Source organism: Struthio camelus, chromosome 1 (genome assembly GCF_040807025.1).
Source record: "Struthio camelus isolate bStrCam1 chromosome 1, bStrCam1.hap1, whole genome shotgun sequence".
NCBI lineage: Eukaryota > Metazoa > Chordata > Aves > Struthioniformes > Struthionidae > Struthio > Struthio camelus.
The window spans coordinates 150,731,679-150,853,574 of NC_090942.1; the positions used below are offsets into that span (position 1 = coordinate 150,731,679).

Sequence of the window (121,896 nt, forward strand, 5' to 3'; positions counted from 1 at the left end):
CTGTACCACCTCAGAGGTCAGACTATGATGCTGGGGAGATGAGTGGTACTTTCTCAGTTTGCACATATACTCACAAGACCTTGAAGAACCCAGGAGAGAAACCTCAACTCTGGCAGTGACTTTCAAACATGGTAGATCTGAAGCAGTCTTTACCCTGCTCTGCCACCACGTGACAATTAGGGACTGCGTTAGTAAATAAAGGAGCACTAAGTCTGGAATGGAAGATTAATCACGCCACCTAAAAGTCAGTAGTTTTAGTCATAGTATAAAACTGCACGACAGCATTCCTTTCTGAAATCGGATCCCAGAAAGAACAGCTAACACAGCTGAAGAGATTCCAGACAATGATCTACTGCTCTGGCCTCCTTGAAATGTATTCCTCCGCAACATCTGTAAGCTGTAAGTCATCTGTGTAGTGCTCATGTATGTGTAATACATCCTTGAGTCATGACTTTTTTACTGTGGATCAAAGCCATGTATTAATACAACGCTGAGCATTTTATCTATGCCCAACATTGGTATAACAAATTAAAATAATAATAAAAAAGTTAAAATAATTTTATCTTAACTAAAATAATTTTATAAAATAATTAAAATAATTTTATATTGATTTCCCTATTTTGGAGCATATCTTATATTCTGTTTGGCTGAGTAGACTGAAATACTTCTGCCCCAACAAACTTCCTGTAAGTTGAAAGCTGGAACGCTACAGCTAAATCTGAACAATCATATGATTACTGTTGAAATCCAAATACCTGAAGGATGTCTTGAACAGTTTCTGGGAAGTTTGGATCTGTCACAAGAATTGCAAGATTTTAAAAAACTGACTACTCTTTCTGTTCTAGCCTGTTATTGCCTAGAGTAAAATTGTTTCTAGCTAGATAAATCTATAAATCTTTGATGACTTTGCGTTTCTCCTTCCAGATTTTGGAACCAGGGGCAGGGGACAGGAGAGAGAGAGATAGCACTTCTCCTTGGAAACTTAGGTATTGTGACTTTTACCACCATTCATCTGATCCCCAAAGAAATTGTAGCCTACATCATAAATCAACTAAAGTAAATGGCATCATTTTGATAAGAGATGCCAGTGCTGAAATGTTCAATTTGTGTAGCGTTTGGGATAGATTCTCTACCATGTTCAGGACTTTTGGCCTACCTCTGGAATGAATGTGTGCTTTTTCCTTTTGAGCTGTTATGCCACCAGTTCAATCTCTCACTGCACCTTTTGCAACTTCCAGAGAGCAAAGTGGTGCTCAGAAACAGAAGGCAGTTTTTCTGCATGGAATCTGTCTGGTTGCATATGGAAATGGCATGGCTGTGTCCAGGTACCTCATTTCCTGGATAAAATTGGATGGAAATGTAATTACTTTTGTGATTTACTGTCTCAAAAAGATCTCTTAGGGTAGTGCTGCTTATAATAGCATCCTGAAACGCCAGCTGAAGGCATTGCTTATAGCAAGGAGTATCTGTAGCTCATGATTCCTTCTTTTACAATCTGCTTACCAAACCCAATACTGAATCTAGTGCAGTTTCCCACAGTTGTTGATCCTAGGATCTAGACATAAGGTATAGCTTTAATTCCTGATATAATTATTTCCATCAGTGTATGGGTTATGTTGTAAAATCCCATAAACTATATAATTGCCTACATGTAGCACTCATGTCATTATCTATGTATCATAGATGCAAAATCACATGGTCTTTACTGAAGAAGTCTTTCCTGTCATTTCTGTACACTCCTCTCCAGAATTCTTCCTGGAAATACCCTTCAAGATTTTAAGAAGTATAATTTCTATTAGTTCGTTCAGATTGACTGGATTTTTTTTGACTTCACATGGAACCAGTGACTGTCATTTTAAGTGCAAAGCTCAGCCCTTACAAGCAGCAGATTGAGCAAGCATACTTCCTGCTCCACATTAATTCACTCTTCTCTGTGTGGAGTCAAGGGTGGCGGGTGGGAGGTAGGATCATCCTGGCTTGCTGTGATAATTTAGCGACTTTTCAGCATACAATGATATTCACATTTGCTTTTTCTGCTAAAATAGACAGTCAGAGGTCCCCTTATATTCAAGGCTGGCCTACACTTTGGTGAATATGGTGCTCTGTCTGCAAAGAAATCAGCTAATTAAAGCTGCAGGCAGTTTTCTGCTAAAGGACATATTTTCAGTTTGATCAGCATGATGGCCTTCCAGGACAGATAACACATACTACTCGGTATTCACATCAGGAATTTCCGATTTCTCCTTCTGAGATTACTGAAAACTTTACATGTCTACAACATTTTTTGCAGTCTTGGAAAATCATTTATGATGACAGAAGGAGGTCTGCTAGCCTCTCATATCTGAGTCTTTTTCAAACAGAGAATCCCGGCAGCGTGAAAATTTCAGCTGTATCTGCTTAGCCAGAAGTCAAAAGCTGTTCAGCAGACAAACACAAAAAGCAGTGGGACAACGGAGATATGGAAAATCGTCAGAGGAAGATGAGCAGCAAGCACAGCTTTGTTTTCCAATTTACATCTAAGGAAAGACTGATGTTGTGGTTGATGAAGTATTTCAGAAATGCTAATTGTCTCAGGTATTAGCAGAGGCTGCTCAGCAGAAGAGCCAGAAGTTGATCTTCCTGTTGTAGCTAATATCATTCCCTCTATTTCAAACAGCCACATGTAAGTGATTTCTTTTAGCATTTTCAAAATAGAGGCAGTTTTGTTCTTCATTCCTGACTCTGTAGGAATGGAAGGGAGTGAAGAACTGAAACACACATAAATCAGTTCTCCAGCAACATTAATCATTTAGCTAGCTTGTTGCTTTTATATAGTACATTTTGCAGATGTGTCTAATAGTTGGAAGAAAGAATAAGGGGAGCAGTCTATGGCTGATCTTTTGATTATCTGAGAAGATATGTGCCTTTATGGTTGGGGGGTTTGGGTTTTTTTTTTTTTCCCCTCATATAACCTCCCGGGTTCCTCTTTCATCAGAGGCTCTTAGTGATAAGAAAAAGTTTCCAGTAGGCTAGGTAAGCTGAAGGCACTCAGATTGCAAGGTATGACAGGATTAGGGCTGGAGGCTGCCGAAGGAAGCCAGAGAACTATCTACACGGTTGGCCTCTCCCACCTCTATGAAAGGGAAACACTGGCTTTGCAGAGCGGGGGAAGGAAGATGCAGCATCACAGGGGAGAATTCAGAAAACAGCCCCAGAGGAACGGCAGATGGCTGAGCAGATCTCAGATATCTTTGGTGAGAGAGCACCAATAGTTCTCATGCTCAGAATGGCAGAAAAAGAGTCACCCGTCATGAGAAAAAAGGAAGCAAGCTGGCCTTCCTTCAGAACAAGACGGGCACAGACAGAGGGGTCTCAGCCACACATCTACAATTTCTATTCATGAGCCCAGAAGGCCTGGCTAATTAAGCAATTTTCTAATCAGGGAAAAAAAGAGACCGAGCCTTCTGCATAGGGAGTATTAAAACACATTCACTACTAAGAGCCATCAGATAGACTGCAAGAGGAAAGAATTCAGATAGCTGAAACTATCCAAGTGAGTACTGTACAAGTTCAGGATGGCAGAGAACAACTAAGTTATTAGGTGATGGCCCCTGCTATAATCATTAAATGGTATGAAAACAATAGTCAGCAGCAATTATTTTACTAGTACTACTAATTCTAGTTCTGCCACATATACAAATGAATAAAAAAAGCTGGTTCTGCTTCTGTACCAGTCTATGGGAATTTATATTCAAGTTTATTTCAGGACACAGTTTGATCCATTACTTCAGATGAAAGTTAAATATTCAGTCACTCTTAATCACATGCTATCTCCCTCCACTGGCAGAAGGTCTATATGGACAGAAGTTTTCTAGGATAGTTCAAGCACCCCCATAAATCCAGAAAAGGCCACAAGCATTTCAAGGCAAATATTAAGAGTGACTCCAAACACGTTCACATACATTCCTTGACCTAACAATAGCTATAGCTAGATGCACATATCCCCAACAAGACAGACAGTGAAGGAGAAGACAGTATCTGTGCAGGGGTAACAATCATACGGGCATTAAAACATTTGCTCCACCTTCAATATGCCAATATGCCAATATGCCATATTGGCATATTGGGAACAAGGGGAACAAGGGGAATGCCCTTGTTACTTCAACTCAGTCTGTATTTTTCACAAAGGCAGTAAGACAAAGACTGAGGCATTCACATTGCACATCAGCTCTGCTGCGTACAAATCTGAGATCACAGATCTAAGAATGAATTTTTTTCCCCCGAATATATACCATACATGAAAGGAACTTAAATATCCATTGTTTGGTAACTAAAACAAATTTCCCTGCCCATCCGTATGCTCCTCAAAGAATGACTAAATGTGGACTGATATCAAATGAGTCACAGAAATTATAAAGTAACGTCGTCGTTTATGCGTCAGCTGTTATGCTACGTGAAAGCCATTATACATTACAGAGCTTATAAAGTTAAATGAGACTGTACTACCACAGTAAGAAACTATTCCGGGCCTTTCTTTCCATGAAGAAGAAAACAAGAAGAGAACAAAAATCACTGAATATAATTCCAATGTTAATCCTTATATGAATGTCTATTTTACTTGAGACAAAGTCTAAACAAATGTTTTATTGCAAAGGGATTGGTAACTCACCTGGATCGGTGCCTTAGATTACCCTACTAATCTTTGACCACACAGCGACAATAAACCAAGCTGGCAGAGGTATGAGTCAATATTCTTTCACTCTGACAAAGAGGACAAGAGGGTTTGGCAAACTGCCTTAGTTGCTGTTAGTGTAACAGGAAAAGCATACTAGCAGCAAGCCTGGTCACCTAAAAGCAGGAGTCTGTGGGCCCGACTTCCAGGCCAGATTCCGGCTCAGAAAAGTTATACAAATCTCTTTTCATTGCCTTGACTTACGCACAAAAACTCTGCGCAGCTTTAACTCTACCATGATCTTTCTGGCAGTTCTGTTTCCCCTCAGTTACCTCCCAGTCGCAGCCCGCACTCCCTGCTCTCTCCAAGTAGGTGAGGGAATGAACAGTTTTCAATGATTGGTCCAGACAGCACCTCCTCCAAGAGATGGTGCTGTATTTTACTAATAACATGCTATGCAGTTTTATACTGCATCGTTGCCTCTGAGCAACGGGCAGCATAGGAAATTAATGTTCCTGCCTGTGCTGGGCACGTTACTGACTTTCCACCTAAGTCTACTCGCACTGTGACTTGTGGTAGTGGACTCAAAAGGGCGGAAGCATTTTTATCTAAGATGGAATTTGTTAGCCATGTGAAGTACAACTGAGGGCTTTCCAGTCTCCGAGCTTTTGGACGGCAAGCCTTTTGCCAGCATTTTTCACATGCAAGCTGAACGTCTCACAAAACAGATACTTACAAAACTTTCTCAAAGTGCAGGAAGGAAAAAAGCAAAAACATGGCTCCTTGGAAATACCAAATAAATAGCAAACCAAAAAGCAGTAAGCTTGTACACAGACGCTTATTTGCATTGAGGAAGCTTTTGACGGGGGTTTCCCTGTACCTTCCAGGTCAGAAGATGGCTTAAGTGAGGCAGAACGTACTCGAGTGGATTCAGAATGAGTAATACACAGAGACCATATGCCCAGGGGGAGACCATCTGAAACTCTTGTATTAATATTTAGTTTACAAAAAGTTTAACAAAGGTAACTCACGGTTTGTGAGCTAAGGAAGTCATTGCATTATCAGCCAACTGATAATGCAATGGGTAAACTATGGAATGAGCTATAAACACAGAGGCAGAAATTTAGGGTGTTTTTTTAAAGGTATCAGCTGTGAATTCCCAGCCATTTATACCAGTCAGCAGTGAGTCATTTATACCAGATGCAGCATTTCAAGGAATCATTTCTAGTGAAGTGACTAAAGAGTTGGAGGAAGCCCAAGTGCAATGTATTCAGCAGCATCCCAGGGGTCAGATGAAAGAAGCTGATTCTTAAGGGGGCCCCAGGCCAGATGGTATTTGCAGATGATGTGGAGGCAAAGGCCAAAAAAGGTGGAGTTGCCCAAGCAGAGGGAAGCCTCAGCCAGGAAACCAGGACCTGCAGAGACGTCCACACACGCTCAGTAACAGTTAGAACAACATGTGTGAAGGGCTGTCCAGGCACCTGCTGCTCTTTGCAGAAATTAACAGTTGAAAAGGCACAGTGCTGTGAGGCTGCAATTTGATAAAAATATGATCTACAAAAAAACACTTAGCGCCAAAGGGGAAGAAAATATGCTGCCAAAATAGCCTCGGGAACTAGTAATGATTGGCTGATGCAGAAAGCAAGAGAACTTCATCTTCCATTAAATCTGGGGTCTGTGGAAACTCAATGGATTATGCTGTGCGATCCGTATTTCTACTGCTGTTGTAGTAGGAGTAGCTTTCATCTAGCACCCTGTAGGAGTTCTGGGCTACTTAACAGAATAAATATGCTCTGGAAAAGGACTGAACCCCCCTGTTGAAAGTGGGCAGAAAGAGCCATGACTCCAGGGAGTTCTCTGAGCTCTAGGGGTGTTTCTAGAATGAGTACCAAGTGACAAAGATTAATTGCTGCCTGTGATAGCTCTAAACTAGGTCATTGCACAATAGCACTCCTAAGTGAACCTGTTGGAGCATTTGAAACTACAGCTGTGCAGTAAGGTTTCCTCTTTGTCAGAACTGTGCCTCACACGGCATCAAAAGGTGGGTTCTAAGAGCAAAAAATGTGATTGACAAACCAGACCACGAGGACCATGGCTAAAGTGTTTCATATGTGTCACAGCAAAGAAGTGAGAGACATCCCACTTGGTATAGGAATTAGAAAAGTATTCACAGAAGACAAAGAATGGAAGCTAATGTTCAAAAATAGCCTGCTTTCATTAAATTTGCAAGGTCTTGAGCAATGCAGCTGGGTATAAGTAATATAGCCCATATTTCCTTTTTTTTTTTTTAATCACAGTGGGTAACTGAGAGATATAACTTTGGAGGGTGGAAAATTGCCTGATTTCGTCTACATCACCTTGAACTTCCCACACTGCAAATACTAAAAAAAAAAAAAAAAACCCTCCCCAACAACTGAGTCAAAACTTGCAATAACTACTAGAAATGTAATCCAAAATAGTGGCCCACTTTCCTACAGTCAAGAGCAAAATATTTTATTGGTTTTGATTTAGAGTCTAGGTCATCCAATTACAGTGACATTGACAAATTAAGGCAGAACACAAACCACAAGTTCTGCAAAGCACCTTTCATATTCATGCATATGCCAAAGAGATTTCAAAGGATGATAAATTATCTAATTCAAGATATGAAAACTGACAACATCCAAGAAAACTCATATGACTTAGTTAGTTTCCCTAGCAAATCACAGGAGGAAGATCTGGCCCAAGCCAAAAGACTGAGAGGTGATCTGATCAACGCGTACAAGTATCTGAAGGGGGAGTGTCGAGAGGATGAGGCCAGCCTCTTCTCCGTGGTGCCCAGCAACAGGACAAGAGGCAACGGGCAGAAACTGAAACACAGGCAGTTCCATCTGAACCTGAGGAAAAACTTTTTTACTGTGAGGGTGACAGAGCACTGGAACAGGTTGCCCCGAGAGGTAGTGGAGTCTCCTTCCCTGGAGACATTCAAAACCCGTCTGGATGTGATCCTGGGAAATATGCTCTAGAAGACCCTGCTTGAGCAGGGAGGTTGGTCTGGATGATCTCCAGAGGTCCCTTCCAACCTCAACCATTCTGTGATTCTGTGAAAAGAATTCTGAAGTTTTTTCAGAAGATAAGAAAGTTTAACTTACTGGTATGTCACTGGCTTCTCCACTGAAGCTTTCAAGATACAAGTCACATTTAATAGACAGGCCTGGTCTGCAGAACAAGCGTTTTAGACTCATTGATAATCTCAAATCAAAAATGTAGGGCATCACTAAGACTGACAACAGGGCTTGAGCAGGCAGGCCCACCCAGGAGTCTGCAAGGACTGGTGGCTTCCAGGAACCTCACAGATGATAACAAAGATCAAATTGCTAATGTTTTCAAATTCTTGCTAAACAAAACAGGGACATGTTGCACTAGGAAGTACAGAGAGCACTTTCATGAAGAGGTGATGCTATATGATCATCTTAGTGGGAAAATGTGTTTGTGTTATATTCAGTTTTTTATGTCTGATGGGTGAGGAAGGGCAAATGGAAGTTCAATCAGAATGGCTACTCAGAATGCTCCTACAAGTCTTAGATTTCTGTATATGAATGACAGAACACAGTAAAAGATAGCTTTACATAGATAAAACTATATCCCTCATGCAATCTCCAGTGCTAAAAATGTTCCCAGGAGATTTGCTTTACTCTACATCTTGTCCCAGCCGACTGAGAGCAGCAACAACAGGAGTTTCACAGTACTCCACCCAGGCTCTCTCTTTGAGAAGATCAGTCCTGAAAGCTATAGGATTTCACCACTGTGCATTCAGGGATTGTGCTCTACAGTCATAAACCTACACAGATTTAAAAAAAAAAACAAGTTCAGGTTCCTAATTGACACAATTGTATGAGTAAAAATCAGCCACCTGCGGGTGAGGCCTTCATCCTTCACCATGTGTTCACACGGTTGAAAGCAGCATCTGGTCGCCAGTCCTGCACCTGCCTGGCTGAACAGGGTTTGGGAGCACTGAGGAACTACTGTTGCCTAGGAGGAAAGGAGTGCCTGGCATTAGTCACCAGAAACTCAGTCTGAATCAGCTCATGGAGTCCTGATTCAGCAAAATAAACATTGGTGTGAAATAGGAGATGGATCCTCAGTACTCTGCATGGAAGCAGAAAGCCTGCTGGGAAATCTCAGGTGACCTCAGAGAAATAGCTCTGGAGCCCCTGCATGACACAGATCCAGCAGGACACGGCACCTGGGTCTCAAAACTAGTCTGCAGGGTGGGAGGATATCCTTTAGGGAGGGCAGTGACCACAAGAGGTGTATCAGGTAGCCCCGTTAGTGCATAGCCTCATTCAAAGTCTGCTTTCTCCCCATCTATTTTTGTTCACTTAGCAGATGATGTAAAAGCTTACACTTAGGCCTACAGCACCCGAGAACGGCTGCTCACAATTACGCAAAGCAAGTGTGCGCTTAAGGAATGCCACATCAGCAGTCCTCCTAGGGCACATGGAGAATTAGTGCCAGGCCTGTGTGATGTTTACATAAGAGGATTTCATCTGTGCTTCCTAGTGTGATTCACAGAGCTCTGCCCTGCTGGAACAGCTAAAACTTAATTTCAGTGCTTTTATACCTGGTACTGCTATTCTATTGCAATGCATCAGTAACAGTAATATTGCAGCATGCATTATGATCCAGTTTTAACATAGATATATTTGTGTTTTCATTTTTCTACACATTTTTTCTAACTACATTTTTTGAGTTTACAAACTTCGTTTTCAACTGCAAACCTTACTTTCTTTATTTAGATGAAAACCAGAACACCAACATTTAGCAATGCAAAGTTGCCAGCACTGTTTAAACACCCTTCTTAAAAATATGTAGTTTTGCAAAAAAGAAATAACCTTGTGTAAATGTATTTTGAGGAGCTAAAAATGATATTGTTTCAAAGATGTGAAACTTGAAAAGAAATGAAATGTTAGACTACATATAATTCAGTTTTCACTGCTGCTCCAAAGACTATTTCTAGAGCTTTGTGTATAGGTAGCCACTATGTTACCCATTTATTTATCAACTAATGAGCTAATCTAGTAGCAAGTTTGAGAATCTCACAGTGACAAAAAGTGACTGTGGTACACATTTTTCACCTCTTTTCTTGTAAATGTATAGGTCTTCTATACGTATAACTGTTAAAAAGCCTTGGTTTTCCCTATTCCTGACTTTCTGTCAGTGTAACCACTTTGTATATCAGTTTTCTGACTTTAAATTGATCACAGTACTTACAAACTACAGAAGAATCTAATGAAGCCTCACTTATCAATATTTTTAAGTGTTTTGCATTCCTCATATTTTAGGGGAGACATGCAGGTAAATCAGAAGGGATGGCAAATCCCATGATTCGGTCAGGACCACAAGTTTCGTACCTGCAAGTTCTGGACACAAACAGAAACAGAAGGGCTCACGTGCTTGATTATCATACTGACTGATCTTTGCTCTAAATCTTGGATGACTGGTGCTATGCAAATGTTTTCATTTGCATAGCAAATGCTTTTTCAGGCAGCTTTATTGTTAAAATGTAGGTTATTGTGACAAGTACGTACTTCGGTAGCTAATTTGTTATCTTGATTTGTTCTTTCCCTTCACGTAAATTTATTTCTTTATTTCATTTTAAGTGTGGCTTTCTGAATACTTCCAACACCAGTAGACATTGCTTAAGAGAGAAGTGAGACTCCCCAGACCTATCTGGCATTGTTGTTTGCCAAAGAGGTTCTCCTGGGATGTCTCCCTTATTAGCATTTTTATGAAAGCAGGCTGATGGCCTACTGCACAGTCCCCAGCTGGCAAATCCCAATGGCAGCCTTTCATCTAGTCCCTTTCTTTTGACGTGTCTAGCTTCGGTGGCCTACGAAGAGTCAAGCCTCCTCCTGGAATAGCTATTGAGTTCACTCGAAACACTGATGCAACCTCGCTGTGACAAAGTTCAATAAAAAGAAAAGGAATGTTAGCGATAGAAAATCCTGTATAAACTATGACCAAGCCACTTACAGGACCATTTATGACCCTATTTTCTATCACAGCAATCAAGATCAGCGGTTTTATCTTTTATTCCCCTCTGAAAATCTTATCTAGATCAAGTTGAGTCATAGTCAGTTTACAGATTTTCTGCGGGACTCCCTCCTATGCGGTGTTTTCAGAATTTGCAAATATACTTTATTCAGCTCAGTCCTCTATGACCATCTCCTCCCTGTTCCCTCCCTAAATCATTTCTGCACAAGTAAGTTTGGATTTTGTTGCTCACTGTTTGTATTGGAGCCACAAGAAAGCAATTTTCTGAAAAGCTTAATTTCAAAGTGATTTTGAGTACATAATATTTTAGAACTGTTCTGTTTTTCTTTTTTTTTCTTTGGTTTCAGTATATTGTCATTTTTACATTTTACTTGAACAATGCAAAAGGGTTGAAATTATATCCTTAAGAGTGCTGTTGTCACAAGACTGGTTCGACTCAGCTCTTAGAATAATCTGCTCTTTATACGAATGACTGCTGTAGAAGTCATTATGATAGCTGATTATTGTAACTTAACAAAAATGCAAGAGAGGATAATGTGTCTGTGCAGAGAAGGGCATGCAGTTGCTTGTGGTCTGAGCTGACTGGATGCAAGCCAGACTGGTCTGGAAGTTAGGTAGCCGCATTAAGCAAAAGATGTGAACTGTGTTGATAAGCCCTGCTGAGAGAGCAGTTATGGTAAACACAAGCGCAGTGTCACACTGCTGCGGTTTCACAGTTTTCAGATCAGAGCTAGCCCGCATCCTGGTTGCTCAAAGCTAAGAGTGGACAAGCACTTCTCCACACCCACCCAGGTGGACATACTCCCAGAAGTATGTATATGGTTCTTCAATACTCTGGAGAAGGCATCAGTGCCAAAATACTCTGTCTTCTCAGGGCTCCCAATTCCTTCTCCCTGGTCTTTCTGGTAAATGAAACCCTACCTCTATCCTGATCTGTGCCCAGACACCTTTACTTCAGTTTGGAGAGGCAGGGCTGACAGCTCTCCTGTTGCTGTTGGGAGAGCAGCGCTTGGATGAAGAACTGCTGGCTCTCGTTCAAAACAAACTTCTTCACGAAAATTGACTACTTATTCAGGAATTTCAGTACAGGCTTCCTTGGTCCTCTAACCCACTGCAGTTCCTCATCCAAGTGGGTGCTTCACCTTTTGAATCTTTCTGTACTCTAGCACACAACAAAAGACTGAGATGTCTCATACCCAGCCACATCTCGGATTACGCAGATCTGGGATTTGACGGATACTAGATACAACTTTGCAAGACAGTAATGCATTGCTAACCCAGTCAGGGTGAGCCAGCTGTGGGAACTGCTGCTAATTCCCGAACCACCTGTTATATCCCGTTTGCAGACTACTCAGCCCCACAGTGTTGTTACTGACCCCTCTTGCAGGAGCTGTGTTACTCCCACCCAGCTCAGCTGGGTGGGTACTTCTTTTTCTGCCCTGGCAAGCCTGGCATCGCTGCTAAAGGGCGAAGGGGAGGAAACAACACTCATCAGCTTCCTACCTCTAGCCTCAGCTCCCACAGACCCCGCTCTTTCCCTCAGAGCCTACAGCAAGAAAGGAGAGCATAGCATATTTTAAAAGAACGTGGGGAGGTCACAAATATATGTGGAAGTTGCGGGAATAAACTATAGTACTAGTCAAGTCTATACATTATAGGCCTTGGGGCTAACTGTCACCCATAAATATCTCTGTATTATTTCTTGGGTGCCTTTATTCCTCAGTGTGACAGATGAGATAATAAGCACTTGGAGACATGTTAAAGTGATGTCAATCAATCTGCTGCAATGAAATATCCAGGAAGGTCTTTCCAAAGCTACAGAGCTGCACCATGAGAGTCTGCCCTAGCTTTAGATCTCATCTTTTTTTTCTATTTTAACATGCAGAACTGAAAGAGATGCCTACCCACAGCAGCAAAGGGGAAGTTAGACAACAGTGAAGAACCATCATCTATACGATCCAACCCAGAAACAGAAATGAAAGAGACAGCAGAAGACCAAAAAAGAAGAAGTGCACACCCAAAGTCTATACCCAGAATGCCAGTTCTAATGATAAGATAGGCTACCTGAAAGGACAGGAAAATCCAGACATCCACCTACTCAGTCCTCATATCATGCAGCTTGTGACTCACTTAAGAGGGAGAAAACATCTAGAGGCTTCTCAAGGGTAGAAGAGAAGCAGCTGGTCATCAAAACCTTCAAGCTGCTCCAGAAGACAGATTTTAAAAAGCTGCAAAAGAAGAGACATCGCAAGCAGAAAATGCAGGAACTGGTTCAACTACTTTCAAATTCTATGCCATTAAATCAAATTCTACCATTGCAGTTCATCCTGCAAGCTGATCTCCACGCGTGGATGTCTATGATTTTGCAGAGCCTCCTTCTCTGAGGATCAGGGGCCCAGAGAGCAACCAGAATCCACTGATGTGCGCTCTGCATGCTTACTCTATAGCTCTCCTGAGCTCATGACGTGAAATTAATAGCACCTCAAAATGCACCTAATATTTAAGGATATCTGGGTTTTATGTGCACTGGAAGGTTTTCTGGCACTGAGTAAACTCTGGCCAAGAATTTCACACGGAGGTGCCTGTAGTTGGGCTTCTGAATCCACGTGGAAGGCAAGCGGATAAATGATCAGGTGTGCTATCATTTTCAAATTCCCATTAAAATCAGTTGCACTTTTCTAGTCTGAGTATTAACTAGCACTTCTTCACCCAGGCATGAATGTCCTTTGGCAATGGGACATCATTGCAATGTTGTTGATTATGCTTATCAGAAAGGATGCACATGGCTGACTATATCACCATTTTGGTGGCACCCCACTTAACAGAAAGAACAGATTTTAAAGATGTTCCAGCACTCAGAAAAGCTTTAGGAACTTAACAATGTGGCCTCCATATCTTTGAACTGAATGGGGTATTTGGCTGGTCAGCACCCAGTTCAGGCCCATTACTTTCCTATTTTTTCCTCTTTTTTCTCTCTTTCTGATGCATCAGTAGACTGCTTCTGCACTGAAGGGTACTTTTGCACTAGGTATCCCCTCTTCCAGCAGAAAATCAACATATAGAATTCAGCACATTTATCACCTATGTAGCATGATTCTGCGGGTACCACACTATGATACCGTGTCAACAGTCTTGCTTTTCTGCTCTGTAGGTCAGCAAAGGCCCAGAGTATCTGTGAGAGGAATTCCTTGTTACAAAGTTCCAGCACTGCTCTATCTGTGCAGAGTATGGAGGGAATAAAAACCACAAACCTTGCTGACATTGCTGGGACATCAAAACCCCTATGGCAGACGCAGCTACACCAGCAGAAGATAAATTTTGTCAGGTTGCCAAACACCGAGGAGGCAATACCACTATGCTGGCATCAAAAAGCAATTGATTCTAGAAAGTATGGGGCATTTTAACAAGGCGCCCTGCAAACACACGGTCATATGGGAGTAGCTCCCTTTACTAGCACTAGAGCTAAACTCATAAATATATAAAATTATATAATTAGATAAAAAACAATAAAAATAGATACATATAAACCATAACGCATGGAGCTAAGCTGGTACTGAAGTCTTTCACTACATTGGACTCTGTGGCAGGATCGAGCCCTTTGTGCTGTATCTCCCAACTTAGCTATGTCTCAATGTACAGCACACTATGTGCTAAGTTGTACACAAGGACAGTGATAATGCTTTAGTCAAATAAGAGCGACCTGTCCAGTCACTCAATGCCACTGCGCTGGAGCTGGACAACAGCCATTTCTAGCCAGGCTCCTCTGGCCACCTTCGCCTTGTATGTCAAAACTATACGCTAGACCCAGCTCACTAGGTCATAGATCAGACCACAGATCAAGCCTGTTTGGTGCTGGGATCTCAGTAGGAGAGGGAAGCTGTGATATTGCATTATACAGATGGAGCAGTAGGGAAACATGAAGTGGGAGTCAAATGAATGAAGCTAATGCTTATTGCAAACTGCTTTCCAGATATGTATCTATAGCAACAATCCACACCATCGTTCACAATAGCGCTACTACAGCTAAGACTATTGCCGTTAAAATACTGTGTAATTTCTTTGATTAGAGGAAACTGGCAAGCCAAAATCACAAAGAGTGTCATGGTTTTTATCATGGCAAAGCCAAAGGGAGGCTCTCACAGGGCAAGCATGTCCAGTAAATGACCAGACTGATCAGGAATTGATCATCCCTTTCTCTGAGAAAATAATTTCTGGATCATTGCACTTAGTTCATATAACACAAAATTCTTAAAGAAATGAAGCATATTTTTTCTCACTGGGTTAACAACAAGAAAAAATGTATAACGCATCTTGGATTTTAATTTATGTGTCTAGGACCGATTAGGCTGAAGAGAAAATAAAACAAATAATAAAAGAAGCAAATTTACCACTATTTATCTAGAGAATAATGGAATGAAGCAAAAAGTAATGAGGGTTCACTGAAAATAAATGTCATGGACAATCTTGAATATGAAAACCCCAATATATCATATCTAGTGTGTTTTCTTCACGCACCAGTTTCACAATGCCATAAATAAAATGTTGGAAACGATTTCAAAGTATTTCAATGACTTGACGCTGGCATGGCTAGTGAAGAAGATTGGAACCCCCAGCCACTTGCCCTCGGCTGCAGGGCTGCCTTCAGCACATAGGTCCAGCCAGGCATCTGGAGCTGCAGAGTAGCAGCAAGTAAAAGACAAGCCACGGCTACACAGAGCAGTAAACCCTGTTTTAGGGTGTCTAGTACTAGCTCAGAAATGTAGCCAAGTGATACAAAGCACTACAGTGATGCAAACTCGTTTTGGCAGCTCAAGCTTATTGAAACGTTTCTGAAAGGCCAACTTTTCCCTAGCAGACTCAGTGCTGGTATGTGCTATGTTTCTGTGCAATCCATCATAACGTCAAGGCAAATGAGGCAATTTAAGGAACAGCAGCAAGAATTATCTGGAAGAGTTGCTTTATAGAAAAGGCTAAAAGAGCTAAACACATCTAGTTTTGTTAGAGGAGAGGTAAATGGAGGCATGTCTCCAGTCAGCAAATACTTAAGTAATGCAAACCTTAAGGATGGGGAGGAAATATTTAGGCTTATACATATGGGAATAAGTAGGAGTAATGAAAAGAGGGTGGGGAAAAACTGAGTATCAGAAAATCTTGTTGGCAATGAATTGCAGAGCTTGTGTACGTTTTTCAAAGGAAGTGGTGGGAATTCTTTCAGTTAAGTCATTTAAAACAGAACTTGAAAAAATATTAATAGATAAGCTATCAAGATTAAGTCTGTACTGGCAGGAAAGTTGAGTGGACAGTCTAACAAGCACCTCATTCCCCACTTCTTTCTTTCCTTGGTTTATTTTCATGGCAGAAAGATCTAAAGAACCAACGGACCATTTACAACATTCAGTAAAAGCAAAGGGAAAGTCACCTGGGAGCATTCTCTACAAAAGTCTAGATGCTAATTTAAGAGGCTGCATTTCCCACCATAAGTTACTGTCCCTCCAGCAGAACTTGTGAAATGCATCCCAAGAACATTTCTCACCGATTTCAGTGCAAAGTCATCCGGGTTTGGTCAGTCTCTTACAGAAGAGGTAATTCTGTAAGAGAGAGAGGCAGTTTTAACATCTGATTCTGGCTTTAGGAATCTGACATACAACCTCTAACAAATACCAGCAGCTAAAGAGGTCATGGCTTCTAACTAACGGCTCGGCTGTTCCTCCAGAAGTTTCTGCCTCTGTAGCAAAGACGGCAGGACAGAAACTGCACATCTGTATTTTAGCTGTTCTGGTTCCTTGCCAAGCAAAACAGTTTAAACTGTCAATGAAGATCACTTGCACAACAGCTGAAAGCTGCCATTAGGGGTATATTCCTATTCCTATCGGAGGAATATTTTAAACTGCCATAGCTGAGTAAATATTGCAGTCTTTAAATATACACCTTTTCACTGAAGGCGGACAACCGACATAACACCATATCTTCTTTTTTCGATTCACTATTTTTTAATGATCACACTAGCAAAGCTGACAATCCCTGCAGAATTAGGAGAATACCTGCCCCTTTTGAAGTTCTTGTGACATTTTCTGCAGTAGAATTGGGCGTTTCTTCATCTCTCTGACTAATCAGTTACTGAAATTATTGGCTAAGTATTCTTGTGATTTCTGTTCATCAACAGAAGGACCATAAGAAGTATATTCTATGTCCTGCTATAACTTATCATAGGAAATTATTCTTTGCAGTATAAGAATCGTGCTTTTCAAAAAAAGTTCAATAGGATAGTAATACTGTGACAGGAAAGTAATACTGCAAGATCCAAATGTTGATATTTATATGCACTGCCAAGCGATAATAAGAAACCAATAATAAACTAAGCAACTTGCAGAGGCTCAAACATTTATGAAATAATATAATCCAGTCTAATTCTGGACTAATCCAGAAATAAATTAACAGAATGCTTTTTGTTTTATCATTTACAGACATTGAACCATATTGTATTGTTTTTTCTTGCACAGAACTCCGACTGAAAACAGTGGGAGTTCTGGACAAAGATGAAAGGAGGAATACGTACTGCAAGCTATTTGTTTTCTACACATCTAATAATATCTTTTGAGAAAGACATTCCATATATAGAACAGTTCACGCAGTAAGGTTTAAGATACATTCATTCCATAAAGGTAGGACTTACAGTTGTTCTCTGATTTATTTCGTAGCCTTTTTTTTTTTTTAATAACACACAATTGGCATTTCCATTTTTACTCTGAGGCGGATTTTGCCATCCGTACATCTTAGTTTCATTAGCGTTCCCATTCATTTTAATAGGCAGGATGCTCTGCAGCGTGAATTGGAGTGAGAAAGTCAGGCTGCTCTGTTGTGCAACACTGGATTTAAAATAAGAGAAACAGAAAATTGCTGACTTCTTTTCCAGAAAATAATGTGTACAGTAAAGGCCTAATTAAGAAAGTAAGTTAATGACCATACAGAGTCTGCCTTGGCAAACAAGCACCACTAACTGCTGTTCAACTCTTTCCAACTTCTTTACTTTAGATTTGGTTGTGCTCTTTGATGGGCATACCTACCCCCCACAGAAGTCAACATATGGACTTCTGCTCACAGCGCTGATCAGACTTTATACATACTGCAATTTGGGTGGTTCTGAGAACTGTGAACACAGGCTCATGCTCCTAAGTCACCAATTCAGATACATCCTTTCTCAATGGCAGTGGTCAAAAGATTATGCCATTTGAGAGATTAAGATTCACACAGAAGCCTTTAATTTGATCCTTCACACAACATGTCTTCTGGAAATGATCACTGTGGCTGCAGAGGGCTTTGACCCAAGTTTTCTAATTTCCCATTTTTCCCTTGAAAATAAACCTACTCGACGCAGTTGCCGTAGCGCAATAGAGCAACAACCTACAGACTTTCAAGGTATCTTCAGGGTGTTCTGACAATAGAGAACAGTGTATAGTATGATTGTGTAAGAGCCATAATAAATGTTTCTCATTGCTGTTATTTAAGTTGTGCAGTGGCCAATCCCTTCGAAACTCTGAATCTGTTATGCTATATGAACATACTATGCTATTGTGGCTGCTAAAAAATGACCCTGTGTTCCAGAGCTTAAGACCCAACACAAGATACCGATCTTGTAGTTAAGTGATTGATTAAAGGACTTTTTTTACTTTAAAAAAAATTTTAAAAATTCTCTCCTGAACAGAGACTATTTGTAGTACAGATTGTTCCCTCTGCAGCTTTATCCAGGACAACTTTGGCAGTGTCAATCCCAGTATCGGGAAGCCAAGACTCAGACCAAGTTATGACTGCAGTTCACATCTCTAGTGGCAGTCTCAACACATAGAGCCATCGGCGCGTATGTGGAATTGAAACTCTTTAGCAACGACGGAAAGCACGCGTTTGCCCGCGCGATGTGGCGTCCATTTGGCTGATAAACAAGCTCAGACTTACAACAACGCACATTTTGCCGTATCCCAAATTTACTTCCTGCATTTGACCGAGACCCCACAGCCCTAAGCGTTGCTGAACGAGACACAACGAGAGCACATCTTCCCTCAGTGCGGGCAGATGCCTGTTATCACACCCTCGCTCTAGCCTACGGGCTTGACGCTACGCCTAAGGCACGCGACACCTCACTGTCTTCTGATTTTATTGTCTGTGCGCAGGCCGGGCGCCAGGGCGGCTCTACAGGGGGGAAGCACCTGGGCACTTGTGGGGCCTGTTGAAATCCCTGCGCGACAGCCCACTGGGGCCCCCACTGGGCCGCCCTCCAGCAGCACGGCAGCCGGGGGGACCCTACGGGAAAGGGCCAAGGGCACAAAAGCTGAAGGGAAACGTCCTTCCCGGGAGGCCCCTCCCACCGGGCAGCGCCCCAACGGCCGCCTGGGGCCCCGCACCGCCCCCCCGCGGCACCGCCGGGGCCCCACGGGCGGGGAGGGGCGGCGCTGCGCACGGCGCACACCAGACCCTCCCCGCCCCTACCCGCCGTGGCTGAGCGGCGCGTCACCACGCCGCGCGCGCAGCCGCCCTCCCGCCACCATCTTGAATGAGGGCAGGAGAGGCGCCGCTGCGCTCCGCAGGGAAACAAAGGGAGTGACACCAACCCGGGAAGAGAGGGGGGAAGCAGAAGAGTAATAAAAGAGGCGGGGTTACCCCGCCGCGGGCAGCTAGCACCTGCACAAGACGTAAAGTGAAGTTAAAAATAATAATAAATAAATAAATAACCGCTCCGTTCCGAACTTTCTCCCTTGCCGGGGAGAACAGGAATAGGGGCGGCTTGCCCACAGTTAAGATGGCACCGCCTTCCGCCCTCGCTGTTAACCACTCCGCCGCGGGGCGTGGTGTCGGCAGGTACGCGCCGCCACGGGCGCGGGCGCGGGCGCCGCCGCGGGCGCGCGCGCCCGGCCCCGCCCCTTGCCCGCCCGTGAGTGACACAGGCGTCGGGAGACGTAACGCGCTGCCGGGGTGCCCGCCCCCTGCCCCCGCCCGCCCCTCCTCGAGCTGCTCCGCGCGCGCGCTCCGCGGCCCGGCCGGAGACACCGCGGACCCGCACCGGCTGCGGCAGCGCGATGACGGCGCGGCGGGAGGCGGCGGCGGCAACGACAGCGACGACTCGCTCCCCCGGCTCTCGCTTCCCTCGCGCCGGCAGCTGGGAGGCTGCGTGGCGCGGCGCGGCGCTGCGCTTCGCCCTCGCCCTGCTCCTCCACACGGCCCAGGCCGAGAAGGAAGGTGAGACCCAGATTTCTCTTCCTTTCTTTTCCTCCTCCCTTCCCCCCCCCACCCCCAATCCCGCCCGGCGGCGGGTTGCGGGGCCGTTGGGCTGCCGCGCGCGGGGCGCCGCCGGCGGAGCGGGCGGGCGGGCGGGTCGCGGCCGTTGCGGCGGGGGAGCCGCCGCCCGCGCGGGTGCGTGTCGGGCTCCGCTCGCCGCTGCGTCGCGCCCGTCGCCGTCGCGAGGGGCGGCGGGTGAAGCTCGCGGCCTGGCCGCCGTTCGCCCCCTCAGCTGCCGGCCCGGCCCCCGGCTCGCTGCCCGTCTTGCGGCTGCGGCGCGGGGAGCCGCTGGCGCTGTCCCCTCCGCCGCGGCCGTCGGGGAGGCCGTGGTGCGCGGGCGGGGGGCGAGTCGCCGCCGTTGAGGCGGACTTGGTGGGGTTTTGTCCTCCTTGACAGCGCCGAAGATGGAGCTGGAGCTGCCCTTTAAAAAAGGAGGTGGGGGGGGGGGGAAGGCTTCCTCGCGTTGAGCTGGTTTCCCCGCGGCAGGCTTCCAGCAGGAGGCTGAGCCAAGCCAAACAGACGGGCAAACCTTCCTGAGAAAGGGGAAAAATGCGTGCTTCAGAAGTGGCAGCGATTCCCCCTTTGCATCTCTGAACTTTTGACAGGTGTTTGATGCCTTCCCAAGGTTGGCAATGTTTTCTCCAAACTTTAGTGAAAGTCAGACAGGGACGTTTTTAACTTCTAGTCTTTTTGGCACATTGTCTTTTCACTGTGGTTGAATAAGGAAAAAAAAAAGCCCCAAGCAAAACACCTAAGCTTATTCTGTAGCATTGCTGAGAAGAGCTTTCAAGCATTTCCAAGGTGCAGACTCATGGTGTACTTGTGCAGACTCATGGTGTGCTTAAAAGTGTGGTTGTGTGGCAGTGGTTGAAAGGCAAGTGATAAATGTGGTGTCTTACAGAGTAGGTGAAAATGACTGATTTCAGCTGACGTGAAAATTTATTTTTCAAGCAAATTGCTGCCCTGAAACAGGGCGTATTTGGAGGAGAACGAAACGTATCAGGTCAGATGGGGTCTGAAAGGATGAAACGGAATAAAAGTAAAAAAGAATAAGAGCATGGAAGAGCAAGTTCAGAGGGGAGGTATATCTAGACCACGGTTGAGGGAAGGTCCTCCTAAGGACGCGTATCAGAAAAAAGGTAGACAAGCCTTTTGATTTCCTAATGAAGGACTTGAGTAACTGTCTAGTAACTTATTTTTTACAAATAATATGATGTTATTGAGTTGATAATAAAAACAATCAATTCTGAGTTACAGCCTCTCTTGTTCACTTGGCTTTGTCTTCGGAGAATTTAGCACTGATATTTAAAAAACATTATGAAGACAATACAGTATTCTTACAGTGATGGGAATTCATAAGTCTGTCAGTTCCATCTCTAGTGTGGTGCTTTTGAGTGGTGTTACTCAAATGCAAGCACTTAAGAAATAGTTATTTTTAAATCTGATTTTGATTGTGTTCCTTCACATGTGTAATAGTTTCTATACTTATATTAAATTAGTCAGTGAAGTCATATACCAACATGACGGAATTGATTCGTGCCCTAAAAGTTGTAATAGCTAGGGTCATAGTCTGGCTTTGTTGCTCTATAGAGACGACAGTGCTTTTCCTCTACAGACCGTATTGGCATTCCTAGACAAACTGAGGCAGTTTTAGATTCACAAAGTTTGAATGGATATGATTGAAGTCCTTCAGGAAAATGGCATAGTTTATACTGATACCGTTTCCTTTTATTGATACAGTTTATTCCTTGAAATTTATCTTAGCCCTATTTCTGTCATTTTCACAAAGTTAATTTGATTCTCATAGCGATTGCTGATTTTCAGTCTCTTCTGACTCGCGGCACTCAGTTTTTTCCTGGTTTTCCTCTGCTTGGATATAGATCCTGAGTAGTACATTTAAGCTTACTAATAAGTCTTGATTTGGCTGTTTGTTTCTATTTTATCTTTCATGGACCCCTTAAAGGAATTCCTTGACAGCCTGCATCTGTGGATCACACCTTGAAAACCGTGTTCTTGGAGTCCTCCTTTTGTGGAATGCAGTGTCTGTGTATAGCCCTGGATAAGAAGGACAGTGAAATTTTAAAGCAGAACCGTTCAAATAATGACTTGTGAGATCCAGTCCCACTGGTCTTGACTACAATCTAAGCCCCATTCTGTAAGGGGCAGTAAATGAGCATAGAAAAGGCAGGACCAATTTGTGTAATGTGCCTTTAGAGCAGGATAGGTGCTCAAAATGAAACGGTAGTTAGGAAAAAAGGAGGGAGGGTATTTCTGGCTTTGTCCTGAAGGCACCTTAGCGTCTAGCAAGTTGACTCAAAGTGATAGATAGTAAGACACAGTAATAAAATTTCAGGGCGTAAGGCAGTGTTAGGAATATCCTTTCCATCCCTTGTGTAGACATACATGTTTCGCTCCAGCTGCAGGAAGGAAGCTGTGGAGAGGGAGTAGAACTGAGACTGCGCGTTCTTGCTCCTGTCCTCTTTCTGTAGTGCTTAGCTTAAGGTGACTGTAGTAAAAGACCCAGTGCAATATATTTTCAGAAAATGCTACAGGAAGAAATTGGTAGGAGGAGATACTCATATGGATGAAGGGAGTGAGATCAGAATGTCACAAAAGAAAGTAAAAAATGAAGGTGAAGGGCACTATTTTCTCCCACCTTACAGGGATATGAGAAAGAAGAGATTGTGGGAAAGATGGGGCTGATGCACTGAAGGGTAATTCTTTCTTCATGCTTCTTTGGAGAAGGCAAGCAGAAGTTCTTTATGGAGCCATCACAAGTAGGAAGAGAAATGAATCTGGAGTGCTCTAGATTCACATGACTACTTCGGGTCCCCAATTTTAGTTAGTCTGTGGTAAAAATTTTCCTCATTACTTGGTTCCCCTCTTCCCCCCCACCCTCCAACAGGGGGGAAAGTGATACTGATGTACGTTGTGTCTGGCTAGAGAAATAGAACTTGAAGTGTCTTCATTTCTTAACAAACATGAAAGCAGAGAAAACTGTATGCAGGCTACCCAAAACACTTAAGCATCAATTTCAGACTAACCATGGATGTGACTTTTTTTTTTTCCTTCTCCTAGCTGGGTCCTTAGTGCACCTGTATTACTGAAGAATGAACAAGATTGAAAGTTGTTAAATCATTTGATTTTTGTCACTTGAAAGTCAGTGAACCCATAGCGAGGCAATGAAATGACAGGAAGAAAATTTTTTTCAGTCTTGAAAAACCTCTTGCCATCTAGGAGGGGCAAAAATGTAACTTGAGAGTTGTCTTTGCAAATACATATGATTTGCAGGCTTTTTGTAGGCTTATCCTTTCCTAGTGTAATTGTCACATTCTGTATTGCCACATGGATTGAGGACGACTTTCTGTTTATACTTAAGGGTTTTTTGGACACCAGCCTTCAAGGTTTCAGGTTGAAGGGAGTGCCAGAAGTCCCTATGGTCAATATTTTAACAAGAATATATTTAAGTTGAAATCAGAGCATGTTTGTTTTAGATTCATCTCCTCTTACTAATGGATGTGGAATAGTTTTCATATAGTTCATATAGTTATTGGCATACTTTTTTACCCCTGAGATTTGTTTTGTATTTGTTGCTTTATTCATTCTCAGTGTATAACTTCCTAAAAAGCTTTTTCACCTTATACAACAGCAGTTTTTTTTAAATATTCCTCTGTTTTATTTGGATAGCTGACTAAAAGCTGGTTGAGACTATTCTAATAGTTCCCATATACAAGACTACTGCAGACAGCAAGACTGTTTTACGCTAGGTTCTATCCCTGACCTTTGAAGTTACAGCGTAGTGCTGAATCTGGGAAAAACTTCTATTAAAGCATCTAGATCTGATAGGTCAGTCAAAACTATTATTCATCTTCTTTCTAAAGGTTGTCAGCTTCTCTACTAACATCCTAGAAACTAAGACAGCTACTGAGTGTAAATGGTAACTGAAGTAATCATGGAAAAGTTAAAGGGTGGTCTTGTCATTAGAACAGTGCACTGGGATGCTGGAGACGTGGTTGTATTTTTGCCATTCAGTCTAACCTCAGGCAAGTCACTTTCTTTTTCTGCTTTTTACTGATGTCTAAAATGGTAATCCAAGGTACTTCGTAAGAGTATCAAAAGTAAGCTAATGATTGGAAGGTGATGTGGGAGAATGCTTGTATACTTAAAATAACATTATAAAAGTCTCCTGCTGTATGCTGCTCGTTTCTCATATCCTGCTGTCAAAACGAATATCAAGTATGCCACTGTTTATTTTAATGCTAATGTTTTGACTCTGACATAAATCAAAATACAATCAGAAAGAATAACCTCAATTAAACTGAAAACACTCTAGCAGCTGAAGTAACGCATCAAAATCGTGAACAATGTGAGGAAAATACAGTGAGAATAAAAACTGACCATGCTGTTTCACTGTCTTTTTGAAACTAAGTATGGGAGAGCTGATTAGGTTTGTACTATGTCTTTCTGCTCTCGTGAGTGATAAATATTAACCACATGCTTGGATAAAAGAGCTCAAAAAAGTACTTGTTTGCAGAATCTTTGTGCTTTGAGTTTAAATATAAGGAAAAAATATAACACAATGGACTGGAAGTTGAGACCTCATAGTCTCTGTGGTCTGTTGTGTAATCTTGAAATGGTCACTACTCCCTGCTCTACCGTCTCCTCTGTCACCCCCCCCCCAAACCTTGGTCTCCAGTTATATTGCATGCATGGGGCAAACTGAGGAACCTTCACCTGGGGAGGTCAGTTGAAGGATAGTGTGCTACAGTTCAGTGCCTTGATCGTAAACTCCCCAAGGAACTTGCTGTCTATTTGTATAATGTCTAACACGATGAAGCCTCTACAAACTTTGCAGAAGTCTATAGGCATTACTTTATTTAAAGTTTTCAACTATGCTTGTTGTGACTGATTGCCAGTACTGCCATTTTGGATACTCTTGCGCATGCTGAAATTTCAGCTGTTTGCAGTGAACTTAAACATTTGCTGTGCATCATTTATATCGCAAAACCTAGCCAGTTCTGCTCTGCTTAAAACTGTACTTACTGTGATTCAATGGAGGTATCTACTAAGTTTACAAATATAAATAATCTTTCAAACTGTAAACTTGGTAAATCAACTGGGAATTTGAAAGTGAGCAAAGGACTTTGTGGTTCATACATAACCAGCAGTAAAAGTTCTATGACTGAAGTACAAAGCTAGAACCAGTTTGGTTTATTCGTGTGTTTGTGGATTCAGCAAGAATAAAAGTCAATAAAGATGCTTTTTTTTTTTTTTTTTTTTTTTTTTTTTTTTTTTTTGCTATTAACATCTATCCTGTATAGAGCCTCTGACTTTTCTTAGTCTGAATCATAAGCTTAACTGGGTATACAATGAGCTGTGAGACAGTGTCTCTTTTTTAAAATAAAAGAAAGAAAACAAATTGAGGGGATAAATCATGATAATAAGTGGAGGTATTCAAAACTGGACTGCATAAGGCCTTGAGTAACCTGCTCTAACTGGACCCTCTTTGACCAGGAGTTTGGGCTAGATGACCTCTAGAGGCCTGTTCCAAGCTACGGGATTTTGTGATTCCAAGAAGTTAGCACACTGGCTTTTTATTAGAGAAGCAAGTGAATCCATCTGTTCCTTGGTGGTAGTCGCCAAATTAAAGTTTAAAATAAAGTTATTTTTAAAAGCCTTTCTGTATTTGCAAAAAAAATTTTGTTGGTGTTAGGAATCAAAAATGCTGAAATGCGAAGTTTTAGGATGCAAAATTTCTTTATGCATAGGGAGGATATGAGAGGATTGCTGAAATGTTCTTTATTTTGTGATACCAGGGGCACAGATTAGTAATCTATCATGTTAATTTGGAAATGGCTATTGGTTCAACTGAGTTAGCTTCTTGTCCCCCACCTTTCTAATGTGGAAGAATTTTTGATATACAGTCCTGATCAGATATGGAGGCAGTGAGGAGCAATAATTCCTGCTACCAACTTCCCTTTTTCTGTTTTATAAAGGTTATAAGCTAAAAATGTGGATGCCTTATTAAGGAAACTAAAGGCATGGGTAGCCTTTAAAGTTAAAAGGGAGGTATTTATGTTTTTCGTCATAAATGTAACCAAGGAGTAATCCCATGCCAGGTATGGGTTTGTTAGAAGCAGCTGATAAAATTCTAAACAGTGATGTAGAAAAGTTAAGTATTTCAGCTTTCTGAACTCTCCATATGCAGTAAGTACAAATTGACTGACTGTGGGAAGGATATGATGCAGCATCTGCTTAAAATTAAACATTTTCTGTTAAACAGGCTTGGAAAACTTGTGCTCTGGAATATTAGAGGAACTAGATCAGGAGTGCACTCTCTTTTAAAGAGCCTTGGATGTAATGGAGAAATCACAAAGAGCTGAAGGATTGCCAATGTAATTCTACTCTCTGAAAAGGAGAGAAAATTTGAGGAATTTTATACTAGTTTGAGACTTTCCTCCAGGACTTAGCAGATCTATCTGCTCGCTAAGAGCATCATAGAGGGGCTTTCAATACCTCTCTTCTCTTACTGCCTGGCATCACAGCAGTTAATCATCTGAGAACAACGTGAGGTGTGCTGTAGCTATTGAAATGGCTTTAAGGGTAGTTGGATGAGATTTAATGGAAGGCTATATACAGGAAATGAAACTACGTACCTAACAATTCTTTCTCTCTGTGTACTGTATGAAATTACAAAATACTGTTTAAAAGAACTGTTCCAGCTCGCTCTAATACTGCATACTTAAATTTTTAAAGATGAAATTATTTGACCAGTCTATCAATTATATTTTCTTCATAAAATGATCTGTCTTCACAGTGATGCATTAAGGCTCACTGAGTATTCTTTTTGGTTGAACACCTGGCTCTATGTTGGACTGTGCAATTATGGTATGTAATAGAATGTGCATAGACTTTATTAAAAAATTGATTAGCTTTTTTTTTTGAAGCTTAAATATCTTCTTAACAAGTTACTTAAATCAAGAAGTACAGCTAACAATGGCATTAAACAGATTAAATCACTATTCGAGGGAGTGATGACAGAACAGGGGACAAAGTTGCAAACAAGCGTGGGAAGGATAATAGTACTGATGTAAATAACTTGAAAATTTTCCATTTCCACTGAATCTTTTATGTACCCACTATTTATCAACTTTGCTTTTTAAATCCATAGATCTGAAGTATAATGGGTCCTTATAGAGGAGGGTGAATGAAAAAAATAGATGAGAAAAGTTCTCAAAGACAAAGATTTAAGAAAAGATATTTTAGCTTTATAAAAGCTTTTAAAGCTTTCTCCTTTTCTTACAGGCTTGCTCTGTTGGAAACATTTCCAGGAAGTCTCCTCAGTGTGAAATTGGATGGCTTCGGCATAGTTTTATGTGACTGGCTTATGAAATGTCTTTATATTTGTGATAGATAAAATTTCTGACTCAGATCTAAGACGATAGAAGACGCTCATATTGAGATAGGGTGAAGAAATGGGCTATTTTTCATGGCTTCTGCCTCAGTTATGGGATTTTTGGGTCCCCAATTTGACTTCCTGATGTAATACATGAAATGAATTTAAGAGCTGGTTATCTGAAGCTTGTAAATAATTAAATATGAAATCATCCACCAAGACAGAAAAATACCAATTTATGAATTGGCAGTTTGCACCAAAATACTGTGCAGATCATTGCAGGTAGAATTTGTAGGTAATGATAAAAATTATTCAGGTAACCTGATAACTGCAAGGTATTTGGTTTTGATTTATTCCTAGTAATGGTTCATGCTCTACCTTGGAGGCTGGTTATAGGTGGAGCTGCTCATGGCTCTGTCCTGGGACATGTCCTGCTTAATATATTTGTTGTTGATCTGGAGTTGGAGTGTGCCAAAATCTGGAGAGCAGTCAATACGCTCAAGGGCACAAAGCAGATTGCAGCCGATGGGAATATTTGTAAGACAGCAGAATTCTGGGTCTCTGCATAACTCCGTTGTGAAATCAGTACTATAGTAAAAATAATTCAGATATAATTTAGCCAGAATGAGAACTGTAATTATGCTTTCACACAGGATAAATGATGGAAGCTAATAAAGTAGGGTTCACTTCTTCCCTAGCTTTTATTTTGCTTCTTGAAAAATTTGTTTCAACAGGAATATTTGTATGCCAGCTTGAGCGTGAAGGATAATGTAGCTTCTAGTTTCCATTTTTGCCAGCTGCTGGTAATAGGACGATGAATTGGATCACAGTTGCCATGATGATGTACTAGTTTAAAGGTATATTAAAGTAATATTTAACTAATGATCAGTGCTACTAATGTATCTGAGGAAATACTGAGAGATCTGTATAGTGAACGTTGCCAAGTTTTGCTGTTCCTTTCTTGCAACAAGGGATGTGGACTACTTAATCTGTAGTGGAATCTGTTTCCTTCTTAGACATTCACTTGGTGTTCTGGACTATCTGTAACTTCTGTCCTTGGAGCCATCGACAGGCAGTCCAGAAGTACCAGGATTTACCAGTACTGATGTCAGAGGTGATAGAAAGCACTGAGATTCTTCTTGCCCTCTGAACTGCTGCTGCTAAGTATAAGATAGGAGGAAAGGTATGGATAGAAAAAAGAAAGAAACTTTTCTATTATGATAAGGATATCACACATACCTTGTCGGTTGCCTTCCGTATGGCTTAACCAGATCATGATTTCCCAAATAGCTTTGCCTAACTTTATCTTCCAAGATAATGGAGATGATCCTGCTTTTAGGGGAACCTGGTTATGTTTGATGCTGATGGAGGGCCTTTTTTCAACAACAGAGATTGAATCTTTGTAGATGAAGTTACTCTGTCAATTAGTAGTGCTGAATATCATTATCGGATGGAGGAAGGCTGAAACAAATTTCCAGCTGATCAGGGAAAATTTGATCAGAGTTCTAGTTCTTGATGAGTCCCATGAATTCTTCCTTTGACTAAATTGAATTTCCTAGGGGAAGAGTCATTAGAGGAAGGAACTCAGAAATGAGGTACAGAAGTAAGGGATGATTTAATCAAGTTTTAAAAGTACCTATGTCAGAAAAAAGAAAATCTAATGATGAAGGGACCGCTTAATCTAGCAAAGGTTTGCATGTTTAGGTTGATAATTGGTGCTAGGCACGTCAACCTAGAAGGTATTTTTGAGTGAAGGTAATTAGCTCTTGGAGCAACTTAGTGATGTGGGGATTCTCTGGTACTCGTCATCTTTGAAGTAGAATTAGATGTCTCTTGAAAAGATGTTATGTAACTTGGCCTAAGAACTTAGAAATATTGGGTGAAATTCTGTGATCTGTGTTATGCAGGGTGTCAAGCTAGATCATTGTAGCAGTTTCTCGAAGAGTCTGACCAGAAGCGTTTGTATATTTACTTCTGAGGGGTGATTGCTTCCAAGGTATTTTGGGTAGGTGAACTGAATTTCTTCAGGTAAACTTACTTCAGCATTTCATTCCCAAATTCTGAGTTGTTCCTTTAATTTCTTATTAATGATTTGTTTTCTCTTCAAAGACTAGAATTCTCTTATCTTCATTCTTCTTACTTTGTCTTTTATCTTTTTTAAAAACTTGCTGCAGTTGTGCTTCTCCACCCACTTTTTTTTTCTGCCTTTATCAGGCATTGCAGCCTGCTTTTTCCTGTTGGTCTGTGTTCCCACATTGCAATTCATCAAACTGTTTTGCTAAACAATTAATAGGTAGTGTCAATGCCACAGCATTATTATTAAGGTCTGTCTTACCTTTTCTTGACTTTTGATTATATTTATAAGCTTTGCATTGTAGTTGATTAAGCGTTATCTTGCTGTTCTTTTCCTTGTCCTCCAGGCTAAAACTTGTTTCCAGTGGACTTTCGAGTAACAGTAGTCAGTCATATGACCACACATAGGCTGGAGAGATACCCTCTAATGATTCTTCTCTCGAGTTGTAATTTAGCCTTAAACAAGTTGCAAATGTTATGCAGCAAAATTTAATGTGTTGTCCATGTTCCGTAGTAGTTCTATAAATTTATGCCATTCCACTCTGAAAAGTGATCCTGCAAGAAAAGGTATGGGGCTGGGGTGGAGGAGGGGGACAGAGTCCTATCACTCAGTAGGCCACTGTTGCTCTGTTGTTAGTATTGGTTGAGTTAGTGACACAAAGCATAAACCGTAGCGTGTAACAATTTGAGAGTAGGGGTTGAAAACTGAGCAGTAGCCACAGAGCATAGCTATAGCTTTTATCTGATTGCATTCCCGTTGCCAGAGAGACGTTATTTAGATGTTGGGACACTTCAGTGTGGTGCTGTCTTCTTCCTGTTCTGTGGGGTTTTTGGGAGACTTTGAAAATCCCTTCCTCCTTCCTTCCTCTTTTCTACAGAGCAGAAAACAAGTCTTGATCTCTGTATAGATTTATTATGGTCATTAATCAACCTGGCTATGTCTTCTAAGCAGCTCTTTGCACTGTGTGGGCACCATCCCTTTTTTGAATAAGCGAGTTTCATAGCTCTGTTCTGTAGCTAACTTCATAAGACTGCAAGTTTGGAAGGCTGACATTAATGGTAGTGGTTAGAATTATTGTCAGTTAATGTTTTGTGCTCTGGAGGCTGTAGAAGCTATAAACTGACTGTTGTTTCTTGTAAGCTAAATATTAACTGCTTTTGTAGGTTGAAAAGGTTAGAATTCCAATAGATCCAAATCCTCTGTGGTTTTAAAAAAAAAAAAAAGTTATGCTATATGAGCAATAAAACTTTTGTCCACAGTTGAAAGTTTCTGGACTAAATTGAGAGCTGAAGTGAGTAAGAAAATGTGATGAAGACTAAACATAGCTTGGAGTGACTTTTTCCCTTTTTCATTGCAGGAAGAATTATCTTGTTTTGGTGCTAGTTCCGATTCATTTTATGTCTGTGCAAGCTCAGTAAAGACAAAGTTGTAGAGGTATAAATACTAGTGTAGCATCTAGAATTACCACCATTAAAAAGAGTAAAGAGGTTATTCTCAGATGTTGGGTTTCCCCTTTTGCTTCTTTTTGACTTTTTCTCTCCTTTTCAATGATTTGGGAAAAGTTTCCGTCGAGGTTGAAAAGTATTGTTTCTTTGATTTCAAAATATGATCCGGGTTTTTTTTCCTTTAGCTATTTTGAGAAATATTCCTTTTGTGTTTTAAGTAAGTGTTCTTGTGTCCTTCTAAGGTATCTTCATGAAAAAAATACAAGCGGATATTATTTTTTGAGAAGCATTTTGGAGCCAGCAGTTTAAATATTTGTGTGAAAAAATATGGAAAGGTTTAAAAGTAAAGTGCCAACTTGATGAAAATGTTTTCAGTAAGTATTTTAAAGCGTCTAGCATGTGTTAAAGTAGCATTCGATTAAAAAAAGGAAGGTTTATGAAATTTAGTGCTATCATTGGAGATTCACCAGTTTGGCCAATGGCAGATAACTTTTTAAGCTCTTACCTGAAGAAGACAGATTAAAATAAAAATTGCTGTAGCTGAAGTGGATGAAAATGAAATATAGACTGAGTACAGAATAAGCATGTGAAAAGAAGGGCATTTGAATAAAGGGTTTTTTTTTCCTGCTGAATGGTAGAAATTCCATCTAAAATAAATAAATGATGAGGAAAAGTGAATGTTTGGCATCTCTGACATCTTGAGTAAGAATCAGGAGTAGTGTGTCTTACAGCAGTATTCTAGGTAGTATGTGTGGCCTTTTGCAAGAAAACTACAGAAATATACCTAGAAACAAGGATCTCTCTGCTACACAACACATCTGGTCAGTGGGAACTTCTATTCTCTCTTTAATATAAACCTTTATGCAGTTGCACCATCTTCAAAAAAGTGAACCAAATGTATTGTGTCTTCAGGACAAAGACCAATCTGCAATCCTTCTTGAACTAAGCAGTAGCATCATTGTCTATCCGTGGCCTATATTATGAATCATAATTATGTTGTCACTTTCTGTTTTGTGGCTACTTTTTAAAATCTGAATTGGTAACTGAATTAAAAAAGCCAAAACACCCCCAAAAAAACCAAACCAATGGCAGTAGCCTTAAGTAAGGGGGAAAGAGATGAGTGGATGAAATGAATGTAACGTGACAGCTATCTTTATTTTACTAGGAGAGGGCCTTGCTGTATAAATAAAACTAGCCTGCAGCTTGTCTTGTATCTATATCTAAAGACAGAAAAGGCAAATGAATAAGTGACCAGTAGGTTATATAGACTTAGTTGGGAAAAATGTATACGCTTAAGTGCCTGCTGTTGTGTATTTAAATATAAATTATTTGACCTTTTCCTCCCCTTCCCCCCCCCCCCCCCCAACCACATTGTGGGATATGGGTCTTGCACTCAGGTACTGCAGTGTAAGTGACCCAATGTAAGTCTCATTTTATGTTTATCTTGTATTAACTTGGTCATATGCCTGTGCATATGAACTTACTTGAGTGTGTGTTGCTTAAAGTCATAAAAGTTAATGTTTATAATCAGTAGTGCAAAATGGTGTTTTTAATGAAAGTTCTACCTTTTTTCTTATTTAGCTGAAAGTATTTACCTTTTGGTTTGACGTGATGATTAAAGTGCATTAACTACGAATGTTTCTATTTCAGCTGTCTAATATCTAAATAGATAACAAAAATTTAGCAAGCTAGCTTTTTTGTAGGAATGCTAATTATATTCTTTAATAAAGAAAAGAATGAATGTTTCTATTTGAAAAGAGTTAAAAGGCAATCTTTACTGCTTTGTGCATTTGTCTCGGCTGTGATGGCTCTTCCTGAGCTCTGTTGGAGATATGATCCGTTTCCCTTCGTTATGGACCACTGGAAAAGAAAGAAACCAACTGGCTCCATAACTGCAATAGTATTTAGCTGGAAAGGAAGCCTGCTGACCAGTGAATCTTTCCCTGAGCCTGTTGTCTGGCATTCACTGGCTTATAAGAGAGAGATTCTCTGCATTTCCGGTGAACAGTCACCTATTAGGAATTCGGCAGAAATTTAGACTGAGCGCTAAACTGACTCTTCCATCTTGGAGAACAGGCCTTTTCGTGAACAGCTTTTATTGTGCTCAATGCTGGACTGAGATATGTTTCCAGAGGCTCACCAGGCTTTTGTATTCTTGAAAGCAATAAAAATGGTCTGCGTTACAAGTTAGTACTATTTTTCTTTCTGTATGGTATTTGATTCTTTTTTAACTATGCAAGTTCTCTTTCATAATAATGTTCTTTTATCATTTTATACTCACCTATCCTTGAGTATTTCACACGCTGTTCAATTTTCCACTGTTCAGGATGATTTAAATTATGTGATTGTGCATAAACAGTTAATTTGTAGTCAAAGCTCTGAAACCAACTTATCCAGTTTTAGTTGTGCTGTTTAACCAGTAGTGATACAAATGCTATAATTACAATTACATAGACAGAAGTGAATGGCATTCAGCACGCTAACTGGCTCATGTGGTTATAGTTAGCTTGAAGGGAGCTTAGTCATTCAGACCAAGGGTTAGAAATTGAACTTTAAAAGACCTAATGTAATTTAGGAGAGATTTAAGTTATCAACCTGTCCCTATTTTAGTAAACTGGGAAACTATCTCCAGAATTCAGAGAAAATGCAGAAAGTAGATGATACCAGGTTCTATAAATAAAACTTCAGAAAACTAGAATATTGGTTTAGCTAAGCCTTAAGGGAGAAAATACTTTTTACAAGCATTTAAGACCATATATAATGATGATTAACATAAAAGTGCTGTTCCAGAACTAAGTAACGTTTCAGAATAGCGTTTGTACAGACGTAAATTCCAGAATATACATTTCTATTGAAATGGAGAAATTGGAAATGCCCAAATTAAAGAAAAACTTGCAAACCCCTCTTAAATCAGATTTTAGTTGGCCAAAGGCCTCATATCGAGAAACTATTGAGAATCTCTTTTGTCATTATGCACCAAGAGTCTTGGCGTATATGCGCATCTCCTGTTATATGGAAATTTGTTCTGTTATGCTTGATTCAAGGACATCTAAGGATTGGTGTTGGCTAAAGTGATTACAATATTAAGTTCCATTTTACTTTGGAGAAGTGTAGGGTTTTTAAATTTTCTTCTTGTTGTTTGATGCTTTATAGGTCTGCACTTTTTATTTTAAGCTAAAATATTAAATTCTTGGATCAGAGACAATAAAAATATGAACTTATTTGAACAAAATATAGCTGCTAGCTGTATAAACTTGTGAAGAGATGCTGCCTAAGATTTGAGTAACTAAGTGAATTCAGTATTTATTAGGCCACTAGATATTGTTTCAAATTGCTGTATAGGTATTTATTACTTCACGTATTTGTATGCCATGAAACACTGCTATTGCTGGAAAGGGCAAGAGAAAGCATGTAGGAATTTATTGGCAATAATGACTATATAGTGTCTTTACTGTTCTAGAAAGTTGTGTTTGGGGGAGGGGGGTTGGTGTTTTCGCTTTTTTTTCTTTTTTAAAAAGACTTTGGAAAGGCTTAGAAAATGCCCTTTGTGGGGGGTGGGGGGGGGGGGAAGTGATTTGGAGTAAGTTGGAAGACCGACATTCATTAGCCCTTTTCTGGTCTCTTTTATGTTTATTTCATAGAAGAGCTGACTAAAGCAAAGTTGTTACATTTTAAAGGCTTTAGATTGAAAACAAACAGAAAATTAAACCTATCTTATTTTTAGCATTTGTTGCTTATTATATCATTTCTTTCAATAGTGAAACTGTCTGAAAAGAGGAAAACAGGATGTATAGGCTAGAAGCTGAAGAAATGCAACCCTAAAATCACTTAATTTCCTAGCAGTGAGAGTGACTGACATTGTAATGGATTCTCATGAACTTGATAAATTTGCTCCTCCTTAGAAGGAGAAAGTTTCTCTCGATCTCTCCCTCTCCCTCTCTTTTTTAATAAGAGGGCTCTTTGTACCTTTTAGAAGAAATTATCCTGTAAGGAATAGGGAGGGGAGGAAGAAAAAAGATGGGTTGATTTGACGAGCCTTGAAATCTGGATTTGAGTTTTCATCCTTTTTCTTTGCTGAGCATTTCAAGTTTGACTAATAGCTATTATGATCAGGCTTCAGAGCTTCAATTACCTGTAGGGTCAGGAAGAAATTATTTTCCTAACGTGTAATTTGGCTTCTTGGCCGCTACTCTGTGCAGCGGCAAATTATGCTATGACAACTGAAATGCTCCCTACACCAAAGGCATGTTGTGCCCCTCTCTCAGTAGTTGCCCGTTATGTGGCAGTGGTGACTGAAATGGCACACTTCAGCACTCCCTAATTTGCTGCAGTTTACTATTCCAGCGTATTAAAGGAAGTTTGCTGATATTTAGAAATTGACTATGGTATTTGATTATTGAGTAAGATGGTGTTGGCATGGACTTTGTTAAGGAGCTTTTCTAGGAGAAATTGTCAGGGATTTCACAGAAGTGATCATCTTTCTCTGTGACATAGGGGATGGCTCACCAAATGAGATCGTTTGGGCATACTTTTTACTTAATTGCTTGCAGAGTCTTTTGGCATTGGCGGTATCCTATTCTCTGTTGGTGGCACATGTATCTTGTATAAAAGGACAGAAAATCCTATTTTGGGGCTTACATGGCAGAAGTTCACAAACTTACTTAACTCGAGTACTACCAGTGCAAGTGGTGGAAGCAACAGCTTCTATTTCTGAAATGGGCAAATACTCAAAGGAAGAGTTCAGCTATTCAGGCAGTGTCTGCCTTTCACTTAGAGAGGACAAAGGCTTCTTCAGTGATCCATGTTCAATGGTTTCAGAGCTCCTTGTACAGGAATTTGGGGGATTCTTTGTGACTCATCAGTGGAAGCTTTTAAATTTTTTTTGTCCTCATTTGAGTGAGGAGACTTGTTACTCCATCTGAAGTTGGAAGTGTGAGGAGTTGGTTGCAAACCCAAGCTTGAATCTCATGAAAGTGTAGGTATTTACTTGCCATTTCCTTACTTTGGTGAAATCGCTGATAAAGTAGAAACAATAGCTTGAGAGTTAGTCTAAAACGAGTAGAAAGCGTAACCACAGAAGCTTCCTTACAGTCTGACTTGAGATGCAACTGCTGTGAAATGGCCAGCAGCCAAGCTTTGCAAGTGCATCTGGCTTCACCTGGCAGTAACTGTCATCTGCTCTCTGAAAGCATTTCTTAAAGGATGTGATGATGAAGGGCACTTCTATTTAGCAGTGTCATCAACTTAAAATGTTCTGTAACATCTATTACTTCGTTCTTAAGGTGTACCAAAGATGAAAACAGCTTAGGAGCAGCTGAGAACGTTTTTTTGATTTTTACAGAAGGGCCGCCTGCATTAAAGCTCCTTGAGTACAAATCTTTGGGTAGATTCTGTGAGCTTTTGCATGTATTATACTCACGGAAGAATTGTTGCTGCGTTCTGTTCTGTGTGCTTAGAGTATCATCTTTAAAACAGGAAAAAGCTTCAAGAAAAAGTTAAGAATCTGTAATTTGATGTCAAAGCTAGGTGCATTTGGAAAAGTGCCCTTTTGCACTTCACTGATTGTTGATAGAGTATGAAAAAAGAAAACTGTTTTCTAATGATATTTTTCTTTGAGCCTGATATCGTAATTAAGTTTTATGTATTCTTTGTTCCTAGAGCAGAAAACTAGAAAACATAAAAAATACCAAAAAGCCCGTGCTCACAGAAACCTGATTTCTCTTGACTGTTAGGACTCAGTGCTCTTATGCAGAGCTCCGTTTTCTCATTTTTTTGCACTGAAATTCATGTACAAAACTCTGGGATACTTTAAAAGGCAAAATTAAACAATGACTTGAATGTCTTCTGTATGTATTGCTGGTTAAATGGGCAAGAGTCCAGTTGTTCTTTGTTTCTAGGATTAAACTCAAAAGTGACAGATCTGCTCTAGTAATTTAAGTTTTAAAACCTTAAATCTTGGTGAGCTTCAGGACTTGATGTTGTTACAGCTTTTTGAACGCTTTTTGTTTTGATCTGGGTGTTTTTTTTTTTTTTAACTTTTGCTTGATGTTTTGTGTGGTTCTTCAATATAAATGAGTGACAAAAACCCCAGTCCTTAGATTAAGGATACATTTTGTGTTTAAAGTTTGGAAATCATTAAGGTCATAACAATAAATATACACAAGTAATTCAAGGATACTGCTGACATGAGTGACTGTACCGCTCACGCCACTGAAGGTACTTTAGGGCATGCATATTGTTTATAATCTGAGCCCTCCTCCCCTTTTGCAGTTATTTTTATGTTTCAGCATGAGCTGGGCTGTATTCGCAGCCTTGTGTCGTCCAGCTTCACTTCAGAATTCTGAAATGTGATAGCTTGAAAAGTAATTATATATGAACTTTTATATAGTTTCTATATATTTTTATTATATATACATTTATAGTATCATATAACTTTTTTATCCTTTTCTTTACATACCAAAAGAAACTTTCTCCTGACGCAGAGACTGTTAATTCTGTTTGAGAACAGAATATAAAACAAGGATTGGTGTTGTGTTTCATATTACAGAAGTAAAAGTGAAGTTCTGGAACATGTACCTTTTGGGAGAAGGTACTAAAACATGGAGAGAGTTAGGGATCCAGAATAGGATTTGCAAAAATTGATATGTTAAGTAGCAGAATGAATTTTGTGCACTGAGGTGTCACTGAGAGAGCCGGTGAGGAAATGTTGGAACAAAAATATGTTCTAAAGTAGTGTTCCTCTCTGTCAGGTGCCTTTATTCCATCTGTCAGGGGTGCCTTTTCTTATTTTTGATCTTTGAAAATAAAGCACATCACTTTCTTTTAAAACATCGTAGAGGCAAGTGTAGTGTTGAGTGACCCTGTAATAACTATATTTGTTAAACTGACCTACAAAGTGGGAGACAAAGATTCAAATCTTCTTTTTCAGACTGGGGTTCAAATTTGATCTTTGAGAAGCACATAGTATGTTTCTGTGTGCTGGGACAACTTTAAGTCTTGCAGTTGAAGCTGTGCCCCTTTGCAGAAAGGGTTGTGTGTTCTCTCTCTCTAAACTTAGTCTAAGTTAATGGTAAAGACAGTAAATGCAAGAATGTGGTAGGGGACGGGAGGAGTTATGTATAGGTTTTTTTCATTCTGCTTTGAGGGTGTTCTGTATTTTATTCCAAAATTATATTTTGTCTTGCTTGCTTTTATTTTATTTACTAAGTGAGTAGTCTTTTGGTTGGGAAGTGTAACTTAGATCTCTTTGAACTTTCCCTTCCTCCTCTAGGTCATGTTCACTCTTGAACTGGTTGTTACGTTATACGGGATGGGCAAAGTCCTTATTTCTCTGTCCTTAAAAGAAAGTAGAATTCTCTGCTTTTTAAGATGAATGGAAAAATAATTGCTTGACCAACTGTTTAGAGGAAACGAGTGGAGGAGCTTAATTTGTGGATCCTGTTGTGATTGAGGGATGAACTTGTCACTGAGTAGACCCACTTCACGTAGAGTTTCTTGGTGCATCTTCTTGCAACTTCAAATGTTTCAAACTTTATTATACTACTGTAAAGGTGGGGAGATTTGTCATGTTGAGGATTAGGGGGCTGACGGAATAAGACTTTCCAGATACACAGTTATGATATAAAAATAGAACTTCAGTTTCATTTATACATTTTACGTATTGAAATCTGTTGTGAGTTTACATGCATTAAACTCGCTTCTTCCAATATACATCTCTACATTTGAACATTGTCAGTCATATTGGTTAAAATACTGAATTGGCTTGGCACAGCCAATCTGGAAGAAGTTTTTCACTTTGGAGTTGAAACGTTTTTGTGATGGAAGACTGATTTGCAAAATATGTTCCTTATTAATACCAACATCTTGGTATGAAACCTCTTAGAGGATGATTAGCATCACAAGCTGTGTGCAAGTTCACTCTTTTATTAGACTTTATACTACTGTTTTGGGTTGTCATAGGAGCTCAGTGAACAGAACATTACACAGCACATTTTAGATGTTTAAGTTGCATTTATTAACTTTTAATACCAACATATTTTTCTGTAAATAACTAAGTTTTTTGTCTTGCTTCACAGCTTTCATCCAGTCGGATGGCATAATAGAAATGCTGCGTTTTGATGAAGGAGACCTATTGCAGGTATGTAGTCATAGAGTAAGTCATCTCAAGTAGCAGTGTTTCATCCCCCTCCTTTTGGTAGCTGCTTTTTGAAACTGGTGGGTGACTGGATTTTTGAAGAAAGGCAACCGTGGAACTTCAGTAAGTCCAAAAACTTTTTGGCCTTCTAGAGTTATTTTCAACAGTATATTTTGGTGTACTCTGAGGTTCTGCTTCCCTGGTCTTTCACATCAGAAAACTGATGGACTTTGCCGCAGGTTCGGTGTGGCCTATTTGTCCTGACTTCTTCCCCAGGAAAAAATGGGAGCTGCTCTGTGTTTGAGACTCGTCTTGATATAATATTGGAATGCAATTGGGTGGCACAGCCAGAGGAACTGGGACATGCTGTGAGATTCCGTAATCTCAGAAGTAGCCTTTGGGACCAAGTCACCACTGGGTTTAAAGAAAGTGCAGTGAGGTAATTGCTATTGCAAATATGTGTTTTTCAGGTGTAGTGTTGCCATTCTTCTTGTCAATGAGAAATGGCTTTCTTTTGACTTAAGCTATAATAAATTAAATAGTAACTTTAAAGAATATATACTAATATTTTGAGATGGTGCTAGTAATTGAGATAAAAGATGTAAGAACAGGTCAGTTTTTGGCTTAATACTTTGAGTTACTGAGTTCTGTAGTATAGTGGTTCCACTATGTTTAAGGAAGAACTTCAGATTTTCTGTGGTTTAGTGTTGAAAATCTAAAGTCTGATTTTGTTTTACTGCAGCCTGCTGGGTAATCAGTTTGTATGGTATAAGCAGTACTATTGTCTCTTGACCAGAACGTCATACACTGGTGTTTTGTGGCTTGTGTTTATGTTGACGATATGTTTTGTAAAAATTCTCTTACGTTGTTAGTCCTGGTAATTGAGAGGGAGGAAAGGAGGAAGATGAAAAAGAAAAGCATTAATTGTTTAAATGATTAGAACATGTGTTATGTGATTGTGCTTTACTTCATTACTTACCAGTGCAATGCTTGTTTTACAACTCTTAGGTCTTGTTTGGGCCAAGAGAATCTAGAGATAATGTGACAGCCATACAGTTCTAGGCTCATTATACAATTATTTGTTTATGATTTATGAGGGTTTTTTTTTTTTAAAGCTTTCTGCTTAGTCTTTATGGTTGACACTAGCATCATGACTATGGTGATGTAAGTCAAGAATAACTTGTTACAGGCTTTAAGATTAACGTATAATATGAGACTAATGAGTTTCAACCCTTTACTGCATCATTCAGGGCTTAGCAGTCAAAAGGAAAAGCTGATGGGCAGTATAACTTCCTGCTATATGAAGTTTGAATGATTTTACAGATCCAAGACAGATGACACTACTTGCATTTCCCTCTGTCAGGAACACATGGACAAGAAAAGGAGCCAGAAGTTTGTAATGTGTGAAGGGCAGGGAGCTGCTGTCAGTGTCATTTAGGAAGCATCTGAGGTACATACTAATAAGGATGACTTCCTAATCTGCATGTGAATTGTGAGGACATAAGATTCATTTCCAGGATGTTAGGAAGTCGTATGCTATACTGGAAGAGGATTAGGTTCTTCAAAATGATCTACCAAAGTTGTTATTGAAAATGTTGCAGTACAAAAAAAAATTCCTAATTAAACAGTTCTTTAGATTTCATGTTGTACTAAACGTATTCTCATAATAATGGTTTATATATGCTTATTTTGGATGTATAAGAGTGGAATGGTGGAAATTTTCCTTATAGTGGTTGCAGTCATAACTATTGCAGTTTTGATTCAGGAGCTTACATGGAGATGGTACAGATCAGTGTAAAAATAATAGGAAAAAGTAACTAAACTTAGTCTCTCTTCTGTCATATACTTCATTAAAGTAGGTTTTGTTTGACAAAAGTAGTTTAATAAAAATGGCTGACTAGTGGCCCAATTGTTAAGATGAAAAAGCATGTAGCCAACTTCAACAATCTAAATTTTAGAGAATTTTTTTCACCAGGTAAAGTTAATCTTATAAATCTGAAGTTGTCTCTAGGTTTCTTGTTTTTTTTTTTTTTTTTTTTAGCACTGTTAATTGCTATAGCTCTCAGGACTAGAAAGTAATGGTGCTGCTGTGAACCACCTCAGTAATTGAAATGAAGATGGAGGAGTAAATTGGATTGTTAATCATTCCAGCTTTATTGAAAGATGCAACAGAGGGAGAAATTAGCTTGTTTAAATATGATGGTGGAACAAAGTGAAATGTTTTTGAATGTTGCACTGTAAACTTTGCAGTGCTTTGAATGTCATTTGATTGCCACTTACTCAGTGGCAATAAGGTGCTGAATATTTGATTTACAACAAAACAGAGAGACAAATTTTAAAATACATGGTTTATATGTTAGTTACTATGCTTATGGCTATTAAGCCAAAAAGGCTGACATATTTAAAGCCAGTTCCTTTTAATCGGAACGATGCAGCATGTTTTCTCTAGCTTACAATTTACTTACCTTTTTTGTAGATTTTAATATGGTGACCTCTTGTGACTACTTACTGCAACTGGAAAAATAAAACCCAAGCAAATAAATTGTTGTAAAATCACATTTATATCTTATGAACAGCCATTAATGAAGTTTTAAACTGACTGTCTGTCACTGAACGTTCGCCTTTGAAGCCTTCTGTAAGGTTTCATAAATGTCTATTAAATCTAGGTCACCCGTCGTTGTAGAACAAATCACATTGATGTAATAACTTAATATTTTCTAAATGTTATCTGACCTTCAGACAATTTTTTTTAGTATCCAAAATAACCAATGCAGTGCATAAAGCAATTGATAATCATTTAATTGATAGTATCTAAGCCATCTCTGATCTTGGTTTATTTTTCTCTCTATAGAGTAATTATATCTTTATGCTGGAAGCAAGTCCTTTTTTTGTTTGAAGAAATTGCTTTCCAAGTAAAGCAAATCAAACACTGACTCTTGCATAATTTATTTGTTAGGGATTCCTACCCTATCTCTCCCGTTACAGTATATCCACTTTATCCACTTATTACTTTTTTTTGGTACTTACTTGGACAGCATGCTGTCAGTGAAACACTCATCTGTTGTGAAACAACCTTACATAATCATATTTTAGCATTTTTATCGTCAAAAATAAATGTATTGGAAAGCTATACTTCACCAGATATATTTCTTAAATCAGTTATTGATAGAACATAAATCTTTAAATACTTACATTTATTAAAAGTAAGTTATTTAGGTAAACTGGCTGTGGAAATGTCATCAGTTCATGCTAATAGATTACTGTAGCAGAGACTGCACCTTTGTGTTTGGACTTTTAGTATGTGGAGTAGAAATTACCAAACTAGTGCAAGTATGGCTTTGCCCTCTACCTTAATAGAACAAAACTGAGAATTTGATTCTTTAGCGTACATGTTTAGATTAGAATTTATATTCGAGTAAATTTATGTACTTCTGGCCGTGGATTAAATTACATCTAACTAGAGAGTGTGCTAAATTCCATCTTTTCTTTACATGAATCAGGCCCGTTAAGCCCTCTGCAGCTTTCTGAACCCTTCAAGTAAATTATTTAGATCTTATACCTGGGGTAAGAATAGTGCTAATGCAAACTGTTTATTGCTCAGGACAAGATTTTTTTTTTTTTAATTTTTCTACAACAGCAGATAAATAACATATCTGTGTAATTGGTTGTGTGGAATGGAAGGGACCTCTGGAGATCACCTGTTACTTTCTGCTGGTAGTAGCATGTGTAGGTGGAGTGTTCTCATCAGGTGCTTATCTTATCTGTTCTTTAAACCTTCGGAGTAAGAAATTTCACAAATTTCCTTAAGCACATATTTGTTTCATATTTAATTTTTTTTTACTCCTTTTTCTGCCTCCAAAATATATTGAGTTGATTTTTGCCTACTTCATAAGGACCATTTAGTACTAAGACACACCTCTAGCTTCTCCTTTGTCTTCTTTTCTCATCTAGATTTTTAAAAATGCTACAAAACTTTCTTTTCTGGACTCTAATTTGTCTACATGCTACATAAACCGTGGTGCTTAATTTGGACATTACTACTCTGGTTGAGGCTTTGAGCAAGGGCAAAGTAGTTGCTTCCCTGTGTAATAACACTTGTTTTAATAATTCCAAAATGAGATGCAACTCTATTAGCCATCAAAACACTGTCCAAGAGTTTGCGTTTTGCTATAATCTCCAGACAGATTCTTTTCCTTCAAACTACTGCTTGGTCAGTTATTCCTGGTATTACTTTCAAGCTCCCCTTCAGATGAATTTCACTTTGTTAATTTCAGGCTCTCTCTTCAGTGTGTCATGATTGCTTGAACCCTTGTCCTGCTCTGACAGATGCTTGCACCTCTGAATATGGTGTCCTCTGCAACTGTTAGGGAGTGCTGAAATAAGCTACAATTGCTACTTTTAATAAGTTATCCATTCATGTTAAGCTGAAACTCTGCCTTGTTTTTAAGGACTTTATTTTGAAAAATGAGAAGTTAAAAATTTTAGTTTTCACAGCAAAGCTTTTTCATTTGTTTTTGGCTCATAAAAGACTGTTTCCTGGGTTGCTCTGTTTATCATGAGCAGTCTTCCCCTATGTAACTAATATTTTCTTGGATGTTGCAGTTAGGGCCGCTGTTTTCTTGAGTTGAGTCATCTTCCATTCATACTAAGTTTTTGGAAAGTACTTCTGATTATTTAGTGGTATTTGTAAATTAGGCTATTCCTGCAAAGAATAAGGAAAATAGTAAGACTCTTCTTTTCAGACAAATTGTCTAACATGGAATACTTCTAAGCACTGCACTTACCCTGTTGCAATAATCTTAAGTGTAAGAAATGCTTTTTTACATGGCAGCTCCTAGATTTTTTTTTTCCACTGATATTTACTGCCTTTGCAGAATAGATGGAATAGAAAGAGAACTGTATGGTTACATATGCTTAATATATACTTGGTGTTTTTAATTAATGGGTATAAACTGTTAGTCGCATAGAAAGCTGCTAGTTGGAGTTACAGTTGTCCTTAACATCAAATAGACAGAACCTTAACATGACTTGCAACGGTCTTGCAGTGATGAAGCTGAACACTGAACAGCAGAGTTGCGTGCATGGGAATCTACAACACTAATCTCTAGCTGGAGGAATTTGAATATTTTTTTCAGAATCTGAACTTTACTCTATATGGGAGCGCTAAATTTAAAATAAATATCTTACAGAAGTTGCAACCATTCTATTCTGGTGAATCAGTGGTAGTGTTTTCATCATGTAAAGTTGAAATACATGTTTATTATCTCAAATTTCGATATTGTATGTTGATTTCTTTTAAAAGGTTTTTGATGCTGTCTCCTTTAGTATCCGCATAGCCAAACTGCTGAGATGTGGACTGCATAAGTGGACAGTAAAGTGGGTGGAAAATTGGCTTGACCATTGAGCTCTAAGGGTGGTGATTAACAGTACAAAGTTCAGCTGGCAGTCAGTTACCTATGGCATCCCTCCGGAATCGATACTGAGGACAATATTGTTTGTCTTCATTAGCAACCTCAATGATGGGATAGGAGCACATTTGGTAAGTCTGTGGATGCTACCAAATTGGGAGAAGTGGTCGATACACTGGAAGGCAGGTCTACTATTTGAAGGGACCTTGGCAGGCTTTCAGGAACCTCGTGAAGTTCAACTAAGACCAATACAAGTTCTGCAGCTGGGACAGAATGACCCCATGCAACAGGACAGACTGGGCGGTGACTGGCCAGAAAGCAGCACTGCCACTAAAGACCTGGAGGTCTTGGTAGACAACAAGCTGAACACAAGTCAGCAGTGTACCCTTGCAGCAAAGACGACCAGCTGCCTGTTGACCTATATCGGAAAGAGTGGAGCCAGCAGATTGAGGGAGGTGATTTTTCTCTCCTCTTGAACACTTATGAGGCTATATCTGGAGTACTATGTCTAGTTTTGGGCTCCTCATTACCAAGGTGTCACTGACAAACTGGAGCCAGTCCAACAGAGCTACCAAGATGGTCAGGGCTGGAGCAATCCTCCTATGAAGAAATGCTTGTTCAGCCTTTAGAAGAGAAGACTTTACAAGGAGATCTTATTCCTGTACAGCTACTAAGAAGGGTGGTGTAGAGCTGACGGGGTCAGACTTTTGTATGTGCGCAAGAAAGACATGAGGCTTTGGACACAAATTGCAACATGGGAAATTCCAAGCTGCTGTAAGGGGGGAAAAAAAAAATAACATTAGGGGTGGTCAAACACTGAACCAGGTTACTCACAGAAGTTGTAGAATCTCCCATCTTTGGAGATGGCACAAAGCCTTGAGCTACTTGCTCTCACTGGACCTACTCACAGCAGGGGTTTGGACTAGGTGGCCTCTGAAGGTCCCTTGCAACATGCTTTATTTTATAGAAGAATAAAAATCATCTCAGTTCATCACCTTCACTTCTGGGCAGTTGAAGTCCTGCTCCTTAAAAAATGCAATTTCTTCTTGTTGCACGGGAGGAAGTGCCGTCCCCAGGCTTCAGTTTAAAAATAATTAATTGATACCCATGAGTAAGTAACTGTTGCAGAGCCAATGTCAATAGCATGTGTTGCATCAGCTAAAGTCAACTTTTTTTTTTTCCTTGTGTGAGTTTAGGTCATGAAAGAGCATGGCAAGAATGACTCATTTTCAATCTACTTTCGGCTACCTCATAGAATATAACATTCCTTTTTTTACTACCTTAAGGAAGGTATTCATCATTAATTATGTTCCTTTTAATTACCCTACTTATTAGCGTACAGCTCATGAATGCAGCAACGAAGACTTAAGTTGTCATCTACCTGCTGGTTCTGTAGTTGTCTCTCAAGCTTTAGTTGCAAACAGTAAATAGCCCCTGTACAAGTAGGAACCTACCTTACTATAAAATATGTGATAAGTGTCCTTAGAAAATTAAAACTGGAAGAATGTTTTAAATCGGTCTGAATCCTGTTGTGCAGGAATACAGAACACTTTGGTTACTGAAAATTTTGATAGCCTTGAAGAAGCATACTTAGTGTCCAGAAATCTCATCTTGATAAGAACTTAGGAATTGGCTTTTTAAGAGCTTTTATCCTTTTCTTATCTCTTTTTTCCTCTCAAATCTTATTTTAGGCATTAGGGCTTTAATTCAGTTGCCTAAACAAAAGTTACGAGTGCTATTTGAGATGCCCTAGGGTGTCCAGGACATCTGCATGTTTCTGGCGGATATGGCACATGGCGTAGCCTCTTCTGGGCTGTCAGCTGGAGACCAGGCAGGTTGCCCTAGGACATCCATCTCAAGTAGCAACAGATGCCTATGTTTAGATAGCTGAATGTAGCACTAGGTAACATGACCTCTTTACCAAGAACTGAAGAATAGATATGATAACAAACTGATGAGCCATTAAAAGGAAGATTTTCTGGTTTTGTTTTGTTTTTTTTTTCTCCTAGCTAAAGTTTTAAAAAGCATGGCTATGTCTTTAGAGGCAGCCTTGAGACTAAAAGGTCTATTTTTTTGGCTCTCTTTATATCCAAGTGAATTGTCTCGGATAGTTCCAGAACTGTTACAGAGCCTGTAAGATGTGCTTTCAGGTACGGATTCTCTCTTTGAAACCTTTCTGGGAGAAATGAGGTTCTGCAGATAAATTGCTGTAAATCTTGAAACCAGTGCTGAATGCCTTCATATTTTCTCCCTCATTGTGTACAAGTTGCCTCAAGATCTCTGTTCTGAAAGCCCAGTGGTTTATCCTTCTAAGATTATTTAAGAGATAACTTAAGGTGTGCAGCAGTTAGTAGGAGCTGCCTAAATGCATATGCTGTCCTTAACAACAGCAACAACAAACACGGAAAATCTATTTCCGAGCATTGAACGTAGGCTTTTCGATGGGAGGACTATAAGCCCACACCACTGGTGAATGGGATGACCTTTCCCTCTCCCACTTCATTGTCTCCCTCAGTTGTACACTTCTGCTACTGCTTTTATGCTGGCCTTATTTCTTGTTGTTAGGCAGTGAGTTGGATCAGCAAATTGATCCAGTTGAATTTTTTTTCCCCTGTAACTTAGCTTATTCTGTCTCTTGAAATATTAATAGTGTTCGCAGGCAACCTTCTTCCTGATGTGTACTAAACTTGCCATAGCAAGGTGGATTTTGTTATTTATAATACTTTTCCTGTACAGATTAGATACAGGTTAATACAATTTTTCTATAAGCCATATTTTGCTAATGCTGTTCTATTACAGATGTATCCTCTACAGCAGAAATAAGTAAGTTGTATTTATTAAGGAGCTTAATTTAGATTTCTCTGTAGCACTGTGGTGCTGATAAGCCAGCAGTATTCAACAAAACTTGCGCTTTAAATAGCGGGTTGGGAAGGAATAACGGGCACACGCTTAGTTCTTGTCAGTTACGTTTGACAGCTGGTAGAAAGGGGTGGAGTCACACAGGAAAAGGAGAATGCCAGATTGCAACACAATAAATCCAATTTTACTTGAAGATCCATAAAAATAATTTAAAACATGTAACTGAACCCCATTTGCGTGTTGTGTTTACTGCATGACTCTAAAGATTGACGTATAATAAAAATGAGTGGTAATTATAGAAACTGCCACATCAGATTTATTTTTGGTTTAGTTCCATGATGCTACAGTTAAGCTGATGAGCTGTTGAAGTTGGTATGCTGTTTCTTTGCTCTTGATTGACCCTGATTTAAAAAAGAAAAAAAAAGAAAGAAAGAAAAATTGGTACTTGTCATTTTGCTTGTATTTAACAGAATTCCATAGGCAAAAAGCAGGCTTTTCTTTATAAGCATGAATCTTTGGGTTTTTTGCTTCTTGTTTAGAACTTGAATGAAATACATTTCAGACTTGTGATGCCCTACCACAGTGATTTGTGTTTTTAAACACTATATACAGATAGTAGACTAATAATTTCACAGCAAATATGTAACTTCACACCATAGGAGGGAAAACTTCAGACCGCAGGAGGGTAAGATAAGCCAGAGAATGTAGCTCCTAGCATTTAGTTACAGCTGTGGCTGTGCAGTAGTGCAGCTGTTATTAAATGATGTGTATTTCTGTTTGTTCTTTGTTGTTTTTGGTTTTTTTCCCCCCTGGAATTAAATTTGGTCTCCACTGGCTTCTTTCTAAAAGTTGGCCTGGGTGGGATCTTAGCCTGAAACTAATATTGGGGGTCTTGAACTGACAGTTACAGTACTTAAGCTCACAGATGAACCTGCTCTCTTGTTAGAGGCAAAGCTGATTGGCAAGGATGGGACAGTGTTGGTAACAACTATTTCAGGTGCTTTTTCATAAGTTCCCAGTCACCTGACTGACTGTCAAGTAGCTGTTGGCGGTTGAATGATGTGCTTTAAAGTTATGCTTCTAAAAGTATCAGTTTCTGAATTGATTCAGAAAGAGAAATCAATTACTGAAAGGAAGGTTAATTTAATTAGGGTGAATAACGCACTTTCAAGGAACATGGGAAGGAGTACAGAGCGCTTTATACATCTGTTAAGTTCACTGCTATGTGTGAAGTTTTGTTGTAGATATTCAATATTTCACAATATTTCACAGCAGTGCAGTCTCAGCAGTTTTTCATTGTCTCTGCCCAGTAGGCAGGAAAATCAGTATCGTGAATACACAGTATGGAATAATGGAACCAGCAAAATCAGGAAAAGAATGGCTATAAATGTGCTTGTGCTGGAGTAGAGAAGAGAGGGAGATATGCAGCCGCTTGGTAAGGTGAGAGAGCAGATGATTTCAGCTGAGGGAGAAAACATTCATAGTGAATTTGGGTCATTTGGGGTACATCTACATAATGGTTGAGTGTATTACACCTATCTTTGGATTCAAAACTTTCTCCCATCAACACTTGGAGTTTACTGCTTGCTATATATATCATAGATGTGCAGAAAGTTCAGAAGATGTTGAGCCTTACTTAAGCAGCTTGTCTCTTACTCTCGATCAATGGTAGCTGGCTTTAGGGAAATCAGCCTGCCCTCTCAGCTACAGTCAGGTAGTTTAGGCTATTTATTCCTCATAAGCAAGAAACGGTTTGTGACTAGCCGTGCATGAGTAGGTTGTGGAGCGTCTCTTAGAGCTTGCAGGGCTCACAGAGGCAGGTGTAGTCTGAGGTGTTTTTAGAGAGTGTAGGCAATAGTTGCATTGTTCAAAGTCAGTTTTTTCTTTGGAAAGACAAATGGTGATTAATGGTTGTTGGACTTACGATAGAAAAGTTGGTAAAGAGAATAAATATAAAAGTAATTTTTAAGTAACTGTCTAAAGCATATTGCAATCACTTGAAATATTCAAGCAGTGTATCCTTTCTGCAAAACCATATTGCTGTGAACCAGATGAAATCATTGGCTTGATATTTTGAACAAGTGCTTGCCTAAAGTTTTTCACAAGGTTTTGTGGCTGGAGAGGAAATGGTTTCAACTGATTTTTTTTTTTTTTTTTTAAATTTGGTTCTCTACCTATTCATTTACTCTTTAAGTTGAGAAGTTCAGTGGCAGCAGCTGAAAACAGGAAAGTTTTCTTTCTTCTTCCTGGTCTGAGTGAAAAAATAAGGTAGGAAAGGCTGAGAGATGTTTCTGATGAGGTTCTTCAGAATTCAGAGCTAATCAATAAAGCTGTTAGGCAGTAACTCTTAGAAAGTTTTTAAATGCAAAACATTTGATAATATCTTCAGTGTTTATTGATTTTTTTTTTTTTTAAACCTTAATTTTGAATTTTACTTTCTTCATTTTGATTGAATTCCCCTTTTCAAGCAATTCATTACAAGTTGTAAGTATTTACTTATATCTTACTCTAAATAGAAAATGGTGAATGACATCAAAAAAAATTGATGCTGGACTAAAAAAAAAAAAAAAAGAAGGTGGACTAAAAGTACATCTGTATATGAATAGCATAGTTTATAGCTAATAAAACCTTAATGGAAAGAAGCATCTTTTAATGAATAACACATAATGACTTTCTTATTTTCTTAACTACAGTACAAATGTCATATGTAAGTTTAAATGAAAGCTCTGACTTTTAAATCATAATAAAATTGGCAACATGAGTCAATATACCTTGGCCTTTAGCATTCTATTTAGTGAGGAAAAATTGCACTCGTTGTGGTGTACTTCAACACAGTTTGTTTTGAAACATGCCCACTCTCCATACCTCCAGCTTATCAAGGCAGTCCTCCTCTTTATTTCAGAGATTTTAAAACAAAAAAAAACTAATTGATGCTCTGCTTAGACATTTAAAATTGCAAACAAATCATCTAGTTACAAACAGACTAATTCTGTTGTAAAATTTTACATAATAAACTTTTGACTTTAGTCGCATAAAAATTACAATATCAATGAATCTACTTTGTTTCTGAATCTGAAATACTATTTAGGTTTTGTTTTTTTTAGATTTATTTTTTTTAGTCTAGAATTGGTCCTTGCCATGAATTAAACATAGTCATAGACGAAAATGCTTATAGGCTGAATGACTTAATGGTAGCAATTCTAAAAATTCAAAGAAGTGTCTCCAAAAAGCAAAACATAATATAGGTTCTGTTACTAGAGAATTTTTTGCATGTGGAGTTCAGGCTTTTTTTTATAGAAACACATTTATCTTAGGAAGGACTAGGACAGAAAATGTAATTAGCAGTTGAAATAGAAATCACCAAAGTACCTAACCAAGGGAGTTGGTTTTATTTCCAAAATGGAATATGAAGAATTATCATCTCTTGCAAGCAAATTTCATCGTTATACTAGAGACGAAATGTGTAAAATGAGTAAAGGTGTGAGCAATGGACTTTATCATAGACCCATAAGCTTTCTTTCCACTCCAGAAAGACAAATATTCTAGGCCTTGGCCATAAAGTGTCTTTAAGAAAAGGACTGGAATCTTAAATTCAATTCCAAAATCATTTGGGAATTTTGAAAAGTTTTATATTCTGTAATATTAGCTGTATCAAGATGACCTTGCATAGCCTTTTAAAGTAGCTGGAATTTCTTCAACCTTATAACCTCCTTGCTTTCAGGTCCTTAAGTGTAGTGTCCAACAGAACAGCAGTGAAGGTATGAATAATAGAGGCTAGGTAATCAATTAGCAAGAAAGGAGGTGGAAGTTTCCTAATCAAATGGAGGTTATAATATTCTTTGTTTTCTAATTTGAGTTATACAGATGAGATACTTGACTGTTACTTGCTTTATATGCTTTCCTTTTGAAATATTTCTTACATCTTTGTTAGCTTTTTCTTTTGCTCCCTACAGTATTATCTTTGCTAGGATTTTTTTTCCCTCCTCTCAGTCTCTTAGTTGCTGCTTTTCTTACAGTGTGCAGTGGTTCCTACCACTGGTACTGACTGCAGTTTTGTCCAGGACCAGACAGTCCTTGGCTTAAGACATCAAGCCGATGACTTCATTTCTTGAAGTAACTAATTGGGGAAAAGCTAATTTACGTTTTCTGTTCCAGATCAAAACTTACTCTTTTGTCTTTCAAAATCTGATCCACTAATTTATTAGTTGTTGGATTTTTTTTTCCCCCTATAGGAAGTATAATGTTGTCAGTCTCTTCAATTTTAAGGTTTTTTTTTTCTTTTACAGACTGAGACAACGATTGGCCTCAGTTCATATCAACAGAAAAGGTAAGCATGATTTTGTAAAAGTTTTATATAGCCATCCTATTGTGGGATTTCAGTGATATTTTTTCCATTAAAATAATTATAAAAGTTTTAATGTAAACTAAATACAAATTTTGTAATGTTTCAATTATTTATATCATACAGAGAAATTTAAGCTTAGAAAGTTAAATTAAATTGTGTTAAGTTTTAAACTATCGTTCCGTATTTTTATGTTTAGAAATACTTCTACTAGGAAATCTCATTTTATGCACCTAGAACATGTGAGGAAGGACAACCTTTTACCTGTATGAAGTGATTCAGTTAAATTATTCATGTTTGATAGGACTATCATTGCTAATAAGAAACTCCACTGTGTTGCGTTACCAAAAAAATGAATCAAAAAAGCCCACTGTAATCATGTGAAGAATAATGTTTTAAATATCGAGAAGATTTGGACAACTAAATCACTTAGTGTATGGAATAAGCAATTAAAGACTTGAGGAAGCTGAATTGCTTAATTTACTTTAAAGTACACTGCAGTGTGTAATTCTGCAGAAATGGGGAGGGAATAGGCTGAGACTGAGTTTTTTTTTTTAATCATTTACTAATGTTTTGTTAAGATAGAGAAGCTGCTTTTTTTGTCTGCTTCAAAATTTTTGGTTACCTCTTGACAAGCAACTTTATGATGTTACTTTAGATACTTTTTTTTTTAAGAAAGCTTATTGAAGAGCTTTCCACGTATGGTGTCTGAGAAGCAGAAGTGAGCCCCTTTCTTCCTAATCTCTAGTATTTTTTTTTTCTTAAGACTCCTGAAATATTCCTTTGCATTTAATAGATTTCATTGAAATAGCAGTAATGAAGCATACCTCTTATCATACAATATCATTTAACTAATTGGGAGTAAGTAGATGCAGATACATTTTTCACAGGCTATTCCCATTTCCTTTCCTGGGTTGGATGCCTAATTTCAGGAAGCCTAGTAAAAGGATGGGTTTTTGTTTTCATTCAGAAGATTGTATGGAAAGTTCATGTTTTGCTATGTATATAGGTGCCTAATTGTGGGCTTAAGGGCCTCTCTTGGCAATACATTTTGAAAAATCTTTTTAAAAAAACAAAAAACAACCAGGGCTAGCAAAAATAACTTATGTTTTATTGGTCCACGGCATAATGATTCTACATAAATAGGCATTACAGGAGTTACAGAACATAAAGTTCTGTTATTTACTCTGTTTATTCCCTGTATGAACTTTTACGAAAACTAACTTAGTATAATGCAGAAAGCCAGATGGTACAAGTGGATGCTGTATTGATACATTTGTTTTGGCAGATTGTTTTGAAGATGGGTGCAGAATGTATTTGCAAAATGTATTAGCAAAAGCAAGAACTATAACTTGCTGAACCTGTAACCCACTCTGGTAAAAACTGTGCCTCTGTATAAGTTCTGTATTATAAGAGATTTGCGAGTGTAGCTATGGCAGTCGCAAATTGCACCCAAATGCATTCTTGACAAATAGAAATAAACGAGAAAGATCTCACCTTAGTTTTGTTCAAGTCTTACCATAGCAGGTGTTGAAATGTGTGAGACAGAAGTTACCCGCTTTGTTTCCTCAGAGTATCATGTATTATGTTAAAATGGCTGCATCTTGGTAGGAGAGCAGAAAGTATCCCTGACAAGGTAAATACTCCAGCAGGGAGAAAAACCCTAGTGGGGAGGTTTCTGGAATGCGGTCATGAGGAAGGCACAAGGAGGAAAACATTAAAGCAGGGAATCTGCAGCACTAGTACAGCTCTTCAGAAGAGGTAGGAATCAGACATACAGTTGAGTCTCAATGGCAAAAAGAAGATGCCTTTCCTAGGACCTAGCAGTTATGTGCAATTTCTTTTATCAGCCAGGAAACAACTGAATTTGGTGGTACCTGAGAATGAGACTGAGGTCATGGATTAGATTTGTTTTCAGACTTCTTTATTTTAATGTCTCATCCGAGAAGATGTTTTCTCTGCTCAAATTTTCCTTGTTCTAGATTGTATTCTACTGAAAAATTGGTTTACAGATCTGAAAAAAATCTCCATTTTAAGAGGAATATACAGTCCATTGCATTTCAGAGCCCTGGTTCTGGGGTTCAGTTGCAATGTGATAAAGATATATGCATCACAAACTTTTCAATGCCATATTACAAAGTAAATACCTGATTTGCTGTCTGTGCATTATTGTGTTTTCTTTCTAGGTGTCTTTTCAATGGAGTTACTAAAAACTCCATTGAGTGACTGAATTTCTTGTTCATGTTCTTAACTTCTTTAGGTGACTTATCTTTCATTGTCCATATTAGTGATCTTAATACCTCCTTCTTGGTATAGTTTGCAGATATTTCTTCCCTATCTAGACAATTTATTTGGTTCTTTGATCTGCTTTTTAACGCTAATTGGAAGGAGGGAAATGAACTAGCCGTTTCATATTAGTTTTGTTCTTGCCCATGGTCAGGTTTCAGTGCATCTGTTCAAGCGTCTCCCTGTTTTCTACCCCACCCCAATCCCTCATAAAGCATTGACTTTGAAGTTTAACCTTCGATATCATTAGTATGTTTCCGTGATATAAAGTTGGCATAACTGAGCCAACCCCTGGCTGGGTGGAGTTTATGAAAATCCTTTGTTGCTAGTCTTTTTTCGCGTCTGCATTTACTTGATAAATAAGTGGCACCGCTCTAAATGGTTAAATACTTAATGGCAGTTCTTTAGCTCCTGGGAATTAATTTTCTCACTATGATCAAATTTAATAACCATATTTCTAAAATCATCTTACAGACCTATAAAAATCTGAATACATCTTTTGATATATGTGACTCAGCCTTATGTTTTAATATTTACATATAATTGATGCAGTCAGGGAAATACGGTTGCTTACTTTTTCAGCCAAAAATGTTCCGTCTTTGAGGTGGCTCATTCAAGGACATTCTGGCAAGAAAGTATCCCTGTGAAATATTTATTTACTTTGTCACTTTAAAAATTCTCATGGTTATTTTTGGAGACGCTTTCATTTCTTTGTAGTATTAGAAATAACTAAGAAATACTTGCAGCTTTCTGCGAGTTTATGTTGCTAAATAACATCATAAGATCCCTTGCCATTTGGCTATTCAAATGTGCCAATGTCTTTATTTCTTTTTATTGGTGATTTATGGCACTGGAGAGGAAGTAAAACACTTTAAACAGCTGGCAAAGTAATATGGGAAAAATAACAACATGTAGAGCGATGCTTAAATTTGAGTTTTCCATAGTGGCAATTAAAAAAGGTACAGATCAGATTGTACAGACCACAGACCTCCTCCAGAAATCTCAGAACACCTAGAAAGGTAAGGTGAGGATACAGAGGAACTGATACTGCCTAGCTTTGCAGAAATCTTGAACCCCTGTATTTGACAAGTATTTTGTTCATCTCCAAATACAGAGATGTCTAGTGATGACTCAAAATATCAGTGCCTTATGTTCTGATGAACAGCAAAGCTTCTTAAATGCTGCGGAGTCCCTAGGTTGTAGGCCATTGTGTCTCTGCCTGGATATCTGTGTCGCCTATGATCTTTCCAAGCGTTGGTATTTCAGCCATCTTTATAACTGTATCTGTGATTGAGCTTTTTTGGACTTAAGGTTGTGCTTCTGTGAATCACATCTGGTAGAAAGTTGCTTTTGGGTAGTAGCAGTAAAGTAGTTCTAATAGTTGAGGGAAATGCCCTCTGGTGACAGAGTAGATGGTACAGCAAGGGAAATAATTATGTCTGGGACTGTGTGTGGTTCATTCTCAAGATTCGCTTTTAAAATCAGAACTTTTGGAATAGAGAAAAAGTGTGGGGGATGTCTTCAATTATTTCCAGGAACTAGTCATTCCTGAAACTTTGTAAGTTCAGAGGACTTCTAGTTAATCCTTCATCTGCTGGAGCTTGCTGGCCAACTTTGGCAGGCCTCTCTTTCAGTTGCATCTTTTCATGTTCTTCTTGACTTTGAAGATTTAAAAAAAAAAAAAAAAAAACCTTGGAGTGGTAGGGAAATAAAAATGCTTAAAGTCTAGTTTAAGACTGGCAGCTATAGCTCCAAATGCATACATAGTAATTACCTTAATTGTGACTATGCTGTAAAGTTGCCCTACCCATGGGTGTATTCAGCCTTCAGTAAGCAAGTGCCTAGCAGAGCAGACATTATCATCTTTTTGCAAGTCTGATGCTAGTTGACTCATGTTGGGCCTTTTAGTAGGCAAAGTTTGGGAGTTCCATTATTTCTTTTTCCCCATTTGAATCTTACTACAGTTGTTACTTTTATTATAATAATGGGCATCCATCATGATGCAACAGCCTTTACCAAACTTCAGCCATTTACAAATTCTGTGTTGTCTAAATGGCTACCCAGGATATAGCCATGCATTCTGGGAAACAGATGCTGAAACTTTGCAAGTGGGTGAAGAGTTGTGTTCAGGTGTTTGTTCAGGACAGGGGAAATGACACTTAACTGTATTTTTGAACTGCATTTTGAAATAATGATCTTTTTCTGAACTTGACCAGTTCATTAGACTCTTAACTGTTGGACTTCTTTCAAGGGAACTTGAAGCAAATACATAGGCACAATCTTCAAGCTGACTGTAAAATTTCACAGCTATTCAATATTAAATAAAACTTTTAGTCAAATGTCTAGTGGAGTTCTATGCAGTCAGGCATTGTAAACTTCATATTCACTGTTCCCATGAATTCCTCCTGTAAGTAAAAGCCAAAAATCCACAAGTTTAGATGTATTGTAAAATAAAATTAGTAGCTATTGTGCCATAATTTCATGCTTCGTTTTTGTCAATTCTATACATATTTCCAAAAACTTTCCTGTGAATAGGAACGACTGTGGTGTTCTACCAATTCAAAAACAAGCTGCCTGGCTGTACAGAACTCTGAAATTGAAAGCAGTCCTAGTGGAAGAACTATTTTCAAAATCATTCTAGAATAAGAGTAGTTTCAGTTTAGTATTAGGATTATCTTGATAAGAGGTACGTGAACTTTTTTGTGCTTTTTTTATTTAAAAATGTATTCTAAACATTTTTTGTAAAATTAGAGCATAAGCTCTAGTAAGAAGATGACTTTGAAGACTTGTTCTGAACTTGTTTTAACCTTTCAAAATATCACTGTTGAAAGCGTTTCCAGTACAGTTGGAAACTTGTATTATGTTTAGTGCCTTTCTAACTTCCCAGAACATGTGAAGCAAAATGAAGGTTTAGTTTTAGCCTGCAAAGGTATAGGTAAGCTATCTTTCATTTGGCCACTGCAGAAGAGTGACAGCAGCGCTTAATAGTAGCGAGAGCTGTAATTTTCTGTAGATCGGAATACAGTTCTTAAGGTATTGCACCTTATCTTGTACTATTTCATAAGATATACGTGTATCTCATGAATACATATATATACACACACATATGTATATAAAAGCTGACTGGGCTATACATACTCTTGCCTCAATAGCACTTTAATTTTGCTGCGTTAATACAGCTATGTTTAATGGCTAAGCTCTAAGCAATGTGGAAGGTAATGTGGAAGGTGCTTCAATATCCTCACTTAGAGAACTGTATATCGTAGATCTGTTCCACATATGTTATACTTAAGTGTGAAGATTCAGTTGTGGAGTACTGGTGTGAGTCATTAAGACTTACCTGTATTTTTATAAAACATGCTATTGGTTTGTTGTGCCATAGTCATTGCCCAGTTCTAGGCTACTGGAGAATATAGTTAAGATTTCATATCCCATTTAGGGATTTAAACTTCTGTAAACAGTTTCCCTGTTGAAATGGTTCTAGAGTATGGAAACTCATCTGAATTTGATCATTAATGAGTTTTCCTGGAAGTACACTGGGAGGAATTAGGTTGTTCCGATTGCACGGAGGAGTTCTTTAGGCCTCAACTGTTGTAAGGCCGGCCGTAGGCGTTCTCCACCTCCTTGCTTTTCGCTCTGCTGAGGTGCAGTTGCGTAATTCCACTGCCCTGTCTGGGTTTGTGGAGCCGCTCCGCTTAACCAGGCTGGTGGGTTGCAGCTCTGTCTTTGGGAGTCTACCTGCTGATGGACAGTGAGAAAACAAAGCTCTAAAACAGGAGTACTATCTAATACCAGGAACAAAAGCCTATAAAGAACAAAGAATAAGCCATCTAAAATTGGTTTCTTCAGGGAACAGTTTCTGACTCCTGAGGATTGCTCTTGGCTCTGTGCACTGCCAGTTGACTGGTAGTATGAATCTAAGCTGGATCAGGTGTGGACATACAGCCATAATTCTCTATCAAACTTGTCCTAGGCTACAACATAGAGTTTGTACTAGATGCACATTTTAATGCTAGTTTTGAGCCAGCTTCGGAAAGTTTCATAATCCTTGATGCAGCATAAATTTTAGATCATCTAGATTTTTAGAAAAAAAAAACTTGATCGGGTGAAAAGAATTTGTGCAGGTCAGTGTTTTGCATCATTAGGCCACAGTAGTTTGATCAGATAATGAGTCCTAAAATCTGAAATTACTTGTAGTCAAACCAATAGCCTCATTGTTTTCAAAATTTCCCTTTGTCTTTTCAAGCGCAGGTCCTGCAAACTCCTCCTTCGCCCGACATGCTCCTTTCTAAACTCACTCCCCAGATCCAGAGCTTTCTAGTTCCAAGCCTGTTTCCTTTCCTGCGCTCTCTTGGCAATTCAAGAGCCGTTGATCTTTAGCCATTGTTTTACCTTTTCTGTTTAATTTTTCACTCTTGCCTCCTTGTTATATGTTCGTTATATATAATTGAATTATATTCAATCCAAAAATAAAGTATTACTGAATTACAGAGACAATTAGGTGGGTTACAGTCACTTCATTCTGAATACAAAAATGTTTCTGTCAGAAAATAAGTTACAACAAAGACTACAGAGTAGTTTCACTATGTCGACAATTGTGCTCTATATGCTGTAACTGTAGTGGTAAAATAAACAGTGCAAGGGAGTGTTTCCAGATGGTCCGTACTGCTGCATTGTCTGAGTAGTACCTAAATTTTAGCCTTTGCCTGTTAGCGCTCTCCCACACTGTTCGCAAGGGGGAAGTTAGTACAAGCCAATGACAATTTCCACAGCCGAGTCACTGTCTTCTGGAGATTAAGAGGTTTTCGTAGTATAGGCAAGGGCTGTTTTCTCCAATATGACCTCAATACCAATGAATGGCTGCAAGATTGTTTAATTTACAGTGTAGGTGTAGCCAGAGAAACTCACGATGTGTATATAAATAGCTTGGTTGTATGTTCTATGGAGGACATTTGGATATTGCTATGAAAGGTAATGTAAACCTGTTATTTAGCTTATTGCTTGGCTTAGTTTTCGTCTGTACAATGATGGCTAACATTTTAATTATGTCCACTTCCAAGATTTGTACTCTTGCATAATCTTTCATGGAGTCATCATATAATCACATCAGTGGCTGGCAAATATTACAGTATTCTGACTAGACAAGTTTGTCAAGCTGTTCCTTCTTTTGAATTAGTTACTATGTTGTTAATATTAATGATTCTTTCACTAGAAAGAAAGGGCATTTTGAGATGAGAAGAGAGCAAAAAATGGATCATTTGTAATAGATGTTACAACACTTTAATTTTTCTTGCAGCGTATCCCTGTATCGGGGAAATTGTCGACCTCTCCGGTTTGAGCCACCAATGCTGGACTTCCATGAACAGTAAGTTGGAAAGTCTTTTAGATCTATTTACTTAGACAAGTAGAATAAACATTAAGAGCAGTTGTAACTGATGGAGGAGATTGTATATGTGAACTGCATTGATATATTGTCCATAAGTCTGGTTAGCCTGTGTATTCCAGCAAGCTGGTGTACTTAGTCCTAAACATCATATAGCTACACAGCAGCTGCCATGATTTCTGTAGTGTCTTTGAGTAAAGGTCAGTTCCATTGACTAGCCAGAACTGGAGTCTATAGTTACCCTTGTACAGTTGCTCTAAGAAGTGGAAACAGTTTTAAGTCTAGAACATAGTGTACTGAGGTGAGGTTATCTTTCTGTTTGTACATAACCCACAGTATGTCCTATTTTACTTCTGCTCTTTATGGTAGATGTGATTTTAAAGGTGCCTGACTTCCTTCTCACCCTTGTAGCTTGTTCCAGCCCTCTTGTGGGAGTTTACTCAAACTCAGTAAGTCACCACTTGTGAACTGTGAAATGATCCCCTACAAAAATAGGGAGAGGGTCAAACCTTGTTAGTAGATCTACAGTTGTTAGCACAGTAATGAGACTCATTAATATACAGCCTCAAAGACCCTCCGTCACCAGCTCAAGGCACGTTCCAGCTTGCAGCTGGTCACTGTTTTAATTGTCAGGGGATGAGTTGAATGGTTTACAGTATACCTGTCTGTGTGGCTTTTCCGAAGGATAAAAGAAATATTGGGGAAGGAAGTTTTTGTTTAACATTTTTTTTAAAAATAACCATTCTTTATATCAGATACTCTTAACTTCTCTAGAGTCTAGCTTTTCTTGCCTGTAACTAGCTACTCTGTCTAGGTAGTTACAAATATTTTCCTTTTTAACCTTAAGAGTAGTTACATAGGTAAAATGGCGTTGCTCTCTGCATGATTGATACTTTGATACAACTTGTTAACAGTTCAGTAGGGGAAGAATGCAACCAGCAGGTGTGTGTGCCTTAGCAAAGTGATTATTGGGACATAAACTTCAGCCCTCTTTAACCAGCCCTGCTGCTGCTGGATGAAAGACTGTTTTAGTTACAGATAACCCACAGATTATTAGCAAAAATGCAGTACTGATTGCTTGTAGGAAAGGGTAATGTGCAGTTTGATGACTACAGAGATAGGCAAGGAAGCTACTATGCATTGACTTGGTGTAAACTTTTGTGTTTATGAAGGAGGAGAGCCTGTGATGTAAGTTGTTTTGACAGAGCGATCTTACTGAAATGGCCATTGTAAGAAAACAACCTTAATGCCACTAAATAGCAAAGCTGTAAGGCAGTGCTTCATTTTGCAGAGATTGTGTTCTAGCTAACAAAACTATAATCTTATATGTGAGCTCCTCATAAGGAAAAATGTAACATATCACTCTGTCCCCTATTCCTTTTTCCCTCAAACTTTCCATATCTCTAGCTTTTGGACTTCCGGTTTTGTTTTGTGTTGGTCAGTAACTGATCACAGGTGGGATACTGAGGTTCGAAACTGAATAGTAGAATATCTTGTGATAAGCCTCACTCCACTCTGTCTTTGCTATAACAAACATTACAGTTGTAATTAGTAAGAGTTATAGTGGTGAGTACAATTCAAACTTGTACAACAGTTACTCTGTAACTACTTACTGTAAAAAAATTTAACTTTTGATTTGGAATTAAGTGAATTTCACAAAGTTTTCAATTAATAATTACAGGATTTTTGACACTTGAAATACACTTTTGTACAGCTTTTTAAATATGGAGATATTGTATTGATGTGCTTTGAAATGTCTTACCTTTAAAGGCCATCTAAATTTTACATGCTTATATGAAGTAAGCTACGTGTGCTGCTTTACCGTGTGGCTTTCCAAAGATACCTTCATTTTTTTTCTTACTAAAAGTATACCTTGGACAGTATCATAAATACTTTTTAGCTTTGTGTTCTCCTTTATATTTTAGCTTTCTTTGTAAGCCCGTCAGAGCTGAAAGCCATGAAAAAACATAGCTCTAGTACCCTGTTAAAGTAGTGCAAATCTGTTATTTAGGAAATGTACAAATGCTTCTATACAATAAATAACAAACTGAACTGGAGAAGTGCTGACTTCTGTCAGTTAAAATAGGGAGCCTGTACATTAGATCTTGGTTCGTTATGTGCTCCATTTATTTTTTCCAATAGTTCATTATTTTATTTGCTGGAGTTGAAATTGTAAACTCAGGCAGAAATCATTGTCCTCGTTTGATTTACTAAAATTTCAGTAAGATGTCAAAAATAATTTTTAAAAAGGTTCAGATCTGCAGCTGCAGATTTCAATTTAAAACCTGTACTTAGGCATTTAGATAAAAGTGAAGTAACTTGGAGAGACGTTGAGTAACTCAACCTTCCCATGTGGACAAACTGCAAGTGCCGAGCACTTCAGAAGTCAAATAATACAGACTTGAGCTTTTTTCTTTTTTCTTTTTTTATAGGCAAACTATTCACTTTGAATTTCTAGCTGTTCTTTTTGAGTTAATAACAAATTTTAGAAAACATATAAAACTTTAATATTTAGCTTCTGAATAAATATGGTATCTAAAACAGCAGTGTTTTGTTAATAGGTAGTATTTAGATCAAGCTTCATCAAAGTTTATGCTGCGCTATCAACATATATCATTCCTTGTTTAGGATACAACTTTAGGGCAACGTTAGGCTAAAGAAACTTGCAATATTTTATTTTGTTCATAAGGTAACCCGTTCTTCCTGTGATATTTTTTGACCGCTAATGGTATTTGCGTTTAATCGGGTGTTTCAAAAGCATGCCAACTTGAACATGGCTAATATTTTAGTTAGGGAACCCAGAAAATCAAGGTCGGTATTAAGCTCATAAGGAGCTGCTGTGGACACGTTTGCTGTGTTCCACCTGAAGGTGAGATTACTGTGACCTTAAACTGTTTTAAAAGTTGTTGTGGTTTTTTTTTTTTAATATGCTATTTTAATATAAAACAAACAATATCATAGTTTACCACTTTGAAGGCAATCCAGATAATCTCAAATTTATGAAAGGAAATGTGTGCTGTGAGTTAGGACACGCAGATTTTTCTTTTGCTTGAAAAGATCCCAAGCTTTCTCTGTCTACAGGAAGCCTCTGCGATGGTGATGAGGTGGAACTGGGGTAGGTTCTCTCATAACAGTGCTGCAGGCAAATGCTTAGGCTAACTGGCATACTTACTTGGCTATTTAATACGAAAGCTTTCTTTTCATTTTCTGAAGCAACACTGGTCTTACTCTGGAGCAAATGCTGTGTTTATATTGGTGATTCAGGGCAGGCAGTGTTGGTACAACGTTTTCTAGCTAAAGAAAAGCAACAACAACAAAACTGCACCACTACCACCACCACCCCTGGCCACTCTTAGCTGTGTTCTGTTCCTTATAATCTTTTTTTTAATATATCACCCTCCTCTGCGGCTAAATGGGAACGGGATGATTAAGGTTTTCTAAGATGCAGACAGTAACCATTGGGTTATGTTCCGTAATTTTAGCAGTTGGTTCCTCAGAGGCTATTCTGGCAGAATAGTTATCTGTATGACTTTCTGTGCTTGAGATGAGTCTTCATGCAGGTGGCCCGCTTGGATTAACATCAAAGCATACTCATGAAGGGTAGCTGATACTCTATTTTTGTACCTCTTTTGTGTCTTGATGTGCTGCCTCCATATGTATTGTATCAACTGTGAAGAGATAAAAAGTAAAGTTAAATTCTTCAAAATTAGGTTTTTGTTAGATGTAATTTTGGATAATTGAGTATTTGAATACTTAGTATTTTAGGGTGCTAACACAACATAAGCTGGAACTACTGATTCTCAAAATATTTAAATGTGAAATTATTTTAAAGCTAACGTTCTCATTTTACCTGTTTCATATTAATGACTGATAACGTATGAAATGAATGTGCTTTTAGCAAAAGTCATAGTTCTAATCCATGCAGTTGAACAACCCTTACTTCCACGTTGAAGGGAGCGTCCTGCTTTACTGAATTTGAGCAAGGTGCCATCTTATAGACAATGTATAATGTTTCCTTGGTAGTAGGATAGTCTAGAAATCTATCTTCAATTTTCTGTTTATCAGCTCATCTTATTTTGCATTTCCTTTGAAATGTTTTGCTCAGAAGACTTCAGTAGGGTTTTGGGGTTTCTTATTTGTAAGCTCTGTCTAACATTTGACAAGATATTTCTGAAAGGTTCATCTGGCCTTTAAAGGAATTATTTGGTAATATTTGAATATTTGAGACTTTCCTGCAAGTGTACGACTAAAAGTAACGTAAGAGAATGGGAAGTCAGCAAATCAATCTCTTTTCTTCAGGAACTTTAATTCATAACAGTAAACATAGGAGAATTAATTTTAGCAAGCAGAGAGTTTATCCAGGTCATTCATTTTTTTACATTTTTAAACAAATGCATTTATAAATGGTGAAAGGACGTTGGTTGCACGCTATAGGTACCTTCAGATGTTTATGCTGTGTGTTTAATAACACTTTCAATGCCTGAGTAGTTGAGATCTTTAAAGGAAAAAAAGTTGCAGAATTAAACTTCCATTTCTTTTAAAAATTTTGTTAAATATAAGAAGACTTCAGACAATAAATTGTCAATAACGCAGTTTATTACGCTCTTAAGCTGGTTCAGGTCACAGTTGGTGACATGATTAGTTAAAAATAGAGTTGCAACCTTTTGTATCTGGGGTTTTGATAACTTTGGAAAAAGTATGATTTATCTTTGTGGGATCCACGTTTGGTTCTGAACTCATAAAGAACAGTTAATGCCTTGTTCTGTGTTAAGTGGAAATTAGCTTTTGCTCAAGCCTAATACAGAAGGACTTTCTTGGTTTGTGAAAAGCCGGTGGGAACAAAAGATGATAAACACTCTGTAAGCTAGTATAGTGATCCCATCCATTTTCTTCTGCTTTTTTTCTGTTAATGAGACATATTTGCATTCTCGAACGTGTATGCTTCGGTTGCTCTAACTTCAGTTATAAAAGTAGCTTGTCTGTGTCACTCAACCAGTGATGCATATAGTTTAGCGTGAAACAGGAAAACGCTGTGCTTCAAATTCTCTGATCTTGAATATCGTGCGGTCGTCTTTTATTTAAGCTGACTGTACTAGTGTTTTCTTCAGAATGAGGTGCAGACAGGTACTCGCTCTCAGTTTGGAGAGGTAAACTTGTAAGACCACCTTGCTACATTTCATTATAAGTAGCTGCATACATTACAAGTCCAAAACTTACTTCTTATTTTTGGAGTGCGCTATCTCTGGTCTTATGAGAGGAGCTTTCGTCCGCATTGGTTCAGGAAGTTCATGAGCTGCAAGCGGCTGGATGCTATGGGCCTGTTCTAGGCAAGGAGCTTTGTATGCTTGCTGAGCTCCTGCTTCGGTATCTGGTACTCACTCCTGTTCCAAGAGACAATACTGCTTTAACCCAGGTGGACCTTTGATATGATCTGCTATGACTGTTCTTACAATTATTTAGCAGTTGCCAAAGATGCTAAAAAAAAAAAAAACCAGCTAAAATTTGTATGGGGGAAACATTTTGTTAGACTATCAAATATGATAGTCTGATATCTGCTAGAGGGATAACACAGCAGGGCACAAGCAGTCCAGGTGACTTCTGGAGTGTGTTCATGACCATTTCCTAACACAGGTGACTGAGGAGCTAGCAAGGAGATGAGCTCTGGACCTCATACTTTCAAACAAAGGAGGTCTGGTCTGAGATGTGAAAGTTGGGGCAGTCTTGGCTGCAGCCACTACAAGATTGTGCAGTTCAGGATCCTGGGGCAGGAGGCCGGGAGAAAAAAGCAGGATGACAGCCCTGGACTTCAGGAGAGCAGGTTTTGGCTTGTTCAGGGACTTGGCTTGGAAGAGTCCCATGGGATATGGTCCTAGAGGGAAGAGGGTCCAAGAGAGCTGGCTGACGTTCAAAGATCATCTCTTCCAAACTCAAAAATGGTCCATCCCAACAAGCAGGAAATCAAGCAAAGGCAGCAGAAGGCCTACATGGAGAAACAAGGAGCTCCTTGAGTAAGCATAAAAATGAGGTGTACAGGAGGTGTGGAAGCAGCGACAGGTGACCCCAGAGGAATACAGAGAAACTTTCTGAGCATGCAGGGATGGGGTTAGGAGAACTCCACCTAGAGTTGAAGCTGCCAAGGAACGTGAAAGGCTGGCAAGGAACATGAAGGGCTTCTGTAAGTACATAAGCAGCAAAGGGAAGGCTAGGGAAAATATGAGCCTGCTGCTGAATCGGGCAGGGGCCCCTGTGACAAAGGACGCTGAAAAGGCAGAGGTGCTGAATGACTTCTTCACCTCAGTCTTTCATGGTAAGACCAGTTCTCAGGAATCCCAAGTCCCTAAGACCAGAGGGGAAGTCTGGAGCAGTGAAGACTTGCCTTGGTGGAGAGGGATCACGTTAGGGAAACTTAAGCAAATTGGATATACACAAGTCCACAGGTCCTGATGAGGTGCATCTACAAGTGCTGGCTCGTGTTGTTGCAAGGCCTCTGTAAATCATCTTTGAAAGGTTGTGGCAACTAAGGGAGGTTCCTGAAGACTGGAAGAGAACAAATGACCCCTCCTATCTTCAAGAAGGGCAAGAAGGAGGATTTAGGGAGCTACAGGCTGGTCAGCCTCACCTTGATCCCTGGGAAGGTGATGGAGCAACTAATCCTGGATGCTGTTTCCAAATGTTCAAAGGACAGGAAGGTGACTGGGAGTAGTCAGCATAGATTTACAAAGGGGAAATCATACTTAACCAACCTGATAGCCTTTCGAGATGAGATGACTGCCTTGATGGATGAGGGCAAAGCAGTGGACATTGTTCATCTCGACTTTGGTAAGGGTTTTGATGCTGGCTCCCGTAACATCCTCATAGATTAGCTGATGAAGTGCAGGCTAGATAAGCGGTCGGTGGGATGGACTGAAAACTGGATGAGCTGCTGTGGCAAAATGTCCAGCTGGAGACCAGTCACTAGTGGTGTCTGCCAGAGGTCGATACCGGGGCCGGTACTGTGTGACATCTTCATTAATGACCTGGACGATGGGAGCAAATGCAGTCCCAGCCAAGTTTGCATATGATGCAAAACTGGGAGGAGTGATTTAGAGAGGAACCTCTACAGGCTGGAGAAATGCCATTGGCCTTCTGTGCCACAAGGGCACGTTGCTGGCTCATGTTAACTTGTCCACCAGGACTCCCAGGTCATTCTTTGCAAAGCTCCTTTCCAGCCAGTCCGCCCTCAGGCTGTACTGGTGCAAGGGGTTATATCTCCCCGGGTGCTGGACTTGACACTTCCCTTTATTGAACTTGATGAGGTTCCTCTCTGCCCGTTTCTCCAGCCTGTAGAGGTTCAGTGAGTTGTGATGTCTGCTGTATGACTGCTTCCCTACTAGTTGTTTTTATAGGCTTTAGACTCTCAAATATGCTGACTTATATTCCCCTCTTTTCAGCACTGGAAAAATGTTCAGGCTATAAGAGATCTCTAATATGGAGAGCATTTCCTGGGATACTGAGTTTTACTTCCAAACCACCTCTCTAATAGGAACAGGCTGACACTTCAGCACTACCTGTTCATTCAACATATTTTGGTTGGTGTTGTGGTGGCTGGTTCACACAATATGCAGCCATACTTAAAACAGTACGGCTCTCTGTAGAGACCATGATGATATACTAGTCATCTAGGCTTCTTTTGTGTAATGCAGCACTTAGTCCATCTTGTCTTCTGTCAATTCCTGCTGTTTTGGTGGACTGGAACTGTACTGCTTTCTTCTTGATTTTGGCTGTTAAGTTCCTCTAAGAAGACTAGTTGGAGTGCAGTGTACAAGAGCGAGAGGATGATGTTGCCCCTTCTTGGGAAGCTACTGAAGAGTCTTGAGGGAAAGAGAAGTGTTGAGACATTGCAGTGTGTGACAAGCAAGTGAATCGCAATACTGAGCTGGTGGGAGCATGTCTTCAACTGAAGAGACTGAGAAACTACAGTGAAAACTAGGGAGCAGACAGCTAAGCCTCAGGAGTGACTGAAAGAGTTTTCTTAAGGGGTGGAGGGGAAGGAGCGCAATTTGCTGCAAGTCAGTCATTTAGCTACAGTCCAGTGTGGAAGCAAGAGTGTACTTGTAAAGGTAGGACATAAGCCGGGGAGAATTCTGTGTGAATAAATATTCACAGATTATCTTACGTAGTTGCTTTGGCTTTTCTCTATTTAAAAAGTTATATTTCTAGCTCTTATTAAAATACAGTTTGGGTTTGAATTATCTTTGGGAATTCACGGTAGAAGAAAGTCTAGACACAAGTTCTAGATGTTTCAGAGTATGTATGGCAGGACGTTAATTTTCATACTTTCAGCATCCAGCTGCTCATTTTTTTTATGCCTTACCCTGTTAGATTAAGGATCCTTTGAATACTGAGTATATTTTTCTCATGAAAATAGAAATAACTTCCATATAACTATATTCCCTGTGTTTGCATATATTCGTACATCTTATTAAGACAGTTCATGCAGCTGAAAATTAGAAAGCTCAACTTAGAGTAAAAGGTTAACGAAAAAAATTATTCAATCATTATAGCGGTGCATGTACAATGTAATGTCACCCAGTATTGAACATAGGCAAAAACAAGCCTGGCATCCATATGGAGCTCCTGGATTTTTTTTTTTCTTTTAATTATAACGTTGCTTTAAACCACTTGTCCACGTGCACTGGCTGTTGTTGCTAAACTTTTAATAATATAGTGTAATGCCCTTGTATCGCTGTAACTGAGCCAACTTTCTTGGGAATCAGTAAGGACCGCATCCAAAATTTGCAAATAATGCAGTTTGCTTATCTGGTTACCTCACAGGTTCTCTGTACTTCTGGAGACCCAGAGTGTCTCCCTGCATACTGCTCTGTGTACTGTGGTTACACAGCCAAAAAAGAACTGTATCTTTAAAAACAAACAAACAAACAAACCAACCTGCTGTCTCATACTGAAAGGTCATATGGAATAAGTGGCTTGTTACCTCCAGATGCACCAATTTAAAATGGCAGTATAGGAAGTCTGAGCATGCAGAAGTACATCGGTCCATTTATGGGAGTGAGGGGAAAAGCTGTGGTTGAAACATATCTGAAACTGTGGTTTTAGAGTGAACATACCCTGGGTTGCTTTGGATTCTACAGAAGAAAAAAAAATACAAAAGCCAGAATTTGCCTATTGGCAAATAAGATCGGAACGATGATATTTATGTACTTCTGTTTGCATGGCAAATGTATACATATATTGTGTTTTGTGTCAGTAGAATTAGAATGCAGTTGTTTAAAGCATGGTCGCCTTTGTAAAAAAGTGAATCCACCGAGAAATTGCTGCCTCTATCAAAAGCTTATTTACATCTTTCAGTTACCAGGCAGGTAGACCATTCAAGCCTATCTATACTAATGTCAGTGAAAGAGTGTTTAAAATACCAGTCAGAATTCAGGGGGTGATAGATAACTGTGTACTAGAAGACACTTTCCTCACTTGTGCTTTGGGTATTTTTTAGCTATGGGAGACGGGAGTGTTGGCACTGTTTTGGTATTTTTTGGGGTGGGAGTGTTTTCATTCAAATTCCTCTCTAGATTGATAAGCTTTCCCATGGTAAATGGAGAAGAGATGTATAGATTTACTGTTTGATTCTTTTGGTCAACAGTGTAGTAGTTGCAACAGTTATGCAAAACAAGATAGCTGATAAAACCTTTTCTCTTTCTAGAATCCTTATGTCCACTGGCAACAGATATAGACGCTGTGTTAGGGGCTTAACCTGGACGTTGAGTTTTGTACAGATCATTGGTAGGGAGAGAAGTTGTATTCCTCATTGCCTGCTCATTAGTTAGAGAAGAAGTTGAAAGGATGACGTGAAAAAGAAGGATCAGGAACAATTGCTTGTTGAGGGGTATGAAATTAGCAGGACTGAGCAAGCAAAACAATAGTAGAGTGCAGAAATGTGTGTCTTTTACTCTTAAAGTGATGGTGCATTTTATTAAAGGTTCGTAATTGTATCTCTGAATTAATACCATGGTCTTTAGCATCTGTTTAGCTCGTTATGTTTCATGAGTAGAAGGTGCTGCCTGTTATCAGAGTAAGTTTATAAATTGTGGTATAGGTTGATTATTGTCACTGAATCTTCTGCTCAGTGCAATCATTAGTCTACAACAAACTTACTCTGCTTTGCCTGTTGAGACCACCCAGTTGAAAAACTATGCAACTACAGTAGCACTTATTAATTTGACCTGTTAAACAAAATTGACAGAGGCTGGCAGAACAGCTGCCTGTTAACGGTCATCATCACGTCTGGTACTACAGATAGCAATTCTTACAAATAGTTTTACAGTCTCTACAGAGTTTGGAGTCGGTGACGTGAAAAGGGAACAGAATGGGTATAGACTTAAAGTTAAGAAGTAACTATTTTGAATTCCAAAATTTTATTTGGAGCAAACTGTAATTGACACACTTAATTAGTGATATGGTGCTGATGACTAATACACATGCATTACCAAGCATAAAAAAAGTTCTGAAGACATACCAAAGTCTGAGAAGTAATTAGTGAAACTGAAGCATTTCTTGTCTTGTAAGCGTATATTAATTGCTGTAGGTAAAAAGAAACAAGCTTAGTGCTTATGTGGAATAAATTATTAGTATGACTTGTTACTGAAAAAATTTTCAGTGTGTTTAACTGTATGGTTCCTGTGTTTAGGCTTAAATTCTAGAATTTATCTCAAGAACATCTTACTTTTTTCCTTGAGGTATGCATAGTTGCTGTACATGTCTGCGTACTTAATTCCCTAGAGCATATAATAAAATACAATACAACAGAAATCCTGGGTCCTAGGTAAGAGTACTTGCAATCTGTCAGGAATAAAGTTTTGCATAGACTTTTGTCTAGGGCATGTTCTGTTTCCTTTAAGAAGTTTTGCACAAACGTTTTGAAGATGATTATTTAGAGATTCTGGCACAGGAATAGAAAACTTTCTGAAATAGAAACCTGAGAAATAACATTTCATTTCAGATGAGGATCAATTTATAGGGATTATGCAACGTTATGGAACGTGTCAGGAAAAATTAATCAATAAAATGATGAGAAAAAAGTTAAGCTCTTTATACCCCTTTAAGGTGGGATTTGCATATATTACTGCAAAGAAACATTTAAAGGAAACTTTATTATCTGTGTTCATCACTGCACTGCTATATTTATTTCCTATCTAGTTTAATGAGACAAACTCTAATTTTCCTGTATCACTGATTAAATGCTAGCACTTTAAAAATATCTTCTCTTTTTTGACAGGCCAGTTGGAATGCCAAAAATGGAAAAAGTTTACTTACATAATCCTAGCTCAGAAGAAACAATTACATTAGTATCAATATCTGCTACAACATCACACTTTCATGCATCATTTTTTCAAAATAGGGTAAGTTGTTCTGCTTTCTCAAAATGAGCTTATCCCTTTTCTGAATGAGAGCTTGTTTTCGCCTTCCTCTTCTTTAAATGGGCTACTTTATTGCAATAATAACAGACATAGAACTATATTCCTCAGTTCTTGATCTTGTATTGGTTACGAAGCGAATTTGAACTGAGCGCAGAAATATACACAAACCTATAAGAAGTGGAGGACTGGAATGTTTTGTAGGAGTTCTAACTACGTTAGAAGTATATGCTGTTACTGACAGTTTAACAGCAGATCTTTCTTGTTGCTGAAGTGACTAATAATTATACCTTATCTTAGAGAACATACAGGAACAAACTGTTTTTTAGAATCTTTATGAAAATTGCAAGTCCAATGAAGTGATATTAGTCTGAGGCAGGTATACTCCAACGCAGGTGTAACTGCCACAATTATGTCACAGGAACTTGGAAGCTGAAAGGCATGGCATCAGCAAGGTTAACTCTTAACTAAATTACTGTCAGATACAGTCCTCTCGTTTCAGTTTTGTCTGTTGGGCCTGTGGTTTAGTTGGGGCTACGTAAAACGTTTAGGGGAAAAAAAAAATTCTTCCTTCGGAAACTCTGTCTATCTGCAGCCTTTCTCACTTCTGAAAGTTCTGCAGTAGTTGTTCTTCAGTGCTCTGTGAACTGTCAGTCAAAATAAGTTCAGAATTCAACATAGTGCAGAATTACAGTTCAGCTTAAAAATTCCACTAAATTTAAACTTGCACTAGATAATAGTTGTAAAATATTATTTTGATTTTTATTACACATTTGTTTAGAACATCTACTTATTTTTTCCTAAATCTGCAATAGACTTTCTAATTTCAGTTTTCCATAAAGAACACATGGAGGTCTTTTGTAGCACAAAAAATTTTATTCATCTGCAAGGTTAATGTTCTCGATAAACAGTTTTGCTTCTCTCCCTTGACTTTTCTTTTTTCCCTCAGAAAATTCTTCCAGGAGGCAATACATCCTTTGATGTAGTTTTCCTCGCAAGAGTAGTGGGAAATGTGGAGAACACTTTATTTATTAACACTTCTAATCATGGGGTATTTACTTACCAGGTAAGAGGAGTAAGTGGAGAAAACTCTTGGAAAAAGTTCTAAAGTGTGAACCAAATAGAACAGTGTGTATGTATTATTGCATGTTTAACTGTCTGAGGATATTTGTACAACGGTCTTTATCAGACAAGCTAGTTGAATAAGTTTCTGTCCCAGATGCTTGTGGTAACAAACTTATACCAGTGTAAATGTCTGTGGGGAAATACTGTAAGGCAGATCGCTGAATTAGTTTTAAAAACCCTCTCAGCAACTTTTTGGCTGTATTGTCTTCATGGCTTATCGCAGTGATCCAGCTCATTCTGTAGCTCCACGCTTGTCTGATCCAATGACAAGATTGTTCTGTTCCCTAGGTGGCAGAAAACTATTTGCCTGAGATTCAAAATGATAACAATGGTACAATGGTACCACTAAAGGATATTTTAGAACATTTTTAACCTTTAGCTCCAGTATGTAGTATTTCAGAATATTAGAAAAAGAAGAGATGGTCTTTCTACTTCCTCTGCTCTAAGTATGTCAGTGCTGGGAGAAGTAGTAGCTACAAGAAATACCTGTTAGCTGCAAACTAAACCAGTTTGTTTATTTCAGGGCTTTATCACGATATTTCTTTTAAATGCTCTGTTAGAACTATACTTTAAACTTAATTAGAAAAGTGTAATAGGTAGACTACTAAAATTGGCCCATATGTTAGGCTCTATGACAACAACATACAGTTACTGAAGCTTGTTTTTATCTTTTTTTCTGAACCAGGTGTTTGGCATTGGAGTACCAAACCCCTATCGATTGCGCCCTTTTATTGGGGCAAGAGTTCCTGTAAATAGCAGTTTTTCTCCTATAATAAACATACATAACCCTCACAGTGAACCATTGCAGGTGAGCTTGAGAGGAGCATCACATATTCATTTATGTTTATGCTATTAAACTGAAATTGTATGTATTTTGAAATTTCTTAAAATTCCATTTAAATTGCAAGGCTACTTGAAGCTAAGTGTTTCCCATCCTGTTATTGTTTCTCTATGTTTAAATGTAAATCAGTCGTATTAGAAACTGCAGATTATGCTCAAAATCTTAAGTTGGATAAACTGGAGTTTAACTATGAGAACTGTGTTTTAAAAATGGCCATAATTACTGTAAAAGAAAGGCCTAAACTTCGCTGGCAGTTAAGTACTAAAGCAAACAAAACAAAATACATCATGTGTTTTGAACCCAGCTAAGACTGCTAGCTCCCTTTTGCTTGTTTTGCATAAACATCGTTTTATCATCATCCAAAAATTTCAGGGGTTATCTGTATTTTATTATTGATCAACAAGGAAAGAAAAATGCTCTCTTCATTTAACAAGGAGTGGCCAGAGAAGTCCACCAGTGAAATGCAAATACAGTAAAATGAATTTCTCCCTAGGCTTTTTGAAGAAGGGGTATAGCGGTATTATTTCTTGTAGCACATGGTGGCTTTACAGTGCAACCTAGTATTGTAACAACGGCAAGAGTTCTTATATTAAGGCAGAACTGATGTCTGAAGTGATGTCTGTACCTAACCAAACAAGTAAATGAGTAGTCCACTGATAACGGTGATATGATTGTTAAGTAAATGATCCACAAACTGTGAGATGCTAGAGAAAGCATTTGAAATGTGCAACTAGCACATAGCTATATCATCATTAAAAGTAAACTTGTAAGAAATTGCAATAGTCAAATTGTTGCTAACCCATAGGGTTGTACATTATAATCTCTGATAATTAATCCAGATTCCCTTCATTACTGAGCGTTAACATTTTCCTGTTATCCACCTCAGGTGGTGGAAATGTATTCCAGTGGAGGTGATCTCCACTTAGAACTTCCGACAGGTCAGCAAGGAGGTACAAGGAAGCTATGGGTGAGTAGTGAAGTCTTGTAACATTCATTATACTTATTTTTTTATACTAACTTCATTCCTTGTCACATGATCATTAAAAACGCCACATAAAAGTTGAAATAGTAACAGGTCTATTAGTTGTTTAGTAGTAGGAACTGAAGGAAAACTGAGCTATAAGAAGCCATTCATGTTGAGCTCTGCTTTTTTGGAATGAGAGGAGCAAAGTGATTCCCAGGAGAATGGATTACACCCGTCTGAACGTGCAGGACAATGTAGATCCTCCCATGGCCCATAAGTTGGCCACAGGAAAAATATACAGATAAAATATGGGACTTTTTTTTTTTTTTTTTTAAATTGAGGAAATTCTTGCTGCAGTCATTCTGGATGAAAAGAGTGTACATTGTTTGAAGAAGCAACTGGATGATTTTTTGGAAGAAGAAATTGTTGAGGGCTATTAAATACAAAGGCAATGTGTCTAGCTGTAGTAAATCCCTGGATCATGAATCAATAATGGCTGAAAACTGTTCTGGAAAGTATTCCTATGTGCATGTAGCTTTTGAAGTAGTACATCCTAATATCTTTAAGTAAAATAAATTTTTAAAGCATCCTGCATCCTAAAAGTAAAGTTTCAGCTTCATGCTATGTATCGTGCTATATAGTTGGTAACATCAGAGTAGAAATGGAGCCTGTTCTCCTCTTCAATAGAAACTCTTCCTTTTTGTTGATTTCTGTTTTTTGTCTGGAAGAGACTTCTAAGTCATTAGGCTCTAACACTTGTCTCCATCTGGCTTACTCAAGCGTATCGTTACAGTTGCTGACAGTTACATCTGCTGTAGTGAGTAAAGCCAGGATATTTCCAAGTGAGCCAAGGAGGAAGATCACAAAACTTAATTCCTGACTTTTTTGGAGAAAGTCCATGAGAATGGCAGTATCTTAGTCTTAAATACAAAAGTTGCAAAGAAGTGAGTAGAAATACGGGTCACAAGCATTTTGCAAAATGTGGTCGCAAAATGCTGCGGAAAAAACAGATGCTGAGAGTTTTCTATAAGCAAGCATTAAAACTGCATAAAAAAATGAAGGTTCTGATGTTTTGACACTATTTTAGTCAGATGATAGTACTTCTAAAAACAAACAAACAAACAAAAAACCCTTCCTTGCTAGTAAAAGATAGCTCAAGAGGACTCTCAAATTCACTAACCATTGGTAGGTGTGTAACAGTCCAAAGCCACGAAGAAAAGAATAACGTTTTTTTTTAAATGTTTGCTTTATTTCTTGTTCTGTTTCTTGAGCATGTAGCTTTTCAGCTTCTGTAAGCCAGAATGCCCATTGAAAGCAGGTAGCAAAGGATCTAGATATAGTTCTTGTTGACATGAGTGTGAAAGCATTCAGTGTATTGCATGGGAAAAGCAGGTAGGTAAATACTAGTCAGTGTTTAACCCCCTTGTTTTTCCTCTCAACCACTGATATTAGAAACAAAAAAAACAACTAGAAGAAATTAAGCCAATAGCGGGAGGTGCCAAGATATACCACTGTATTGGTTATTTCGAGAGCTTCCTTGCATTAAGAAAAAACTTCAAAGAAATTATTTGAAATATGATGATGACACTTTACATATGGATGCCCATCATTGTTTGAAATCACCTTGATGCCAAGCGTTTGTATGAAATGGTCCAGATTTGCAGGAGTATTTTTGTAATCGCTGTTTAAAGGTACTTCGGGGATCTGACAAACCTTAGATCCCTGGTTACTCGCATAGAAGAGTCAGATCACATCCTTGGAAACGTAAATGAACTCCTGCATTTTGTTAGGTCTGTGAATTAATTGTGTAAACTAGAGTAGCCAGTGTAAGTTTTAATGTAGGGACTTGCTGAGTAGTAGCAGTTGGAAACTAGTTACTTTGATACGTGACGTTTTTCAAAGCATACATCTACAGTCATGTTCCATTCAAAATGTGGCTGGACCCCCACAGCAGATCAGTGTGAGTTTGTACTACAGAAAGTGCAGAAGAGATGTATGAGGCAACGTGCAGCTATATGGATTACATCTTGACCAGTCTTCATCAAAAATACGAAAGAGAAGCTGTCAGCTGAAAAAACATCAACACGAGGCAAGGGTTACTCATCAGAAACTCCTGCTTTCTGCCTACTTTATTTGCCTGTAAAGTAGAAGAATGTTCAAATTTGAAATCAACATTTTCATCTTCTATTTATACAAGATTTGTCTTTCAAACTTGGAATGCAGACTAGGAGTAAAGGAATAGGCTTAGTATAGGAACGATAGCGCGTTTTGACTTTTTGCTGTAAACTGCTTGGTCGTGGTTATAAGTTTGCAGCTCTGCATGCTTCTTAGAATTCTGCGTTTATGGATTTGCCTTTAGTTGCATGATTTTGACATCCTCTATATTATTGAAACTGTATATGCCTTAATGTTTGTTTCGGGGAGGGGAAGTGATTAGAATGTGTGCTGTGACTGCTCTCTAACTTTTTTATCACTAGATTTTGTGCCTTGTTTCTGTCAATTTAGTTAGTCTTTTACCACAATTTTGATAAATAAAACTTTATCAAATGAGACATGGAATTCCTCTCATGTATACCTATTTTTAATCAGTGTTGTGAACGCGAGGAAAAATTTTTTTCTAATAATCATCATGTTACTTGATTAAAACAATCCTTACTAAATGTAATGGTAACTTTAAAAAGCACGCAGCATATATTTTACTGTTTTTTTACAGTGTTTTTTTTCTTTTAATACAATTATACTCAGTGCTTCTATTGTAATTTTTTGATGTGGCAGCTCTTTTTGTAATTACTGCACTCTCATAGGTATACTTGTGATTATTTTATTAGGAAATTCCTCCCTACGAAACAAAAGGAGTGATGAGAGCCAGCTTTTCTTCAAGAGAAGCAGATAATCATACAGCCTTCATTAGAATAAAAACAAATGCCTCAGACAGCACAGAATTTATCATTCTCCCTGTTGAAGTAGAAGTTACAACAGGTTTGTAGAAAACTATTTATTGAAGTTATTCAACTTAATTTACTTTTAACTGAGTAATAAAATGGTAACTTTATTTATTTATTTTTAAGCCCCAGGAATCTATTCATCAACAGAAATGCTAGATTTTGGTACACTACGAACACAAGGTAAATTATATTTCAGGTTTCCAAGTACTCTCAAGGCAGGGGAGTCCAATTATCTTAGTACTATTCAGGGTTGCTTGTGGGATAGTGATTCTTTAAGAGCCTGATTTTCAAAAACAGGGCAAAACTGTGTTGAACCTCTGCACAGATGTATTTACCTGTGAATGGATACAAGCAAACAGTAGTTTGCACATCTGATTGGAAGGCTAGTAATGAGACGTGGAAAACCAGCATCAATATACTTAATACTGGTACCTGCACAAGTTTTATTGATTTTCAAACTCTGTTAGGGAATAGTAAAGGTGTTCTAAATCAGATTTGCTGTTTGATTTGATCTTATTTTCTCTTTTTTTTGAAATGCCACTTAAACATTTGTGCCAAACGTTTTATATTTTTAATGAGAATTGTTTAGTGAAATCAAAAAATTTACATTATACACATGGAAAAAAGTAGTACAGCTGATGGTATATTTCAAAACTGTAAAAGGGTTTATATCATTATAGAAAAATAGTCCATATCGTCTTTCAGAAAAGTGATATAGCTCCTGAAGTATTTTTCCATGCAGCTTATTCACTTAACATGTAAAGATTTTTAAATAAGCTCAGTTTCTGCTGAATACTGGTGCATCTGACAAAAAAATCATTCATTGTAGCATTATTAGCCTGTTCATTTCTTGATGTTTTAGAAATCTGAGTGGTTAACTGAAGTTTATAATGTCTACTGATACATAAAAAATGCAGTTTTAAAGTGTGTCAGATTCCTGGGACTAGGTATTTTTGACTGGCTATACTGCCATATTAATCTAACTTTTAACACACTTAATATTTTCAACAGCAATTGATTAATATGAAAAACTAGCTAGTGCAGATTGTTGTTTGTGTAATATTTTTTTTGTCAATATAGCCTAATAGCCAGGTGTGTTTTTTGTTCTTTAACAGACCTGCCAAAAATTTTAAATCTGCATTTATTAAATTCAGGAACAAAAGATGTGCCAATTACAGTAAGTTTTCTTTCCTTTCAATTTGAAACTTTCTACTTGGATTTACTTCTCATTTAAAAAAAAAAAAAAAAAAAAGTATTTCCAGATCACCATATGGTGTTCAGAACTGGAAGCTAGATGATATGTGGCTGAAAATATAACTTTGTAGTCGGACAATAAATAATCTGTATGCATGGTAGAACTCATTTGCTTTGTAGGATCATTTGAACAGTTATTTCCATGTTTATAGGTTGTATCTTCAGTATTTCGATCCCCAGGTCTATGGGATTCTCTTTCTCTGCCACAGACTCCATGAGAACGTGTAAAGATTGTGGGCTAGTGGTCGTCCAACGTGTTAATTTAAAATGAGCAAAGAGTAGCTTTCAAAAGCAGATTGTACAAAGACCGTTTTCTTGAGTTTCTCTCTCTGCTTTTGTAGCTTGAAATATGAAAAAAGGCCTGGGAACCTTGTAGAGCCCTCTCCAGTGAGATCACCACAGCTGCAGATAAAGTGCAGACAGCTTTAAAACATCAGTTTTGGGATATTTTACTTGCTGTTTTTATCACCGAGTTTTGCTTCTATGCTGCTCACCCACCTTCGTTCACCTATGCCTTTCTCCTGTGCAATTCTTCTCATTGCCCACTATTTTTCTCACTTCTTCCCACTTCCTCTCTTTTCTTCTTTCTTTTGCAGATTAGTTGTACAGTTAGCTATGCTTTTTCCCAGTGCAGTTCAAAAAGGATATTGAAATGTTGAGAAGAAACCAGAGGAGGCAAGAATGACTGAAGGATTGGCAAAAAGGCCTTACTGAACTCTTGGAGTGCATTACAGTGTTTTTAAAGCTTGTGTCTATAACAGTGGGGAAGGATGTTTTTGTTAGACCTCTATTATTAAAATATAAAACAAGATATTGGAAACTGAGGCTAGAGAAGTTTAGGTTAGAAACAGGACACGCGTTTTTAATAACAAGGATAACTTTCCACTGTGATAATAGTCCATTGCAATGCTTACTAAATTATTACTCACTGGCAATTTTTAAGTCAAGACAAACTCAGTGTCGTACAAACAGGATTTAATTCATGGAAGTCCTAATGCTTATTACGTTAGTGAGATTAGATGAGCCTATAAGGTCCCCTGTGGGCTTTGAAGTTGTGAACTGCATTCCGTGGAGGGTGGTTATATGTTTTAATTTAAAAGTTGTTTTTTTTTTTTTTAAACCTATCTATAATTTTTATAACAAGATGGTTGGAAAATTTCTTAAATGATTTTTCCAGCTATGCCTGTTCTCTTATGTCATGTCTGTCATCTTAGATTGACCACATTTTTGGCATATGGACAGTACGGACAGTACATAAAGCATGAGACATACTTCCTGAATACAATACAAATAACTTTATAGTAAAGCCGTCAGTATCACTTCTGATAACATATTACCCACTTCACACTTCTTCAGAAAAAATAATCTGTCCATTTGTTTAGGTTATTGTCTCTGTGGTACCAGAGGCTATCATTTGATATTATTTAATATCAATATTATTTAATAAAAAATATTATAATATTTTTCTGGATTAATTATCCAGTGTATCAAAGCAGTGAATTTGAAGGTTTTGAAGACTTTTAGAACTCAGTTTTGCAATGATAAAGTTACCTCACATCTGTCCAAACATGATGTATTTTCCAGTGTGACGCATATGGCATTATGCTCACGCATCCCTTCTGACATACACCAAGTGCTGTAGATAATAATTTTGGAAGTCAGTAGTTCCTGAATAAGGAACAGTTTTGTTGTGATGTTTGCAGGCTGTGTAACCTTCACAGCATTTCAAGCGCTGTGTAAATTTCTGCTGCTGTGCCAACCAAATTTCAAAATGATCAGCGTAAATAAAGAATTTGTGGAAGGAATCTTGCGAATGGAGTGTTTCTAGGAAAGCTTAAAAAACAGATTTCTGACCCTTTGGAGCTAGAGTTGAAAAGCAGTTGAGGCAGAGCTCTGTCACAAATTTCATCTTAATGTCAGAAGAAAAGGCCAGGGCTATATTTAGCGTATGTTTAAGCCTGCTGCTGGAGGAACTAAATATCTTCAGGTCATCTGTGCATGAGAGACCGCTAATAGCGTTGTTGCCAAAGCTGTAGTTGTTCTGGCTTTAAGTACTTAGTCATACTGTCATGTCAAACAAATTGGTTCAGGAAAGTAAGTCAGGAAAATAAGTCCTTTTTTTTGAGTTTCAAAACACTTTCTAAAAACTTCCTTATTTGCATTTCGTAGAATTTTCCCCGCTTTGAGGAAGAATCATTTTTATTTCATGACTGGATGAGCTTCTGTCATGCTGTAACAAACCATGCAGTCAAAAGTCTGATAAATTTGATTGCTGATCACTTTTTGTCTGTCCCTTCTCTAGAATGAAAGTGTCATGTTTCTTTAATGGAATTTAAGCCCATTTGATTGCTAAAAGCAAAGGCATGCTCTTGAATTTCTGCTTATGGTTGATACAAAAAGAACTCGGAACTTTAGGAGACCTGTATGTCGGAGTTCTAGCCATTTGACAGTAAAAACGTGTATAAAAAGAGTACTTGTATGGATTTTTGTCACAATTCGGATACTTCTGAGCACGCTGTGTTTCTCTCTTTTTCAGCCTGTGGGTAGTAGTGTACTTCCATGTTATGTTTCCGGTCTTCGTGTATCCAAGACAAAGTTGTCAAGGGAAAGTTAACTTAAAGGATTGAAGTCCAGTAGTAGTTCATTTCCAGGACTGTTCTGGGTGGTGCTATATGGTTTTACTTCATTTCCTGTGAAAGTCAAGCTAGTTGCGTCCCCTTTAAACTGAAGCTGAAGATCAGCTGACTAAAAGACTGCATTTGGAAGTGAAGAAAACAGTGCAGAGGTAGTTCTGGCGCTAAGGGATGGAGCCTTAGTGCTGCTTGCATCCACATGGCTATTTTGTCTTGCACTGGGGTAAACTTGGCTTTACTCTCTGTAAACAAAAGTCCCTGGCTTGCTCTGTCCTGAAGCCACGTCCAGACGTTTTCTGGCAATGTGCTAGGTGGACAAGCCACAGCTATACTTGGGAGCGTGCTGAGAGTTGAAGCAGTGTGGTTGATTGTGTGCCAGTGTTTGAGCCCATGCTCTTTTCCTATTTTCCTGTGAAAATAGGTATAGTCTGAGAGTCCTGGAATCGTCTTAAGTTTTTCGCAGTTAGTGTTGCAGTTGCACAATAGCTTTCTTTGTCATGTCCTCTAGAATGTTTAAGGTCCGTTTGCTTTCTGCTGTTGTGTTAAATGTTGAACGTGTTTTCACACAGCAGGGACAGGAAGCAGGAGTGGGCAGTCCATGGGAGATCCATGTGCTAATGAAGCATGTCTCTCTGAAATTCTCATTCCCTGTAGAAGTTGCTATTAGGAGGTTTTCTGAGAAAACTGGTGGTACTAGATTTTTTTTTTATAGAACTTGGTTTTGCATGTTTTGTTATGACTTGCTCTGTAGAGTCTAGTTTTGATGATTTGTAAGACGCATCTTAGGAAACTGCTTTTGCTCAGGCAAATTGAATGAGTTATAATTTGAGGAAAATGAAGCTGAAAGGATTGTTTAAGGAAGTTGTCTTTTTCCCGTAGTCGTCTGTCTTCCGTATTTCCTTTTATATCATGTAATCAAACAGTGAATGAGAAATGTGCACAATACAGTTAAGAAATTCTCAACTAAACAGTAGTAAATTCCTTCCTTAATTAGATTCACCAGCTGTAGACAATTTGAGTAAATCTATCGAGATTTTTTTTTTTTTGCACTCATGTGGTTTGAGAGATGCACCTCTGAAACCTGACATTTGTCTACCACAGGCTAGCCTTTTGAATGTTTCTAGTTTGGTTCACTGAATGCGATCAGCATAGTTTCAAACGTTAATTGAGAAACAGCCTTTGGCATGAAAAGAGCTACTAGAAATGGTTATCTTTTTTGCTATGCAAAAGCTGTGAACTGGGTTGCGATTTTGGTTTTGTCTGCTTTAAGAGTTTTTTTGGGAGGCAGGGGGATTCCTTATTTGTTTTGCTGTTGCATTTTTGTAAGGGACCGCAAGATTTCAGTTTTGCAATATGGAATTTCATTAGAAGGAGATTGTAATACTGAATTGACTCATGAAGAGCAGTATCAAACATCTGTAGTACTTGCATGTAAATGGGTAATAAAGCTCAGTACTACTGATCCAAAATTCAAAATCTTCCAGTTTGAGGTAATAGATGATATTCATTAGTTGCAGTAGTAGTCATGCCCGTTTCCTCTAACGGTCCTGGGGTCTGCAGAACATAACTCTATATGCAAGATTTTACGGCTTTTATTTGCAAGAAAGAATAGCTCAGCTTGAAATAGCTGTAATTGGTTCCGACCACTGGTTGTCTGTCCTGCTTCTCTCTGACTAAGAGAGGCTCAGCTGCTTATGAAGCAGGTGCTGGACCTCTGCAGTCTAGTATAAGGTAAACCAGCACTCATTTCAGTTTCCTTAATAAAGCATCTTGTAATTTGCAGCAGTTTAGCAGCTGCTACACAAGCAGCTGAGCTGTTCTTGCAACAGAAGACAGCTGGGGAGCAGAGAGCGTGGCAGCCGTCCCAATTTTAAGTAAAGTAAGAATAAGAGCATTTAAATGCTTGATTCCCAGTTCCTATCTGGGAATCTGTCTAGCTAGATCTGTCTAAGGACCTCACCACCAATCTTCGTAGATTCTTCAAATATTAAATCTGTAATTCTGCAGCTAATAACTGACAGAATTCCTGTTCTGGTCATGCCCAATTCACTTTTTAGTTTATAACAGTAGCCCTCAGTACAAAAACTGATCTTGTAAAATGCCATTGCAGAGTGACTGTAATCTCATAGTCACAAAACTGTTCTCGGCACAGATAATTTTTTTTTTCCTGGCAGCTCTGCAGACTTAGCATGGGATCAGAGGCAAGCTAGGTTCGTCTTGCCTTATGTAGCATCACCATTAATTACACAAGTTAGTTAACAGCTTTGTTAGTGAGTCAACCAGAAACAAATACTCTGTAGCTATTTTAACCCTGTAGCATTAAGAATAAAAAAATAAGATCTTATTTAAACAAAAAAATCTTTTTCTCTGGTTCATTATACAAGCATTTTATAGTCATGTTTCTGTCCACACTTCATCCAACATTTCCAAAGAGAATTTTCTATTGCCTCCTTTCCTCCATGCTGACTACCTGAGTAATTTGCAGGACCTGAAGAAAAATTCTGCAGTATCTTATAATGCTACTTTGTTATAGGGAAGACAGACCTGTAAAAACTCAGCAAAAAGTAATTGCAGTTATAACAATCACTTTATAGAATGCATGAAAGCTGTACAGTGCGTTAACAATGATATATTTACAAGTGCTTAATATTTTGATTCTGTTTAGAGTGTTAGACCTACACCACAGAATGAAGCTATAACAGTACATTTCAAGCCAGTTACGTTAAAAGCCTCTGAAAGTAAATATACCAAAGTTGCAAGTATTAGCTTTGATGGTAAGTACTACTGCTCTCTTCTTGGGACATTTCAAATTCTTCTTAACGTTTACTGAAACTTTGTGAATTATTTTCCAGTTCTCTTAAGAAAATTGTTTGTCATTTGGGGGGGGGGGAGGGGAATAAATTTTCCTACCTGGAAAGGGCTTACATTTCTTATTTCTTATGTTATTTTCGAAGGGATCATTTCTGAAGTCACACACAGCAAGTAACTTAAACCAATAACAAATAAGATTGAGAAGAGACGAACTCCTAAGCAGTTGTGTGTGTAAAACTGAATGAATGTAGATTTCTATGAAGCATAAGTGATATTCTTACATTAAAACAGTAATTGTTTAAAATGTATTGTTAGTCCAAGCAGACACCTGCTTTGAGAAATCCTGACAAACCAGGACATGTTCCTCGCGATATATAGATTAGAAGATAATACATCACTTGGATTGCCCTTTGATCTTTCACAAACTTAAAAAAAAAACTCCAACATTTTTTTTATTTCTAAAAAAAAATTTATGTTTTATTTGGAATGCCACCAAGATGTAGAACCCTGACATGCTCTTGAGAATCTTACTCTGAATGTCAGCTTGTTTTATTTTGCTGTCTTGCATGTGTGTTAAAGAAAAAGGGATGGAGAGAGAGTGGCAGAACCTTTCTCTGGTTCCTTTCCTACAAGGAGATGGAAAGAATGCTCCTACTGACTTTCATTGATACCTTCACGGAGGAAGTATATTGGTTCATCTCCCTCCTAGATAGTGTTACCATAAATATTAGGCTGACGTTTTGGGGAAAGGCACCTCCATTTTTATTGAAGACTTTAATCAACCGTTAGAATGCTGTTGACCAACTCAGAAGTTGCAGCTTTAAGTTACTAGTTGGTGCTGAGTCAGCCTGGATTGCTTAAAAATGGAGGTCTATAGATGCAATGTTTTTATTTCAGATAGACTTGATTTTAAAAGTTGCATGGATAGAGCATTAAAGTTTTGTTTACTAATTAACACTTTACCTTTAAAAAGCTTGAGGTTTGTAACATGAGTGAAATATATTTTAGCTTACGAATTAGTTTTGGAATAGTTGAACTATGTCAACCTGGCATAATAGGTCCAGTTTTTGAAACTAGAGGGAGTTTTGTATGAAGGCCTACCAGCTAAAGTATTGTAGATTTTGGAAGGAATGGTAGCTGGGGAAAAAAATCCAGTAAAGATTGCAAGTAGCTTGACTATATTGACTGGTGACTTATTTTCAGTAAAGCAGACCCATAAGTGATATTTGCTCTTTCAGCTGTCATAATATATATACAGGTGCTTTAAGGATTGGTGGTTCCCCCCAGCCAGATTTGAATTCCTTGACTGTGGTGTTTCTACCAGGGTAATGCTGTTTGTTCTGTGACCTTGGAACATACCTGTAGGCTTCTTTCTTAGGCCTCATAGAGTCTGTGTTTTTACAAGGATTCTGGCTATATTTCTGTAAAGTTTAGACTGTCTTTATTAAAACGTTGCTGCGTTCTTGGCCCCAAGTTCTGCTTGTTTGGTAGTTTTAAATAAGGAGTCTAGCCATCTCAAGTTTCTGGTCTGTCGGTGGAGAGATGGATATATCCACGCTTTTAAGTGGGAATTCAGCTCACCTAGTATCTGAATTATCTTCTGGACCTACCTGAGTTACTTCTTTGTCAGGAACAACTAGACAGACTTTCCTAAGGTAGATATGCCTGAGTTAGTAAGTTTATCTGCTATCTGGAGTTAAGGGGGAAGAATTCAGAACTCTGATCTCTTACTAGATTTATTCCACACTGGTGGTTCTTTGAAATTTCCTTAAGAACCGTTTTCTTCTTCAGTGATGCTTTATCTCTGGTCTGTCTCTGTGCTTTTGTTTTCCCACTCATGCTAGTCTAACCTGATAGATCTTTTTTTTTTTGTCTGCTCTAACAAGCTTCCTATATTCTTGTGTGTACAGCATCAAAAGCAAAAAAAGCATCACAGTCTTCTGGAAAAATAACTGTTAAAGCAAAAGAGAAGAGCTACTCCAAACTTGAAATACCATATCAAGCAGAAGTATTGGACGGGTAAGCTTACAGTAGTTGAACGTTGCTCAAAAACTAAATGCTAAGAATTAGCTGATGCAGAGGGGAATTTTAGCCTTTTATGGGGAAGGAGGTGATATAAAGAGGTGGTGGTGCCTGTGTCCTGTAAATCTGGAGCTTGTTTAGAACTACAATTACTGGTTTGAAGTTTTTCTGTTCTTATATTAGTAGATGCAGTAGCCTTAGTAATAAATAAGCTAGTGTCGGGGGTTGGATTCAGAGTGTTCTTCATGATTTGTTTGTCAGAGTAGTTGAAGGCTCTGGTGAGACATCCTCAGCATGCGGCATTGGAAAGCTTTCCAGTTTTGTTTTTGCTATTCTATCACTATAATCTGAAGCGAGGGTAGAGAAGATCGTTTCAAGCAAAATTCTGGGAAAACTGTCCTTATTTTGTTTTTTGTTGCTGAGTTAAAAAGTATGGCTAAGTTCTTTCTAATTATAGCTCACACGGGGTGATAATTTGTTATCAACAGAACTGGCAGAGTATTTTAAAGGTGAACAAGTAAGCTAAACCTTACATATCAGAATTTTTTGTGCTGCAGATGCCTGATTTGGATAAAAAGGAACATATGTGATTTGCAAAATATCTTAAGAATCCAGCACTTGTTTTTAGTCCTCCTAATATGCTGAGTTACACACTTTCTTATCTCAATGGGATTATTGAATCATCTTTGTGTCCTTGTAGCACTAATATATAGTGTCAGCATGGAGTGGGGTATGTACCGTTTTTTTGCTGTGGGATTGGAACGGGTTCTATTCTTTTGTGCAAGAAGAGCAGGTTGTTTTTGAGGAAGGTTTTCAGTTTTTAATACTTTCTTTTCTTGTAATAGATACTTAGGATTTGATCATGCTGCCACACTCTTTCATATCCGTGACAGTCCTTCTGATTCCGTGGAAAGACCAATCTACCTAACGAACACATTCAGTTTTGCAGTCCTCATACATGATATTTTGTTACCAGAAGAAGCAAAAACAATGTTTAAAGTAAGCCCAGTTCCAATGGAACAGTTTTCCTAGTACTAAAAGTTTAAACATGCTCCACTTTGTTAAATTCTAACTTTGATCTTCATTCTTCACTGATCCAGGTCCAGAACTTCAGCAAACCTGTCTTAATTCCACCTAATGAATCCAGATATATTTTTACACTTCATTTTATGCCTTCCACATCATCTGTTCATATAGATAACAATATTTTACTCATCACCAATGCTTCTAAATTTCACCTTCCTGTCCGAGCATACACAGGGTTTTTAGATGTAAGTATTTTCCTTTTTTCTGGAGACTTTAGTCTAATTAGAAACAGAGTTCACAGAACTCATTTTAATTCTTTATTCCACTTGTATAGGAGGATGGCTTTTTAAATTTCATTGTGATTTTACAAATAAGGAAAATGTCAGCAAAAAAACCCTCACTTCACCAGTTTTTTCCATAAACAGCTTCTGTTACTGCTGAAAAAGACCTTTCTGTTCCCTTTAGTTTTATGTAGCAAATGTGTAGAACTTTGAGGCTGTCACAGTACTGCTATATTTGATTTTTTTTTTTTAATGCATTTGTTAATCAGTTTAGAGTTTACTTTGTCTGTAAGGTAAGCTAAAATGCCTTTATTAATCTTTCTAGTACTTTGTACTGCCTCCAAGAACTGAGGAACGATTTATAGATTTTGGAATATTGAGTGCAACAGACGCTACTAGCATTTTGTTTGCAGTCATCAACAGCAATCCGATAGAGGTAAGGATCAATTTATTTTTAGTTTTCCTTTTAAAAATTTTACATCAGTGTTGTTACTGAAAATACTACATTTTGTTCTTTTTAAGCTGGCTATAAAAAGTTGGCATATTATAGGGGATGGTTTGGCCATAGAACTCCTAACGACCGAAAAAGGAAACAGAACAACAATAATTGCAAACCTTCCTGAACTACAAAATGCTAGTGCATCAGATCAGTCTTCAGTAAGTAATCCTTTGAATCCATCGCTTCAATATAGATTTAGAAGAAAAGGAAAAAAAGACAAATTTATGGGGTTTTTTATAGCTCCTCTTTAGCAGGGTTTGGGGTTTTTTTGTGTTTTAAGAAGTTGTATTATATTCGGGTTAGTTAAGTTTTGAAAGGGAAAGATTCGGAGACTGTAATCTCCATGGCCTCAGATGATACTAACCATTTTTAAGGGAAGAGTGGAATTTACCAGCACAAGGAGTGTTTAATTTTTGTATTAATTAGTTCTGAGATAGAATTTTTCTTGTTTTTTTTAGCATTGACAGATGTGTTTCAAACAGACCGACTTACAGAAGTAGGGGGTTGTTGGGTATGTTTCTTAGTGAAATTTGTTTCCGTTTAATGGAAGACTCTGTTTCTACCATTTACAGGTGATACTAACATCTGGTTATTATGCTGTGTTTAGAGTAAAACTAATAGCAAAAGAACTCGAAGGAATCCATGATGGAGCTGTACAAATCACAACAGATTATGAGGTATATTTATTGTATATTCACTGGTGCTGCACAAATGATATATATATATATATATATATTTTTTTTTTTTAATATGAGCGTGAGAAAGAATAGGTTCAATAAAGCAGGGAGGAAGGTGCCAAATATTTTGGTTATCTTAATATGAGGATTTTTTTCTTAGTGGTCTCATATGTTGTACTGTAAGACTTTATAAACTGGCTGAATTAACTCAGAAAAGTGGTTGGTGAGTATAGCAACTTGTGTTAATTTGTACTGTAAATGGTGTAAAGCATGAAGTTTTAAGAGTTGTATTAGTGGATGGATTGCAGTACCAGGGAGAAGTTGACCTTAGAGGAAATGATAGTAGTGCTACTGATGCTGTATCTTCTCTGAAGGAATGAAGAATGACTTTCATTATGCGTTTACCTGGCTTTCAGAAATTTCCATTTCAGTTTGACGTGATGCTTTGAGGTATGGGTCCGTGTGAGCTTCAGTGGCATGACACGTTCTCAAAACATCAATGCACGAATCTTTTCGGCGTGACACATCCCAGCAATGTACTTTTTTGATGCATTGTCAGTTACTAAATTGAGCTATAATTTTCAAGGCTTTTTGTAAAAACTCAGTGTGAAAATAGGTTTGGAAAAATGAGTTTGCTGACAATTGATGCAGCAGAGCTCTTCCACTGAGGTTAGTAAAAGAGAGAAGATCCAGTTAATTCTCAAATTCAGAAGTATTTCCTATTGATATTAATAAATTTTTTCTCAAGAGGGAGAGATTCTAATACATACTGGAATGATTTAGTATCATTGGGTTATATATCACTATCTTTGAGTTATATACGCAGAAAAAAATAAACATGATGTTCATGCTGTGCTTATGAAGTCAGAAAATGATACAGCTTATTGTGTGATTCTGATGAAGCTACAGAAAATAGGAAATTCTTAATTTCTGCCAATTGTCTGAGACTTTTAACTTTTTTTTTAACGTACATGCACGTGTGTGACCCTTCAGTATTAGAATCTGAAGCATTTCGTTTTCTTATTTGTTCTTACAAGTCTCTACCAATAGGGTAAGGATCTCGTTATTGAGATCCTTAGTATTTGCTGTATTACTGTCCCTTCTACGCTCCTTTTTCTAACTCTAATTCTATCTCAGCGTCTTATCATGACTTTTAATGCTTTTTGAGAAGTTAGTTTATCCCCTTTCCTCATATTCTTTTTTTTTTTTTAAACAAAGTCCTGCTATCCAACAGAATAAGCCCCACTCAAGTAAGACTGTATGAGGTATATGTTGCCCCGTTGCAGAAGCCTGTATTTTAACGTTGCTATTGTGTTCCATGTAGAATGATGCCAAGTGTGACTGAGCAAAGATGCACTTCCTATTTTTCGTTAGTATTGATGAAGTGAACAGCTAGCCAATGTTTTTATTTGAGAAACCATTTTTAGAAAGTTTTCTGTGATCAAATTTTGAAGAGACAAAACTTGTGATTGGGATTGAATGCTGAAATGACAATATGACGTGACGATTTTGAGTGTGACGATCTGTGGTGACATTTAAATCATGTCTGAGTGTCAGGTTTATATATACATTTGAAACACGATTTCTAGAATTTCAGGGTTTTGTTATTCTAAGCAATGGAGCAGACATTTGAAGGCTGTAATCAATGTATTTTTTCTAAAATTTCTTGTTCTTTCTTTCAGATTTTAACCATACCAGTAAAGGCGGTAATCGCTGTAGGCTCACTGACTTGCTCCCCAAAACACGTTTTTCTTCCACCATCCTTTCCAGTAAGATAATTGGTTCACAGCATTAAATATTGCCTTTTCTATTTGTCTGTCCCTTTCAAGAGAAACCACTTTCTTGGATTGTTACGTGTTGTCATATTGCTGGAGAGTTTGTGCTTCTGAACTCTTTAAGACACTGCTTGTCACTGTTTTTTTCCATGTGTTCCAAGCATGTTCCTGGGAAGTGACATGTCTTTCGTCCCTGCTCCTGCAGTAATGTTTACTCAGGGAGCACCAGAAGCAAATTCTTTGCTCAGGGCTACACGTTCAGGCAGCAAGCCGTTATACCAGTTAATATTTACTTCTCCACTTGGCATTCAGCATAACCACGGGAGTGTGGGCAATTGAGCAATACTGTCTTTACAATTGGCGTTTTACCCAGGTGTGAACTTCATGTGAATTTCTGATGAGTGGAGAATGTAGTATGATCAAAAATTATTGGGAAAGGGATTAAAAATTGAAAGAAAAAATAGAAATGGTAGTAAAAGGAGTTGGAGATGATGTGACAGAAATTACTCGGGCAATTTCCTGCAAGGGTAAAAGGTCAGGGATGTGAATCTAACTTCAGTATGTTTTGAAAAACACTCAAAAGGGGGAATGCTACAGTCTTTGCTAATGATTGTTGTACAAGTTTAGGAAACGTTTAAAGAAATACTTGACTGGAGAATGTGTTATGTTAGAATAACAAAAGAGCAGCTATACTAAAGAATCAGGCATTCTGGAACATGGCAATAGCAAAGATCTGAGAGGCTTGCACCTCTAAGCTGTGTTTGTCACCTAATCTGGAAATCGGTCACTTCTTGCAGATCAGTTTGTGCTCAGTATCTTATTCATGTTGCTCATAGCGACCACCTATCTGAACAGACTGGTCTCATTTACACTATAGAAACACCTGAAGCAATCCCTGGCTTGGTGCCTATTCCGCAAGCGTACTCCCACCACTCATCCACGTGACCATGTTCTGTTTCGTGCGTAGCCTAGCCTAGACTCCTTTAAAAAAAAGGTTTCGTGCATGTTGTTCAGAGCTGCCTTCAGTATGTAACCACTCCGCCACAGCACCATACTTGGCCAGGAAGATTTTTCTCAAGCTTGTCTTGACCTGGAATAAGGGTCTGGACTTCCTCTGGCCCTTGTTTGGATTCCTTTGGGGTCTGAGAATTTTTACAAGTTTTTTAAAGTTCTTTCTCTTTCTTTTATCTCACGGTAATGACTTTTTTCCCTCCTTACTGCTGCTAAGAGGCTAGTCCCAAAGTATACTTACCTGATGGTTGTGAACATTCCTGCATTTTTCAGTCCAGAATTATTCCTGGCCACTTTGTAACTATTTATTCTAAGTCAGCACTGTCCTTGAGCTTAAGTAGGTCTCTTCTCTCTTTTCAACACTTGACATTAGTATAAAACAGCAGATCTGCTGTGGCTTCCTCTTACTAAGTTAAAAAAGCCATTTTTCCCCCAATCTTCCTCTCGCTTTGTATGCTCTCTATTTCCCTGCTCGTCATTCCGATCATCGTCTTCATCTGCAGCAGTCTGTCTTTTCTTATGTGAGTGATCACACATCTACATAATCATCTGAGTAAAGTCCTAATTTAGTGAGACTATCTCAAATGACCCATGGTGGAATTGCTTCTGTGTTTTCTTGTCTGTACTGCATAGTCTCAATCTGTCATGGGATCAACAACCATATACAGTCCTTCCTTTTCTCTACCTGCTCTGTCTTTTCAAATGGGTACAGTCAAGCCTTAAAATAAACCTACCTTAAAATAAATTTCTTATTAGATTCTAAATTCACTATCTTGTGTTTTCAACTATTGAATTCGATCCTGTTCCCCTATTCAAGATCAGTAAGTCAATTTGTATGCTATCTTGATTTTCAATATTCTGAAAACACTTCTTAACTTTGCAACATCAACAGATTACTCTTATCTTTTCCTGCTTCTTTGTACCAAGGGAATTGATGAAAATATTTCTAGACCAGTCTTCTCCCACTAATTATTTCACCCTGCTTCTTCCCTTCTTTAGAGCACTGTCTGTCCTTCAGATGGCTCCTTGCTCCTGCTGCTGATCTTACAGTTTGTGTACTTGAAAGTAATTTTTCACTGGCACTTTGTCACGCTTTACCTCATAACCGTTAGGTAAACGATCCTTTTTTGAAAAGGAAATGAAGTAGGGCTTGTCAGAGGAAGATGCTAGGCTTACCCAGTTGATGGAGGTTTGTTACTCATGGTGTTCTATAGGTGAAGTTCAGGCATGGTCATTTCTACCTCCTGTTCAGTTTAACAGCACTATGCTATTTAGCAAATTATTCTTGTGGTTTCTTTCTCTCTGCAGTTGCTAATATTGAGACTCTTTTGATATGTTACTCTTTCCTGAGGCCACAGTCAAACTTTGACCCTGCAAAACGCATCTCTGCTTCAGTCCTTATTTTGAGAAATTTAAAAAAAAAGGGGGGGAAAAAAATATTTGATTTAAGGGAACTTTAAATCCTCCACTCCTGTTCATTAGAAGATAGTCTCGGACATTTTTATTTTTTAATATATCTTCTGCTCTGTATTCACCAGAGCTGGGCTTTGAGATTAGGTGAAAAACATGACCCACAGAGTCACTTACAAGTGAGGTCACACTGGAGTGAGTTTGAAAATGGGTAGGGAAGGAGATGCTCAAGCACTGTAATGACCCTAATAATGACATAGCATTACATTTTGCATTCTATGCTTTACAGGTCAATTAATGCTTGCTTCAGAAGACGAGGCAGGGTGGAAAGGGGTGGAAAAGAATTCCACTGTTGTTTGTTGTTGTTTTGGATTTTATTTTTAATGTTGTATTATTATCTGGTATCTTGTTGCCATTGGAGACAGGAGGGTGGGTTTTACCTATGTTTTAAAACGCGCTATGTCACCAGGAGTATTTATAATCTGCAGCTTCAATCTACTGTAATCCTTTCAGATTATTTCTGATTTGTAGGAGCTACGTACTAATCTGTTGTGAGAAGCTTGAAGCTTGTTTTCCTTTTGTATTAGGGAGCAGAGAAAACCACTTTTCCCTTTCCTTTCATGTTTTGGGACTTTTTTTTTTTTTGAACATAAATTGGTTAAATGTAACTGTCATCCTAGCTGTCCAAAAAACTTAAGACCTCCTTATTTTGAAAGAGGGGGGTGAGTTGCGTTTGGAAGTAGATGGAGGAAAGAATGTGAAATCATAGAAACACGTTTCAAAGTGATAAAAGTGGCTTTTGTTTATTAGATTGCTTTAACTCTAAATTTATTACTTCAGCTCTGCCATGGTCCTTGCCGTCCTGCATAACTAGACAAATGTACTAGGGGAAAAAAATATATCATACAGATGTATTTCATCTTTTCTTTTCTTTAGGGGAAAGTAGTCCACCAGAGCCTGAACATTATGAACTCCTTCTCCCAAAAAGTGAAAGTACAGCACATACGCTCCCTGTCTGAAGATGTGAGGTTTTATTATAAGAGGCTAAGAAGTAATAAAGAAGATTTAGAGCCAGGAAAAAAATCAAAGGTTTGTTTGTGCCTTTTTTCTACAAGTTCTCTCTCGTATATAGTATATGTAAATTTTCATGGCCATCAGAAATCTTTTCCATTTTGTCTTTGGTTACTATGCGTTTTGTTAATTGATCTCTCATATCTGTTTTGCAGATTGCAAATATTTATTTTGATCCTGGTTTACAATGTGGGGATCACTGTTATGTAGGATTACCTTTTTTATCTAAGTGTAAGTAACGTTCACCTTTGCAATTAAAAGCTTAAAAAATATATATTAGTTTTCTACCTAAACAATAATTTTATCTGAATGATTTAAAAATACGTTATATTTTAAAGCGGAATCTAAAGTTCAGCACAACTTAGCAATGCAAGAAGATGCATGGGATTCTGACTGGGATTTGCATGAGAACTTGTTCAGAGGCTGGATGGAAATTAAAGAGAACTCAAGTCATAAGTAAGTGTTTTACCCTAGTTATACCTCCTCAGCCCCTAAATCACTAGATAATTCTGTGTTATGTATGATAGATAAAGCATACAGGTTTTTCATATTGTAGTGTTTTTTGAGTGAGGACTGAAAAGGAGTTACTCAGCCTGCTCTGAAAAAACCTGTAGAGAAAAAGCTTAAAAAAAAAAAAAACAACAAGGTTCTGTTTGACTTAAGGAAATTAACTGGAGCGTGCTGCAGTTTCTGAAAAGGTGACAACAGCAGCAGTCACTATTTTACAAAAGTTTCATAAAGCAGATGATATTGTTTGTTCAGATCCCTGCTTAATTTTTTTTGACATAGTAACCTTAATAGCCCTGATTACTGTGGGATTTTAAAAGGCTATCTTCTTCTGAGAGCATTATATTTCAGTGAAAGATCAAATCATCTGGTAACTATCTAGAAACTATTTCTGAATAAGTAGCAGTTTTAGCAAAATATATAATGCTTTTTAAAATTAACCAGCTATCCAAGGCATCCGTTAGGCAAAAGAGAAAGTGTGTGTCCTTAGGAGTAGAGCAGGCGATCTGGCTTGGGTATTTGAAGCCTTCCCAAAATACTTTCCTAGGTTTGAAGTCTAGCGTTTTGTCGGTTTTGCTGAATGGAGAGCTCAGTACTGTTAGTCTTGTTTCAGCTCACAGTGGAGAACTTGTGGGAGAAATGGAATCAAGTTTATGCTATTTTCTGACCTATGCAAAAGAATCTCATTCAATAATGGAAGTAGTAGCTCACACGAAGTGTGAATAACTCACAAGTTTGTCTTGGATTTGTTAGAAGTTTAGGCACATGCTCCATGTATCCATCACAGCTAGAGTGCATCACACTTACTGTACGTTACGCATGTACAGTCACAGTATGTTCTGGGATATCTGGGTGTTATTTTGGAAATAGTTTGTAGTAGGACTGTTTTCTACTGCTTATGACCTTTTTTAAAGGTCAGTCAGTCGTTACATATCTCTAGATCTCTGAAAATATATTTTGGGTTATTTTTGTTTACTGATCTGAGTCAAGCAGATTTCCAAATTTGTTTCTGCAACAGTAAGAGCTAAGTACTTTCTAATGAAAGATAAAATTTCATGTCTCACTATCCAGAGGATAGTGATTTAAGAGAAATGCAAATACTGCAAGATTTATGCTGTACATAAGTCCGATCACGTTTTCTGTTCATCTTCCATAAACAGGCCCTGGTAGAGTTGTGAATGGATGGGTGTTAACAACAGCACTAAAGTAGCAAATATCTTTAGAATGTTTGGGTTGGTCTGCTATAGCATATTTTGGGGGTTTCTTGTTGTGTTTTTTAATAGCAGTACAAATGACCAGAGCTCAAATATTTTCCTTGTGTATGAATGTAATGGACTGTGTTTTTTCAAATTCATACTGTTTTCAGGGTGATTCTAAGCACTTTTCTTCTTCCAGGCTTACTTTTTCCAAGTTTTTGCCATTTCACTTTCATAAAATAAGATTTTTAATACTTTTCCAGACTGACTGCTATATTTGAAGTAGACACAGATCTTCAGAAGGCTGTCCATTTGAAAATCACGGCAGAAATGGCCTGGCCTTCCATACTCAGTTCACCACGCCATTTAAGCTTCCCGCTCACCAATACAAACAGTTCATCAGTAAGTTATTGTGTTGATAGCATCCTTTTATAGGGACTGTATTTTTTATGACTTCTTGTAATTAGAATTAACCCAAATGTGAACTTAACAAAAAAAAAAAAAACCAAAAAACCCTGTGTTTCTGATTAGGAAGAAGAAATTTTTCTAGAAAATCCAGCTGACGTTCCTGTGTATGTTCAATTCCTTCCTATAGCTCTGTATTCTAACCCATCCACCTTTTTCGATAAACTATCAGAACGGTAAGTATTATTTTGAAGTATTTGGGACTTTCTCGCTCTACTGCAAAATGCATTTTACAAAACATAAATGCAGTCTTTGGCAGCTGTGTTGGCCGTTTCAGTATTGGCTGCTTTTAGAATTTGGATCACTGGCCCAACGGGAGCGGAATCTAGGCTGATTGTCACCAGAGGGTCCCTCTGTATTCTTTTGTTGTTGGCCATCTGGGGAAAGCTGATGAGCTAATACGATGTTCACATTTCTTCCTTAACTCAAAGTCTGAGGGAAGAAATAAGAAAAATCACACGACCCTTTCCAGCTGTATATTGTTTTAGTCTTACCACAAGTTCTTGCTTTGTGCTAAGATCCATTATATGTACAAATATGTTATGATCTCCCTTGGTTTGGGGGGAAAAAAAATAATATTTTTATTTCAGGTTTAATATGAGTAAACCAACAAACTTCAATCTGAGGACTCTAGAGTTCCAGGTCTTCAGAAACTCTGTAAGTATTTCATTACATTCTTTAGATATTGGGAGGAGGAAGAGTTAAAATATATATATATATATATATATATATATATATATATATATATATATATATATATATATATATATATATAGTGAGGGGTTGCTAAAATATTCCTTCAAGTTTAATATTACTGTGTGTGTGAAAAATGTGATGCTTATATTGGATGTTTTCAGGGAAATAGTAAAAGTAGCATTTCTTCAAATGTAAGTTATAATCTGTTTCACTGTATGCTTATTCTTTAACAGGACTGTAAAAATTACAGAAGGAACTATATTGACTCACTTCTAGTCATTCTCTGACTGATCTTAAGCATAGTGGTTGCTATTTCTAAAATTAGCTAAGTATTGGGTTTTCTATTGCTTTGTTCTTCATTTTAAACTTGCTTGAAATTTTGTGGACAACCTTAAGCATATACTTTTTTTATATAGGTCTTGCAACATCCTGAACACTTTCTCATTCAATATACGTGCATTTTGCTCCTTCATTTGCAGTTAGTTTTAGATTAGCAATTCAGTGCTTGCACTGAGGCGAATTTAGCAAAATATCGTGCTTTCAATAGCTCTTCTATTTGAAATTTGCCTTTTTTCCCCCCTTTCTCTCCTATATTTTGCAAGGAAAGTGTTCTGAAAATGTTTTAATAGTGGAACACAGAGGATAGAAAATGATGCATAATGGCTTAATGCTAATTTAGCGTTAGAAATACATTTTAAAAAAAACTTTTGAACTTCTAGAGCGTGAGAGCTTTATGAATCCACCTGTAAATGCTTTAAGCTCAGTTGCTGTGTTCTTTTGGTTATTAATAAGCACAGCTGGATGTAATAATAGAGAATTTCTTGTACTATCTATTCTTTTTCTCTGGCTAAAAGATACAGTAGTTTTGAGAGATGTGATTTGTTTCTATTTCTGAAATAGAAACAAATATTTTGTAGAGAAATAATTTAGTATGTGTGACAAAATAACGACATGCTATTTTGGCCCAAGTAGCAAAATAGCAGCTGTAACATGATTTTCTTGTCTGATCCAACTCCAGTTGGCTTTCAGATCCTTCAGGTTATATGAACAACTGGAAGGGAAGTTCTGTTTCATACTGGAACATTGTAAGCTTATGTATATATTTTGAGGGAGAAGAAAATGTCCTCCGGTTAGCTTTTAGTTTAAAAAAAAAAAAAACTTTTGTGTAATCAGTTCATTAGGTAGTACACTTCTTATGGAAAAAAAAAATCTATTTTCTAGCTAAAATAACATCAATTCTATTACATACTTGTAAAAACTTCCTATTTTAAAAGGTGCTATTTGTTTGTTTTCCCCACTGTCTTAAGGTCCAGCCACTGCAGAGCACTGTAGGACTTACAAAGGGCCTGGCTCGGCATTCAGTTTTAAACCTAATATTAAAACCTGGAGAGAGAAAGTCTGTCAAAGTAAAATTCACTCCAGTTCTTAATAAAACTGTTTCATCATTAATTGTTATCAGGTATGATAGATATTTCTGAACTGAGTTTGAGTTTTTGATGCTTATTGTTTATACATAAGGTCATATTTGTGACCAGCTGTCAATAGGAGACTACCACTTATATGAAAGTAACAGTGGAATCATAGGTATCTGGATAAACAGATTTAGTTTAAATGTAATTATATGTTTTACAGTAGTTAAACTGTATTCAGTATATACTTTCTGCTATAAATATATAGCCCACTATTATGCTTAAATTCTTAAATACATAATGTCTTGAAAGTAGGGGCTTAGTTACAGGTGCCATTTGTGAGATCCAGGTGCAATGAACATCTTGTAAAGAGGAATTCTGAATAACTGCATTTACTGTTTGAATGAAGTGTAGTGATTTTAATATGATGATGACATACAAACTATAACTACAACCTCTGTTTCTTCTTTTTTTTTTTTTGGTGTGCTTTGTTGTGATTTCTTAGGCTTTTGTCTTGCAAATACTATGTATGAAGATATACACAATTTTCTTCCATACTGTGGGGAATTATCCGTGGGGCTGCTTATATCTCTGTCTCCCAGGATTGGGGTATAACTTTGTAGTCTGTAGAAATTGTTTTCAGGAGTAACAGACTGCATAATTCTTTTATGAATGTTTTTCCCTATTTTCTGCATGCACAGGAATAATTTGACTGTAATAGATGCCATAATGGTACAAGGACAAGGAACAACTGAGAGCTTGAGGGTTGCAGGCAAACCTCCTGGTCCAGGAAGTTCTTTACGCTTTAAAATCACAGAAGCATTATTAAAAGACTGTTCAGAAAGTGAGTACTACTTGAACTACTGTGCTGAACAGAAATGCAATGATTTTTTACATATGCAACTTAAAATATGTGTGTGGAAACAATTCTTCCCTCTTCTAGTGCCCCAGAAATTTAATTCCTTAAAAATATTAAAGTTGCTTCTTAATTTAAGCCAAAAAAAATTGACCTTTTTCATTTTAAGAAGATAATTAAGAAATCTAAAAGTAAAATAAATGTCCTTCCTCCACTAAAATTCAAGGTAGAGGAGATGGAAATTCTACTGGGATAACCTCTAGTTCTTAAATGTAAGTAAAATTGAATCATGGATGAAACTTTCTATGCGTTTTTCCTGACTCCTTCAGAATCTACATGCGCGAGGCCAACAGGGAAAAGGGTAGAGTGAGTTCCTTTATGAAAATGAAATCCCAGGCAAATTCTGTTGTGGGTTCAGGGGGATTAGGAATGTCATCAGATTTTTTTGCTCCGTGTCCCAAGCTTGCTTCTGAGAGGAGGGTTGTGGAATACCTGTATTTCTACTGGTAAAGGAGGTTTAGTCTTATCTGGTATTAAAATCTACTTTATTACTTTGTGGATTTTTAGGCATATTTATAAGGTGCCATGTTAATTATCATCTGAGATTTTTCTGATTTGGGAGGATGTGTAGGAAAAATTCAAGAAGATCTTCATCGCTATCTCCTACACATTGTAGCTTAGGGATTTTTTTGCTAGTAAAATGTGTGCAAGTCAGCAATGGGTGTCATTTTTTAAGGCACAACCTCTGCAGTGATATTAGTATATCTATTTACTCTGTTCTTAGGAGAACAAAAGTATCTCAGAAATAATATTTTTAATTCTGTTAGTGCTGGGACTTTGTTCACAGAGTATCACTATGCTAACCAGTAGATCACACAACTTTACAGCTTAGCACTACTGCCTCACAAAAAATCACCCATCAGAGGTTTGGGATTTTGTTTTTTTTCCCCTGGTGGGTTAGTGCTCTGGAGCTGTACATGTGCTCCACCTTAATGGTGATGAGAATCTGGCTGAAGAGCTCTTCTCCTGCAGATTATCCAAAGATGTCCATGGGCCTCGCTAGTCCTCTCTCCGGAATGTAATATTGACAGAGCTGTCTCTTCTGCTTTAATCTATGAATATAGTGAAGGATATCAGTTTAACACAACACTAATTACCTTGTTCTGTTTGTTTCTAGAAATGAAATTAAAAGAACCAAATTTCACACTGAGAAGAACATTTAAAGTGGAAAATACAGGGCAGCTGCAGATTAGTGTGAAATCTATGGAAATCAGTGGATATACGTGCGAAGGATACGGATTTAAAGTAGTTAACTGTCAAGAGTTTGCACTAAGTGCCAATGCCTCTAAAGACATTGTCATACTGTAAGTGTATTTTTTCTTACATGCATTTAGATGGAGTCTTACCTCAGGAATTTTGTATTCCTTGTTCTGTTTTGGAGGAAATTTGTCTTGGTTAAATTCTGGGGTTTTTTACATAAGTTTTGAAGGTGTTTTTCTTATACGACTTAAAAAGTGAAATTTTTCCTCTGTTCATGTAAACACTGTTTGGGGGGGTGGGGGGTTGGTTTTTATTTGTTTGTTTATTTTTTTTTAAGAACTTAGAAGATTTCATGACTGACTATAACATTACTTTTGTCACTATCCAGTAAATGTAACTGAGTTGAAATAGTGCTACTATGCAGCTTTTTACGCAGTTCCTTCATTTAGGGTGTGAATGCATTTGAGATCTAGATTTGCATATGTTTTTGGTGCATTGCAGTATGTGGAGAAGAACCCTTGGTCTAAGGATTATTATCATAGTAGACAAAATATCCAAGATTAAAATGCTGTACATTTCCTTGATTATGATGATTAATTCTGCAAATTTTTAATGTAAAAGATCTCTGCACCAAAAAATCATCGATTAACATTGTTTGGATTTAAGGCTAATTATTTAGAATATGCTATCTAAAAAGTTCAGAAGATGATGCTGTTATGCAAGAGGACATACAAGATATTGCGGGCAACGAAACATCGCTAGTGTTTCTGCAACAGAAAGCGCAATCTTAATTGCGATGAGACAAGAACATAGTGATGATGCCTTTTTGAAAAGGCATCTAGTTTTGATTTAATTTAGTTTTTGATTTAAGATTAATGTTTAAAAACTTTACAGCTCACGTGGCGATCAGCTCCGTTGCTTAGTTGTAGCCAGTGTTAATTTTTCACCACGTTCATAGATTATTATTTTTTCTTTTTAAACAGATTTGATCAAAGCTTAATTTTGTTATTAAAATACATCTCTACAGGTAGATCAGGGAGGTGCTTATGAACATAGTCAATTGCACCTTGAACTATTTGAAAGATGTGCATAAGTATTCTTAAGCAAATTGTGTGGCTGGTTATTCGTTATACTGCTAAGGCTATTTGTTATAAATGTTTGAATGAGGTGTCAGTCATGGCAGTAATTGGCATTTTTTTAAAGAATGACTCTGAATAGTGTAAGTTGTTTGGAACTTTTGTGCCCTTCGTATGAAGGGTTCTAACATGCTTCATTTTGTTTTCAGGTTTACACCAGATTTTACTGCTTCCAGAGTCATCCGTGAATTAAAATTCATCACTGCAGGAGGCTCTGAATTCATATTTGTCTTGAATGCCTCTCTTCCATATCATATGTTAGCAACATGTGCAGAAGCGCTACCCAGGCCCAACTGGGAACTGGCACTGTACATAGTCATCTCAGGAATAATGAGGTAGTGTATATGTCCGTTCTTGTCAGTATATGTATGTGAAATACAGCTGCTTGAATACAGATTACAGAGAAGGTATGAAAGTGTTCAATACACGTTATAATCAGCCTAAAATAGAATAGGCTGAGGTGGAAAAGAAGAACAAATTAAAAAACTACTGTGGGTTTAGTGTGAGCAGTTTAGCATTGAGAAATACTAACTTTTTTCACTCAAAACGAAACAAAATAACATGCTTATTGATTGGGCCCATTTCCTTAAGTAATACATGTATACTCCTGTTAACTCAAGTAATGTGGGGTTTGGAGGGTTTTTTGTTTTGTAGAGGGGGTGGGGGGCTTTTTGATTTGTTTGGTTTTTTGATAACTAAGCAAGCCAGAGTTGCATCAAATTTGGCGTTAGAACACTGTAGTTACCTTAGAGGTTGAAGCATCCTTTTGTAGCATTGTGCTGTAGGGAAAATATGAGATAGTGACTTTAATGAGCTTAACAGATGCTATGGATGAATTTAACTTTGCTGCCATTTGTATGTGACAAACAACTGGTGATACTAATAATGGAATTTCTGAGAACCTGAAGGTCGTTATTTGTGATGCGAACTCTCAGGGGTTATGCAGTAGCGTATTAGTGCACTTTTTTCTCATCAAAGAGAGATATGTTAGCTGTGACTGAGATTTGAGATGAAAATTCCACGGCACTTGCCTATTCTAACCTCTAGCTGTTTTTATTTTTTGAAATCTAAGGTTATAAATAATACCTACCTCCTCATCTCCTGAGTGTGAGACACTTTCCCCCAAGTGCCCTTACCTAGAGAAAACCCTACCATAGAAACATAACCAATAATAAAAAATGCTTTTTCCCTTTTTCATTTGCATTAAACTTATATCTTAGAGTGTGAAATGGCATGCTACTGTAGATGTCTGTGATGAAGTAGTGGTTTCCCTGGGTGGTGCAATCTGAACTATTATCGAAAGCCTTTGTGGCGTATCATAGAGGTGTAATATTCCTACATGTATGTTTTTTGTTTTTTTTTAATTAGATATTATCTCTTCCAGTGTGGTATGCTATAGTACATAAATGTTTTCTGGGGAGTAATAAAAGAAATGGATAGAGAAGATAAAATGTTACAGCATGCTGCTTTTTCTTTTCTGACTCTTCAGCGTTTTCCTGAGTAATGCACTGTTTTTCACAGGTTTTTTTCCTTCTATATAGTTGCTAGAAATTTATAAGTTTAATTTCTGTTTTGTTTATAGACAGAGTGAATAACGTGTTTGTTCAGCTCACAAGTGCAGTTTGTCTGAATAATTTTATATGTACTTTATTTGTGAATTAAACTCTACAAAACAATAGAGAATACTAATGTAGAAAACATCCTACTTGGCAGCAAGTCAGAGGAACGATTCTAACGTGACCATTTCATAATATTCCAAGCATCAGGACCACAGTCTCTAAAATTTAGGATGTCATGATGTGTAAGGGTTTGCTAGTTGCTGTTAGCACACTTTCATAGAGTGTAATGTGTAGGATTGAAGAACTTGAGGAGTTTGTCTGGCTCACTTTTTTTTTTTTTTTGATAAGGTATCATTTATTGTTCTCTTCCCTAAATCACTATTGTTTTGGATAGTTACCATACCTGTGGCCTCAGATATTGAAACCTAACTTGATAGATCATGAACACACACAGTGAAAATCCTTTTTATGAAAAACTTTCCAACTAGGTATATGCTCCAGGTTAAAATTGTGAGGGGAAAGAGGGAGTCCCAAGAACATTCTCTCATGTCAAGACCACATTATCCCCACTGCAAGGTGTTCCTTATAACTGCAGTATGAAAATATAAGCACCAATTTCTTTTGCAGTTTATATGACTCCAGACTAGTTATCTTCATTTAAAAAAAAAAAAGCAAACAAATATTGCCAAACCGAAACCACCACAGCCCCTACCCTCCCCTATCAAAACCAAAAAGTGCAATTAAAAAGACCTCAAAACAAGATTTGTGTCAGTTTTTTGGTTTTGATTTTTTTATCAGTTTATCAAGCCAGCAAAGCTGGCTTATCTAAAGGGAGTAGAGTTCTTATGTGGTGGACAGCCCTCAAGGTGACTTTTTGCTGCAGCCTGCACTGTGCAACCTCTGCTGAGCCCACAGCCCAGCCTCGATACGTTGAGGGAAGCAGTGTGGGGGTGAGGGAAAGAGTGCCCACCAAACACTCCTAAGCCCTCCATCTCCTAAAGGCTATATAGCACCATGGCGGTTGATGGAGATGTGTGATAGTCTTGTTGTCATCACTCTTGTGAAACTTTCAAAAAGCAGCACTGTTGGTAATTACCAAGTGAGAGAGATTATGCCTTATTCTTTACATCCCAAAAGAACTGTATTTTCTGATGGCATGCTAGTCAAGGCAAGAAGGGGTTTGTGTGAGCTTGTGCGAGAAGATTCCCGTATTTATCTTCTGTTGCTTGCTAACCTCTTGGGCACGATTTATCTTGCCTACTTTCTGCCATCTGATTATGCATCTAGAAACCTTTTGAATCACTGAGGCAGGGAAAGAAACACTGAAATATTTAAAACCAGCTGAGATGGTCTCTAGAGGCACTTAACATTTCTGGTGATAGTTGATAACTCAGAGCTGATGCCTAGACTAGATTCTTTGAAATGGCTACAATTAAGCAAGGTGTCTCACCCTTTTGTGTGAACTGATGCTGTTTTTCATGTTTGGCTTACCGAAAAGATGGCAATCAGAAGTGGGAGGAGAACAGACATTGAAGTTGCTGATTTGAAGTTCTGTCCTCATGAACTGTCTAGGGTAGTAAGCAAGGCAATCTTCAGTGCCCCCAGAAACTTTCACCTGTTGGAAAATAAAGTCTATAGCAGCATGATGAATGTCTCTGCAGTGGTTTTCTTGCTTCATTTAAAAAATACGGTTTGTTGCAGTGGGTTATACAACAGGCAAACCCCCGAACTGTATTGCAGCAGATGCAGATGTAGAACTCCTTGAATTAATGCTCTTAAACTTGAGTTCTCTGAACAGCAGTACATTTCTCTATGAAGGGTCTCTGCCTTTAAAACGGAATTGCACTGGTAATCTGTGAGAGCTGCTGTCCACCTAGATGCCGTTGTAATACTTTGAGTATCATTCTTTTTTCCTTTAGATTAGTATTTTGGGGGAGCTGCATGCCAGACTTGGGTCTTTAATTTTTATTCTCATTGTTATGGATGTTTATATCATGCTAGATTATGCCTTTTCTGTTTCTGTCACACACAAAGTTGTGGTTTGGATGCAGTTCTCCTTTTCAGGTTTTCAGCACATAGTACAATACGCAAATATTTTGTCTTACAGGTCTGATTAACTTCATGAACCTTAAAAATTCTCAAAACTAAGAAATACTTAGTTACCTCTCTTCTCCTCTCTAGTGTACTCTTTCTCTTGGTAATTGGAACAGCCTATCTAGAAGCTCAAGGAATTTGGGAGCCGTTTAGGAGACGCCTGTCCTTTGAGGCGTCAAACCCTCCCTTTGATATGGGAAGGCCGTTTGATCTCAGGAGAATAGTGGGAATTTCATCTGACGGAAAGTAAGTATATGTCGTTGGTGGGTAGGTTTTATTATTATTATTAGGTCAGTTAGACAATAACACTGGTCTTTAGATGAGTAAATAAAGATCCTCTTATGGACAAAAGGTAGACAATCATAAAAGGATAGATAGATGTTGTGACTGTGAGGAATATTTATCTTTTTTGTAAAAAAAACAAACCATGTAAAATTTCCTGTTAATATTCTCAAAAACAAAAGGTATATGCTGCATAAAAATTTCAGGCCAAAAGTTCCTCCAGTGGGGGTTACAAACTAAAAAAGGGTCTTCTCTTTTCAGTATTTCTTTTTACATATGTATTGACTGTCCTTTTACTGTGTTTTTGCTCATACTGCAGTGAGCAAGAGAATGGGAAATGGTAAATGCTACTGACTTGTCAAACAAGTTTTAGGCATTTTTGTTGATTATATGCCAAGAACTGCATAGCTGAAGGTTGCTTTTGGACATAGCAATTATTTTTCTCACTAGGAAGAACAGAGACTTTGTAGAGTATATGTAAACACTTGTTATTCTTCCAGCTTGAATGCGCTTGGGTCAGATTCTCATCACAGTTCATCCAGAGGGATCTACGGAGCAGGCAGTTCCTCTTCACGATCCAGTGCAGGGAATCACAAGCAATGCAATGCAACAGCACACCTTCACAGCAATAGAAATGCACCCGATGTTGAAAACATCAAATCTAAAAACAGTTCAAGCATACCTAATAGGACTTCAGCACAAGCAGCTTCCATGCAGTCAGTGAACAGAGCGGGCCCCTTTATCTTGGATTCAGGTGCCACAACTCAGACTCATGGCACAGGCAGAAGAGCCAAGGGGACAAGGCAGAACCAACAGCCAACCTTGCAGCAGGCGCCAGCTTTGGCAGAGCAGCCACCACAGCAGCCCCAACCGCCTGGGCCCCAGCAGCAAGAGCAACAGACTGAAAGTGCTTTGCCACAGCTCCCGCTTCTCAGCCCACCTCATGCCGAATGTGCCGGCAGCAGAAGGCACAGCTCGGAGGATTCAGATCTCACTGGGCTCCTAGAAACTATGGACAAAGACTTTGACCACCCAGAATCCCCTTCCCCAGATGTGTTTACAGAGCAGCCCCCATCTCCACTAGCAAAAAACAAAGGTAATACAAGTTCTGCTTTTTGAACAGGATGATTCATTATGTAAGCCACAGAACAAGATTTGATCAACTGTAAAGGTCATGGTTTTATAGTGTGGAAAGTTTAGCTTCTCAGCCATTCCCTGCCCTCCTGCATGTGTCTGTATGTCTTGAACACTTCCTTTATCTATTTTATGGCACTGAAGTTCTCCACGCAATGCTAGGTTGCGATTCTTCCTGCAAATTTTTTGAAACGTTTTGAGGAAGACAAATGCGAGCACGTGGATGCCTGACCTGATAGAGGTCCGATATCTAGAAGAAGAGAGATACCTTTGACTGCAGCTCCTTGGCCTTTCAATTAGCATTCTTCCCTCCCACCCCTACCGTTTGGATTTGGGGCTGGGGGGATGAGGGAAATAAAAGGAAGTTGCTCTAGTATTTTACGAAAACTGAGAAAGAGAGAACTGTAATTCTGAGAGAATTGTATTGTTTAGGAATGGAATTCTTCATGCCCAGACTTGCAGTTGTGGTAGAAAATCCTTGATGTCAGGTGGCCAGCAAATTCATAAATGGCACCTGTGTTTATAAATTGCATTCATCTTTGTATGAGGTTAGAATTGAGTGTAGATTACTTATGCATCTTTTCAATTGTCTAATGCTTTGAACAGTTTATTGAATTTTGTACATTAGGTATTCAGACTTAAAACTAAATGCCCGTTATTTTCCTTCTAAAAATACTTTGTTAGAGTAGAACTTCTTATGATGCATTTTGTACGAGCTGTTTCAGTTTCATCCCAGAATTATGTGGTTATAAATGTTTCAAATTTAATCCTAATATGTTTATTTTTTAATTTTTCACTATTTCTGAACAACAATGTTGTAAAGAAACAGTACTGATACTGCATTGCTTATTAGAGATAAAGTTTAGGAAAAGAATGCTAGGAAGGCGTATGAACCCTGAAGCATCTATATGATCATGCAGCGTGCACCACAAAAGAGGAAAGCACTCTTATGTGTTACTGATTATGAAGCTTCAGTCTGGTAACAATAATCATGAGTACAAAGTTATTAAATACTTAAGAGTGGATGTCATGTTGCATCTGGACTTTCAAAGGAGAAATTCTTAAGTGATGAGAGGTTTTGGGATCCAGCTGAAATATGCTACTTCTCTTTCTGGTTTGGTTTGGTTTTTGTTTTCGGTTTAGACAGAGGGATGCGGTTAGGGGAATTACTCTTAAAGTTAGGAGATTTATGACCAGTTTGTCAGGTATCCATTTCATGAAGGCTAAATGGTATGCCAAGAGATAACATGACTCCAGGTAGATTTCGTGGGCTGCATCTACATTAGCAAATAGGGCAGTAGCGCAGCTCTGTAAAGCAAAATGGCTGGTAGCAGGAATTCAGCATCCTCACTGTGGGACGATTCCAGTCTCATGTACTGCGTGTCCGAGAGGGTTGGGGGTGCTCCTGGAGCACATCCTCTGTTTGTAGTTAATTCTAAAAGGAAGCTAGTTCTTGCACTCCAAGACAGCTCTGTGATGCAGCCGCTACACAATGAGCGGGGACAATTGAGAGTTTACTTCAAAAGCACATTCCTGATCCAAATAAATGTTTGTAGCTGTAACAATTTCTAGCAGTTTTGTGTACTGCGAAGTTACCTTAACAAATAGTTACTCCTAAATGTTGATAGACCTTTGATTACTTTTTTCAACCATTTAAATGCGTTTTCGTGAAAGACACCTGCTACTTATTTGTCTATCGATTTCAGAAGCAGACTCAAAGATGATAAAATATTAATTCTTAATCACTTACACAGGATCTGTTTTTGCTATCATTTTCCTGTTTTGTAACTTTCTCCTGATTACAGGTGCATTCAGATAAATCCACATTTTTCTTCCTATTACAGAAGCTTCGCATCATTTCTGCTTTGGCATGATGGTATACTGATTGTTTAAACATAATATAGTATGCGTAATATATTTTGCAACATATAATTTGCGATCAAGATTTTATTGACTCCTCATCATCTCAGATCAGTAACTCAGATATATTCACGTAAACTTCTCTTTGGACAGACTTTGTATAAAAACCCAACATTATCTGTAAACTATAACTTGACTCACAAAATCTTAGTGCACGAGACAAAACTTGTTTGTTTCCATTTGCCCTCTTCTAAAAATGTAAAATTTTAGGGGAAGTTCTGTTGTCTATCCGGATCTAGGTGTGTACGTTTATTGGGGGTTGGGGGGGATACTTTTCTTTGACTAGCTTTAGCTATTTATCTAAAATAAATATCTGAAAATGGATATGTATCTAGTATTTACCAAAATACTGAAGACTAAATTTATACTTTGGTACAAACTTTGCCTGAGGGCATTTTGCCAAAGCAAGTATGACAGCAAGCGTTGTGTTACCGGACTGAATTCTGACATGAGCTGGCACAAATCCCGGTAGGTGCTGAATCCACTTATTCAGTACTGCTTAACTGAGTCTTTACTTGAGTAAAGTATTAAGATCATCCTGGAAGCAGGGTGCAGGCACTGTGCAGCTTATAAAAGAAAGTACTTACTCTGAAGGGTAGTAGCTAAGAAAGATCTGATTGATTCGCACACTGCTACTGTGAATGTTCTTATCCTGTAAGAGAATAACAAGAGGTGATGGTAAAATGAAGATGACTTTCCCCCTTATTGTCTTCACACACACTCATAGTTTCTCTGTATTGATACTTTTTTTCGATAGCTTTCTTAGTCTCTGGGAGTCTAAGTGGTACCCTTCTGTTTTGTGAGCCAGGATCTCTGGCTTGATATTGAAGGTTCTTAGACCTCTACATTTTAAACTTGCAGTATGCTAGAGAAGACGCAGAAAAAAAAGTAGAGTTTATCGTTCAAGTAGTAGTTGTGCTCAGGTACTACTCCTTCATCTGAAGGTTGCCTCAGGAAAACTGATTAAGCACTCCGAAGTGTTTAATGTATTTTCTCTGCTTTAAGATGCAGTAACACTTGAACATGTCAAGCCAAACTGTTTTACATCAGCTTAGCCTTACCTCTTAAAATAGTAAAATCTGAGAGAGCAAAGTATGTCGAGGGGAGAAAGTACACTTGGGTGTGAGATTTTTTTGTTAGGCTTTTTGTTAGTGATTGTTATGATTAGTAATCACTGTTAGTGGTTGTTCTCATCTTAGTGGTTGTTTTCATCTAGTCTTGACTTACTGTAAGTTTTTTAATTGACAAGCATGCTAAGCAGTTCTGTTCTTCATCTGTAAGGTTGATAAAGCTTGCAGCAGCTTCTACAGTTCATGTTTAAATCTTAAATCTAGTCTTATGTGATGAAACAGTTGACTTAAACTCTAAGATGTTTGCTGCCGTATTCCTGGCATTTCTTTGAGAGTTACGTGTAGGCAGGTGTCCACACTCTGTAAAGAGGTAGTGGAGGTAGGGCTCGGGCATAAATGTAACAGTGGAGATCAGGGTTCTTCATGTTTGATGCTGTAGTTCACGTGTGGTGTGAAATGGTTTGTGTGTCAGAACAGAGGACCAACTCAAACTTACTGCAGAGATTTAGCCGTGTAGGTTAACCTCCAAAATGAAGTGAGTTAGCCAGTCTCAGAGTACTGCTGCTGAAGATCTGAAGTGTCCTTATCTCCCTAGGGAAAGGGAAAGTACTTCAGCGCAAGTCTAAGCCACAGAAGAAGCGGGAGGAAAAGGAGAGAAGAGGGAAGGGAAAGCAGCAGGAAGATGAACTGAAGGATTCCCTGGCAGATGATGACAGTTCTTCAACCACAACTGAAACCTCCAACCCAGATACAGAACCACTTTTGAAAGAGGTACAGCCCTGCTCATAAATGGAGGCTCTTGTGTAGCTGTGGGACAGGTCACCCATTAAGGCAGTGTGGCAGTTTTTTGGAGTACGTGGTCCTTTTTTCAACTTTCATATGCTCTAATCCCTAACAAAGAAAGATTAATTAAAAGCCCTTTCACAATCTTTCCCTTCACTTCTCGGACTCTTCCTCCTCTATAGAAGAGGAGTGTGAACATGCCCAAATCATGTAGTGCCAGGATTGAAAGTTCCTTAGTGACTATGGCTGAACAAGTTACCAGTTGTCAGCAGAGCTGTGGTAATCGTCTTGGTATGTACTCCTAGCCCCTTCCTTTTGCAGAGTAAAACACAAGGTGTGGATGCTAACTTTACCTGATTAAGATATATGCTAAAATTGTGCATTTAATCAGTTGCTAAGGGTTAGTTTACTGATGGCAACTTGTCAGCAGGTAGTTAGTTACTTTCATTATGCAACCGTGTACCCCTACCTTTATTTTACTTATTGGGTCCACGTGCTTCTAGGTAATAAATTTACGTAGTTTTCAGGTTGTCATAGTTGTCATAAATATTTTGTCCTAAACCACGTACTATTAAACCAAACAAAGCAGAGGTAACTGGAGAGAGAAAAGAAAACCAAGCCTAAATTTGGGCAAGTCTTTAATTTGATTTTTCGGAAATAATAGGGGTTCTATCTGGAGGAAAAAAAAATCCATCTAATGCATTTTGAAAGTGAGTGTTTAGTTTGACCACCTTTGCTTTTCGGTGTACTCATATTCAGAAAGTCTTAGAAGTATGAAAAAAAAAAATTGTTAAAAGTGGAGAACCTGTTTTAGATGACCTGGACTGCATACAACAGATGAATCAGCTGTAAAAGTTACATCTGTTGTTGCTGTATAAAAGCAATATTGGTCTCAGTACAGAGCTAGCATCTTTTTGAGCAGACTTAAGAGGCCACGCCCTGAGAAGCTGTGGATTTGTGAACATATGGTTTGTTCGAAGCACATTAATTTGCTTTTTGGAGAAGCAGAAATGGAAGTGTCTGGAGAATCAGATACAATGTTTTAACTACTCAATGAGGATACCTATAAAAGATACTTTCTGTGCTGCGAGAATACTTACGGTTTTTGAATAACTTTCTTACCTCAGTCTGATTTATATTATGCATCTTGATGCAAGAAGGAGCTTTAATTTACTTTCATATATATGGTTATGCTATTATAATGCCTTTTATAGGAGCCTGAAAAACAAAAGGGAAAATCTGTACCAGAAAAAAATGAAAATGAAACAGTCCAAGTAAAACAGAAAAGTAAAAAACTGCTAGCAAATATCAAGAAAGAAATCCCTGTAGATGTGAAAACCAGGTAAGCGTAACAAAGTTCTATTATTAAAGGAGGCATCGTGCTTGAAGGGATGATGGATAGATAAAAATCTGTGCATTCAGCTGTTCTGACCGCCAGTCTGGCTAGTGGCAACAGCAGCAGGTAGTCTTAGGCAGCTTCCTTACAGGTATCAGGGAACATCTGAAGTTTGAAAATAAGAAATTACGTGATAGGAATGCAGTATATTAATAAAATGAGAACTAGATCTGAAGAAGAAAATCAGGTTAAGCAATATTAAGTGTTTTTGTAACAAGTATCTCATAGACAAAATGAAGCTCCTGTAGAAACGTTAGCTCTTAGTGGCAACACAGTAAGTCATTGTTAACACCAGTGCTATTAGATGCCCTTGGTGAAACGGCAGCCGTGCAATTTCCTTTTTTGTATCATAGCATAAGATCGGTGTCTTGGATATGTTGTTAGAGAAGGCTGTTGCCCTTTCCATTACTAACAGATGGTTGATTACAGATTGTAGAAAGGGGGAAAACAAAGAGCCTTAGTCTTGCTTTATCTAGTTCATTCTGAAAGCACTGGTCCGAGTGCCACAAGAGTAAACTTCATAAGACCGAAGTGGGTATGTTGGCTTGTTTTCCCTGTTTCTGTAACTAATAATAGAGTAACAATGATTTAGATTGAGCGGTTAGTATACGCTTGCTATCCTTGAAAATGTTTCTGAAAACATTGCCTGATAAAGTCTGCTTATTATTTTATTTTTTCTTACCGTTATCCTCTTTCCTTTATCTTCTAAATCATAAGTCTGTTACATGCCGCAGTATTCAAAGGCCCCACTGAGACCTGGATTGGAATTCTTCTGCGAGATATAGATGAAATAACTTTTCTACTAGAAAGCTCACTGTTTGAGAGAGAATCAAATAGCTGGAGGAAAAAGAACAATTGGATGATGAGTTTGAATAGTTTTATGTCATTTCGTAAGCAGTGATGCACTACATGCATGGTAATAGCATATCCAAAGCCTGTGATTTAAAAAGAGAATGGGGAGAGCCTGGAAACAGGGCAGTTGCTATCTCTTGCTTGGCTCTGTAATCAGTTAGGTTTTGTAACCCTGGAGCGTCCACATGAAAGCCGCTTCTAGAAAGCGAGTGAGCTGTAATAAATGTGTGGAGCAGTGTGGATAGGATATGAGCCCGGGGCTAGGAAGGACGCAAGGGTGGCGCAGCATATAGGAGAAATATGAGATGACAGCAGAACTATGCTTATGAATAGCTTTCAAGATGAGCTTCCACTTGACATAAGAAAGCCACAGGAGACCAGTCTTGTGTAAGACCATATGGCATGTACATGTAAAACTCTTCTTCAACACTTCAGAGAGTTTAAAAAAAAAATTGATCTCTGTTTTCATTTAGCTCTTTGGAATCGTCTTATACTCCCCCAATGGAAAGCAAGCAGCGCAAAACCTTTCCATCTAAGATATCTACACAGCACCTTTTGACGAACGGATCCAAATCAAGAAACCTCCCAAAAACAAGAGGTAGCGTGAGACAATTTTTCGTAAATATCTGGGATATTATATTCTATTTGTTTGTTCTGAATCTTGTTTGAGAAGAGAGCTGTTCACCTTACTGTCCAAGAACTTGCTTTTGTTTTTTGTTTTAATAGGTACAAACAATAAGTTAATGGAGAGCAGGCCATCAGTATTAGCCAAATTTCTCCCTAGTGGTTCTGGACAGGAACTAGGAAACACCAGCAGCTCAGAAGGGGAAAAGGATTCTCCACCACCTGAGTGGGACTCGGTGCCACTTCACAAAGCTGGCAGCTGTAAGTAATCATTAAAGGATGACAGAGTTAGTCTTCTGCCATGAACATCCATAGGCAGACTTGATAGTTGTTTTTTTTTTTTTAATAGATCTTTTGGTCCTCTCTTCACCGCGTAGTTGCGTTCCTATTTTCTGTTGCAGGCCACGTATTGATAGCATCTGGTAGAATGTGAGCAGTTTGAAAACAGTATGAGCAGAACATGGGCTTTTCTGTAGTTCTTCAGTCATGTCCAGGATTCAGCAGCTGCTGAGGAAACTGAGGAAATGTGAATTACTGCTTGAAAACAATATAAATTTTCTACAGCAAATAGGCGTTTTGCTTGGTTAAGTCTGCTGCAGCTAGAGTTGGAACTAGTCAAATGATCTGTCCTTGAGAGGCAACCCTGAAAACACCTTAGGGTGATGGTTAGTACACTACTATAAGCTTTTTAGTTGCATTTTAAGTCACCCGTGCGGGAAGTGAATCACCTTCCTGTTGGTTGTATGCAAGTCCTCTCTCTCCACAGGGCTCATTCAAAAAACGTTAAAAGCGCTGTTCTTTCTTTCTCCCAAACATATCCGTTTATCTTGGTGCTTTCATCGAAATGTAATCTGAAAACAGGTAGTAAACCTGAATAACAATAGGTGAGTATAGTGGACGACCCACTACTTCTTTTGATAATTGGGAATAGGCTTTGTAATCATTCCTTGATTTGAACAGAAAGGATGCAGAGTTTGAGTAACCTTTGTTGTAAAGTGAACACTATAGGAAGATATCTTGTGCTTCCTTTTATAGCTACAGACAACCTCTATAAACTTTCTCTACAAACCCTGAACGCAGATGCTTTCCTGAAACAGCGACAGCCCTCACCAACACCTGCCTCTCCATCTCCTCCTCCTTCTGCATCTTTAGCTTTTGGGCCGCGAGGAGGCACTTACAGCAGCATTGTGAACAGCAGCTGCAGCAAGTGAGTCCAAATCTGCACCTCCTACTGATTTCACAGGCACAGAATATTTGTGTGCTTTATGTGGTTCATCTCCCTTTTCATACACATTTCCTCTTCCCATGGAAACTGCTTTATCCTGGTATTACTGTGCATGTCTTACTATGCTATTTATATTTTCCTGGGGTTTCTCGCAACTTGGTGGATTGGAGAAATGTGCACTTACAGGACATGTGGAACTGTTGTTACCATTTTTATTTTATCCAGGAATGCTAACTTCGTACTACCTTTTTATCAAAGTGTTAAAGTCTCTCTCTCTCTCTTTTTTCTTTTTCTTTTCTTTTTTTTTTGTTTGTTAGTGAAACAAAAAACAAGCAGCCTAATGGTACCAAACACAAGCTGGCAAAGGCAGCTTCTCTTCCAGGCTGGAATGGTAATCCTACTTTTGCTGCTGTAGCTGCTGGATATGACAAGAGCCCAGGTAGTGGAACCAGTTTGGAGTAGTAAATACTGCTGAATATTCCCTGAATGCTCTAGTTTTATATTTTTACTCATTTTATATATGTTGTTGTAGGTGGCAGCGGCTTAGCAAAGGTTTCACCAAGTAAGACGGATGTTTCCAGCAATATCAGCGTTTCCCACACAGTTGTTGACAGTGATGGTTCTGACAGGTAATTTTTGTAGCTCTTGCAAATACCTAAGCCCCTAGAAGGGGGATTGTAAGCCATTAATGCCATTTTCCAAAGTACTAAAAAGAGTTCCTTCTGGTTCCTAGAAAGTCTGAGTCTTAAAGTCCTGGCCTCAGGACTCACCTCACCTCACAAAAAACTTCAGAACTTACAAGTCACTTGAAAGTAGAGGGAAGGGTACGTGAGGTATGGTGAGGTTTATTTCCCGTCTCGTTGCCCGTAACTCAACAGTCTCTTGTTGCCATGCATCTGAACAACAAGAAATTAGCTTGCTACTTTCACTGTTTTGAGGAGTGTGTACCAAGGTCACTTGAAGCAGCTTATAGGCAGAGTTTCTGGGTATACAGCAGTGTCTTTCACTCCCAGATTTAACACTGACATCAGAATGATAATTGCACTTTCTCAGTGTTATGAGTAGAAGCAGAATATAACCACACTAAATCATATTCTCCAATGCATACTTTCTTTTCTGATGTGTATTTGGAGCGCATGTCCGCATCAGTTCAGTTGTAAAACTGAGCGGGCATCTGGTAACTGTTCTGAAATAGGAACTAGAATTGTGTTGGTTTCAATATGTAAAGGTATTGCTTTTCTGAGCAAGCTTTGTGGGTGGATTTTTGGTTGTTTTTATAAATGTTTATCACTGATTCCAGTTAAGTCATCTGTATTTTCGAGAAACTTGCCCGCAAACTACAGTGTAGGGATTTGTATGGCCTCTGAGCAGTTCTGATGTTAAATTATTTCTGCTCATCAAAAACACTGCACTGCATCTTGGATGCTGTAGGTTTACTGGAAAAACCGAGCAAAAGAGCTACTTTCAGGTGTGTGGAGCTCATCTTCTAGATAAGGAACTTTTTATCTAGAGTGATGTGTCACTCCAAAGTGGATATACACACGGGAAAGGAGTTTGACTAAAAGACTTCAGTATACATAGAAATACAAGAATAACTTAATGCCCCAATATTTGACTGCAGTTAAACATTTTAGATGTTTCATTTTCTGCCTTTTACTACTTCAGCTATGAGGCATCTGTCTAAATTGCTTATATATGTAGCACTAAGTTGTTATCCCTAGTAATACTGTGTTAATGAGTTATTTATTGCTCTTTCCCACTGTTCCATAATATTTAGTTCAGGTTTGTGGAGTCCTATCAGCAATCCTAGCAGTCCTGACTTCACACCTCTCAATTCGTTCTCTGCGTTCGGACATTCTTTTAACTTAACTGGAGGTGAGTTCTTGTTTTCCAAATATTTTCAGTATTCAAATACAGGAATAGGAATGGTGTGTTTTCATTCCACGTTTAAATATAGTAGCTGTCCCCATCCCTGCTCCCCAAAAAGTATGTAGGAGTATGTAGGAGTGTGTGTTAAAAATTTGCTGGTGTATTCTGTGCTTCAGCCCAGGGAGAATTAGTGGAAACTTAAACTGCTTGCTGTGCTGGAAATATGTATTTTGAAGTTTCTTGATTTCAGAACACTTTCTCAGGAAGCTTTACAGTAGGTCTCAAAAGTGTGCCACTAAAGCTGTGGTTTCCTGAACAGTTTGCGCTTGCCTAAAGCCACCACTCTCTGAGAGAGGCAGTGGCCCATCTCTCATTCTGCTTTTCTCTTGTGTGAAGCTGCAGTGTTTTTGAGGCTGCATGGTGCACTGATCCACATTAAAACTAGCCATCAATTCCTGTATTTAAATACTTAGTTTAACTTCTAGTAACTGGGGATTAAGATGAGACCTTGATGCAGACAGGCTGTGGATGCCCTACGTACTTGCTGTAGGTCTGTGTGCGCTTGGGATTGCACAGTATGTTTTTAAGGTGCCTGCCAAAGATTAGGAAGCAAAACAACTGTCATGTGGCACATCGAAAAAGGATTGCATGTCTACTGAGAAGTTCTGGGGGCCTGCAAACAGTAGGATGAAGACATGCTGGAGGTCTGCGCACTGTGAACCCCCACTGTTGTGGGGTTCTTTCACCTTTGTCTGAAGCGCTTGACACTGGCTGGCGACTTTCAGGGACCGTCCTAAGATGCCTGGGATCACTTCTGTGCGCAGGGCCCAGGCAAGCTGTGAGCGCTGCTGCTGCCCGTCCTTCTCTTGGGGGTCTGGCCGGGCCAGGGCACAGCCAGTGCCGCATCCCATGCCAGAGAGTACCTGAGAAGGGAATGCTGCCAGGTGAATGAGCAAGTTGTGCTTATGAGAGGCTGCTTCAGCACAGCCGCTCATTTCACCTACAGTTAACTTGTTATGAGGACAGGATTTTCAGTGTTGCTGTGCTTGCGCCAGGGTCCCTGACTATTTACCTATTGTGTAGTACCAGGAATAGAAAAATTCCATAGGTTGATGCTGAATTATGCATGATAAGAATATAATATTTTTCCCCTGCTATAATTACGATTCTAGTTTTGTAGCCCCTGTCTGATATAGGGCACATGAGATCTGTGTTACTGTGTGACCTTTTCTAATGTCTGTTCTTTTAGAAGAAAATACTCAAAATAAACTGAAAAATATTAGACTGCTGTTCTTACCAAAAGAGGAAGTGTAAAATACTCAGACTTATTTTATTTTATTTGTAGAGGTTTTCAGTAAACTTGGTATAGCTCGTTCTGCTTATGGGCAGGATGTTCAGAGAAACTGGAGTGAATTTAATAATGCTCCATCATCCATCTGGGACCCTTCAGCTACAGATTCTGTACCTTCCTGGCCAACCAGTTCGAGTTCCCCAACTCACACAACTGCAGTAAGTATTCAGTCCGGGTACAATATTCTGTTACTGTTATTAACCTGTTCCATATCTGCCATGTACCTTCATTTAGAGGGTTTTTTAAATTGAGTGAAAAATAATTGAGGAAAAGGGAGGTTATACATATTCATCATTCTGTGTAGTTAATTTGAAATGGCTTTTGGACAAAGAGTCATTAGTCCAATTAGTCCGCTCACTTGCAGATGATGGATCCGTATAAATTGCTTCACATAAAATATTTGTCTTGAGAGCATCTTACAGTATTTACAAGAGTGTGTTCCGTTTCCATATGCTTAAGGATTGTGGAAAGAGCCCTTCTGCTCCTGTGTTGTGGCTGAACGCTACCTCTCTGTCACTTCCAGTTTGACGGCCAGTTCCAAAATAGCCAGTATTGCAGATTTTGATTCTGCTTGGCGAGTCCACTGTTGCAACCCCCGTAAATAAAGACGAGGCCTAAAAACCTTGTCTTAAAGAAAATGAAGCCTCAAATGTATTCTTTTCAACTTGGAAAAAACACTAAAGGACTTAGTGTAAGGTAAAGCCTTTAAACTGACTGCTGATTCGACTGAGATGTTGAGTAGAGCCAAAGAGGAGGAGAAGAAAAAACAACTTTTACGCAGATTGTAACACTGTTCACTCATCCTTGTGCTTCCCTGTCAGAATGAAACTTACACCGTAGCAGCTGTCCTCAGTGCTGGCTGAAATCACTCTTCATCTTGTCTTCTGAAAATGTTTTTGTAGAGAGTAAGATGCAGTGTTTACTTCACCTGGTGGCAGTTCAGATGGGCGGGAAGGGAAAGCCTAAGTAGGCCGCAGCCTCTTACAGACATGCGCTCGCTGTTCCTTCCTTGTCATGTGGTTACAGCTATAGCTGCAGCATCACTGAAATTATGTAAGGAGAGAGATTTGCTTTTTGGTCACATGGAGGACAGATTTCTCATCATTTGATAGGAGGAGGGATTGAGGACAGTTAGAACAATCTCTCTAGCTTTAACCTGTTGTCTGGCCGCTTCTGAAAAGTACCCAAAAGTGTGCTTCAGCAAACACTAAGACGCAAGTCAGACAGATGGTACAGAAGAATTGTCAGTCTATCTCTTCAAGTACTTAGATTTGGAAAAATAACATTTTAGGACCTTATTCTAAGAGAAGATTGCTTAATAAACAAGAAGCAGCAAAGAAAGACTCAAATATTCAGAGTGTGGTGGTGGGGGTTGTTTTGGTCTTTTTTTTTTTTTTGATAGTGATTTTTTTCAATGCTTATGGTAACCCAGATCAGGAGAACTTTGCTGTTTCTGCCATTGAACCCCTTTACTAGATAAGGTAAGAGAGCAGGTACCAGGCTGGGCTCTGTACTTTCACTCACTTGTTGCTGGCCCAGGAGCCAAAGCCATTCTTGCAAACAGCAGCTACTTAGTGGCTTCTGTGTTACAGTCACTTATACGAAGGTTTCTGGGGAGTTAATTTCAGTCATCATCCTTACTCCTCTTGCTTTCCCATTTTATGTGTAACTCTCTGCTTCTGCACTAAATATCATTTAACTTCTGTGATTTATCTCCCCTCAAGCCCTTTCTGCAGCGTACTACTTCCCAAGTTTCTTTCTAACCATAGTCCCTTACTTCTTTCTTCGACATCCCTGTATGTAGTGCTGCCTGCAGGCCTATTTGTACTTCCCTCCGCCAGCCTTGAAAGGGAGGAGCTGTCTAATCTAAGGTCGTTTTCTCTGCCTCTCCTTTCCTGGCTGCTGCTTCTACTGTATGAGCAATTGCCTTTTCGCCAGACTCTCCCCAATGCTTCTGGGTCATGTAAGAATAGTTCTTGGCTCTTTTGCCAGTAGTAGGGAGTAAAGTGGATTTAGTGTTCGAGAACTGGTATCTGAGCAGCAGAATAAGTGCTTCCTGCTGTAGGCTCAGTAGTCTAATGCTTGCGTAGTTTAAATATAACCACTTAGTTATATAACCCAGTTACAAACTGTAACGATAGTTGAATTCAGCATCTTAGTGGCACTGGAGAGACCTAATGATGTGGGCTTGGTAACCCTTTAGTATGATCCAAATTTCCATGTAAACCTCTATATCAAATCCTATAAGAACCCTTTATTAGTGTCTAACCAGTGTCAGATATGACTAGGTTGAAAACATCTTCATTCCAGGGGGGAAAAAAAAAAAAAACTATTAATCTGAAATGAAGATATTTTCAGAATTCACCCTGTTTACTTTTCCAAAGAGATTTTTACTTTAATCTTCAGGTGCAGAGTACACTGATACTGGTTAACCTTTAGTGTGCGTTATCTGAGGGCTGGGATCTTGGGAAGGGATCCCTTATGTCCACCGAGTAAATCCAAACATAAGGATGTGCATGCCTTATAGCACATGCTTAGCGAGTCCCTTGCCTTTTAGATGTGTCAAGTTTACTTTGTATTTACAAATTGAATTTACAGCATATGTGCATTGAATCTATTGTCCCCAAGGTACACAGAGTGTTAAGCGTACATATACCAGGTTCTCTGCTAATGTTACTGTGACTGGGATGAGAAAGGTTAGCGTAACTTTCTTTGGCTGCTTCTGGGTGTCACTTCCCACAGCACAATTTGTTGTCTCTGATTGCTTACTGCTTGGCACTGTTTGGGCTTTAATAAAACAGTTTATGGAAACTGGGCCCTGTTCGTTTCTGGATGCGTTCCCTAGGTTTGCTATAACTATCCTGTGCATCCCAAATGCATTCACAACATGTGTTGCAGTACACCCGCATCTGCACCGTGGCCATTTGTCAGAGACTTCTGGATATCTTGAGAGCCAAGGCAGACTTACTGGAAATCCATGACAAATAGCTGCTTCTCTTATCCCCTCCCCCTTCATATGGAGAACTTTTGGATAGGAAAAAAAGTATATGCTGCAAATGTGTGGAGATACAGTGGAGTTGAACACAGGTAGGTTCAGCCAAAATGTGCAGTTTAGTAACAGATATGTCTGAATATAAGGAGGTAAATGTAAACTGCCAAAAAAGGATCAAGGGGACTCCACTGCCACCCTCCATTACAATTTGAGTTTTGTTGTCTTTATCTAGACATGATCCATGTCTATCTACCTCATTCCAACTAGTCTAATTAAGCTTGAGCTTGTTGGTCTGTATATGTGTTGAAGCTTGAATACTAGTAAAGCTTAAATTAGTAGTGGTATGGAAATGTGGCTCAAATGGCTCAAATGAAAACAGCTTAAACTTGTAAACTCTCTACAGCCAGTTCAGTTACTGGACCGATCTGATGTTTAATAGTAGGGTGGTTCCTTTGGGCAAGCTCTAAAGGTAGCTCAAAAACTCATGCTGCGGTGAAGATGATCCCATCCACAGTAGGCTTGCTTTTCCTTAGATACAAACTTTCAGTACTTTTTACAGACTGCCAGGGGCTGTAAACAACAAGGTGAAAATACAGGTTACTTCAACTGCAACTTATGCAGCTCTCTCTTTACTGCAGTCGATCCTTGGCAACCCAAGTGGCCTGTGGTCTACCACTCCGTTCAGCAGTTCTATTTGGTCAAGTAATCTGAACAGTGCCCTCCCCTTCACCACTCCAGCAAATGCGTTGTCAGGGATTGATCTCATGGGTAGTGAAAACTCACCACCACCACCTCCTCCTCCTCCTCCTCCATCGACTGCTGCTGCTGTTGCCAGTCCTGCTGAAGACATTGGACAGACCTACAATCCTTGGAGAATTTGGAGCCCTACAATTGGAAGAAGAAGCTCGGATCCTTGGTCTAATTCACACTATCCTCACGAAAACTGAAATTAAGCAAAAGGAAAGAACTTTTGTCCAGGTCATGATACAATTCTGAATGCTAATTTTTGAAACATCATTTTCAGGCTGTTGCTGGCCATTGCTTTTTTTTCTCCCCCCCTCTCTGCCAGTCATGCTTTCATCACTTGCTCCTTTTAAAGTCTATCTTGCAATATGGTAGTGTGAGATTGCAGATAAGCTTGAAAAAGTCTGGGTCTGGTCACAATTTAAACTACAGCTGAAGTCTGTAAATCTGAACAATTTCACTGGTTTCACATTTTACCATCTGCCACTTTTTATTTAGGAAACAATTTGAACTGTAAAAGGGTCCTGGCATGCAATACTTTGATAAAAGTACTGGGTTTGGTTTTTAAATTTTTTCCAGTATTATGCTCCAAGATCTAATTTTAAAACAAATAAAGCACTTTGTGCTAAAATGCAGAGTATTTTTTTAAAACAAGGCTGTCTTTGTTAACACAGGTTCTAAGAATGTAAAAATGAAAACAACAAAAAACAACACAAAACCTTAAGAGCAAAATGGCTGAATGTAAGAACATTCTGTTAAGACTGAAATACACTTTCTGTGCTGTTTGTACATTTGTAAACCTGAATGCATTTTTAAGTTGAATTGAAATGCACACAGCCAAGACTTGTGAAAGAAACAAGATACCTTGTGCATTTCTTATGGATACAACTTTGGGTTGTACTTTAAAATAAATACTGCTTTTTTTCAAGATCTGTCTACTGTAATTCTGTTCTCCAGGCGTTTTCTGAATTTGGGCATGCATGAATCCACTTGTCAGTGGTAGCCTTCAGGCCAAAATCTACTGTTTGTAGGCCTATATTAATGGAAACTTCACTGCAAATGAAATGGCTCCTCAACAGTGTATATTATTATAGTATTTAAGACCTAGAGATTGTATTCGGAGTTGCACAGAGTCCTGAGATGTCACCACTCGAAGTTTTGCTGGAGAGCAAAATGCTGAAAAAATGTCTCTATCATTTCAGTTTGGAAATAATCAGATGTAGCTGCTGCTGCTGCTGCTGCTCCATACTACACCCATACCTTTGTAATGCTGTTCTGTATAGGCCTGAAAAGAATTTCACTGTTTTTAGATGTAGATGTGATTTACCTCTTCCTTAAAGTGTGTTTCTCTCTAGTAACAGTGAGGCAAGCCTGAGTGACTAAGTATATTTCTTTGGGCTAAAACTAGGAAAAAATGAACCCTTAAGTTGCAAGAGAACATT

The 121,896-nt window shown here is 38.4% G+C and overlaps 1 protein-coding gene across 1 annotated transcript; it reads left to right on the forward strand.

The window, feature by feature from the left end:
• The first annotated feature begins 19,557 nt into the window (after positions 1–19,557).
• Positions 19,558–121,382, forward strand: TMEM131 (transmembrane protein 131). The gene is made up of 41 exons (XM_068923541.1): positions 19,558–19,915; positions 38,945–39,006; positions 51,557–51,597; positions 59,195–59,263; positions 70,551–70,674; positions 71,639–71,755; positions 72,500–72,622; positions 73,542–73,622; positions 76,448–76,598; positions 76,688–76,744; positions 77,680–77,741; positions 83,117–83,225; positions 85,173–85,281; positions 86,130–86,283; positions 86,385–86,555; positions 86,917–87,027; positions 87,114–87,248; positions 87,663–87,767; positions 89,450–89,536; positions 92,900–93,052; positions 93,190–93,265; positions 93,373–93,490; positions 95,001–95,139; positions 95,269–95,378; positions 95,793–95,859; positions 97,206–97,357; positions 98,009–98,151; positions 99,341–99,527; positions 100,709–100,894; positions 104,300–104,458; positions 104,995–105,590; positions 109,214–109,389; positions 110,616–110,743; positions 112,123–112,247; positions 112,376–112,534; positions 113,309–113,480; positions 113,816–113,937; positions 114,031–114,127; positions 115,276–115,373; positions 116,713–116,876; positions 120,349–121,382. Exons 1-41 carry the CDS (start codon positions 19,756–19,758, stop codon positions 120,655–120,657), a joined length of 5,664 nt encoding a protein of 1,887 aa, XP_068779642.1. The 5' UTR covers positions 19,558–19,755; the 3' UTR covers positions 120,658–121,382.
• The last annotated feature ends 514 nt before the right edge of the window (positions 121,383–121,896 follow it).

What these genes read in the sequence shown, in the direction of transcription:
- TMEM131 (XM_068923541.1), top strand. Translation starts at nt 19,756, where the DNA reads ATGACGGCGCGGCGGGAGGCGGCGGCGGCAACGACAGCGACGACTCGC. An exon ending in GTGCATCAGATCAGTCTTCA is followed by an intron (nt 87,249 to 87,662) that starts GTAAGTAATCCT and finishes TACCATTTACAG; the next exon opens with GTGATACTAACATCTGGTTA. An exon ending in CCTGTAGATGTGAAAACCAG is followed by an intron (nt 110,744 to 112,122) that starts GTAAGCGTAACA and finishes GTTTTCATTTAG; the next exon opens with CTCTTTGGAATCGTCTTATA.